This window comes from Peromyscus maniculatus, chromosome 11, assembly GCF_049852395.1.
Source record: "Peromyscus maniculatus bairdii isolate BWxNUB_F1_BW_parent chromosome 11, HU_Pman_BW_mat_3.1, whole genome shotgun sequence".
In the NCBI taxonomy this organism is placed as follows: domain Eukaryota; kingdom Metazoa; phylum Chordata; class Mammalia; order Rodentia; family Cricetidae; genus Peromyscus; species Peromyscus maniculatus.
The window spans coordinates 56,457,608-56,601,786 of NC_134862.1; the positions used below are offsets into that span (position 1 = coordinate 56,457,608).

General features: G+C 36.3%; 1 non-coding gene across 1 annotated transcript; it reads right to left on the minus strand.

The window, feature by feature from the left end:
* Positions 1 to 47,129: 47,129 nt before the first annotated feature.
* Positions 47,130 to 47,312, minus strand: LOC121821468 (U2 spliceosomal RNA). Its single transcript, XR_006062291.1, has one exon. It is a non-coding gene; the product is annotated as a U2 spliceosomal RNA (small nuclear RNA).
* Positions 47,313 to 144,179: the final 96,867 nt, after the last annotated feature.

The following is a 144,179-nucleotide window of genomic DNA, read 5'->3' on the forward strand; positions in this document are numbered from 1 at the left end:
ATTATAAGTCACATCTGAAAAAAAATCACCAGTACAAACCCATACTTTCTTACCTATTCACAGGTTCTCCTGCCTGGTAGGAATGGAAGGTTCTCTATAGTTTATTTTTACCTAACACCAGCAATTGAAGTAATTATATAGATGGGCTCAATTGGCAGGAATTTTTGCTAATGAAACCTTCTGTTTTGAATGGACACTTTATGTCATGAGAAAGCATAACAAGCACATTTTTTAAGACTTTTGTGCTCAGGAATTCAAGTTGCTGGTTGGCATTTAAATGATGAGAAGATTTTTTTTGGATTAATAATTTTCACAAATATGTATCTGCTTTCCAGATGATTTTATGTCTGGGATGCTGACCTGTGTCACGGGAGAGCCATTAGGTTACAGCTTTGAGCTGCAGCTTTCTGTGGCAGACTACAAACTGAGAGATGTGTGAAGAAACAATTTTTAAGAGCTAATAAGAACTGACAGCAGTAAAACGACCTCAGCGATCAAACGTGGGATTACCACCTGCCAACGGAAATCGTAATAACCTAGCCATAGTGCTTTTGAGAATATTTAAAAAAAAAACAAATTAAAAAAGTCAAGAAATTAGCTCTTTAAAGACAGTAAAACACCAAGACGAGGATAAAATATCAAACAGTAGAGCCATACAGTGTATACTTTCTTATTAATTCCATATTTTTTAGCAAACAGAGTTAGTCTTCAAACTCTCACATAGAATACATCTGACCCAAAGATTATACATATCATTTTTACAAATTAATAGATTTTTATCCATTTTATTTTACATTTGCAAGATACGTGTTAGATTGCTTGATATTTATCCTATCTAAATTAAGCGAATATATTTTTCTACGTGCAATTTTCAAGGAGCTGAAGCTCAGTATAATGCTGGGTTATTTTTAAAGAGTGAGTTATCTAGAGACAAAATGGCAGGCCATGCTATTTTTATAATGTTAAAGAATGAGTTTATGCTCCTAATCATTATGTTATGGTTATATTTTATGGTTCATTAGCATGCCCTGCATGTCTTCTTTGTAATCATCTTCTTTTATGTTGATTGTTACATTTAAACAACTTTTATAAAATGGTTCCTGGTGCTTTTTATATTAAGCATATTCATATTCTTAATTACTCAGTGCTAAGTTAATGGAGACATTTTAATATTTCCTAGCTTGGTATTCGATTTAACTTAACTTCTATCAGGTGGCTAGAGGTACTGAGCACTTTATTATACTGGTTGCTGTGCTCAGTTACCTTCCTGGCAAAATCAGCCAAGTAACAATGACCTTGGCGTGCACAAAGGTCAATACTCAGATATTCAGTTCCCTGGTAATCCTATAAGATATGACTCTGATTTTTTCTCACTATTTATAAAAATATTCAATTATATTTTAGTTGTAGCCATATGTGTACTTATATTTTTTATGTATGTGTGCTATGTATGTATGCATAGGTATTTGTGTGTGTATTAGTCAGTCGTGGCCCCATACATTCAATTTGTGTTTATTTTATCGCAAACAACTCAAAAGCCTATGCAACCATTGAAATTGCTGACTCAAGGGGTAATGCTGGCCATTAAATCACTGTAATTACAGCAATTCCTTATTAAAATATAAGTGGGAGATCATAGACTAGTGTATTAAGTGCATTCAACACGAGACTTTGGCATACTTTGCTTCATCATTAATTAATATTATACTTATCAGAGACCAGGACTCTGTTTTGATGGTACATTGAGGCTATAAATAGCTTTTGATAGAATGGCCATCTTCATAATAATACTTCTTCCTATCCATGAGCACAGAAGGACTTTGTATCTCCTAGTAAGACAGTTGAATTTCAATAAGAAATACAGAGAAGGTAAATTACTAACAGAGTTAGACTGAACTGTACAACTATGTTTACTTCACCAGGAAAGCACTTTGTATTTTGCAGTAGGATAGAATACCAGAATGCCTGGGTTATCTGGGATTCCCTTTAGGTGAATGGTATTTTTGTTCTGTTGTGGCTTTATCAGAAATAATGCAATCTTTCTTTGATCAGATATCTTTGAAAACAACATGGTTAGTAGGCACAGATGACCATCAAATTATTAATGTATTCACTGGACTAGATAATCCACCATTTGAATATTTCCAATTCAACTGAGGAATAATCTCATTTTCCATGTTTGTGCTCATTCTGAAGTAAGTCTTATGGTATGCTTACCAGATTTTAGTTTCCTCCCATATTATTTTGTTTTCTGTTTGGTTTAGTTTTCAGATAGGGTTTTACTCTGTGGTTAACTCAGGGCTGCTCTCAGAATGTTCCTCTCCTGTTCTCTTTAGATCACGATAATATATTAGGATTACAACATTGCTGTAAGAACTGTGTTTATAAGCATTTGATTCAAATAATTGCATCCAACAACTGTTGGATTATTCCTCATTTTCCTTGTGCTCTGTACTTTTAAATTCACAACTCAAGACTAAACTAAGGCCAGATTAATTAAAACAAAACCAAACAAAACAACAAGTCCCTCAAACTCTCTGGAGAAGATAATGTGACCTAAGTCCAGAATAAATAAGGGCCAAAGACCAAAAATTAAAATGAAAGAATATCATGGAACAGTGATAGAACCAGTCAAGTAATGTGGAAGTGCAGTCCAGAAATTGAACTGTGACAAAAATTGCAAACCAAGGAGTTTCTGTTGTCTTTACCAATCTGGAAATGGCATGTTGCTCACACAACAAAAAAATATGTACAGAAAGAAGTAAAATGCCAGTGGTTATTACATTAATGTGAGGGAAAGGATTAATACAAATTGAAGAATAAGCTATGTGCTTCAGGAATATTATATTATGTAAAATGAAAAACATAAGAATTTACATTTACAAAATTATAATAGAACTGGAATGAGAAACAAAAACCCTTTCTCTAACACTGAAAATAAAGACAAGGAAGCATATTAGGTGTCCTGTTAGAAAGCATCAAGTGTACATTTATCTTTCCTGAAATTAAGATGTGTCAATAATTGTATTTTAAAATTGTGTGTAGTGACTCAATCTGTACATTAAACAATCAGTCACTCAGATAGGTGAGGTTCAGACTAGATGCTATGTTTCTTCAGGCAGATAAACCATCAATGAATTATTGCTTGCAGAGTGATGGAAAGAGGTATGGTTGCTGCTAAACATTCTTTATAAAAAACAATTATTTTTGACACTGGTGTCATTTACTGAAGTCTCTATCGAAGCTCTCAGCAACCATTTCCTCAAGCATTCTGTAAGTACAGGCTAAATTCTGTAAAGGCTAGCTTCTATTTATTACTTGTCCTCACAGTAGTCATGAATGGCTTCTTTACACAGTATAGTTACTGCTTTGCTGTGATAGGCATACTTTTTTATTAAAGCTATATGTCAAAAGACCTCATTGCACTGATTAGATTTTCTTCAATTATATATGCCTTAACAAAAAAAAAGAAAGAAAAATTGCCTGTTTTTATAAAAGGAGGCAACCAATTCTCAATTTTTCTTTCTTATCTTTGTGTTGAGAATATAATATTGGTTGAAAGTAGGTTCTGGGATAAAAATGCTTTCTGTAAAGAGATATTCTGTTTCTAAAAAATAATTATGATAAATACATTGAAAGGAAAAATTTATATATTGAAAAAAAAGGGAAGAAATAGATCCTGTTAGGCAATAATTAAGTGTAAACAGGCTTTTCTTTTTAGGCCACCAGTTCATGAACAATGACACAGAAACATTATTAATTATGAAAACTTGGCCTTAGTTTGGCTTGTTTCTAACTAGATCTTATAACTTAAATTAAACCATATTTTTAAATCTACATTCTTTTACATGCTCATTACCTCATTTCCATTATGCCCTTCCTGATTATTCCACACCTGGCTAGTGACTCTGCATTACTTCTTCCCAGAACTCTCTCTGTCCAAAAGTCCTGCTTATACTTCCTGCCTAGCTATTGACCATTTAGCTTTTTATTAAGCCAATCACAATGACATATCTTCACACAATGTAAAAGAATATACATTAACATTTTCCCTTTTGTCTAAATAAAATGAAAAGTTTTAACAATAACACAGTAAAGCTATATACAATAAAAAAATACCAGGTAAGAATTATATTTACAATGTCCAGTCCATTTGCATTTGGCAAGTTTAGAGAAAATAATCCATTGTCTAGTCTGTTTTAGTTAAAAGTTTTATATATAAACCATTTTGTCATAACTCATATTACCATTCTAAAAATATCTTTTTATCTTTTTAGATCTTAAAGCTTCTTTTAGATAAACAACTTAAGCTTTTATTTTTCTCAACCTAATAAATGTTACATCTGTTATGTAAGTTTAGTTTTTGAATTTTGTAACAAGGAAAAGCATAAAACTATAACCATCTGGTTCTCAATTCCCATGAGAGACCCAGGAAGGATAAAATACTACTTGAATAAACAGGAAGTGCAGAGAATGCAACTCTCAAACTGTAGAAATGACAGAGACATTTGGCTACCTGGACACTCGCCTCAAGGTTCCTCTGCAAAGTGGGTGCATCCGTCTATGACCTACAGGCCTATAATATCTGACAGAATTCTCTGTGAAGCAGGAATTTTGAAGGACTGTCCTACCCTGTCTTGACAAAGTTTGGCAATCGCTTTCCTTTGTGTCCTGCTTGTCTAATTTGGACAGCATATTTATTATCAGCCGTTGAGGCAAGGGCAGTTTCTTTGCCTAGTGTCTAGCTTTTGCTACCAAGAAAGTAAACTCTAGATGGAGGTTCTTTGATGCCCATTATGCTTTTTTGAAGTAGATTGGTGTTGCCAGGAGCAGATGTGTCTCACTGTCATGAAAAGCCTTATGCTATTAAAACATTTCAAGTGCCATATTCTATAGGTCTTTGAAGTGTTTGAATATCATTATATCACCTATCTAAAATACATCTTTGTATGACCTTGAAAACATACCTAGAATGACTCTAAATTTGATTGTTATAGATGACTAACCATTAACCTGTTTTTCTTTATTATCTTAAATAGCTTTCAAGGATTAAAACTTTGCATTACATTTTAAAATGAGTTACATGGGTACAATATCTTAAATGAGGAGAAATATACATACAGTATAACAAAAATAAAAAATTTGTATCAATATACAAAAATCTATACCAATGTAAAATATTTGAGAATATGAGACTAGTGATTGTTTAAAAGTAGACTCAACAAACTACCCTTTTATCCCATCATTTATTTACTGTAAACCCCTTTTCCCCTTGAGAAAGATATCCCTGAATCTAATCTTCTGTGCTTAATTTTTGTGTTGTAGTTGTTGTTGACCATTATCAATAACAACTTGTAATCAACTCCCCTAAATGATGGCAAACATCCATAACCCACTGAATGACCAAAGACCACCCATCCTACCTCTTGGGAATGTGGGTGTCATGTTCTCTAGACTGCTTCCTGTTGTCTGGTGATAATATCTTTAGGGGAGGTGGAGAACATTGAGATAATGTTCAAGTCCTGGAAGAGCTAGCCATAACACTTGATGTTCGGTTTCTGTGTAATGGGAAAATGCATGTCCTATCTGTAGTCCTGGTTAGAATAGTCTGTGAGGCTGGACCAACTCAGCAGCAGCCTTGAAGCTGTTTGGGATGCAGAACTCTGAGGAAACTGCAACAGAGGCACCCTGAGGGGCTGGACCACCTGGGCCACTTATGTCCATTGGTGTCCGTTCTTTCAAAGGTAACATACATAGCTACATTAACACAAATATGAACTGTGAGTTGTAAATAAGCCAGCCAAAGATTTTTTTTGTTTTATGTTTGATGAGGTAAAATATATGTCACATGTCTTGTAGTTTTTCTAGATTTATTTCTTTGTCTGTAGCCAGGATTTTCAGGGGAGTCTTCTCCAATCAAATCTGATCTCTATCAATCTTCAATGAATCCACAGGCTTTTATTTTCTGTGGAAAACAAAAGCATAACCTCTTCCCCAGTGTAACATACTTGTTGCATATTTGTTAAAATCCATAACAAAATGGATTTTACTTCCATTTTGAAGTTAAGACATTTTTTTTAAATAGTTGGTTTAATTTAGTACTTTTTATAATACAATGTCTCTCAGCAGTTATTGTTCTCTCATCAGCAATTAAAAAAAATAAAGTCAATAAAAACACCATACAGGATGCAGTCTGTGTATTTTACATCTTTATATAGTTTGTCCTCCTTATATTATTTTATTTTTCTTTAAATTTTTTTTATCTTATTACTTATGAACTATTTTTCTATGATTGTCTATACCCATTTTATTTTCTTTTTTAAACATACACACATTTTTTAAAGCACATTGTAATCTGTCTAGAGATTTTTTTTCTGTCTAGATCTCTCTTTACTGAGCATCTGTAGGGTTGTCTGATCCCATGAGACAAATCTTAAACCGCCATGTCAGCCCCTGGAGCCGCTCAGCTCAGCACATGGCCCTGGCAGCTGGCTCCAGCCTGCAGGCAGTCTCTCTATACTGACCCTACCCGAGAGACCTTGGTCACAGGGAAGCCTAGTTTGACTTCATGGTTTGACCTTTTTCTTTTTTTTAACTTTCTCAGACCTTATGTGGATATACGTGCCTGGGCCTTTGGCATCATCTATAAATGGAATTTTCTTTTCAGGCCTCCAGATCACAAAAAAAAAAATGACCTAGAGACTTATTATTAATTATGAAAATCCAGACTTAACTTAGGCTTGTTTCTAACAAACTCTTATACCTTAAATTAACCCATATTTTTAAATCTACATTCTTTCACACACTCAACTCATCTCCATTATGCCCATCCTGGTTATTCTACATCTGGCTGGTGACTCTGCCTTTCTTCTTCCCAGAGCTCCCTCTGTCCAGAAGTCACGCTTATATATCCTTCCTAGCTATTGACCATTTAGCTTTTATTAAATCAATCACAGTGACACTGAGAGGGCCAAGCAAATACCATGACAGCCTTCCTTAATAACTCAGTTAAGAATTAGGCCTTGGTTCCTGCTTCCTAGAACTGAGCAGGCAATTTCTGAGGAAAAGCCACAAACAAAGGACAATCGATTTCCAACACAAGGACAAGGAGGCCTGGTACTGCACATACCAAGTCTGTATCAGGCCTGAGCTAGCCCTGACAGTCAGCACATACAGTCAATAGCTCAAAGTAATAACCAAATAAGGGCAAAGCCTGGGACTTGTCCAGGCCTGCCTCCAATGGAAAAGCTGTAGGCTTAACTAGACCCTGACTAGCCCTAGACAATTAAAATGTACTAATATGATTGCCACTTGCTTAAGCCAATCATATCTGAGATGACCTAACTACCCTAGGAACTCCCCTTACCTATGCTTAAAAGGAGCTGTGATCTTCTCTCAGTGTCATCACCATTCTGCCTTTGTGTAAGATGAATGGCCCCAGCATGCTGGAATAATAAATACTCCTGCAGATTGCATAATGGATAGTACTCTTTTGTGTGACTTTTCCAGGACCCTAACAACACATATTCATGCAGTGTAAAGAATTATTCCACAATGATAAGTGTTTCCTGGAATATTAAAATCTAATTCCCTTCAATACTGAGAAGAAAGTTTGAGCAATCTCATGGTAAGAAAATAATGTGGTTCTAGAATGTGTTCTGAGGATGTTGAGCACCATAATGGAAAAGCTGGGAACATTACCCACAGAAAAGGAGCAATAAAAAGATTGGGGCAGGAGTGTTAAATTAGTTTTGAAACACAGTCCACTTAAAATAGTCACAGTTAAGTTTAATATGCAAGTAGATAATCTATCTTAATTGAAGCATGAAGGGTGAAGAGAACAGGGTGTTTGAGTAACAGGGAACACATGAAGAAATATCTCCAAGACCCCTGTGGAGAAATCTGACTCTGGTATCAGAATCACTTATCAAACATTCTAACACTTCCCAAATTCTACCATTTCAAAGCCTGCTTTCCTTATCTAAAGAAAAAAAAAACTAGTTTTCTACATTCCTGTCAAGGGTAAGATATTCAAAGAGGTAAGAAAGTCAAAGAGTGTACCTAAAGATTGCTTTAATGTACAACCAACCTCCGCATATATATTTTAATATATGGCATGTTTGTTATCTTCAATGAAATTCAAAACATATTGGACGAGCACTTTTTTTTTCATTGCTTCACTGTTCTATACACATGACGTCAACAAAATCCAGCCACATAGAGAATGCTTTTACTTTTTGATGAGTTGATAAGTGAATGAATGACTGAAGGAATAGGTGTAATCATAAACAATTTTCACTCTCTGACAACAGAACCAGTAAATGTATTTTCTCCAGTAAATGTATTTTCTCCTAGATTATTTATGACTCAGTTTTTGAATTTGATTCTCAACAGTAAGTCAAATTCTTCTATACACTGAACCACAATCACTAGGTCTGTATATTTTATGTTACAATGTCCTTCCTGTGTCTATATCCTGTCTAGCATAAGCTGTGGAGTATCTCTCATCACTTGTTTTATTCTTGTGGTTTTAACTGGCCCCAAATTCTACCTTCTTTCTGTCTAGATCACATGAAAATATCATATTGTAGTCCCAACAGTCCCAATAAACAGTTATAAACTGAATCTGTGACCACAAGAATTCAGGTTCTAGAAGGATATATATATATATTTGGTTTTTCAAGACAGGGTTTCTCTGTGTAGCTTTGCGCCTTTCCTGGAACTCACTTGGTAGCCCAGGCTGGCCTCGAACTCACAGAGATCTGCCTGCCTCTGCCTCCCGAGAGCTGGGATTAAAGGCGTGCACCACCACCGCCCGGCTTATATTTTTAACCTTTCACTTATACCATGAAATAAACTTAAATGAGCTTCAAGACCTTCAAAAAATATACATATATAAAAGCATATATATATATATATATGCTTTGCTTTCTGTATGATCTCAGGTGTCTAGCATGGGAACTAGACAATAGAATGTGCACATAAATGCATAACGAATGAACAAGTAAATAAAAAAAAGATAGGTTTGATCGGTTCTACTCTGAAAGAAAAAAATTAATGAAACTTATTGAGAAGTTTATAAAATACTTAAGATATCCTTGGAAAGGTGGATGAAATATTTACTTAGATATTGTTTTATTAAGGAATTTTTTTCATTCATTTTACACACCAACCAAAGATTTCCCTCTTCCCTTCTCCCACCCCCAGCTTCCCTTGAACCCCCCCCCCCACTGCCTCCCACAAGAAGGCAAGACCTCCCACAGGGAGGCACATCTAGTAGAGGCAAGTCCAAACTCTTCCCCTGCCTCAAGCCTGCATGAAGTGTCCCATCATTGTGGTGGTATTGTGTTCCCCAAAATATTGTGTACTCTAATAAATTTATCTGGGGTCAGAGAACAGACAGCCACTAAATACAAAGGCTAGAAAATGGTGGCACTCACACCTTTAATCCTAGCATTCCAGAGATAGAAATCCCTCTGGATCTCTGTGAGTTCAAGGCCACATTGGAAATAGCCAAGCATGGTGAAACACCCCTTTATTCCCAGAAAGCCAGCCTTTAATCCCAGGGAGTGGTGGTAGAAAGCAAAAAGATATATAAGGCGTGAGGACCAGAAACTAGCAGCATTTGGCTGGTTAAAGTTTTTGGCTGGTTAAGCATTCAGGCTTTTGAGCAGTAATTAAGCTGTGACCCATTCCGGATGAAGACTCAGAGGCCTCCAGTCTGAGGAGACAAGACCAGCTGAGGATCCGGCGAGGTGAGATAGCTGTGGCTTGTTCTGTCTCTCTGATCTACCAGCATGGACCCCAATAACTCGCCTCAGGTTTGATTTTATTAATAAGAACTTTTAAGATTCCTGCTACACATCATAGGTAGTGGGCTCCAAAAAGCCCACTCATGCACCAGGGATGGATTCTATTTCTACCGCCAGGGGTCTTCTAAGCAAATGAAACTACACAACTGTCTCTCCATGCAGAGAGCCTAGTCCAGCTTATTTAGAATTTTTAAAACCTCTGAGTGATAAACATACTAACCACCATTAGAGAAGTTGTTACTATAATTAATTAAATGAAGTTTTGCTCAAAGAATTAATTAATTTTTAAGTGACACTTTAGGTACTTTTTATACATATAACATATGAGATGATTTATTTTACAAGATGATTTCTGAGATTTCAAATTCAAACTAAGAATGTTTTAGAAAATGTAAACAATTTAAACTTCACAGGATCACTTTAACTTCATAATGTGAGAGCAATTTTTTAGTTTCTAGCAATTTTCATGCTTTCAATTTACCCAGTCTACAGTAACGTTTGGAGTAATCTAGCACCTTTTAACTTTTAGTGTGGTTAGTGGAGAAAATAATGTTACAGTATCTAACAAATTTTACCTTTACCACCATCATCAGATGTGCTTTGGAGTAGGTTTTACAGACTGTTTTTGAAACATATTTGAAATATAACCTTTCTCTACTATATACTGTACTATTTTCAAACATCTTATTCTAAAATCACAAAAATCCATTCATAGAAAGTCAAGTCTGATTATTTTTGATTATGTATGAACATCTGTATTCAAAAAAGTCTTAATTCTTTAAAATATTACTATAAATTGCATTAAAAAGTTTAACCAAGACTCAAATGTGAGGGCATAGTACTGTAGTCATAATATCCCCGTGGTTACTATGTCTACACAATCACACTTAAAGTTTTCCAAAATTTGCTATAATGTGCTAGTATTTTGGGCCATCTGCCTTTCCCCACAAAACTGAAAATTTCAAATTAAGTATATGATAGATTTTGCTGATGGTGTTTGTGGTGCTATGATATAAATGTAGTATTCATAGAAAATTTGCAACAAAAAGATTAAATTTAAAAATAATGATTATCTATTTTCTAAATGGAAACTGAGGGACAAATTCTCCCATTAGTGACCACCTCAAGTCTAGGTACAGTTCACCTATGTGACTCTAGTATTTATATATACACTTTTAAATTATCACTTGAAAAAATTGCCTTGAGAAGTGTGTCCTGCATATACCATTTCTATTTTAAATTTTCTATCATTATTTTCAGACACAAAATATATCTACTCATAATCGGAGGGAAACTCAGACAGTGCCTGCCCTCTCATGGGAGGACATCTTTCCCCAAATGACAGGCATATCTGTCACAGGGCAAGATGATTTATCTGTTCTGATTTCATTCCATAAAGACGCCCTATACAAGGTGAAGTGATAATTTTCCTCCGAGTTAACATGTCCAATGTCTCATTTTTCATTCTAGTCCTTGTGAAATGACATCAAACACTAAATTGGAGACTAATTTTAGTGGTGAGGCTTGGCTGCCTGCCCACTTCTCTGGGAAAACAATCAAATTATCTGTACTTTTAAGTTGTAAAAGTTGTACAGCTCCTGGCCCTGGGCTGTTTTAACCTATACTGCAAAAACAGCAGAAAAACAACACATGATAAAATTATGTTCTTCATACAAATGAACAGAAATATGAAAATATTACATTTGTTAAAGGATTATAAACATAAAACTTAGAGAGATTCTATGATAAGAAAGGTTGGCAATGTACAGAATAAACACATGTAAAAGTAGTGATTTTTATATGACAGGAAGAAAAGAACAAAAAGACTAACTAAATTTTCAGCTGTGAATCTCCTAGTTTGATCCCCAGGTGGGGAAACACACACACACACACACACACACACACACACACACACACACACACACAAACACCTGAGCTAAAGATACTTGCCTTCTTATTATTTGTAATAACTAAGGTCTTATGAACACCAGCAAGTTATCAAATTTAATATCTACACATGATGGTATAAATTTATTTTGACAATGGTAGCTCAAGAATTTTCCAACCAAGTATTTTTTTTCTTGTATCAATTGTTCACTTGATCAGTTCAACCAGCCATAGTTTAACAAAACCAAGATGGGATAGGCATAAGTTTACAGCCAAATAACCAGGGTCTGATTTCAGCCTCCTGAACTCATTAGCAAAGTTCTTTGTCTGTTTTCTTATTTGTGAAATAAGAATAAGAATACATACCTCAAAAGGCTGTTTAGAAAAGTAAACTAGGTTAATACATATCATTTCTCAGTGATACTGACTTATAAATACCAAAACTCGATATAAAATAGTAGATAATGTTATTATGACAATTAAAATTCAAATATTCGTTTGAATATGAATATGAATAGTATATGAATATGAAACCTTAAAATTAAATATACTCTCTATTCTAATTTAGAAAGTGATCCATTATAAAATGGCTTCTATTAGTAAGGTTGAACAATTTCTACTTTAAGTGCAGCAACATGGAGAACGTATTTTGCAATCTAACAATGTGAGTATAGCTGCTTTAGAATGCTAAAATATTACTACAACTTCAGCATTGCTTTTGAAGATATTCTTTTTTCTTCTAATTAGTTTTATTGCTTTACAATTTTTTTTAAAATTTTGAATAAGACTGAGGAAATGTACACACACATACACACACACACACATACACACACACACACACACATCAATAAAGTAATGAAAAGTCTAAAGAACTCAGAAACGAATGCACACTCACGAAGCCAACTAGTTTTTGATGAGTGACAAGAACGCATCATGGATAATACACAGTCTTCTCAATAAAAATTGCTAGCAGACGATTTATGAAGATGCTTCTCTCTCACTGCATGTAAAATTCAGCATATAGCAAGTCAGTGCCCAACAATTAAAACTGAAACCCTGACAGAATCAATCAAAACATCGGTAAAATCATCCTACACAGGTTTGTAGGCAATAAGATTTTAGATATGGTTCCAATGATACAGACATTTAAAATAAAACAAAATGAAAGGGATAATACCAACTCAAGATGCATCTGCACAGTCAAGGAGATACTCAACAGAACTAGGACAGAGTGTAAAGAACAGAATGAAAATTGTTCCAATTTACCCCTCTACAAGGGATAAATAATGAAGAGAAAACTGAACATAAAAGGAAGAATTAGAGAATGTCAGAGAAATCAGGCCTCACAAACACGACGACCTACATTTAGCTTGACCAAATATGACATCAACGATATGCTAACACGAAGAAAGAATGCCTTTGAGGCTTCAACCTCATTCAAAGAATGAAAAACAGCTAAGAAATGCTGAGAGTGGGAGAAATTGTCTTCCCAGGGAAGAGCACACCAATTGATTGTCCATACCAAGTGATCAGTGCAAAAGCATATACATAAAAATTGCCTTATATAGACTGAACAGGTTGAATTTATATGTTTAGTGATGTATATGCAATGATATATATGTATATATATACACATATATATACATATATATATTCACCAATTTTTTTAAAAAAGTGATAAAAATTTCAATGTAAGAAAAGGAGAGGGTATATAGGAGTGATTGGAAGAAAAAAAAGAAAAGATAATAATCATGGGAGCTAGAAAAAAAGAATTGTTTAAATAACTAAATAGACACTTCTTAAAAGAAGACATAAATGGCTAAATGATATGAAAATTTGTAAGCTAAACAATTATTCAAAGAAACACAAGTCAAGCTAAAACCACAATGTGATATCATTGCACTACACTCAAAATGGCTACAAATACATAATACAGGAGCCTATTCTAGTAAGGATACAGAAGGGAAGGAATTAATTTATTGTTGGTTCGAATGTAAGTAATATAGAGACTGTGATATTGAATTATGTCAACTTGACAAGACCTATAATTAAATGGGACCTAGACTTCTGGTCATACCTGAAATGGTGTTTCTAGCTTTGGTTTGTTATGCGGGGAAGTCCACCTAAATATGGGCTGCACAATTCATGAGTTAAAATTCTGCACTCTCTGCTTCCTGACTGTGGATGTCATGTGACCAGCTGACATGACTTCCTAGCTATGTACTTCCTACAGACAGTCACCTCCTCAAATTGTGAGCCAAAAACAAATCTTTCATTTCTTAAGTTGTTTTTTTGCTCAGGTTATTTTGCTACAGCAATGTAGTAGAATATTTTAAGGTGTGTTACTTTTGTTCATATTGCATTTTTGCATATTACATATGTGAAGGTATGTTACTGTGCCTGTGAAAAATACCTCATGGTCTAATAAAGAACTGACCAATAGCAAGGCCATAGAAAGGATAGGTGGGGCTGGCAGGCAGAGAGTATGTATGGAAGGAGAAAACTGGGAGGAGGGATCTAAGATCACGGAGCCAGAGAAGGAGAAAGACTCCAGGGGCCAACCACCCAGCTACACAACTAGCCAAGGTGAAAGACTAGGATTTACAGAAGTAAGAAAACAGGGAAAGCTCAGAGGCAAAAAGACAGACGGTACAATTTAAGCTACACTGGCAAGAAACTAAGCCAAACTAAGGTCGGGTATTCATAACTAAGAATAAGCCTCTGTGTGTAATTTATTTGGGAGCTTGGTGGTGAGCTCCCCCCAAAAGAGTAATAAACAACACAACAATTCGAAAAGAAGCTAACATAGAGATTAATAAAACAAACAAACAAAAAAAACCAAACCCCCTAAAGCCAGGTATAGTGAATGCCTGTAACACAGCACTGAGAAGGAAGGTAGCTGGGTCTTTGTGAGTTACATACAAGCCAAAGGCTGCATAAAGCGACCCCAACTACCAAAACAAAACAAAAAACAAACAAAAATACCCCCAAAATGAAAAAAAAATCAACAAAAGACAGAAAGTATGAAAGAAATACTCTTTAAAAAAGATATCAAGTGATTCAGCAATATCCCTAGTAGGTTTCTAACCACCGGTGACAAAATACATATATTAGAAAATACCTGCCATATCTTTTTATTGTAATATTCTTCATATTAGGCAAAATAAATAATAGATACTGATTCCCTTCAATGGTGAATGGTTAAAGAAAATGGAATAAATTCATACAGTGAAATTATATTCAGTCATAAAAATATTGGTTAGCTGGGCGGTGGTGGCACACGCCTTTAATCCCAGCACTCAGGACCAGAGCCAGGAGGATCTCTGTGAGTTCGAGGCCAGCCTGGGCTACCAAGTGAGTTCCAGGAAAGGCACAAAGCTACACAGAGAAACCCTGTCTCAAAAAACCAAAAAAAAAAAAAAAAAAGTTAAAAATATTGGTCACCTATAATCTGCAGCAACATGAATGGAGGTGGTCCATCATTATATTGAGTAAAATAGGATTAATATGACCTGTTGCCAGTTATGTGTGGAAAGCTGACAATCAACTTTGTAGAAAAGTGAAAGAGACAGTGATTACTAGAGAATGGGAAAGTTTGGAGTGGTATGGTAGTCATGCAAAAACCATTGCAAGAATAAAAGAATCATTTAAAGTTCTTCTTTAGAAACAAAAGGTAACTTCTGGCTAAAGCAATTTATGATTCATTAATAAAGATGACTTGGCGGTGTAACTTCCCACATATGAAGAAGATTAACATTAAAAAAAATAGAAATATTTATTTTCCCATCATTTCCCCTGTGGGCAGTGATAGAGCCACCCCAACATTGTGGCTCTTCCTGTCTGCTCCAGAGAAGCTTCCTTCACACCTGGACACCAGCAGAGATGTGGGCCTTGGACCTACAGTCCTCCTGGAATTAGCTCACTGTTTTCACCTGCCTCATTCTGCCCCCTCAGGTTTGGCTGAATAGTGCTAGATTGAACATTCGTGTTCAGTGTTCAGTAAGCAAATTAGCGAGGCGCCTAGTTTAATCCACCACTCATGTTCCAGTTAGTTGGAAAAGGGTGCTTTGGAATTACTCCCTGTGAATCAGAGATAACATATGTAGTTCTTATTGCATTTTTATATTTGTCTCATTTTGGGTTTTATATTAAAATCACGATTGCTGTTTTCCATTTATCTTAAAATAGGGATTAGAAATGCCACATAGTAAAGACACATTAATTGTAGGCATTGTCTGATACTTGTATAAAATAATTTGTGAAAGTTAGTATGTGTAGGTACTCATCAAACAAGCATGTATGAAGTAATTAGATTTTTCTAACACATATTAACTCATATATTATAGGAACAACTGTCTAGATTTTGGACAACTGTGTGATTTGATTATGTAACATATAATAACTGGATTTACTATCCTGGTTTCATGTGAAACTGTTAGGATTTTCTTGGTAACAAGTTCTTTCTTGGCCTCCAAAACTACCTATATTTTTCTTAATGACTTCTGTTCCCTTAGTTTTTATTACAGTCTGAAGAAAACATTGCATTCAGAACCATCTACTTCTAGTAAAAGCCTCTGGTAGCAATAAAATGTGATCTGTAAATGTTGTCTGTTTTTATTAAAGGATTTGGTAAATTTGTGTACTTTGTTGAAGGGCTCACCATTATGATTTCCATAGAGTTCCTCATATCTATTAACCCAGATAATCACCAATCACTTTCTGTACAATTTCCTTTTCTGAACGTTTCATGCAATTAGATTTGTATGTTATATCATGTCATATTTGATGTATTTACTTCCCCTTCATGTGCTTGAAGCTCATATTATGAACAGCAGTTTGCTAACTGACATAGGGTGTCTTGTGTTTTGCTTTCTATTTCTCTACATTTCCCTACTTATTAAGTATTCAACTGTGTCTATTTTTTTTCACTGTTGGAATCATGCTTCTTTGAGCACTCACATGGAAGAATTTAATTTTTCTCACAGTTCTGGAACATGACTAGGGTGAAAATACTGTTGTTATTTGACCAACTTTAGAGCTGGTTAAACAAGAAAATCCTAGCTGTTAGAGTAACAGTTGAAAATGATAAACCAAAATTTTAAAAACCTGCTATTGCTTTTAATGGGACAATAACAATTCTGTAATTTGAAATTATAGTCAAATATTTTAAAAGGAATATCTAGAAATTCAGTTTTCAAGGAGAATATGAATATCTTAGACATATTTTAGGAAACATAGAAACTGAACATATTTTCAGATATGTATCCTTGAATATGAAGAAACTGACAGATAGTTCTTCACTTTGACTGATGTTTAAGGCCTCCCTCTGCAAGCAGGAAACAAAGGCATTTTATTACAAGGACCTAGGATGGGGGAGGGGCTGATGTACAGGTGTTTCTTCCCAACTGAAACTTTCCAGGAGACGTGGGGAAGCACATGAGATTCATGAGGGAAATAAAATGTCACATGTGAAGAAAAGTGGACACTAGCAAATTTATGGGAGGGCTCTCCCTAGATTTACTCAATCAGTAAACAGCAGCTTCTGGAGGAGCTGCCTAACCACCAAATTGAGTCCTAAGATCTATCAAGTTATCTCTAAGTCGAGCAGAGAGCTCTGGGGTTAGAGATTTTGTGTGATATCACCTGTGTTGGGGTATGCTTTTCAGAGATGCAGCTGCATTTTTGAGTCATCCTTGCTCCTATAAGGAACTGCACACCCAAATTTGATTAGAAACCCCCCCAAAAAGACACTGATTCATCATTTGGGCTTTGGTGCAATCATTAGTTGGATTGGTTAATGGAAAGGCCAGACTGAAGAGGTGAATAGGTGTGTGTGTGTGTGTGTGTGTGTGTGTGTGTGTGTGTGTGTGTGTAGACTATCAACTTTGATTAGATGCACACACACACACACATACACACACACACACAGAATATAGGCATGATGGTAAGGAAGAAGAAGGTGTTTGTTGAAAGCAGAAAGGTGAGGAGATAGAATAGCTAGGACAACTCCAAATGCATCCACACTTAACAGTGCTTCTTAAACTGCTGCTAGTTTTTCAGCTGTTTTGTTCATGATGCTGCAGGATTTCAGGGATTCCACAGAACCAAGGAGAGGGTGTGGCAGGATTCCAGATTAAGATACAAATTTGTGCTGTCGTTCAGAGATGTTTCTTAAATAAATAACTTTTAAAAGACTTTAAGTGTTTAGCTAAATTTTAGAATTATGAAAAAGCTGAATTTGATAACTCAACTATTTGTTGTAATATGAAGTAAGTAAAACTTCAAGAAGACATCCTACAACCATTAAATGAAGTTTTGTCTCCCCAAACACTTTGTTTTTAAGCATTTATTATAGAATGTTGGATAATTATGATAACACATATCTTACTCAACACCAAACAATGGAAAAAGTACAGTATAAACTCATGTAAGCATTATAACATTTCCATGAATTACAAATTACCATTGCTCTTATTTCAAACATGGAAGATGAACCTTGAACATTATAAATGAAATAATGAACTATCAATGTCAGGCAGCTGATATGTAGAAAATCAAGTTTGAGAGCATGATTTATAATTTCAGAAGCTTTCCTACTAACCTTCATTTCTTCTTTCTTCCTCTTCTTTCTCTTCTTCCTCTTCTTTCTCCTCTTCTTCCTCTTCTTCCTCCTCCTCTCCTCCTCCTCCTCCTCCTTCTTCTTCTTCAGCAAGTCAGGGTTTTTCTTTGTAGCCTTGGCTGTCCTGGAACTTGCTCTGTAAATCAGACTAGCCTAGAACTCACAGAAATCTGCCTCCCAATTTCTAGAATTAAAGGTGTGTGCCACTGCCGCCTAGCTACCTTCATGTTTTCTATACTTCCAAAGCAGCTGTCTTCTGCTTTTTTAGGCATGTGATACTGAGGTCTGTGGTAGCTTCATTTTTCTCCTCCTTAGATTCATCATGCTTTTGATGTCTCTTTGTGTTCTAGTACATCTATTGTGTTGGCTGCATTTAATTTTTGGAAATGATGTTCATCATGATCCTTACAAATTGACTTTAAATTACTCCACTGGTTTTCCAAATGATTTATGGTTTGAATATAGCATACACTCACCCATGAAGCATTATATAGTATTTAGAAGGTTTTAAGTTCTGTCATTCTTATAGTAAGTACTTTAAAAATAATTAAAAACATTATATATATTTTCTACAATTAATATAAATTCCATCAAGGTTAGACTAATAAACAAGCTCCAATTATCAGCAAATATCATAGTAGCAAATTGTTTCCTTTGCAAGGTTTATTATTTTAATTTATGCTTATAGAATTTAATTATGTTGGTGGTACCACCCTTACTATCACTCTAATAATATACAACCATTCTTTATACTCTTCTAGTAACAGAAATATATTCTTTTTCACCTTACTATTGGTCACTTTGTTCTCAAATTGCTACAACAATAACATGCTATGTTTCAATTGAAGAATAAAGGATCCTACTTGAATATAAGCCATAATTAGGTTTGTATCCCACAGTTTTTATTTTTATTTTTGTTTACTGTAGGTTGAGTAGTTTTAATAAACCATTCTGAGAAAGACTATTATAATTTGTCATTTAAATCACAATATTAAAACGAATACTCCACAGATTTATTGTCATAGGAAAGTATTTGAATATGTGTTCAGACTTTATTAACTTTTAGCTCATTTAGTATATTACAGTATTAGTAGTATTAGTATCAACTTTACTACATATAAGAAGCTTTATGAAGACAAATGTCATATTTCCATTTATTTTCAATTTTGATTACAATGTGGAATATATTTATATATTGATAAGTTTTCAAGTTATTAAGAAATACTTATATTTTATGTGTGTTGCATAGGTGCACTATATATGCATTTATTTACATACACATATATATATAAATTGAGAAATAATCCTGCTGTGTGTCACTCTGCCTTGCTTCTGAATAGCTCTTCTTCAATGATCAACTAGAGATTCCACAGATACATTGTTACCAATTATTGTTGTCATGACAAGTGATAAGCATCTTGGAAATCATATCCCACATAGAAAAATGTGCTTCATTTCCTAGGTCCTTCCATTAAATTCTGGGAAGATTATATTCTATGAAACTCCTATCACTTAAATATATAAAACCGAAAGCAAAAAAAACATGAACAAAAATGTTCGAAAGGAATGGGAATTACATGTTTTATAGCAAATACAGTGAATTTTGACACACTTTAGAAAGAGGAAATTAGAGGTGTTAAAAGCCAGCTTGCTTAATCTGTTTTTCACTAAAATGACTTTCACCATGTTCACATCTGTTTCATCAAATTAACTTTGCAACCATTACACTTTGGCACTAACATTTTACGGTGTGCACTTGTTAAGACAGTCAATGCAGAAGCTCATTTGGTCTTTTTTAAAGGAGTCATCTATATAACATTTCGGGTGATTTTGTTGTATTTGCTTAACTTCCTGCTTTAAGCTCATCCAAACACTAAAACTCTGTGTTTATTCCTTTGTAGACAGAATCTCTAGCTAGCAAGGGATTGCTTCTTGTTTCTGGTTTGCAATTCTATTTTCCAATGTTCACTTACCCTGTGAGTGAGATTTGCCTCAGCATGAAGCATCATGCTTATTTCAAAGTAGACTCCCTTCATTTTTCTTTCAAGACTTTCAGTGTTTCTAAGAATGTGCTCAGCAGGGAATAGCACTTTATGGACATTCTGCCTTTGCTGCTTCAGTTGACAATGTCTGTGTTTACACAGTGAGTGACATTCAGATGGAGAATAGAAATGTTCCTTTAATTTGGATTGAGTTTTCTAATCTTTTCTTGTTTTCCAGTACAAAAGGAAGCGTGAATGAGGTTCAAACACCTCTAAAAGCAATTTAGTTAGAGTAAGTATGTTAATCATCAGGTAATACTGTAGGAAAATTGTTTAAACCCACAAACTAAAGGGAAATTAAAAAAAAAAACAGACAGTGGGCAAGTATCCACTAGTTATAATTGAATTGTTTTAATGTAAATTAAATAAGACTTCAAAATAAATAGAGTAGAGGAAAATAGTAAGAATACTTAAGGGATTTTTGGTAGGAAGGAATAAATACTACTTTGCAAAGGAAGGTATTTGTCAATAATATGTCAATTTTATAAATAACATAAATAGTTATTTGTTTTCTGGCATAAAATCATTCTCTGGAATCTAGATGTGGTATAATTTCACTATCTCAGGGCTAATTACCAAGTAAGAAAATCAAAAGTTTGAGTCTTGTCCATGTTACTTTCTAAACAGGATGTATAGAGACATATTTTTAAATGAGCCTCAAATGTTTTACTGACATAATAATCATTGTTGTTTTCATGGTTCATCAGTTTTAGTAAAAGCTTAATGAGATCAGAAACAAACAGTCTTCCAAGTCCATTCTTCTGTGTCTATGTGAGTACCTAAATTAATTCATTGAATACTTTGAAGTTCCAAAATACTTTGAGGCCCATAGGTCTGCAAAAGAAGCCCAATCCATCCTGTTATAGGTTAGTACTCCCTCTTGCCTAAGAAGAATGAAGCACAATTTTCTATGTGGGATATGATTTCCAAGATACTTATCACTTGTCATGACAACAATAATTGGTAACAATGTATCTGTGGAATCTCTAGTTGATGATTGAAGAAGAGCTTTTCAGAAGCAAGGCAGAGTGATACACAGCAGGACTATTTCTCAACGTAGTAAAGTAAACTAAGGGTATATGAAAAGAGGGCTCATGTAGCTTCAAAGTAAAACATAGTGATTTGTGATTACTTGCACAGTTCTTAAAACCAAAGCAATTCCTAAATTTACACCCAAGGGAAGGTAGGATCCTTATGAAGTAGGGTTGAGTTTCTGTGGTAAGAATTTTATGGTTTGTGTGCTGACAAGATTGCTCAGCTGCTGAAGACACTTGGCAACAAAGAAATATAGTTTGATTTCAATCCCCAGGTCTAATGTAGTGGAAGACGAGAATTGACTCCTGCACATCATACACATGTTTGCACTTACACACACACACACACACACACACACACACACACACACACACACACACACATTAAATGTGATGTAACACATTTAAACAGTTTTTAGATTATTTTATTCTTCTGTGTATGAGCATTTGCCTGGAAATATCTTCGCAGAGAGGTCAGAAAACGGCATCAGGTCTCCTGTAAGTAGAATCTCAAATAGTTTTGAGTCACCATGTAAGTGCTGCAGACCATTTCTTGGTCCTCTGCAAAAGCAACACATGCTCTTAACTGCTGAGACATCACCCTACCCCAGATAAAAACTGAATTACATGCTTTCTTATCAAAGTAACCCATTGTCATTTACTATATCCCCTATAATTTGTGAAAGTTAAATATCTAAAGATGTTTTAGAAATGGACAATGACTTTGAGTGGCCATTTATACTGGGAAAATAATACTATCCTAAAATCTTTTTGTTCTGGATGCATACGGGACTAAGTAATAAATGGAAGTCTAGCTCAGACATGGCTCATTAGCTGCACATGGACGTACAGTACTTGCTCTACTCTCCAAGTAGATAATGTGAATGGATATATTTGTAGTTGATAGAAACTCTGGAAACTTGGTTCCTAGAACAATGACATCTTCTGTATAGAGAAAGGCTGACAGGAACTTAAAATTCCAGCCCTCCTCACAGTCATACAGCTTGGAATAAATTAGCAGATAGGAAACTTTTCCACCATGATGGAGTGGCAGAAAATGATGACACACTTACAGACCTAAAGGAATCATTACAGTTCATACCCATTATATCATAATTTATAAGTTCACTTTGTACCAACAATAATTTCAGGTATCAGGATCACAGAAGGTTATCTCAAATACAAGTAATTAGCAGCCTTGTTATGTTATGGTGCCAAAAATGAATCAGCTGAGGCTTATCCAGACAGAATCAGTTGAGTGATCTGTGTCATTGAGCAAGCTAATTATTGTGTTATGAGTATCACTTATAAGAAATTGTCAAATTCAGAAAAAAGATTTGCTTTTTAAGATTCAGAATATGTTTATTGTATGATATTCAGAGTAACTGATACAGAAAATATATTTATAGTTTATGATAAACATTGACAGACATCCATATGCAGAGATATTATAAAATACTTCGTAAGATTGAAATGTCATCTATGACAGTAAACAGAATATCATTTGCAAAAACAGTGAAAAACCTGACCATGAACTAGTCTTTCTGGATGCTGTAATTGGTCATAGGTTGATAATACATTATTTTCATGGGTAGAGAGGTGAGGGACGATCTGGAAGAAGTTGTGGGAAAGGAAAGTATGATCAAAACCTAGTGTTTTTTTAAACAAGTTTTTAAAGTTATTTTATATGTGTATGTGTTTAGTCTGCATGTATGTCTGTGTACCAGTGCAGGCCTGATTCCAACAGAGGTCAGAACAGGGAATCTGGTTCACCTGGAACTGGAGTTATAGGAGGTTGTGAGCCACCATGTGGGTGCTGAGAAATGAACCTAGGATTAAAACATATTGTAAAAAAAGAAAATATTTATAATTTCTAGCTTTCAAATTCTACACTATTGCTTTGTGTACTACTGTTATTATACATGTGTGTATTACTGAATATATCTTGATTATTTATAGGTGGAATATATTTTATAAGTTATTTAAAATTCAAATTATTATATCTTAAAATACTTCTCCAAACCCATCATTTAAGATAGTCTTAAGAAAGCATTCTTCAGACAGATGGATCATCAGTTAAAAGCACTTATTGCTCCTGCAGAAGAAGATCTGGATTCAACTCCCAGCCCCCACGTGGTGGCTCACAATCATCTCTAACTCCAGTTCCAGGTATTAGATAAATATGCAGCATATATGTACATACTTATATACAGGCAAAACACTTATGTATAAAATACAATGAATAAATGTTCTTAAATCATTCTTTGTGGCTCAGGCTGGTTCCCAGGGGCCAGGGAGAACAGAGAAAAATGAGTGGAATGAGAAACTAATAATACATACTTGTTTTTAAAAAATCAGAATATTTCTACCAATAATAATTTGTATGATAATTAAAAATAGAAATACATTTTAAAATACGAAGAACAAGAAATTTGGTTACTGGAACTGTAATCTATACTGCTGTGGCAATTAGAACATCTTACTTTTTATCTGCAAAATTAAAAATACTTAAATCTGCAAGATTAAAATCACTGAGATAAAAATTCTTATTTTGCTTAAATATGAGCAGGTGATTTTTAAAATCAAACTTACAAATAACTGTAGCTAACAGTTTAATTTTTAAATTATAATTTGATATTATTTCCTATTTACAAATCCACTGTTCTTGGATAATTGAAAATTTCTACTTGCTAGTAAGAAGGAAAGCTAACACTACGCTTATAAAAGGTAGAAGAGAATATGGTGACATTAGAAAGGTTTTCATTCTTACAAATGGCTTTGTCATGTAGTTATCTATGTATATTATTCTTTCTATGTTTTAAGCATTTTTTTTTACAAAATAATCAATGTAAGAGGTGGTTGTTATGTTTATGGTTGCCATCATTTTAAAGTGATTTTTTAATAATCTAAGATCACCCGATATTACAAGTTGCCTTCCTTTCAGAAAGAAACAGAAATAAGGAAGGGAGGGAGGGAGGGAGAGAGGGAAGGAGGGAGGTAGGAAGAAAGATGTAAGATGAATTGCTAAACGGTCTTATTAATAAAAACCCAGAGCCAGATATTGGGGTTAAAACCAAGAGATCAGAAAAGCAGGAAAAAGCCAGCCACGTTCTTACCAGCCCTTAGCCTTCAAAGAGACCTACTTCCTGTATACCCATGCCTATATCCCTTTCTGTTCTGCCATCTCATTTTCTCGCTCCACCCAGCTGTATCACTTCCTCTTCCTGCCCAGCTCTGTCACTTCCTGTCTGTCTGTACAGACCTCTAGACCTTTATGATTAGTGCTGGGATTTAAGGTATGTACCACCACACCTGACTCTGTTTTCCAGTGTGGCCTTGGACTCACAGAGATCCAGATGGACCTCTGCCTCCTGTGAGATAGGATGAATGGCATGTGCTACCATTGCCTGACTTCTATGTTTACTATAGTGGTTGGCTTTTTCCTCTGATTCTCAGATAAACTTTATTAGGGTGCACAATATATTGGGGACACAGTACATCACCACAGAAAGGAAGGAAGGAAGGAAGGGAGGGAGGGAGGGAGGGAGGGAGGGAGGGAGGGAGGGAGGGAGGGAGGGAGGGAGGGAAAGAAAGAAAGAAAGAAAGAAAGAAAGAAAGAAAGAAAGAAAGAAAGAAAGAAAGAAAGAAAGAAAGAAAGAAAGAAAGAAAGAAAGAAAGAAAGAAAGAAAAATAGGGAGGAAAAAAGCAAGCAAACAAGCAAGAAAATCTCACTAAAGCATTAAAGTTTTGGCCACCCTGTAGAGGTTATGTAGATTTTCTAAATCCTAAGAAAATTCACAGCTACGAAAGAGGAGACTTTGGAGCTCAACTGAATAATCTGTGAATAGAAATTTCAGATTAGGCAAGCATAGTAGTGAATATGAGCATGGTAGAGAATGCCAGTAATTATAAGGATGAGACTTTTCATAATTTATACAGTTTAATATATCTACAATGTTTAATATTACTTTTAGAAGTCATAATGTTAGTTTATAGATAATGTTAGTATTTAATAAAAGAATCTGGGAGTTTGTCATCCTGGGGATTTATGAGTCCTCAGATAATAAACAATTCAAGAAAAATCTCCTTTTGGCTCAACCCCTTTGCCATTATAATGACTCCTCATATTTGCAATGAAGCAACAATGTTTACATGCTACACTAATAATTAAAGAGATGAGGTTATCAGTTTCATAGCAAGTGGTGGTGGACAAGAGGAGCTGGGATGAGGAATAGGAAGAGTCTAAATGCTGTAAATAGAGTATTCATGTATGAAATTCTCAAATAATACTTTATTTAAAAAAATCTACATTCCCTGTTTAAACTGTGGCTGAAGAAATAGATGTCAGAATTTACATTCATGGTGTTTTTATTAGACTCTGAAATACTGCGAAAGTATTAAAAGTTGAATAATTTATGGAGATTTAAAGTGCAGATATTCAAATTTACAGAATTAAAAATATAATTCCTGAGTGATTTCTTTTAATTTCTCTCATTCTTTCTCCTCCTCCTTTCTCTTTCATAACTCTTTACTACTGAGATTTTTACTATTATCAAGAAAATTACTCCTGAGACCATGCTTAGATATTTAAATAAAATAATTATTTGCTAGAATCACAAAAATTATTATTTAAGATTACATGTATAGAACATATTTTGATCATTTCTACTCTCCCCCTTATGCCCACACACTATTTTTATGTCAAAATGGAAGCTTATAGACATAGAGCAAATCTTTTTGAATAACAAAATTAATGAAAGAAGTTAGTAGACCTCCCTAGAGTTATGAATTACAATTACTTAGAGGATGTGTGTTTATAATCATCTAAAGAAATCTAAAAGCATAGATAAAGTCTGTTGCAACTGAAAACATGTGTTTCCCATGTTTTGTTGTAAATCCTCATCATAAACAAGTAAAAGGGATTAGATTTTCAGGTCAGAGCTCTGGAATTCTGTGGACTTGATTTCTCACAATCATGGTAGCCACTTAGCAGGGCACATATGGGAAAGAAGGAGGAGAGAAGGTCAGCACACCTAGGACATCAGCTGAGTGTGTTTCATCCCTGGGAAGGGATAATTGTGTGGTTCTACTGATCCAATGGTTTCCTGATACAAATGATTGTCCTCCTTTTGCCTGAACAAGTCCCATGGGATGAATGACTATTTTTTTAAAAGCCCCTTTGAGAAAGCTGAGTGTGTATAACTTTACTTGACCAACCACTGTCATTAAAGAATTTGATGTAGCTAGGAATGTTAGACATGTGACGTGTATGATGTCAACAATGTAGGAAGCACTGAGGAGCTTCATTTGTGCATATTACACATGAAGCAAAAACTATAAATACAAAAAAAACCCCTATATTTTCAAATTGACATTTCAAATTGCAGCATGTTTGAAAACCTAATAATTGTTGATAATTACATGGAGCAAAATACAACTTAAAGGAAACAAACTGTTGTGCTTCGAACAATAAAATTTAAAAGATCAGGGGTTTTGGCTTATTTGTTTGTTTGTTTTTATGAATTAAACAGAATGAGACCCGTTTGGTTTTCAAAGAGCTCCATCATACTGCATCTGACTCTTGCATCATTTGGTGCTACCAGCACACTGTTTGCCATAATCCTCTGATTTATCACTTCACTGAAGTTTTATTAAACAGTTCTGTCTGATGTATTTTATCTCTCTAAACTCACATGAAAGGGCTTCAGAAGTTCAAAATAATTTAGCACTGGGGAAAATGATCAGGGTAAATTGCTTTGGATTTGGAGGCCTTTCTAGAGATAAAAATAAATGACTAATAGCCAGTTAGTAAATGTCAACTACAAAGAAAATGGCCAAGCAGAGGGGAACCAATAAATGTTTTCACAGTTGTTTTGACAAGTATGTAAAAGTGACAAGAAATAAGAGAATTTATGTGATAGCATTGAATCTACTCAGTACATATGAAAGTATACATCCAGGTGCATGCACACTTAAAATGTTTAAAAGAGGGGCCCTTAAAGACATGCAGACACCCCAGCACACAAATCCTCCAAATTGTCAGGAATTTCAGCTTATATTAAAAAAAAACCTACTATTAAAAAATGTCTTTTAGAGGATTTAGAGTATCTCAATACATTTTGATGCAACAATGGAAGAGGAGGGTATCATTCAATTTTTTTTTAATTTTATAAGAAATGCTGGAGTTTTATTTATGTTTTATATTCAGTGATGAAGCTTAAAGTCCCTACTTTTCAGAAGATTCACATTGACTGAGACATTATTATGTCCTATTACTATGAGCCAAGGAAGGGTACAAGGGTGCTTGTTAATCTTATACCAATAAGTAGAAACTAAGAGAAAGGCCAATTTTTCCATTTTCTGACTCATATTTAACATAGATGTCTATATTAAAATTTCTTAAATATTCAAATAAAATATAAAAATAAGCATTTTCAAAATATCATATAAAGTACCTCATTGAGATATGATAATGCATACAAGGATGAAAATAAATCTGACATATGATACATTTATATAAGGGCTGCTTACTTTAGCCAAGTCTGTTTACTTGTCATCAATTTGTTCAACCTATGTGACTTCATTCTTCATTGCTCTTATTGTACAGAAAAATAGATATTATATTGACTAGAAACACACTCCTTTTAAAATTATTTTTACACTCTTTATGTATTAGCATGATATAAATAATTTGTAATATTATATGAAAGTATCCCAAAATCTAATATCATTGAGAACTTGGTACTTTTAAACTTATTTTTTTTCTTTGAAGATACCTTTAATTTTGTGGTCACTGATGAATTAAAAAAACACATTTTCAGCATTTCCTAGCTATAGTAGTGCATAGGAAATTCCACTCTAAACAGAGAAGTAATTAATGAAATAACAACGCACCTTACATCTTACACTGAAAGCTTACAGTTTCCAAGGTGCTTTTACATACTTTATTTCATTGGATTGTTACAACAAGCAGAAGGAAAGAAAAACAGTCAGTTGGGAAGGGTAATCATCTAGTCTCAGGCTTACAATGAGCAGGTTCTTCAGACCAAGGGGCAATCAGTACAGGAACATACCAAGAACAAGACAGCAATACCCATAAGCCATGGTATCTTTTTGGTAGGCTGACAGTTTGATATCCAGTGTATTTTAGCATCATTGGAGAGTAAAGAATGGGACAGACAAAGGTCTTATGATAGTTAAAGGATTTTCAGAACATTGTCAGAGGAAAGAGGAAGGACACACAGAAATGTATCACTGTACAGAAACTTACTTCAAAGTATGATGTCCCTTAAGAGTATTAGATAAAGAGGGAACCTTGACCTAACATGGGGAATTGGAAGGGACCCCAGAAAATGCCTGTCCAGTTCTTCTGTCTGCAGCTGACATCACTCCAGTATGGTTTCACTGTCAATCCAGGGCTCCTTCCTGCACAATGCTTTTTCTTTATTTTCTGGGCAAAATCATCATTTCTTTTGTTTTGTGTAATATAATTTGTGCTGGTTGTGGTGGCACTTTTAAACTTATAACTGCTGTTAATTTATAAAATGATATTCTTAGTACTGATTATTAGTATGTTAATAATGAATGACTTGTAACAGCTTATTAGTTGATATTTATAATTGTCAGCCCAGTATTCATCACTAGGATAGAATGGCTCTTCATATGGCTGGCTTACACTTATATAAACTTCAAACTACTCCCCATCTTTGCGTTATAAGCACAGGCTGAGCAGTCTCTTTTTCAATTGGCTACACTAAATATTCCATTAGCCATGGCCTTTTCACACTCCTCTCTCTTTTTCAGCTTAATGCCTTGAAAATAATAAATATTTAACTAATGTTTGTTTCATTACATCATTTATTTGTCTTAGATCTCTGCACTTCACATGAATTGCTTAATATTGGTTATTTTTATAATTTTATCAAATAATTTTGTTTGTTCTACATTGATTATAAAACTATTGACCTATTTTTCATAATGAAACATCCAGGCTTATTTCTCGAAGAGCATAAAACTAGATATTATGATAATTCTAAAGTTGAACTGAGATGATTTTCATGCCTATATAAAATGCTACAATCTCACTGACTATAATCTATTGACTTGTTTATGTTAATGCATATTTTAAAGCATCTTAAAAATATGGACATAAAATGTCTAAAGTCATAAAAACGCATTGCAATTTTTATATAGATGTGGAATAGATATATGTACAAATATTTGCCTTCTAAATTCAATAATTTATTTTACTTTAATTCCAATCTGTATACTCCAATGTTTATTTTCTTTTATTTCTCACTCAACCTTATTCAGCTAATTTCATGCAGGTCTTGGAATTATTCATTATTGAGCAACCCTGCATAAGAGAGGAGGTTAATGATATCCATGCTTCCATGTGTGAACTGTGAAGCCACATACATAGACAAAGAAGATGGAAGAACACCTCTAGGAAATCAGAAATCAGGTGTAAAATCCAATTTGTTTTATACTCTACCAACACCAGATCGAGATAAATCATCAGGAGGCTTACTAATTTGCAGTGTTCAATTTCACGTGTGAGGAACAATAAGTCAATACTAGTCTATGGTGACATTGCAGTACCAGTATAAACAGAAGCATAAAATGACAAGATTAGAAAGGATTAATTAGTAACATATGTATTTAAATTCTATCAGGAAAGGAAAAGACATGGAGTTAAACTCAGTAAATTACTAAAGGAACAATAAAAAAAGTAGCTAAAGTATTCTCACAGGAGGAAAATAAAATCATTTTTCAAGATGCATTACCCAAGCATTCATTTTCTTTGAAAATGTTGTCCTACTCAATGTTCTATTTCCTTGAAGAGACACAGTGACTACAGCAACTCTTAGTTTTTTCAAAAAGGCATTTAACTGGGGCTTACTTAAAATTTTAGAGGTTTAGTTCATTATCCTTATGGCAGGAAGCATGGTGGCACACAGACAGACATGGTATTAAACAGTTAGCTGAGAGTTCTATATACCTGATCCACAGGCAGCAGGAAGAGTGAAAACCACTGGGCTTGGCTTGGGCTTTAGAACCTTCCTCCAACAAGGCCATACCAACGCCAACAAATAGTGTTACTCCCTAGTGCCAATTCCTAAAAAAGCATTCAAATGCATGAGGCTATGGGGGGCTATTCTTATTCAAACTACCACAAATATATTGTTTATTTGACACAGAATAATTGCACAAATGTATGGGATATAGTGTGATTTTTTTATACATTTATATACTGTGTATCAATTTAAATCCATCCATTTAAACATAATTTTTTTCCTAGTTGCATTAGCGTATGTACATTTGTATTTCCTTATTTTATTTGTATTTTTGTATTTTAAGAATTTATATATGTGTATTATATTTGTATCCTTTTACCCTCCCCCTTTCTTCCATCCAATTCTTTGCTTGTCCACCTGCCTCCGTCTCAAATCCATGGCCTCTGTTTCTTAATTGCTGTTGTTATACCCAGACACGTGTACACATATACATATATATGTGTACACACTCATAAAGGAGTTAATAAGTACAACCTATTGAATCCCTTTAGCGTTTAGTGCTTATATGCAGCTGTTTAGTTGGTGAAATTCACATCTGGTGCTTTGCTTGTGTCTTCTGTGTTGTCTGTGCTTTTATTGTGAAACCTGAAGGATGTGGGTCTTCTCACATCTGTTGCAGTACTTCTCATAGTGTTCTAGCCGATCCATGGAGTCTGTGTAACTATTTCTACAGTTGTTTCTACAGTCTTCTTAGTTAGCTCCCCTTTGTGAGCATGACTCTGTGTTGCTAGAGCTCGTCCTCTAATGGCTCAGATACTATTTTGGTTTATGCACCATTCCTTTTTCTTCATATTCATCAGACTGGAAATTTACATTCATCTCTCCACAATGACAGGAACTTTTCTGCCACTTTAAGCTTTGCTTTAAATTTTAAATATCTTCTAGAGATTATGCTTTTCACTACAGAACTTTCATGTAACTCATATATATATATATATACATATATATAATAAAAACTCATATATATACATATATATATAATTGAAAACCTAGATTTTGTTATTAGAAGTACTAAGAAGATATATTTTATATTATACAACATAATTCAACAAACTGAAAAATATTCCAGAAGAAAACTCTTCCTTCACAGTTGAATTTAGGCAAGTACTTATCCATTGCTAGTCTCGTCAACTAGTTCATTTTCCAAGGATGTGCATGGATAGGAGGTCATGGCAAAGTGTATTCTATCAGCAGGGACATGGACAACATATATTTTTTTTATTTTTAATCTATCTATCTATCTATCTATCTATCTATCTATCTATCTATCTATCTACCTACCTATCTATCTATTGGTTTTTCGAGACAGGGCTTCTCTGTGTAGTTTTGGTGCCTGTCCTGGATCTCGCTCTGTAGACTAGGCTGGCCTCGAACTCAGAGAGATCCGCCTGACTCTGCCTACTGAGTGTTGGGATTATAGGCATGCACCACCGCTGCCTGGCTCAACATGTATTTTTAATGGACTTCATTTTTCTTTAGCTTTGTATTAATTTTAATTTTCTTTAAATAATGTTGCCTAACATTTAGCTAAAATGAACAAAGACAGAAGTCACCCTGTTTATGATGCTCTGGTAACGGAACACATTAATCTTTCTTTTAAAAGCCATTAGTTTCTGAATAACATTTACTTTGCCATGTGTTTTTCTTTGTATAATACAGTTTCCATTTGCCACAGACATTTAAAATATATAAATAAAATATTTGGTCTGAAAAAAATGTATCCAGATAAGTACCATCAGTATTTCCCTGATAGAACTTAAAAGGCTCAAACTTACCTTCATTGCACTGTGCTGCATCCAGTGGATATCTGCTCCTCATAGCAAGTCTTCTTTTAGTTCTGAATGGTGCACAAATCTGTAGCAGAGTGGTTTTATCAGCTGTTTGTGGTCTGGAGAACTGAGGGTGTCATTTAGACCTTTGTTGAGCTCATGCTTTCTGCCCTGTTTCATCTCCCTGACAATGTTTCTTCACATCTAAATCTCTCAAGAACTTCATTCATCTCCCTGATTCATTCCATTAAACCAGAGATGCATATTGACCTCTTCCTGAATTATTCCCTTGCTTAAGATCGGGAACTTTAACCATTACCTCATCTCAACACTGCTCTTGTTTAGTTGAGTCTTTTAAAGAACACTGGTGATGCCACAGACAAAACTGTGGATTTCAACTTCTCTATCTGCTGATGGTTTCAGGAAAGGATTATCCAGTCACATATGTTTTTCTCCTTGAAAACCTTCAGGATCCATTTCTAACTTTTAGTTTCCTTGCCATCTAAAAGAGCTGATACTTTTCAAAATATTATCTTTGGTCTTTGGACTTTTTCTCTCATCCAGACCTATCGTGTCTATTTATCTATTTCCTGTCGAAGCCAGGTGAAGAAATCCTGCCCAGAAATTTCTTTTCATAAATATCTGGAGTCATTACTTTCAACATTGGCCTTGCACATCGTTAGAGGGCACAGTGTTACTAAGATTCTCCTACTAGGTCAGCAGGACAGCTCAGAGGGTAAAAGTGCCTTCTGCTGAGCCTGAAGCCCTGAATTAGAGCCCAGGTATTCACATGGTGTGAGCAGAAAAACTATTTGCCGCTATAGAGACCTGGCATTCCTTCCTTCATAACAGGCTTCTTAAAGTCCAAATTTCATAATCTATTTCCTTGATAATTAACTTGCCTCAAAGTCAGCTTATGATTTCTTCAGGAGTTCCTTATTTAGTGCAGAGTCTTCACCAACATTGTCCTTAAATTCACTTTTCTACCTATAGTCATTTCCAGTTAACCCATAATTTTCTATGAAACTATATTGAAAATTCCTCCATTATCTACTGACCTATTCCCTGTTTGATTCTGAAGCCATTTCAAAAATTTTAAGAAGTAAAAGGCAAAAGATTTATACGATCTGAAGGGAAAAGGCTGAGGGGCCCCCAACTGGATCAGGCCCTCTGAATAGGTGAGACAGTTGATTGGCTTGATCTGTTTGGGAGGCATCTAGGCAGTGGTACCAGATCCTGGGCTCATTGCATGAGTTGGCTGTTTGAAACCTGGAGCTTATGCAGGGACGCTTGGCTCAATCTGGGAGGAGGGGACTGGATCTGCCTGGACTGAGTCTATCAGGTCGATCTCAGTCCTCTGGGGAGACCTTGATCTGGAGGAGGTGGGAATGGGGGGTGTGCTGGGGGGAAGGGGAGGGGGGCAGGAGGGGGGAGAACAAGGGAATCCATGGCTGATATGTAGAACTGAATGGTATTGTAAAATAAAATAAAAGGGAAAAAAAGAAATATTAAAATTTCAATATTAAAATATTATGTGTAATTAAAAAAATAATTAAATTTGACCACATATGTAAGACAAAAAAATTTTTAAGAAGTTTTTACATCGAGCATCCCACTTTGGGGAATGAACTCCTGTTTTTATCTTATTTTTCCTAAATTGTATTATTACTTGTTGTTTTTGTTGCTGTGTGTGTACATATGGGTGCACATTCAGGTGTGTGTGTGTGTGTGTGTGTGTGTGTGTGTGTGTGTGTGTGCCAATACCATTGTTACATAATGAGTTCAGAGAATAACTTCAGAGATCAGTTCTTTCTTTCTTCCTCGTGGAATCAAACCTACCTCATCAAGTTGGGTAACAAGAATGCTTGCCCTCTGAACAACCTAGCTAGCCTTTATCTAAGTTTTATAGATTTACTTTTTATTTATGCTTATTTACGTGTCTGTGCATGGGTATACTATTTGTGTTTTTGTGCTACAGAGACCAGAAGAGTGTATCCAACCTCCAGGAACTAGAGTCACAAGCAGTTTTGAGCAGGCTAACATGAGTGTTAGGAACCAAATTCAGGTCGTTTGGAAGGGCAGCTACAGCTCTTAAATAGGCTGTCCTGAGGACAGCTTAATTTTCTATTGCAGATTTGCCTCGTGAAGTACCACACAGGCTTTTCAATTTTGTTTTTTGAAGAACAGATTCACCTTTGTAATAATGGATGTGTTATATTATAATTTATTGACATTTATCTGACTAGTTTTAAGGTTATCAATCTTTAGTATAATTATATTTTCTGTTAAAAGAATAATGATATGGTAAATAATAGTGCTGTATTTATTTATATGCAAGCATAAGAGCAAAAGCACCACAGGGTTCTAGTTTTTAGCTGATATTGCAGGAAAGGAGAATTCTTTACCATACTTTAAAAAAAAACGTAGAGTATACACATATATAAGTAGAGTTATACATAGAGAAATAAAGTTAGATTAAAATATTTCATTATATTAGAATGCAAATTTTTGTGAGACTGTGAAGGTTGGATAAGTTCACATTTGAATCTCCAGATCAAAGTAGACTATGAATAAGTAGTATTAAAATAAAATAGATATACTGTTAAAGATTGATGTAACACTTTTTATTGTTATGATTTATCCCAAACAATGACATTGATGACATACCATTCCATTTGCTTAAAGATATTTTTATTCCATACAGTTTCATCTTGAGAATCACTGAAGCAAAAACAGCACCAAAGTCAATATAAACATTATCAATAATGATTTTAATCACTAAAACTAATACCAATATTTGAACAGAAATTTCAATGAGAACATTTAGTTATCATTAGACACAAATCTATGGGCATGCTGAATTAAAAATTGAACTAGGCCTAACACAGATGGTTGTTGCAATTACGTATCAGCAAGACATTATTGTTGAAATTAAATTAACATTGCTAATTTGAATATTGCCATATAATGTTCACTATTAATTTTAAATTAGTTTTTGCTGTACATCTGTTAAAACAATAGTAATTCACATATTAGTCTATGTTTTGAATTTTATAAGCAATATTGAAATAAGTTCTAAGAGAAGGTAGCAAGTTTGTTAGTTTATACATAAACATGCAGATATATTTCTACTAAAACAATATTATGTACTTATAAAAATAAAAATAATATAAGTGGTTTTTGCTTGTACTATATTTGATAATCTAAAGAGAAAAATTTTTCTCCAGTGTATGTTTCAATAAAGAAAATACGTTTCCAAAAACTTCTTAGAAATAGTTACTCTTCCTTATGATTATTTGTATCAAATAAACAATATTTCAAAAGGTTAACAATTCTTTAAATTCTCTCTCTCTCTCTCTCTCTCTCTCTCTCTCTCTCTCTCTCTCTCTCTCTCTCTCTCTCTTTATGTTTCCGCAAAATCCACTCTAGGGTGTAAAACCCTAACTGTTGCATCTGCAGTCCAGTCCCTGCATTTAAGACTCAGAGAACAGCATGGAAGATGTGTCAGGAAGACTGTAAGAGTCAAAAACCAAGAGGTCAGCTGTGAAATGGGGTCTCCTGTGAACCACAGCAGAATGACACAGATAAAATCTCAGTAAATGCAGAAGGATTAGTGTCTATATAGATAGGTGTATACATGTGTCTCTGTGTATAAAATAATAATAATCAAAAAGGGGGCATGAATTTGCGAGGGAGTGAGGATATATGAGGAGTTGAAGAGAGAAGAGGGAGAGGTGTAAATTGTGCAGATAGAATACTCATGTATGAAATTCTAAGAAAAATTTAAATTTTAAAAAAGAAACATTTTACAATGTTTTCAGATATTGAATGAGATTTTTCACCTTGAAGACTCAAAATACTCCCCTGATTTTCAGTTTGTGAGCTGGATATAGCCCTGGAGACAAAAGGTCCACAGAGTGGGAATTGTAGGATGCACTGAGGAGGGAAGTGGAGCTTGTGTCCATTTGAGAACAGAGGTTTGACTGCCACTAGGAAGGCAGAGATGAGTTTCGTATGAGCAATATGAGTAATATGAATACCATTGGAGTCTCGGATATCTGTTCATATGGCCAGGGCACACAGACTCTCTCAGCATCTATTTATTTCTTACCACACCCCCAGTCCAGATTGCTTCTTTTGGGCTGCTTTCCATAGTCTCAGATCAGAGTCTAAGAGGTATTTGATAGGAAACACTGCAATATCTGGGATATATTCTATACCAGTGTACAAACTTGCTGATGGCCTGTGGCAAAAGAAGCATCTAATAGAGTGGTCCAAAGATGCTGTGAAAGGGGCAGTTTATGAGCATTGCCCCCATACGTGCTACATTGCTGAATTTGTACAGACAGAACAATGGCAGGAACTCAGCCCAGTTCTCATCAAAGCTGTCTGGGGCAAGCCAAAAGAGGTGTGGCTCCATTTTGTGGTAGTCAAATATTGGTGGCCCTTGTAGATAAAATGTGAATGACTAGTTACAAACTTGCCTCCCATATGGACCATCTCCTTCACTCTTATATTTAATATTTTATCCTGTAATTTTCCTCTTTATGCTACATTGCATATTCTCTTTTTGGGCTTCACTGATCTTTAATTTTATCACTTACAAATTATTTTACATAAACTGAGAATTTTTTGGTGTTCTAATTCGTTTTTAATTGTGTACATATCTTAGCACATTTCTCTTTTTAAAGCATTTTTTTTAATTTTTGAGATTATAGCTTAATTATATTCCTTCCTTCTCTTTCCTCTTTTTAACCTCTCTAATATACCCTTTCTCTCTCTCCTTCTAATTCATGGCTTATTATTTTATTAATTGTTATTATATATACATAGCGCCTTTCTCTTTATCATGAGTCTGGGTCTTGTTTTTTATTTTATTTATTTATTTATTTATTTATTTATTTATTTATTTATTTATTTGCTGTTGTAGTTTTGTTTTTCTTTTACTATATGTAGGTAACGGGATGTTTGCCTGACAAATTGATTCAAATAAATAAAGTTGACTGGTGATTTTTGGCTGACAGGAATTTGTGACTTGGTCTTGACTTTCTTCAGAAATTCCTGAGGCTGAGACACTCTGCCTAAGCAGGTAAAATGCACCTTAATGTCTGCTGTGCTAGGATTTTACTTTCTGCATAATCTTCTATGACTGATGCTCTGGGGAAGTAGAAGATCCACTTGTTCTTGTTTGACTTCTATTATTGGGAGTTCTCTTCATGACTGGAAATAAGTGATTTTTAGCCTACTTGATGTCATGTTTATTTATCTGTGTGTTCATTTCCTTTTTTTTTTCTTGTCTGAGTATACTCACTCCTAGCAGCAGAGACTTTCAAACCCCACCCGCTCCTTCCATTTTCCTGCTGCTGCATATCCAGGCAATGGTGACCATCATAGTTCATTCCAAGACGGTACTCTAGGATGCTATGAGAATTTTGGCGGCAGGCGACAACTCTTCTTCCATGGAGGATCTTGCTCAGTTGCAAATCTGACACTCATTCTGGGTCTCTCCAACGTTTGGGTCTTATAGAGCCCATCTTCAGAAGGGGCAGAACCTTGCATGCCGCTACTGTTTTCCCCTTCCCAATGCCAGCAGCACAGTGACTGGGACCCTGGAGGCAGCCTCTGACGGCTGCTTTCCTGCAGGCCATGGCTTGCTTACTAGTTCATTGTCTTGTTTGCACAGTCCTATTGGGTACTCTTTAACTCTGTAAATTTCCAACTTTTCCTTTTGCTAGTGATTTGAACCAGAGTTTGTTTTTTCTTATTCTGACTTACTTCGTCACTCGGCCACATGCAAGCAACTTCCAGCATATTATCTTGCCTGAAAGGAGTTAAAATTCTTTTGAATTTTTATGAACATCTTCAGATTTTAAATCTGCAGTTCTGGTGAATTATGGGATTTTATGGTTGTTCTCTTAATAATTTTGGTTATTCCATTCATTGGAATCGCAAGATGTCCAGACACATCACATACTCTTTTGAGCCCTTAGCAATCACAGTCACCTCTCTCCAGTCTCTGTCGTATGTGAATGAGAAAACAAATTCTTTCCATCTCATCTCAATAGAATCTGGCTGAGTTTATACTGTTATTCTAGAATTTTTGAATCATAAGTTCTGGCAATTTTCTGTCATTTGGCTTGTTGTTATCTGTCTTGTTTGACTCTGAGCCATCGAGATTTATAAAATGAATGGAAGTTATAATAATATTTCCCCCTATGAGGTGGTGTCACTCTACACTGTCACCTTCCTCTGTAGTGCAAAAGAAATCTACAGAGTCACATGCCTTGCCTGTTTCCTCTTCTTGTTTAATTTTGGTAAAAATGATCCAAGGCCTTTCCTGAGGATAATCATTATAATGCACAGACATGGACAATATTTAACGGCCTTTCCTATGACACAGCCCAGGAGCAATAAAGACAGGGATTAAAATCTACACTTGTTTGAAAAGACTTTTGCATATACAGAGGAATCTGTCAATCCTGTTTCATCAGAAGGATGTGACTCTCCCATATGCAGGGAAGTGTAAAAGAGGCTAAAAGTCTGTTTTTCATTGGGTTCCTATCAGTATTTTTGGGATGTAAAAAGCATTTTTCCATGATAAGTTTCATTTAGAATCATACTGTGGTTAAATGTTCAAGCTCTCATTTTCCTGCAGTCATAAATAGGTTCCCATCTTTCTTGGTCCATGAGAATATGAGTGTCTACATCTGTAAACACCTCTATTAGCCAAGGAAGAATTTTAACAAGCTAAGGTAATATAAGTATTCTGCTTTATATATACCTTGGTGATTAAATATTGCCATTGACTTTTTTTCATGTGCAACATGTCATTTGGTAGTTCCAACTGATACAGGCAGTGGGAATGCAAATAGCAGACCTCTATGAATTTTGTTTGCTTCCTTTGGTTCCCAACTCTGCTAAACTCATTTTTTCTAGCCTAGCACCAGGATGCTGTTCAGAACCTGCTCTCCAATCCATTTCAAAACCATAAGAAGAACTATCTCCCAGTGGAAAGCAGGGAGACATCCCGTTTGGTAACCAGGGTTTTGACTCTTGATAGTTAACTAAAAGACCCAAAGTTGCTATTAGGATCCTCATTTGGGGATAATATAAAGATTGCTGATGATAGTTACCAATAACAAAACCCAGAAAACTCTACCAAAAAAATATGTTCAATATCAACTCCAAAATAAGTGCTGAGCTGAAATTTTCCATTCCCCATGGACCTTCACAACTTAGATATGATTGTTAGCCGAGAACTTTTTCTCATCTCCTGGGCTTGCTGCCTTTTTAGATCAAACTGGTGAGATGTATAATGCTTCACTCAGAAAGAGGACCTTTGCCTGTCATCCCTCAGATTCCAACACACATCTCTACCTCTGTCTCCTGAACCCTGCTCCTTTTGATACAGCAAGTCCAGAACACAAAGCCTTTTCTACTTCTTTCTTCCAAAGCCAGAGCTCTAATTACCAATTAGAAAGGTTTTGTTCTTTCGGGTGGTAGCTCTAATCCTTAGGAACATAAATTATTATCTAGATTACCTGAAGACATGAAACAATTCAACAAAATCATAAAAATACTTCCTCACCCTGTAGACCTAGGAAAGCGTTTCTGGGGGAAAATTTAGTCAAAAATAAAACCACAGTGAAGTTTCAATGCCATCATGCCCTGCGGTTTTTTAATCCACACTTGAGTGCACCATGATCCTTCTGGCCTATCTTCCTCTATTCAGAATTTTAACACTGACAATTCAATAGCCTTTAAAAGTTTTTACAAAGTGCCAACTCTGTAACATTCTTACTTTCCTGAAATAAAATAAGTTTTCACTGAAGTCCATGAATGAAAAGTAGTTATTGAAACTGACAGTTATTCTAAATTTTTCTAAATACTTGGATTACTTCTTGTTTCAAGTGATATGAAAACATTCACAAAGTCCTTTTGTAAAGTACATTTTACAAACAAATCACCAGTATGAGTTTTTAGGAATTCTTATGTGAATTCAATTTAAATTAGAGAAGCAGAGAGATAAAGGCCAATGAGTCATACAATGAGCTTACACTGAAATTTATAATTTAATTAAGGAGTACATGATTCTTTTATGGAATGGTTCTTTTTCTTTCAAACATTTGAATCTGAAGAACACTGATTCAGTGTTTGTTCAATAAAATGAGATTCACATGTGTGCAGAACTCATTAGGTAACTTTGTCATTGTAAGTGTGTACTGTGTTGAATTTTCTGCTTTTTTTCAATGTCCTATTATTTCTGTTTATGCTTAGAATGTCATTTAAAAGAAAAATTAAATTGTCAGACACACACTTCAGTTTTGGTGTGCAGTATGTCAATGCAGAAGTATGATGAATTCTGTTGTGATCTTCCAGGGATAAAGGGATTTTGCATATGCATTAGTTGTCCAAAATTTAGGTCTCATATGTCTTTTTACAAGAGATGACTCATTGGAAGAACATTTATTGAAAACTAGAAAAAAGGCAATGTTGCAATTAACATATATTTGTTAACGTAAGTATATCATCTTGATTACACAGTGTATAAGTTTGGTTGACAATATTCTTTGACTACTTGCATAAGCTTCGTGACTCTGAATATATAGGTATGTCTGTGTATGATATTTATACAGATATAGCAAATATGCATCTTTACATATCTCTTAATCTTCTTTGGCCGCATTAAGACAAATCTTTCTCTGATTTCAACATATTCTGACATATGCCAGTATACATGGAGTCCCATATCCCTCATTATCTTAGAGGCATTCAACTCAAAGGATTTGTGCTCTTTATTCTTTAGGTGCTATCCAACTTTTGAAATGGTTGTAGACATCTTCAGGGAGTCCTATGTATTTATCTACAGCCACATGATAGTCTAATTCTCTTCTTAGGACATTCCTCCTAGCTGTTGGTTTAATTGAAAGCTCTATTTCCTGTGGTGAATGCCACTTTCCTTATAGTCCCCTAAGGTGACTATTGCTTTGTTCCAAGTGACCTGCTCATGAAGGATTCTGCATTTGAGTTTCTAACATTCTTGGTATTCACTCTTTGTTTTGTAATATTTTTTATCCCTATTAGTTAAATGACCTCAAATATAAACTTTGACAACAGAGTATACACTCACTATAAATCCTTTTGGCTAACATGCACAAAGAATCAAATGACAGTGTGTGTGTGTGTGTGTGTGTGTGTGTGTGTGTGTGTGTGTGTGTGTGTGTAAAACTGCATATCCTTGGGAGACCTCTGTCAATATAGTTTCAATTGTACCACCATCATGTAGACTCATAATGCATCATTCATACAAAATTTAGTACCTGGCTATGTTTCCTTTAATCTAGCATTAATGTTGCCTTTGATCATAATTACCTAAAAATCGTCCATGTACTTTACTTAATAATTTTTTTCTTTTTAAAAATTTTTCTTTATTAAGAAATTTTCTACTCACTCTACATACCCCCCACAGATTCCACCTCCTCCCTCCTCCCACCCACTACTAGATCTCCCTCAAAGGCACCCCACATCCCCAGATCCCCAAATCAAGATCTCTCATGGGGATTCAGCAGAGCCCGACACCCTGAGCCTAGGTAGGTCCAAGCCCCTTCCTACTGTACCAAGGCTGTGCAAGTCACCCCACAGGCACTGGGCTCCCAAAAGCCTACCCATGCACCAGGGATGGATCCCGATTCCCCCACCTGGGTGGCCCCCAAACATTTTGAGCCAAACAACTGTCTTCTGTATCCAGAGGGCCTAGTCCCGTCCCATGGGGGCTGCACAATGTTGGTGGAAATGCAAACTTGTGCAGTCACTCTGGAAATCAGTATGGCGGTTTCTCAGAAAGTTGGGAATAAGTCTTCCTCAAGACCCAGCTATACCACTCTTGGGCATCAAGGAATGCTCAATCTTTCTACAAGGACACATGCTCAACTATGTTCATATCAGCATTATTTGTAATAACAAGAACCTGAAAACAACCTAGATGCCCCTCAACTGAAGAATGGATAAAGAAAATATGGCACATATACACAATGGAGTACTACTCAGCAATAAAAAAAAAAAAAAAAACAATGATATCATGAAATTTGCAGGCAAATGGACGGAACTAGAAAATATCATCCTGAGTGAGGTAACCCAGACTCAGAAGGACAAACATAGTATATACTCACTCTTAAGTGGATACTAGATGTGAGGGAAGGGATGGCCAGACTGCAACCTGCAGCTCCAGAGAGGCTAGCTAACAGGGAAAGACCCTAGGAGGGACACCTGGATGACCCTGTGAAGGAGAAGTGGATGAGATCTACATGAGCGAACTGGGAGTGGGGGGCGGTGGCAGAGGGTGAGGAGTGGGGATGAGAACACAGGGAAATGAGAGGGTCAAGCTGGAACAGGGACAGAGTGGGAGGGCAGGGAGGAAGATACCATGATAGATGAGGACATCATGGGAATAGGAAGAGGCAGAGTGCTAGGGAGTGCTGTGGGATGGTCTGTATGTCAAATCTGTTGCTCTGATTGGTCAATAAATAAAACACTGATTGGCCAGTGGCCAGGCAGAAAGTATTGGCGGGACTAACAGAGAGGAGAATTGAGAGAAAAGGAAGGCAGAGGGAGTCACTGCCAGCCGCCACCATGACAAGAAGCATGTGAAGGCACCTGTAAGCCAGGAGCCACATGGCAAGGTACAGATTTATGGAAATGGATTAATTTAAGCTATAAGAACAGTTGGCAAGAAGCCTGCCACAGCCATACAGTTTGTAAGCAATATAAGTCTCTGTGTTTACTTGGTTGGGTCTGAGTGGCTGTGGGACTGGGGGGTGACAAAGATTTGTCCTGACTGTGGACAAGGCAGGAAAACTCTAGCTACAGGGGAGGCTATCAGGAATCCACACGGATGACCCCACCTTGGATTGCTGGCAGTAGTCAAGAGGGTGCCTAGACTGGTCTACTCTGGTGACCGGTCAAGTGAATACCCTAACTGTCATCATCGAGTCTTTGTCCAGTGACTGATGGAGGCAGATGCAGAGATCAACAACCAGGCACCAGGCTGAGCTCCAGGAATCCAATTGATGAGAGAGAGGAGGGATACTGCAAGCGAGGGATGTTGAGATCATGATGGGAGGACGTGCAGAGATGACTGGCCATACTTGTGGAAGCCCATGGACTGTTTACTTAATAATTTTGTTATAGAGCTCCTTGATTCATCTAACAGTCACATCCTTCTATTACTTCAGTGGTTCTCCCCCACAGAATACTCTCTTCTTTATTATCAACATTCTTCTTACCTATTATTGCTAGTTTAAATAAACTATCATTCCTATCTTGTCTTTCCAGTTCAGTCTTCTACTTCTTAGTTCTATTCATTCAACTGTAACCATTTAGCAGCCATATCAATAGTCCTCTCAAATAATTATGTAAATAGAGTGCTTTTATTGAGGCTTTCTTTAGCTATACACACTGTGGGAAGGAGCAACTCCTAAGCTGCATTAAGCTCTACAGCTCTGTGCTAGATTTTAGAAGTAGCTTCAATGCAAATGGTGATATGTGGTGAAACTGGTAATGCTTAAGCTTAACATCAACCCATTCACTTCCCAAGGTTTTCTAATACTATATCCATAATCTTTGTTTGTTTTTGAAAGTACAATCAAACAATATGAGCTAGGTTCTATAAATATGGATCTCTTTTGCTTAAAATTTGTTGAAACTATCTAGCTCTCTCTCTCTCTCTCTCTCTCTCTCTCTCTCTCTCTCTCTCTCACACACACACACACACACACACACACACACACACATCCTTCACTGCTAGAATGAAAATCATTTTTACATTTCATAAAACCTACCTTCTATTTTGGTTATTTTTATATATTTAGTCACAAAAATAGTAACTGTAAAATGGTGAATATTTTCCTGAATTTTTTTTTGTTTTCCTACTTTAACTTCTAAGAGTTATACAGTTGATGTTTTTTGTTGTTAAATAAATAAACAACTACCTTTCTGCTCAACTGAGAAGTAAAAATGGATTTAAATGAGGGGTTCTGAAGTTGATAATACAGAAAAGTCTGTTACAATATATAGATTACAAATTGTTTACAGAACATAATCATCAAGAACACAGGACTAGGAATGCAATTTCCTTAAAGGAGTAAGTATAGAAAATGTTTGTGCTTTAAAAAATGCAAAGTGACCCTGTGAGATGGTGAACTCTTTCCCAATGAAAGAAAAAGTAGTGATCTGATATGGTTGCCTGGCATCCAAGCTATAGAATCCCTGTGAGTTAAGTGAGTTCAAGGCAGTTTCACAGAGGGCAAAATCGCATTATTCAGAGTCAATTCTAATTAAAGAAGTGTAGGAAGGCATGAAACTATTGTATACATTCCAAATATCGATATGTGCACATAATGATAGGATGAATCTCTGGTGAGAATTACTGTGACATCAGTAAGAAAAGATATGAAATAAATTGTATTACCTTAAACTTGAAAAGACTCTTACAGCTGTTCTAGGGATTAAAATTAGTAATAAGAAAATAATTTCTAGATATGGACACAATAAGAGGAGGATTTCAAATAATTTAGTATTTTTGGGCAATCTTTAGCATGAATAGAATTATAACTTTGAGACTCCAAAAACCAGTAGAATAAGAAACATGGGAACATTTGGATGTTTGTGGATTTAAAGTTTCAGATATTTTAGGGTTACAGATCAACTGAAACAAAATTTCTGATATGAAGTAACATTAAGAATTACTGCCCAGTATCAACTAAACAGGGCTCATAAATGCTCACAGAGACTGAATCAACAAACACAGACTCTGTATGGGTCTGGGCTAGATCCTCTGCATATCTCTTATGGTCCTGTAGCTTGGTTTTCTTGTAGGACTCCCAACAATGGAAGTGGGGGTGTGTCTGACACTTTTGCCTATGGTTGGGTCCTTTCACTTCCTACTGGGTTGACTCTTCCAGCCTTGATAAAATCATTTATGTCTAGTTTTTATGTAACTTATTACACCTTGTTTGGTGGTAACTCCAGGACACCTGTTCTCTATCTATCTATCTATCTATCTATCTATCTATCTATCTATCTATCTATCTATCTATCTCTTCCTCCTCCCCCCCTCTCCCTCTCTCTTGAAAATGGAGAAGGAGTTGATCTGGAAGAGGTAGAGTGCCGGGAGGGACTGGGAGGAATGGCGGGAGGTGATACTGAGTTCAGGATGCAATGTATGAGGGAAGGATAAAAGTTTTTACAGAAGAGAGAATGATTGAATAAATCATCGTGAATGAGGTTTGCTAATAGGAAAGCAAACACTGAAAACTGTAGCTGGAGAATTGCCATGAGAAAGATATAATGGCACAATTTAGAGTTTGTGCAAGCTAGTGTAGACTGAGAAAATGCAAAGAGATCATTACAGTGAATGAGTGAAATGGCAGGAGCTGTGCTTCAAAATCGTAAGCCTTTCCGGAGAACTGTGTTAAACGAGAAGCCAGAGAGAATGGAGCCAGAAGTATCAGTTAGGAAACTATAGCAAAAGTTGATGAAGAAGTCCAGGATAAGAAAGATCAAAGGATAATAACGAGAAGACATCCCCACTGTGTTTGACAGGGCAAATTACTGCACCCCAGAATGATCTGAACGTGCTCGGCTCCTTTTCTTGTGTCTGTGTTCTCTGTCAAATGGTTTCTTTAAAAGACTTCCTTACAAATTGCTGCAACAACTTTCATTTCGTGATCCTGTTTGATTGAGTTTGCAGTAACTACCATTTTCTGAAATTACCTTGCTCTTTCAGGTGTTACCTATTTACCAGCTTTCACCCTGAAACGACTGACTGTGGTACAAGTGCCAGGGCTTCGGAGTCCTTTTCCTCTTTTGTTCACCTCAGATCCATAGTGAGCTTAAGAATTCTCAGGACATTCTAGGCACTCAACAATTGCATGTTGATGAATAAATGAGAGAGTGAATGGCAAAGACTCAGTTAGTGATTGTTGGATAAGTAGACAAATCCCTGGAATGAATCAGATCTCTCGAGTACATGGAGCTTAAATTACAGCAAATTTGTTTGTGATCTATTCATGTAAAAGGAGTTGTACTGTGAGTTTAAAAAGAAGAATTTTTGGCATGTTGATTTGTGATAGTGTGCCTTTTTAAACCCCTAAACCCAGAGCTGAATAATTTTGGATTTTTGATTCTATAGTAAATCAGTGTTTCTGTTTACATATGTCTCTGAATATCATTGTATTACCCTGTGTAAATTCTAACCTCATTTAAAAATCATTTCCTTATCTCGAAAACAATAACATTTAAAACATTAACTTCATAATTCAAAAAATATTAAATGCAGTTATAAAATATTATATGAAGTAATTTAATATTAAGTACAGTGGCTGGAATATTATTATTTCTAATGATGATCTGGATTTAACTATAAAAATATGTTCTGATCTCCATTTATGATACAAACTACAGAAGTGGGAGTGAGAACACCTGGTTTAGATTTCCCTGTCTGGTAGTACTCTTTCCTATTAATAATGATCTCACCTATGGTAGGATTGCTTATTCACATGAAACACAGCATAAAAGTTGTAACTATAGACTCAGGAGCCAGAATGCAATTCTCAATTCAGTCTCTACTAGTACTGGCTGTGCTTTAACAGTTTACTACAAATCTTTCTGGCTCAGTTAGTACTCTTCAAGGTGCATGTAACCTCAACACCATTGTTATGAAGGTCAAGAGAATTTAGTGTTATGGAATTCTCAGTATTGTATCTTGTATATCACTTACTCTAGGTAGATTCTTAAAAAATTGAAAATTAATAATGTGTTATAAAGGTAATAACTTCATCCAAAAATAAATAACAGAGCAGATTAAAAACCAACCATTGAATTCTTACTGTATAAATATAGGCATCCATGAAATTATAACTCATAAATACCTTCTAGATGCTTAAATTATTTCTTTATAAAAGTGAACACCTGCTTTAACAGGAAATAATACTCTAAACTTGGTATAGAACTCACATTTTATAAGCATAAGATTTGATACTACACTTGATCTCAGCCAAAAGGCCGAGAAGCGGTAAGATTTGAAAGTTGTATGCATCATGATACATGATGGAGCCTCCACTAGCTTGTAACACACTATTTAGTGTCTACATTTCAATCTTTGTCAGAAAGCCTAATGCATTATACTTAAATATGCTAATGGATTTTTAGTAGCTCTAACTATTGTACTCACTTAATATGACTTAAAGTGTGAAATCAAGTATTCAAAAAAATCAATGCATAAATACCAAAATTTCATGGAAAAGCCCCAATAATATATCAACCAGTACTCAACAGAAGAGGTAAATGATAAAGACTGGCCATATTATACTCAAAGTAATCTTCCAGCTAGCAATGTTAAAAAACTCCTCCATCTTTATGAACACTTGATTTACAGACATGTGTTAGTTTTTTTATGCCTAGTCAATTTGCAGAAGTATCTTGCTGTTTTTGTTACATCACTTCTATTTTTATGTTAGTGGAAATTTTGTTTATGCACTTGTAAAATATTATTTTTATATCTGTTCTAGTTGGATGTAATTGTTAAATGGATACAACCTAGAAATCAACTGGGAACAAAATCTCAGTTGAGGAATTACCTCAATCAGACTGGCCCGAGGACATGATTGTACTAGATTATCTTGTTTGTTAACTGATGTAGGGGGTCCTACCCACTTTGTGTGGTACCATTCTCAAAGCAGATTTTCCTGAACTGTATAGGAAAGATAAGTATGTATAATACTGCCTATCATTCCTGCTATACTTCTGTGGCTGTAAAGCAAATTCACTGTTCAAATGTAGTGCCATATAAAATAACATGCAGGGCAACTTTCAAGATCCCACCTTGAGTTCCTGTCTTAAATTCCCTTAATGATGAACTGTAACCTGGAATTTTAAAAGCTGAGTTAAACCATTTTTCTCCCCAAGTTGTTCTTGTTTAAAGTGTACCTATCACAACAGATAGGCAACTAGAACTGTGTCTATTATCAATTTTCCTTAGACAACATCAAGAAATTCAGTTTCCTAAGACCTAGGTTCTCAGACTGAGAGGATAGAGGGACCAAACCCTGTCTAGACATTTTGCAGAGTGGCGAGCACAGTAAACATTGTGAAAACAACACTCTGTCAAAGTACCATTAGCAATGTTATCCTGCTCTTAGTGTCTTGATATACATACTAACTTGTTTCTTCTAAATAAGTTTCAGTCTTGGGAAATGGCCACACAGCCTACTGAATGGAAGTTTTCAGATCACTTCTCATGCTTTGTGGCCTCACTTGGGAATTTCCTGCTGTGCTGTTCCCTGTCACATGGCCAGATTGCCTTCAAGGCATCTTGCCAGTTTTAAACCCTCCACTACTCCTCTAAGGCACATTTCAGTCTAACTATGGGGCCCATGACAACTGAAACTATGGTTCTTGCCCTGGAAGATTTTGTTCTTGTTACAACTTCTCCAGACAACCTATGCCTGCATCCAAGAAGGACCTTGAAATCTAGATGACCGAGCAAACAGTATTTGGAGTTGGTGGAAGCAGTCACATTTTCCCAGAGGTTTAGCAAAATGTCTGAGCAGAGGAATATGGAGTCTGTGATTGGGAGATATTTAAGGCCAGTGACTGGCTTAACTGAAAACCATGGTAATTAGTACAAATTCCAACATTGCATTCACATTTCATACCCATCCCGTGTCCCTTTACTGACTGTATAATAAGCCCCTTTGGCTTATTTTGAGAGTCAGCCAGGAGATAACTTTTTGTGCTGCCTCATGCTATGGTAACATTAGGCCCAAAGGCTTTTCCTGAATCACTCTTGACTTCTTGGAATACCATTAGTAGACTGGGATTTGCTAGTAACATGATGGTTTCAATAACATCAGTTACCCTTAGAGAAAGATAACAGAATATTTCCAGACTTTGAATAGGGTTGAGACGATGGGATCTAGAAGTGTAGGGCAGGTAACAGTGGGAATAGAGAAAAACAAGAAGCCTGCCAAGAACAAAAGATGACAGATTCCTAACTTTAATCATTTGGAGAGTTCTAGGAAACTGGCAAGCCCTAAGGGCCATGGCCAAGTCATAGCACCCAAGAGCACTAACACTATTTGCTGTAAAATCTAATGTTCTTGTTACGTGAGAACCAAGAGATATAACACTTGCCGCTCTTAGAAGCTATGTGTCCCAACATCTAAGGATAGAGAGTTGTAATTGTAGCTGCCATTGAACACATATTACAAATGCTGCTGGTTGCTACTGAGTCCAGATCGACCAAAGGCAGTAAGACTCAACCATGAGTAGCTATTCCTGAAACTATCAAGCTTCTAAAGCTTAAAGCTATAAAACTTTGTTTGTCAGGGCATGGGACTATAAGCCTCTGTATCTACAAATCTAGACAACCCTGGTCCTTAATGATTTGTGTCTTATGTCAGCAAACACAGAAGAGCTATTCCTCACCTAGACAAATTTTCTATCTTATTGGAGGCAAAGAACCCAAAACAACCCAATCATAACATGGTGAGTTCTAGAAATCTATATCCCAGCAGTTGTTCTAAGTGATTTCTATTAACACTGAATGATTATTATTTTTTTTTTAGAAATATAGAAACACACAATCAAGCAAAGATGAGTGAGACTCTTGGACTTACATATTATGGCTATGACTCAATAAAATTGGAACAAGTATTTCTTTCAACAGTAACAATCCTTGAGCTTAAAGGAAAGCCTAGGAAAATCTGAAGCTACAAAAAATACAGTATTCTTGAATTTGTAACATCATGGATGAGTAGAAAAATACTAAATCTATGTGATACAAAGATTCACAGACTATGTGGCTATCTTTCTACTTTACAAAAATTATATTGTGTTATAAATTTGGGCAATCTGAACAGTGCTACATGTCAGACTCAATCTTTCACTCAGTCATCAAAAGTCTTCACAGCAAACACAGCTTTCAGGACATTGAGATCTCAAACTAGAACTAGCCTTGACACTTCTTCCCTGAGGACTAGATTCCATGGTGTTGAAATATGCTGCACAAACTCATGGAGGAGAAAAGTCATTAATAGTTTTATTCAGTGGTAGACTTTGTATTCTATAATCATGACCTTCCAGGCAATATGTTACTCCTAAAGCAATGATTTTTATGAGGTAACCATCCACTCTCTGATTGAATTGAATGTGTGTTGTAGGGGAAGAATTCATGCCTGGTATAGTAACCTTAGTCAAAGGTCCATTGCTGAGGAGGATACTTGTGTTATTCTGCTATATAAACATGTTTTCAAGCTACTACTGATTATTTATGTAAATACCTATAAATCAGTGATGTTCTCGACCTTGATCTAGTTAACTTTTTCTTTCCCCAATGGCTAACAATTAGTGTAGAGACTCCTAACTGTTCAGTGTGCTGAGAATAGGTAACTGTTGAGTACACAGTCTTAAAACATACATTCGTGTCCAGTCCCCAAGGCTCAGGGAACATTCTAGAAAACAGTGTGTAAAGAATGTGAGATTCAGAGGTAGAGAGAGGTGCTGAAAAATTCTGTCTTCTAGATATGCCACAACCATTGCAGTAATAAACCCACAGTTATGGTTATCTATATAAGAACTACACAAATACAAGTCTGACCAAATCTTAGCACTAATGGAGAAGAGTCTACACCCTTAGCTTGGGAGCTCTTTTTGGTTGATGTCTATTGGAGGAGAGGGAGTCATTTTTCTTTACAGGTATGGCTTTTGGTAGTTTACTCATATTCCAGTAGATTGTCCCATACTCATGGGCATGTTGGCACCAGTGACTGAATTTAGTAAGCTATGGAATAAAGAGGCCATGAAGGAGGGACAGGGATGTGTTGGGGTACCTAGGGGTGGGAAAAGGAGTTGGAGAATGGATGTGATCAGGATACATTGCAGACGCATATAAAATTGTCACAGAATAAATTTAAAATATTCATTATGCAAAGCAGTTTTTTTTTCAAGATATGGTTTCTCTGTGTAGTTTTGGTGCCTGTCCTGGATCTCACTCTGTAGACCAGGCTGGCCTTGAACTCACAGTGATGCCCCTGGCTCTGCCTCCTAAGTGCTGGGATTAAAGGCGTGCTCCACCACCATTCGGTGCAAAGCAGTTTTAAAGAAACTTTCCATGTTCAAATGGAAAAAATACAAAAGTAACATTATACAGGTGATATTCTCCAAAGTGTGATGGTAAAAGTGATTTGTCTAGTGGCTATATAAATTATATGCTCAGAAAAATATAATAAGCATATAAATATTGATTAGATGGAGAAATAAATCAGTATGGGTAAGTCACTATTGCTGAAAACACCTTTTACTATGGACATAGGACGTGGAAGATTACAGCTGGATCTGATCTGACATAAAAGCCCTTTCCAGAAATTTAGCTTTTTATTAGCAGAAGGTGCTATGAAAGATCCAAAACACGGAAGCAATCAATAATCCTATCCAATTGTGATACCTCTGAACAATTATAAACTCTTCAAGGTATCCCTAAAGATGCAATAGTGGTACTTATGTCTTGGTAGTTACAACTAGCTCTCCAATTAGACTCAACGGGAAGGAAATCATGTTTGGTACTAGAAATCTAGCCAACTGCTTAGGGCTATGGATCTTACAGGATAACCTACCACCACTGCTTTACTGGACCAGCATAGTTTCTTACTATATTCTAAAACATATTGCTATACCCAAAGATAACTGTAGCTCTCTTCCCTCCTTAAGAAATTTCTCCTTGAAGCATATGGAGACCACCCCAGAAAAACACATCTGCTCAAACTACGGAGAACAACCGTGGAGGTTCCAGCCCCAGGGGCTATATCAAGAACACAACTCTTACACCTATGTCTCAGGGAACATCTCAGGAGAGGGGATGGGAAGACTTTAAGAACTACAGGACTGGGAAGTCTGCTGTGTGACTTTGTCTTTCAGAAATATCAAAGAAACTACTCCCACAATATTGCAACAATATGTTTGTGACAATGTGATCAGAATAATGCCAATACCAATCGACATGTTAACTTGGAAACTGGAAATCTCAAGGGACCCACCCCTAGGGAAAGAGATACAGACAACTGACTACTGAGTAGAAAGTTAGTAGAAAGGTATTCTTCCTCAGGGGTGAGTCCTCTAATTGTTTATACAATACCAAAAGGTCAGACATGAAGTTATGCACATATAAGCAACACTAAACTGACTCAGCACTCTTAGAATTTCTATTGCTAAGGAAAGACACCATGATCACAGCAAATCTTATAAAGGAAAAACATCTAATTGGGGGAGCTTACATCTTCAGAGGTTAGTCTGTAATCATTTTGGTGCAACATGATGGTTTGCAGGCAGACATTGTGCTGGAGAAGGAGCTGAGTTAACACATCTTGGTCTGTAGGCAACAGGAAGTGGTATGTCTCATTGAGCGTGGCTTGAGCATATATGACCTCAAAGCCCACCCTCACAACGACACACTTCCCCCAACAAGGTCTACCTATTGGAAAAGAGCTATGCCTCCTAATAGTATTACTCCCTATGAGTTTATGGGGGCCAATTACATTCAAACTACCCTGCATACCACTGATATTGAAGAAGAAGAAAGAGGAAAAAAAAGAACCAAGATAGGGAAAAGAGAAAAATAATGACAATTGTTTTAACTTGCTAAATGAGGTCATGTAGAATGGTGATTACCTCTCAGAACTTAAAAGACACCTAATAGGAAGCCTGGTAGATACTAGAAGCTCTGTGTGCTCAAGTGTCAAATAAATCATAGTAATATTTATTAAACCTAGGTATATCTTCTTGCACATAAGAAGTCATTTTTAGATTACTAATTATAACCAAACATAAAAAGATGTTATTGATGTTAGCCATTCTGACAAGTATAAGATGGAATCTTAAAGTGTTTCTCAGCCAGCTGACATTCCTCTATTAAGAATTCTCTAAATAGATGTGTAGGCCATTTTTTATCTGTATTAGTTGGTTTTTTGATGTCAATTTCTTGATTTCTTTATATATTTTGGATATTAGGGCTCTATCTGGTGCAGAGTTGATAAAAATCTCTTCCTGTTCTGTCAGCTGCTGCTTTGTCCAGTTGACAGTGTCCTTTGCCTAAAGCTTTTTGGTATGGAGTAAGGTAAACAGCCCTCTACTCCTAGTGGGAGTGCAAACTTGTACAGTGGCTATAAAAATCAATATGGTGGTTCCTTAGAAAAGTGGAAATCAATTTACATCAAGATCCAGCTATTCCACTCTTGGGCATATTTTTTACCCAAAGAATGCTCCATCTTACCACAAGGACACTTATTCAACTATGTTTATGGAACTTTATTCATAATAGCCATGAGCTGGAAAAAAAACCTAGATGTCACTAAACCAAAGAATGGATAAAAAAAATGTGGTACATTTATGCAATGCAATATTACTCAGCTGTTAGAAAAAAATGACATCATGAAATTTGAAGTCAATTAGATGCAAATAGAAAAAAAATCTTCCTGGGTGATGTCACCCAGACACAGAAAAGTTCTATGTATTAACTTATAAGTGTATATTATCTGCTAAGTAAATGATATTCAAGCTACAATTCACAAACACAGAGAGGTTACATAAAAAGGAGGGGATGATATAAAATATAATTTGCCTGAAGATTAGACAACAGAACAAGATACTAAATTAAACATAGAGGCCAGTCAGTGGTGGCACACACCTTTAATCCTAGCACTCAGGAAGCAGAGATTTGTCTGGATCTCTGTGAGTTCAAGGCCACCCTGGACTACATGACATGGTCTCAGTCTAGGAGAGAACACAGAGTCAGGCAGTCGTGGCACACAACTTAAATCCCAGTACTGGGAAGCACACATGTCTTTAATCCCAGGAAGTGATGGTAGGAGGAGAAAGGTATATATAAGGTGTGAGGAGACAGGAACTAAAGCCTTTTCAGCAGAAGCATCCCTTTCAGCTAGAGGCTTTTTTGGTTGAATACTTTTTGGCTGAGGAAGCTCATTCGGTGAGAGGCCTGTTGGCTGAGGCCATTTCAGGCTGAGGAGTTGAGGAGGTAAGATGTGTCATTGGCTTGTTCCTTTGTCTCTCTGAGCTTTCAGCATTTATTCCAATATCTGGCTGTGAGGTTTTTTACTAAAAGACCATTTTAAGATTCGTGTTACAGGGGGCTTTAGGGAACACACATGGATCTCCATGAGAAGGGATATAGAATAGACTTTACAGGTAGACTGGGGGGTGTGCAGGAGGGCAGGGGCAGGAGGAATCAGGTGATGGAGAAATGAAAGAGGGAGAGAGTGTGGGGAGAGACACCTGGAACTGGGGGACCCTTTGGGGTGGTGTGAAAAAACTAGTGCAATAGAAACTTCCTGGAATCTTCGAGGGTGACCCTAGTGTGGACTCCTAATAACAGAGGATACTGAGTCTGAATTGCCCATCTTCTGTAACCAGGCAAGGCTTCCAGTGATGAGAATAAGGGACATTTGTTTGAATTGTTGGCCAAGGGGTTTCCTTTGTAATCCCTAACCAACTCAAGCTGATGCTAGGACAAAGGGTTGCTTTCTAAAAACTGACAGCTACGCCCCATTGCCTAGGACAACAACCAAACAGGTCACTGAATATAGAGGTTGAGCTAGTGCTTCCACGGAGCCTTCATCCCTATGTTCTAGTCTCTTTGGTGCAGGAAGGTACTCTTCAGGCTATAAAGAAAAATCTGGACCAACTCAGCTACAAAACAATGGACCTACAATCCGAAATGCCAGCAAGAATATGCTGGGGCAATGGTGGATCATAACTTGTGGGTGTGGCCACTAAAGTATGGTTTAACTTGAGGCTCATACCATGACTGGGAGTCCATGCCCTACACTCCCTAGATGGCCAGGTACTAGAAACTGGATAGCCCAGAGACCAAACCCAACTAGTCAAAAAAGAAAAAGAAAGAAGAACAAACGAAGGATTAAAAAGAAAAATAATCCAAACCAATGAAAGAACTCCTAATGTTATTCTGCTATAGAATAACATAGATCCATGTCTTGTCCAGTTATCAACAGAGTGGCTTATTTTGGCAGGAGATGGGAGTAGGTTCAGAGATCCACAGCCAGACTTTATAGAGAGAGTCTAAATTGGAGGTGTCCATCAAGTCCCTCTTTTTGTAGCTCTAGGGAACCCTATGGAAGAGGGAAGGAAAGATTGTAGGAGAGGAAATAGAGAACACCAGAACACAGATGACTGAACCAACTAAACAGGGCTCATATGGACTCAGACACTGAGAAGACAAGCACAGGGCCTTCCAGGGCCTGCACCAGGTCCTCGGCATGTATGATTGTTAGCTTGGTAGTTTTTGTGGAACTCCTAAAAGTGGGAACAGGTGTATCTCTCACTCTTTTGCTTGCTTTTTAGACTCTTCCTTCTATTGCCCAGCCTCAAAATGAGGGCTTTTGCCTTGTCTTATTGTATCTTTGTGTGTGTGTGTGTGTGTGTGTGTGTGTGTGTGTGTGTGTGTGTGTGTGTGTGTGTTTGCTTGTTGTTTCTGTGAGGTCTGCTCTTTTATGAAGGTAATGGAATGGGAATTTATTTAGGGGAGAGTGAAGATGGGGGGCGCTGGAACAAGTGAAGGGAGGGGAGACTGTGGTTGGGATGTATTGTATGAGAGAAGAGTCTATTTTCAATAAAAAAGGATCAAAAATTAAAAAAATAAAAAGTTGTTATGCTGTATTGTTTAGACAACTAAGGGTATATAAAAATGTGTATATATGTTCATTACAGACACAATTTTCTTTTGAAATGCTTCTAATTAGCCTCTAGCTGGCAGAATCTATGAAACAGAAAATTGCAGTAGAATATTATTTTAAGGTGTGCTACTTTTGCTCATGCCACATTTGTTTAACTCTGTGAACTCTGTGCCTGTGTAAAACACCTTTGGTCTAATAAAGAACTGGCCAATAGCAAGGCAGGAGAAAGGATAGTTGGGGCTAGCAGGCAGAGTGTAAATAGAAGGAAATCTGAGAAGAGGGTTCTAAGATCTAGGAGCCAGAGAAGGAGGAGGACGACTCCAGGGGCCAGCCACCCAGCTACACAGCAAGCCACGGAGTAAGACTAAGGTTTACAGAAGTAAGAGAATGGGAAAAGCCCAGAGGAATAAGATAGTCAGGGCAATTTAAGTTAAGGAAAACTGGCTAGAAACAAAGCCAAGTTAAGGCCAGGCATTCATAATTAAGTGTAAGCCTCTGTGTGTGATTTATGATTTATTTGGGAGCTGCATGGTGGGCCTCCTCCCCCGCAAAAAAAGAGCCAATAGACAACAGGAAATATTTAGAATTTAAAGGTATTTGACCTGACTATGACTAGTCCATGTGGGAACTGGAAAGAATAATTAATCCTCAGGCTTCTGTGTCCTATAGCACAATGTTTATTGCCTCAGATGCTGGTTATTTATAAGTTCTGTTTATGCAGGTGTTTCTATATTTATTTAACATCCTGATAGCAGATCTCTTCTCTTCTCTTCTCTTCTTCTCTTCTCTTCTCTTCTCTTCTCTTCTCTTCTCTTCTCTTCTCTTCTCTTCTCTTCTCTTCTCTTCTCTTCTCTTGTCTTCTCTTCTCTTCTCTTCTCTTCTCTTCTCTTCTCTTCTCTTCTCTTCTCTTCTCTTCTCTTCTCTTCTCTTCTTCTCTTCTCCTCTCTTCTCTTCTCATTCCCTCCTTGCCTACCTCTGTCAACACCTCTTCTGTTTTGTTCAAAAAGGGACAGGACTCCCATGGGTATCAACAAAACATGATCTATCAAGTCACTCTAGGACTAAGGTCAGCCCTTTACATCAGTGCTGGGCAAGGCAACCCAGTATGAGGACTAGGTTCCCAAAAGCCAGCTAAAATGTTAGGGACATGTAGCACAAATCCTAGTTGGTATTAATAATAAAAACCCAGAGCCAGATATAGGGGTAAATGCTAAAAGATCAGTAAAGGAATCAGCCACTAGAGAGACTTATTACCTTGTCCCCTCCAAAGCCTGAAAGAGACTGAGCTCCTATCTCCTCTCGCCTTATGTTTCTCTCTCTGCACAGTCATATCACTTCCTGTCTTCACCTCCCTAGTGCTGGGATTAAAGGCATTAAATCCCAAGTGATGGATAAAAGGTGTGTGTGCCAGCACTGCCTAGCTCTGTTTCTCTTTTAGACTGGATCAATATTGTGTAGCCCAGGGGGGCCTTGAACTCTTGGTCTTCCTGCTTCCTCCTTACAATGCTAGGATTAAAGGTGTGTGCCACCACTACCTGGCCATTATGGTTACTAGTGGCTAGTTCTACCCTCAATCTAGCACGAAGGAGGTAGAGACACTAAGTAAGTAATATGGCTGGGCAGAGAGAGGTAGGAGGAGACAGGAGTTCAATCTCTGTCAGGCTGAGGAGTTGGTGAGGAAAGAGGTGGTGTCTATGGCTTGCTCCTTTGTCTCTATGATCTTTCAGCATTTACCCCTATATCTGACTACAGGCTTTTATTATTAAGACCAATTAGAATTTGAGCTATAGGGATAGCCCCTCTTCCCACAGCTAGGGGGTCCAACAAATAGACCAAGCTACACAACTGTCATATAGATGTAGAGGTTCTATGTCACATCCCTTGCAGCCTCCCTGGCTGTTGTTCCAGACTCTGTGAGCTCCTATAAGCCCAGGTTAATTGTTTCTGTGGGTTCCCTTGTTATATCCTTATGACTCTTCCCCCACCCCATGTAATCCTTTCTCCCTCTCTTCAGCATCATTCCCTGAGCTCAGCCCAATGCTTGGCTGTGGATCTCTGCATCTGTTTCCATCCACTACTGGATGAGGGCTCTCTGATGGCACCTAGGGTAGTCACCAATGTATGAGTATAGCAGAATATTGTTAGGCATCATTCTGTTGCCATTTTTATTTCTCTAATCAATCATGATTGGGTTTATCCTAGGTCTTTGGGCCATCTAGCCTCTGGGTCCTGGCACTTCATCCAGTGTCAGGGGTGGGTTCACTCTTGTGGTATGTGTCTGAGGCTAGAGCATTCACAGGTTGGCCACTTCCACAATCTGTGCACCACCCTTACCTCCCCCCAACACAAAGCATCCCATAGGCAGGACAGACTGTAGGCCAAAAGTTGTATGGCCATATTTCTGCACTCACATGTGTATGTGTATATGGGCAAATGTACATGTGCAAGATCATAAGAATGTATATGTGTGCATGTGTGTGAGTGAGGAGTTCTTTTGGTTTTAGTTAGGGTTTTTTTTTAAGCCAATATCTGTCATTGTTCTGAAGCAGGCCAGTTAGGCTGGGTTGTGGGTCTAGCTCAGGCTCTCATGCTTGGCACGAGTGCCACTTGCCAAGCACTTTGCAGGCTGAGCTATCTCCCCAGCCCCTTACAGCCATATCGTAATAGCTGTGTATGTTCCTGTCTAAATAGATTTAAGTAGCACCTCATAGTTGACTATCAATAGCTGCCTGTTTTGAATAATAAACAATGGAGTTTAAAGTTTAAAAAAAAAGTTGTGTGGCTTGGCCAGCATCCCAATCCCTCCACCAGAAGTCCTACCAAGTCACATGAGATGGCCAGTTCAGGCTACACATCCTTCATTGCTAGGAGTCTTAGCTGGGGTCACCCTTTTAGATTCCTGGGAGTTTCCTTTGTACCCCGTTTCTACCTGACCCTGAAATCCTGCCCCCTTCCCAGTCATCTCTTTCAGTACTCTCCCCTTCCATCCAACCCCAACTTGATCCCTTTTGTTCCCATCTCCACTCATCATCAGCCCACTCATATGATCTCTTCTATTTCTCTTTACCCAGGAGATGCATGTGTTTCTCCCCTTGCACCCTCCTTGTTACCCAGACTCTGCATCTGTGGATTACAGCATGGTTATCCTTTACTTTATAGCTAATATCCACTTATAGTTGAGTATATATCATGTTTGTCTTTCTGGGACTGAATTACCTCACTCAGGATGTTTTTTGCTAGTTCCATTCATTTGCCTTCAAATTTCATTGTTTTTAGCAGCTAAGTAATGCTTCATTGTATAAATGTACCACATTTTCTTTTCTTTCCTTCTTCCTTCCTTTCTTCCTTCCTTTCTTCCTTCCTTTCTTCCTTCCTCCCTCCCTCCCTCCCTCCCTCCCTCCCTCCCTCCCTCTCTCTCTCTCTCTCTCTCTCTCTCTCTTTCTTTCTTTCTTTCTTTCTTTCTTTCTTTCTTTCTTTCTTTCTTTCTTTCTGTTTTTGTTTTTTGAGACAGATTTCTCTGTGCAGTTTTGGCACCTGTCCTAGATCTTGCTCTGTAGACCAGGCTGACCTGGAACTCACAGAGTTCTGCCTGGCTCTGCCTCCCAGTGCTGGGATTAAAGGTGTGTGCCACCACTGCCTAGATCAATTTTCTTTATCCATTCTGGATTAAGGGGCATCTAGGTTGTTTCCAGGTTCTGGCTATTAAGTAGGCACAATGAATATGAATGAGCAAGAGTCTTTGTGGTAGGATAGAATGTCCTTTGGATATGTGTTCCAAAGTGGTATAGCTGAGTCTTGAGGTAGATTGATTCCCAATTTTCTGAAAATCTTCGATATTGATTTCCAAAGTGGCTGTACAAGTTTGTACTCCCACAAGCTGTGAAGGAGTGTGTACCATGCTTTTACTTTTTGGCAGCCAACCAGTTTCCAAATCATGACACAGAAACTTATTGTTAGCTTTGAATGCTTGGCCTTGATTAGACTCATTTCTGGCTACCTCTTTTAACTTAAATTAACCAGATTCTCTTCGTTTACCATTTGCCTCAGGGATTTTTACTTTTCTTTCTTTCTGTATGTCTTATTTTCATTATTTCTTGTGTCTTCTGGGTGGCGGCTACCTGGCTTCTGACCCCAGGTACATCCCTCATTCTCTCCTTTTCCTTCTTGCCTCATTTCTCTTGTTTTTTCTTCTCTCTAGATTCGTCCACATATTTGTTCTCTCTGCATGCCAGCCCTGCCTATCCCTCTCCTGCCTAGCTATTGACCATTCAGTTTTTTTTTTTTTTTGGTTTTTCGAGACAGGGTTTCTCTGTGTAGCTTTGCGCCTTTCCTGGAGCTCACTTGGTAGCCCAGGCTGGCCTCGAACTCACAGAGATCCGCCTGACTCTGCCTCCCAAGTGCTGGGATTAAAGGCGTGCGCCACCAACGCCCGGCTGACCATTCAGTTTTTTATTATACCAATCAGGTGCATTAGACAGGCAAGGTGAAGCAAATGCAATGCATCTTTACATCATTAAACAAATGCAGCATAAACAAAAGTAACACATCTTTATATCATTAACAAAAGCAGCAGAAATAAATGTAAGATACCTTTACACAGTTCAAGTAATATTCCACAGCATAAGCAAATGTAACACATCTTTGCCTAATTAAAATAATATTCCACAAAGGGAGTATTTTCCTTGCTCTACATCTGACACTTCCTTGCCAGCATGAGGGGTCACTTGTGTTTTCAATCTTAGACATTCTGACAGATATAAGATGGATTTTCAGAGTCCTTTGATTTACATTTCTCTGGTGGCTAAGGATGATGAGCATTTCTTTAAGTGCATTTCATCCATTTGAGATTCTTCTCTTAAGAATTCTCTGTGAGGATCTTTATCCCACTTTTAAATTGGATCATTTTGTTTTTTACATCTAGTTTCTTGAGTTATTTATATATATTAGAGATCAACCCTTGGTTGGATATGGGGTTGTTGAAGATATTTTCCCATTCTGTAGGTTGTTGTTTTGTCTTATTGACCATGTCCTTAGTCTTACAAAAGCTTCTCAGTTTCAGGAGGTCCCACTTATAAGTTTTCAATGTTATTACCTTCATATCCTCCATTTCTCAGCTTCTTCAGCCAAGCAGGAGCAAAGAATTGAGGGACTGTGTTCTACAGTGTGGTAGTGAGCTGACCTTGAACATTTCTAGAAGGCTGGTCAATCCAGCAACACAGTGGCCAAGGCTTAGGCTCATGGGAATAAAAAGCAACTTCCTCAGTATAAATGAATGCCAAGCCCAGTACAGCCCTATTAAATGAATTCAGTCTTTTGGTTTAAATATAAAATTGGAACTAGCTCTATCTAGAGCCCCTTAATAGTAAATGTTAAAATGTGTTTGATTCATAAATAATAACTTGAGCTGTGTATGTTTATAAATACCTTTAGTTTTGTTTTAAACTTGTGAGATTCATGATTCAAAATTAATTAATAAAAGTAAGCATTAACATAAAAAACTTAACACAATGTTTTCCCTTGGAAAAAAATGAAGAATTGAACTTCTCATGAAACCAGATTATCTTCAAAGTTCACATGAATCTTCTAAGTCAATTTTCCAAATGAGAATCACTCTCCAATTCTGCTATCTGTGGTTCACATCTCATGGAAAAAGCTAAGCCCCATTTTCTCATGGATTGTGATAATGTCCATGTTTCTAAATTCTGTTGACAATATTTGTCCTTATTATAAGTAATCTCCATCAAACAATGACAAAGGTGAATTTAGTGAAACATACCCATGATTTTTTTATGGAACTCAAATAAAAGTTAAATAAGTAAGCCTCATGCAGGGATGGTAGTAGTTAATGGCACTTTGGGGATAGGGTTAGCAGAAAGTAGTGACAGACTGTTAATTAACAGCCAATTAAGAAAATGCAACAATTTCTAACCATATACTTTTCTGGGAAAACTTCAAATTATTTAGGCAAATGTGAACTGACCTAGATTTTGTATCATGAAACCATACTTGCTCTGTGGTAGGAGTGGGAACATGGTGAATGTCTTCAGCAAAGGCCCCTAGCCTGGTCATATGAAGTAATCCTGAAAAACCACAAGCACACAAACAGTCCTGTGTCTGAACCTAACCCAGTAAGACAAGATCTGCTGCACTTAACTAAAGTTTCCCTCTTCCCTCCTTTCATCCCAGTCTCCTCCCTTCTCTTCTCTTCTCTGTTTCTTGTTTTTATTGTAGTTATTTTTCGTTTCTTCTGAGATCTATTTTTTCCTTTCTTTAATTTTTTTTCCTTCAAATTTATACCTCAAGATTGGATCCTGACTGAAACATTCTTCTTAAAAACTAAAACTCCTAAATCAATAATACCAAGATTTGTAAATAGGAAGGAAAAAAATTCACATGGGTAAAAGGGATGAAATACTTACCAGTATTAACCACTGAAGGTGGGAATACTTTGATTCCTTACCTGAGTCCTGTCAATGAATGAATTTATATCATATAACTGACCTTGAGATTGAACTCATAATTTTTCCATGAGTCAGGAGGACATTACCACAGTCTCTCAAGGTACTGCCACTGAGCTGCAGTAAAATCAAACACTTTAATAAAAAGTCATACCATTCTTTTTTTAGGCTAGAATGGGAAGTGGTAAGATTACTCAGATCCATCACTGTGAATCAATTTCCACACATGATTTGTTCTAACACAAATCACTCACTAAAATGCAATGTGATATGAAGTAACATGATAATGAGTAAGTATCACAGATGGTGATTTGTGCAAAAGCATGACTAATAGGAAAGGCAAATCTGTATTCGGAGAGTCTACTCCATTACTCCTCCCTTGGATGCCTTTCTCCAAATTTCGTGTGGAACGATGCCATCTTGGGGGCTGTTGGCAGTTTGAGAAGAGCTTAGTGATGTTTATTAATTCATGCAAAACTTCCAAGGCCAGTATCACATTATTCCATTCATGAGTTCATGCAACAAGGAACAGATAAGGTGATAGTCACAGCACGTTTCAGCCACTCCCCATGAATGTTAAGAGTTTACTCTTCTTTATTTCCTCTCCACTGAGCATTCCTATGACTCCAAAGTTGTTTCCTACTCTGTCCATTCAGACAAATATACATGCATCTCTTCTTTAGACATTCCTAATCTCTATTAATTTTTAATGACTTTTTTTTTCTCACCTAAAATAATAGTTGCTGTTACCACTAAGTATAAGTCCCTTTTTTTTTTTCCTCGAGTGTGCCTTGCAAGCACAAGGAACATCAAGGTGGTCTACTCAAATCTCTTACCTTGGCCTTTGGGGGCCACCATGACAAGGCATATAATAACACACTTAACTTCTTTCATGACATACAAGCATGGGGATGGATATCTGTAAAGTGAATTATTAGCTTGTAAGAGGTAGGACCTGAATTACATTCCAAGAACCTACTTTAGAAAATGCCCAGTATGACGGCCCCCTAGTGTAATATAAACACTAAAGAGGCAAAGATAGACCATTAGCCAGGTCATACTGGCCAGCCTAGCCTCATTGAACTCAGGTGAGTTCCCAATCAGGGAGAAACACTATCAAACCAAATAACTAACTAACTAAATAAATAAATAAGAAACACACAAAAAGAGTGGATATGACTTCCAGGATTTTCTTGTAGTCCCCACATGTAAGCATACCTACAAACAGACACCTGCAATTCACACATGCCAAACCCCCATCACACAGAGAGAGAGACTTGTCAGAATATTTGTATAAAAACAGGCCAAACACACTTGTTTGTTATTTCTTTCTTCCTCAGGGATCCCAGTAAAGGAACATTACCATGATCCACAGGTACAAGTCTAGAGCAAAATAGTAAATATTAGTTAGGTCAAGAACACATATGCCATTTGGTCAAGAACATACATGTAACTTGTTCGTGCAACCTCCATAATTACTTCAAACCAGTAACATGTATATCACTTTCATTTATTCTTGGCATTCTGTTAAACCTGATCCTACATCTAGAGAGCTTTGTGTCCATATGACACCAGAATACTACTGAACATCACAGGACTTATAAGAACCTTCTGTCAATAGTCAGATGTGCAATTTCTACAACAAACTGCAGAGCACACTGAGCCTACTTTCCTCATGTGGTGATCAAAGTGTACAAAACTGTTTTAGTGATTTGCCCTATTTACTTTGCCTGATTAGGCTTCTGGTTCTTTAGCTATAGATAGGCAAAAGTAACAGTTCCTATTTCAATATGTATGTCTATTGAAAAAAAAAGATCAGAGTGTAATAAATCACAGAGCATCTGCCTCCTGTTTGAGAGATCAATAATATAAAACGCACTATTTACCTAATACCTGTACACTACATATTCTAGAAATACCATTGAGAATTTAAAGGTAATGTATTTTGAGAAGCAGAAAATGAGTTTGGATAATCCTCCTGGCAATGAGATGCTTGGCTGAGGGCATCAGACTATTTGATCCAAACAATAGCACTGGATAAATATTCAAGTGATTGTGGTGCATAATAACTGTTACCAGCTACGTGAGTGCACAAGATGTCTTTTAACATCCATTCATTTTGGAAAATTATACAGAGTCGGAAAGATTTTTTGGCTTGTTATAGTGGCAATTTTAAAATGATCAGATGAGCTGGGATGGTGCAGCAGTTGGGAAAGTATTTGCCGGGGCTGCACAGGACTCTGAAATACGACATCTAGCACTCAAATTAAGGACCAGGCATGGCTGTGGTACCTGGCATTCAGAGCTGGAGAGGCTGAGAAAGGAGCATGCCTAAGGTTCAATGGATAGGCAGTTTAAACAAATGAGTGAATTTCAGATTCAGTAACAGACCCTGTCTTTAAAAATAAGGTGGAAGTGAATGAGGAAGAAACCCACAGTCAACCTCTAGCTACTCAATGTGTTGAGTCCAATTTAGCAACAGGGGCTTCATCTTTACTTAGACTGCAATTTCAATAGAGAGAGATGGCTATTCCTCCTAAAATCTTTTTCACCTCATATGTCTAGGAAATGGTCTGAGCCCAAATCCCAGAAAACAACCTAACCACAAAAGTTCCACCCTTCCTTGATTGGAACTAAGCTGGGGAGGAACCACAAACTCCAAAGGCTCCCTAACACTGGGCATCCACCACCCTGGGAAGTTCCTAACTGTTTTTCCCCATGTTCTGTTATGATTGGTTGAAGTTGTAGCTTTGCCCCCTTGTTTTGTTTTTTTTTTGTTTGTTTGTTTGTTTTGTGTGTGTGTGTGTGTGTGTTTTCCTTTAAAGTGCTTGCTCTCCTCTACCTCTGGGAATGCAGCTCAGATCCTGTCACCAGCTGCCTCCCTGATAATATCAGTCTTTTTCAATAAATTTTCTATTTACTTGAACCTGGTCTTCCTGTAGACTATTCTGGGATTCCTGGACCCTAACAAATGCAGTCACAAACACACACACTCACACACTCTGTTAAAATTAGCATTGTGTTAATATACATGCCTTAGGTCACCAGACATAAAGTTTCAAGGCAGTACATCCTGACCCCTATGAAATCTTTAAGGAAAATGTGTCAATCAAAAGTAAAAGTCTTCAAATATTATCAACTGGAAATTTGTTCTTACTTCACCATTACACTAAAAAATAAATGTATTTCTACTACCATAGCAGCTTCTTGAAGTACACAGAGTAAGGATTTCTCAAAATAAAGTGGAGAAAGACAGAACATAAAAACTTTACAGGGGTTAGTACAAAACCCATCTATAATCGTAACATCTAGCACTTCAGAAACACTGCCTCTAAAGAAGCTGCCATGAAAATGTAAATCTTGATGCATTCAAGATGAAGAAAGTTAGAAATTTCTAAATTAGATGTAGTTGCATTGTTGAAAGACAGAGTATCCTAAAGTGCACAAACAAATGATGTCAAACCACAAGAATTAACAAAAAGTAAACTACCCTTCCTGCTTAATTAAAGGAGGTTTTGTATGAGATACATCTCAATCAAAAAGAAACATGCATCCCGTTTGTGGTGAATAATGTGTTCTCACATGGAACTGGTTACACGAATTTTCATAGTCACAGAACAAAGGACACTCAAAAAACAGTGCATTTGTCCAGCGTGCTTGTGATCACAGAAGGCTACAGTGAAGCTTAGGGATCTTGGTTGCAAATTTGAGATGTTGTTTGATGACATTCTTGCATTTGGGGTTGGAGGAAGCTATTGGCTTGCTAAGCTAATGCATTTCAAATGTTCTGATAGCCAAAGAATGTTAGATCAGATACAGAAATAAAAGAAGATGAAGTATTCTTTAAATCTATAAATGTAATGTTAAAAAAAAAGAAAATTTGATTTTTTTCCCTTGCTATTCAAATTTGTCTTTGACTTCCAAATACTCAAAGATTGCTTTAAGAACAGTATAGACAACTATAAGTATATAGTTAATATTGGTTAATAGGTTTTCTGTACCCTGATAATAGATTTCTTCACCGAAGCAGTAAACCAAATCAAACTGAATTAAAAAGTAAAAGACCAGATTTATTTGGGCAATGCAAATCCCTAGGGACCGACCCTCCGGCCCCCAGAGATCAAGATGGGAGAAAGGGGCAGGAGAAAATCACATGGCTGATCTAAAGGAGGGAGCTTGAACACCCTGAAGGTGCAGGGTGATGACCTGTCTGCCACAAGCTGGGTTAGTGCCCAATTATAACACTTTAGGTGATGATTGGGCATCTGGCAGCTTAGGGGAAGGAACTGTCACTAAGAATGTGGAACTGAGCTTTTTGGTAGTTTTTCTGAGAGGATGGGGTTTGAGAGAGCGAGAAATGGGGCTGAGATAGATATTCCAGCTGAACATTGGTAAAATATCAATCATTATTTCAAACAATTATGCAGGGTTTTTTTCTGAATACTTATAGGAAAACATTAATAAAAATCATAACTTTAGGCTGACTAGATGAAATGTGAAGGCAATATGAAGGCCTAGACTTGACTTACAGACTCTGTCTTAGGGAAGGGCCACCATGTTAGACCATCTGCTGACTGGGGCCGTACTCAGTTCTAGGAAAAACCTCAGGAATGTGCCATGATAACGAAATTCAATACCCTAGAAGCAGCCAATTAAGAAACAGTGCGATAAAATGTAACGAGATCCAGATGTTTCTATATAGACATCCTGTTAGCTGGTTATGGCCCTTGCAGATATCCAGATATCCTGTAAGCAAGTTGTGGTTTTGCACTGAAAAATGAACCAGCAGTTTCAAAAAATCACCTTGCTCCATATCCCTTTACCCAATCCCAAAACGCTAAGGCATGTTGTTAGAATTCCTAGCTACTCCACCAGCCACATGACCATGAGTTCATTATCCAGTAGCCAGGTAAGATGCTTAGTCATCCCAGGGCCTTACATGCTACATCATCTGTGCACTGTGTGATCACATAATTTGCACACATGTGATCACGAAATCTATGCACATGCATGGCATAGTTACATAAGCTCCATATGTGCGTGTGCAGGGGTGGGGGGAGGTGGTGGTGGTGGTGGTGGGGAACACCTATACCTCCCCTGCTTCCTGCATGATGATTCTATAGGCCTATGCACACCCCTTCTTTCCCTTCCCTTAATAAGCTCTTATAGTGGTTTTTGTTGTGCCTTGTGGCTTCTCTCAAGTGGTAAATAGTGTTGCTTAATAAATAACATTGTGCTGCTTAATAAAGAACATATGTAACTCCCGGCTTGTGTTTTTTTGTTTTTCTTTAAAAACTCTCCTATCCCTGAGCTTGCAGCCACACTGCATTTTCCTCCATCTGCTATGTGGGAGCATAGGGTGGCGGTCCAGAGGTGGTGCATGCCTTTAATCCCAGCACTAGGGAGGGAGAGCCAGGGATATCTCTGTGAGTTTAAGGCCAGCCTGGTCTACAGAGTGAGATCCAGGACAGGAACCCAAGCTACACAGCAGAGAAACCCTATCTCAACAAAACAAAACAAAACAAAACAAAACAAAACGAAAGAAAGAAAGAAAAAGAAAAAAAAAGAAAAGAAAGAAATATGGTATGTAGTCACTTATAAGTGAACATTTGCTGTCAAATGCATTTTAACCAAGCTACAATCCATAGACCCAGAGAGTTTAGGTAGAGAGGAAGCATCCAGGGGCACATATATACCAGGGAGTGTGAAACAGATTTCACAGGCTAACTGGGGCCATGTGGTAATGGGAGCTAGATCAGGTAAGGAGGGAGAAGAGAGGTTATGGTAAAGGGAGAGAATGACAGGAGAGACAGACAGAATTGAGGGGAAATTAAGGGATGACATGGAAACCTAGTAGAGTGGAAACTTTCTAAAATGTATGATCCTAACGTGGTCCCCTAATAATACAGGACATGGAATCTAAACTAGCCATTTCGTATCATCAAATAAAGCTGCCAATAGGAGGACTGGGTTGCATTCCACCAAATTGTTGGCCAAAGGAATCCCATGGAAATCCTCAAACACCCCAGGCTGTTGCTAAAACAATGAGTCGATCTCCACAAACTGACAGCAAGGCCCATTCCCAAGGACAGCACCCATACAACTCACTGAATGTGGAGAAATCCAGCTGGTGCGTAGATGGAGCCTTCACCCCATGAGTCTCTTTTGGGTGGGAATGTACTCTGCAGGCTGTCAAAGGAGAAACATAAGCAACAACCCAGCCACAAAATCTTTGACCTACAAATCTGTATTGCTGCAAAATGTGGTAGAGAAGAGATGGCACAAAACTTATGGGAATAGCCAACTAATATCTGACTTAAGGCACACTCCATGAAGAGGATCCCATACCTGCTATTGCTAAGATAACCAAGAACCAGAGATTAGATAACCTGTAGACTGAGGGTAAAAAAAATTACTGATATGAACAAATAATAATTTTTTAAAGTATCAATAAAATGACTCCTACTGGTATTCTGCTATACTCATAGATCAGTGCCTTAGCCAGTTATCATCAGAGAGACTTTCTCTGGCAGCAGATGGGGACAGATGAAGAGACCCACAGCCAGACATTATGCTGAGAGTGTTTAAACAAGATGTCTCCATCAAATCTCTCCCTGAGAGCACAGGGAATCCCATGGAAGAGGAGGTTGAAAGAGTGTAAGAGTCAGAGGGGATGGAAGGCAGCATGAGAACAAGGCCCTCTGAATCTACTAAGCAAGGTGCATATGAGCTCACAGAGACTGAAGCAACAAACACAAGGTCTACATGGGTCTGCACCAGATCCCCTATCTATGCCCTATAGCTTTTGGCTTAATATTTTTGTGGGACTCCTAATTTTGAGAAAGAGTGGGTTTCTGACTCTTGTGCCTAATCTTGGGACTCTTTTCTTCCTGTTGGGTTGCCATGTCCTACTTTCATATGATAGTTTTTCTTTTTTTGTTTGTCATGTGTAGCATGAAATCTTAAAAAGCCTTGTTAATAAAAAACAAACCTGGAACCAGGTATTGGGGTGAACACTGGAAGACCAGAGAAGCAGAACAAGCCACAGCCTCCTCACCTTGCCAATTTCTCAGCTGATCCCATTTACTCAGATTGGAAGCCTCTGAGTCTTCATCCAAATAGATCTCAGCTGAACTGTTGCTCAAAAGCCTAAAAGCTTAACCAGCATCTAGTTCCTCGTCCTCACGCTTTAAATACCTTTCTGCCGTCAGTTTCTGGGATTAAAGGCGTGAGTCACCATGCCTGGCTGTTTCCAATGTGGCCTTGAACTTACAGAGATCCGGATGGATCTCTGCCTTTGGAATGCTAGGATTAAAGGTGTGAGCGGCACCATTTTCTGGCCTCTGTATCTAGTAGCTGCTCTGTTCTCTAGCCCCAGATAAGTTTATTAGGGTGTACAATATTTTGGGAGAATATTATATCATCACATATATGAGAAAAGAGTTTATTTTTAATTAAAGGGAAAAAAAGAGAAAAGGAAGATGCCATCACAGTTCCTCAGGTGAGGCTCCTACTATGGTGGTTATAATTTGTGGCAAGTTGACATTTTTACAATAACTATAAAAGTATAAATCAACAAAAATGGATTTTAAAATATGGCATATATGAAAATGGAGTCTTTTTAGGCTATTGAAATTATTGAACTCCTGTCAAAAGAAAATAGAGGAAACTGTGTAGACAAATTTCTAAATGGTCTTAACAAATAAAAAGCACAGAGTCACAAATTTGGGTTAAAGTCTGAGAGAAAGATCAGAGGAAGAGGACAAACCATGAGCTAACCTCACCTCACCAGCTCCTCAGATTCCAAGGAGAGCTTCTTCCTGTATACTCACGTTAATATGCCTTTTCTGTTCTGTTCCCTCATTGGCTCTCTTAGCCCAGCCACATCACTTCCTCTTCCTACACAGCTTTATCACTTTCTTTATGTCTGTACAGACCTCCAGACCTCTATGGTTGGTACTGGGATTAAACATGTGTGTCATCACTTTTGTCTCTGTTTCCAAGTGTGGCCTTGAACACACAGAGATCCTGCCTGATAAGTGATAGGATTAAGGGTGTGTGCTATCACTGCCTGACTTCTTTGTTTACTTAAAATAGCTTGCTACTCCCTCTGATCTCCAGACAAGCTTTATTTATTAAAGCACAAATAAAATATCACGACAGAACAGTTAAATAAAGCAGAGGAAACATATACATCCAGTATCATTTTCTTTTATGCATGAAACAAACAAAAAAAAAAAGGTAATCTGAGATAATCAGATATCAGGGTCTGGAGGAATGGTCAGGGGCAGTGGAAAAAAAATGGGATAGGGATAAAACAGAGGATTTATGGATATAGTCAGAACAAGACATACACACTAATGGGCATATTACAGTGAATCTTATTCTATCTCCCAGTGTAAGAGGACATGGGACTCCTCAGTTACTTGTGTTATAGTTTTGTTTTTTTTTTCAAAATGAAAAAAAAAAAAAGGAATTGTGAAAATGGGTCATTCAGCATGCGGACCTTTAGTTTGTTTGTAAACTCCATGCTTGTTCTCTGATGACCAGCCTGTAATGGAGAAGTCAAAGTTTCAACACTTGTATATAAACAACAGCAACCACAAAATCAAAACAGCTTACAGAATTTTCCTGTTCAAGCACAAAATGAAACATTTTTGTTGCAAATTCTTGACTTGCTAAATGCGGAGTATGCAGTCCTCCCTGGGGAAGGCACAGTGTACATTTGAAGTAGATAATTATCATTGGCCTGCCCTTGGCCTTGCATTTAGCTAAGAAAGCTGGAAGAATACCTTTATAAGGAAAGAAGAAAAGCATCAGTGCTGGGTGCATGGTGTAATGGCCTTCAGAAAGTCGGTAGTTCACTTTTCATCCATTTTGCAAATATTTACCGGATGGTAAACACGGCTCCATCTGACACACTTGTATGCCACCTGCTCTGGACGCCAGCTTGATCTGCATGCTCATTTTTGCTGGACAGCCCTTTGATAATTATTATCTTTAATTGTTCAAGGCTTTTGGTCTTAAACCATAGTTTTGTGTATTTACTGAATTGACTTCAACTGGATAAAGTTAATATTGATCTTTAAGCTCCTGTCCATGCCAGACTGTACACTTGTCCAGATGCCTGGAAAAAGTCACTTCAATTTATTTTTGTCCTCTGTTTCTTATTTGACTCTTTGTCCTCTTTTTGTCTCTCTCTCTCTTTATTTAATCACTCTGGACTAGTTGGAGTGCATTTTCTTGGAATTTACCAATTAATAAAATTTGGCATGCATTATGATATTAAGGAGAAGGAAATCTTGTTTGATGTTTCCTGATTAATCTGCTGGAAATTCAGACTCAGATAATGTGAAGAACTTGCCAGAGGGGAAAAATCAAGATACAAGTATACTAGCTTTGTCCATAGACATTCTCTCTTTTAAATTTTTGTTTGATATGTATAATACATACTTTGTCTGTATGTACATACAGTGCCAGAAAAGGTCTTTGGATACCAATTAAGCATGGGTGACAGGGAGTTGTAACCTGCCATATCATTTGAAGGACTGTGACCTGGGCCCTCTGAAAGAGCAGTAATAGGCCTTACCTACTGTGGCATCTTTCCAGTTCTTCATACAGATTCTTTTGAAGGTCAGGCAAGAAGTACTTGATTACAGAAGATGCTTGGGAAACAGAACTCTTAATGAGTTCCAGATCCAGAAGTGCCATAACAATTATTTTTGTGGGTAACTTTGATCCTTTGAAATTATCGTATTTTGTCAAAATGCAATTTATAGGAGAATGCAGAGAAAGAAATTGTGTGTCTATAGGCAGATGTTATTAACGAATTATATATTATAAATCAGACACTCTTTGTAGACATCAAGGACACCAAAGTGAAGAAGAGAATCAGGGACACTTCTTTGAAACTTTTGTCATAGTAGGGAAAAACAAATAATACATAGGGCTGTGTGATAGTTGAGGGAGATAAATGAAGTTATTCTTAAGTAGATGAAGGAAACCTGGGTGGCAGAGAGATATAGCACTTAGATTCTATTAGGACAAACTGAAACATTGTGTTGTTCTATGAGTGATTAGAAACTATTTAATGGTTGCAGGAAGGAAGTAATTTGATGTGATTAATGTCCATGCTATGTTCCAATGTTGACTTTGTCTGACATTGATACAGCTATCACTTCATTCTTCTGAATACCATTTGCATGATATATGCAATTATTTTTATGCATTTACTTTTAACCTACAAACATCCTTATATTAAAAGTAAGTTCTTTACAAGCAGCATATAGTTAGAATTTTTATCTCTCCTGATGATCCATTTTTATTTGATGCATTTTATGTGTACTGCAGTTGTATTTCAACATATAATTACTATGCTAAGATTATGTCTCCTTTGTTATTGATTTCTCTTTTTATCCCTCTGGGTGTTTGGATGTTTTGATTCTGTTACTTTAGTTTTGGGTATTTGGAATGCTTTTTTTTTTTTTTTTTTTTTTTTTTTTTGGCTTTCTTGCTTTCTTTGTTGAGGCTATTTCAATATCTTTTTTTTTTTTCTTTTTAAATTTTATTGCTTCAAATGCTTCAAACTATGGGAAATCTTTGGTAAAAATAAAGACAATAAAATTTTCACAATAACTTTACACCAAGCATCGCACAACAGTGTTCTTCAATACACGTGAAACACAGGAATGTTCAGAGTCCTCAGTGAGGAGATTAACTATACAAGATTCAGGGCTTGTCATTTAACAACAAAACTGTTTTCATAAATATTGAAAATATTTCCTATGCTCTTATCACATATTAACATTTGTATTTCAATCAGCAAGTTGAGCTTTAAAGTATTTATCATTTAAATAAAAACCGATGAACATCAGTTTCTTTTCCTACCGCCTACCCCAGCATATAGCCCGCCTCCCTCCGATTGACCTTATTTCACATAAAACTAGAGGGAGGTACGAAAATAAAAATCAGTATGGTTCTTGTCAGGCCCTCTGTGGGACAGAGGAAAATGTTTCATGTCTATTATTACACAGACATTTCTCTGGTGGTTGGTTCAATATCTTCTTTTTTACTTAGTCAACATTTTTATTGTTATTTATACAGTTTTACTTGCAATGTTCATTGTAATGATTACAATCAAATATATGACTTTTCTAAAGTTTACTTAAACATCAATATGTTACTTCAAGCAGAATATAGAAATTATATCACCACATAGGTACATTCTTCTCCCTACTCTGGGATACAGTTGCCTTTTGTATAACATGTGTGTTTCAAACCTCACCAAGCTGCTATGGGGGCTCATGCTTGTAATCTAGCATTTGGTAAACTGAGGCAGGAAGATTGGCAAATGTTCAGTGCTAGCCTGGATTACAGAGTGAGTTAAAGGCCAGCCAGGGATGTGTGTATATATATATATAATCTGTAGCTAGAGTTTTTCTGCCTTGCCCACAGTCAGGACAAATCTCTCTCGCCTGCCAGTCCCACAGCCGTATGGCCACGGCAGGCTTCTTGCTAATTGTTCTTATAGCTTAAATTAATCCATTTCCATAAATCTATACCTTGCCATGTGGTTCGTGGCTTACCGGCATCTTCACATGCTGCTTGTCATGTCAGCTCTGTTAGTCCCGCCTATACTTTCTGCCTGGTCACTGACCAATCAGTGTTTCATTTATTGATCAATCAGAGTATATATATATATATATATATATATATATATATATATATATATATATATATATATGCTATGGGGTGGTCTGTATGTCAAATTGCTCTGATATATATATATATATATATATATATATATATAAAACACAACAACAACCAAATAACAAGAAAACAAAACAACAAATACCCTCTCATCAAACAATGTTGCAATTCTGTCTTTCAAACATTTAAACATCCCTAAAGAACACAAAAGGAGAATATCTCCTTACATTTCTATTGTTGCTATTAATGGCCAGTGATCCTGGTTTCCTTCAGCAGTCATTGTTTTTTGTCTAAAGACAACCTTTAGTAAACTTTTAAGAGTACTCCCACTTCCAAAGTGTTTACTTTGCTTTCTTTTGAGAGGTCTTGATTTCATGTTTATTGTTGAAGAGTAACTCTCTTTTATATGTTTCCAATTTGACATGTTCTTTCATAAACTCACTAATGTTATCCATCTTCTGCTCTCTCTTCCTTAGTTTCTAATGAGGGATTAGCAGTCATTAGACCCTCATTACTCCACAAGGTCACTGATGCCCCTTGAGACTCCTTTGCCCTGAATTTTCTACTCTTTGATTACAAATGTTTGGAGCTGGGTTTCCATAAGGTTCCCTTGTCCAGAAGTTCTCTGAGTTTCTTAGATGTTTCACTAAATCTGAGAGTTTTCAGTCATTATTTCTTCACTTTACCCTACACAGTTTTCCTTGTCTTGAAAGAACTCCAATGAAATGTTGCTATCATCACACATCTCTCTAGAATTCTGTTTCTGTTTATCTAGCTGTTTCAACTAGATAATTCCTACTGTCTTCACATTCATTCCCTCCTCCATTTCCAAATAACTATTGAACTCATATAAACAGGGTTTTCTTAATTCTTTTTTTTTTTTTTAAATGTGTAACCCAGGCTGTCCTCAAACTCGAGATCCACCTGCATCTGCCTCCTTCAGCAAATTCTACCGGTCTGCGCCACCAGAGCCGGCTTAAAGGTGGCTGGAGAGACAGCTGTGGGGGGGGGTGCTGGGAACCGAACTCTTATATTTTTGGTTGTGAGCCTAGCCTTTAATGGCTGAGCCATCTCTCCAGCCCCTTAATTCTTAAATTCACTTTTATTTGAGAATATTTAGGATACATTAAAAATTCATGTATATTTAACATAAATTTGCAAAAATTATTTCATTTATTCCTTCAGTATTTAGGTCCTCTGAAGAATGGGAGAGGGCTTCTGGGAACCGTATCCAAGTACTGTATATTGTATCCAACATACATTGCTTTCGTTAAAAATGAGGAATCCACACACCAAATCCTGCTTTTAGGGAGTACTGTAGCTGCTTTTGAAATCTGTGTCATGCATTTCTATAATCCATGTTTACTGGTGTTGCCAAATATTAATAGTGTTGAAATTACAAATTTTCGTGTTTCAAGTAGCTATAATCCTATTCTGGAAGTGTGTCGTGTGTGTGTGTGTGTGTGTGTGTTGTATATTGTGTGGGTTCAAATACACAGCATCCAGCAAAGGCCCTGGGAAATGACATCTATTTTAAACCTCTATCTAAAATTCTTTGTAATATTTTTAGTATACACTTCTTGATGCTGGAGAGGAGCCCAGAAGTCTGTGAGCAAATTCACCATCATTGAGCAAACTATGCTTCCTTCACAATCTCAGTATTTTACTTCCTGAAGGATCTCCCACCCCCCTTATTTTTTCCTAAAAAGCTCAAGGATTATTTTAACCTGCTCTGGCATTCACTTCTGGTTATTGAATTCCTTTGCAGACTCTGTTGCAGGATGTCAAACTACCGCTCTGGGCTACTCTACCTGCACTGAGTGAGAAAGGTCTCTTCCTTTGCATTTCATGCTTCTATAGGACCTTGATGCCATCGCTATCATGGAGAAGAGACTACGTTCCCATTTCCTTCTGTTGACACACTGATGTCCACTTCTGAGGTTCAGATCATTTATGTACAGAGAAGACGATGCTTCAGCATCACAGAATCATCTGTGACATCATCTCCTTCACAGAACTAGGTCGTTGCTGCTTCTTTTCTAGAATCTTCAAACATCTGCCTATTACATTTGCCCCAAGTTTTGTAATAGCATTCACTGGGAGAGAAGGCTGTGTTATTCTTGATCTATCTTATCTATTACTGCTGATTAATGCATTTAAGTGTAGATTCTCTCTACTGGGGTAAGAATAGGCTTTAACATAAAACATAAGTGGATAGACATGTTATTGAAGTACTTAAAAGATAAGTGTAATTTGTAGTACTGAAAGAATAATAACTATTGGAAAAGTAGATATGTTTAGATATATCTTGGACTTGATATACTCAAAATTGATAGAATGTAATATGAGTAAATGAGATGAGATATAATTAGGAGAAAAAATAAGTTTCTGAAGTTGACAATTAAAGTGATAGTGCATCTGCATGCTGAGAATAGAAAGACTAGAGAATAAAGAATTTATAAGTAGTTTAGAATTTATTTGGAAAGATTAAGGGAAAAGAAAATATTGTGGATACATGTCATTAGTTCATAATAATTAAATCGATTAGGGATTCTTATATGTCTGGTTATAGTATAATTATATTTCTAAGTTCAAGAGTTTCAACAATCAGATAGCATCCAAGACATAATAAGCATTTATTCTGGTTTTATCCTATGAGAACTGAGGCAATTAAACATTGTTCAAGGGCCTGCTAAATGAAACATTGAGTAAAAGCATTGGTCACCAAGCCTGAGAACCTGAATTTGCCCCCTAGAACTCCCATGCTTCAAAGACAGAACTTAAGCTTTCATGTGTTTTTCTGTCCTTTATACAAGTGCAAGTATGTGCGCGTGCGTGCGCACACACACACACACACACACACACACACACACACACACACACACACACCAGGTCATATTCAAGCCCCCATACATAAATAAAGGAATGTTACAAAAGTCATTAAGTAAGAATAATGAAATAATCCCAATGTCTTTGACCTGGCCAAGATCAATAACTCATGGTTAGCAAAAAAAAAAAAAGAAAAGAAAAGAAAAAAAAAAAGATGTTCATATTTTTAATATGCTTATTGAGTCCATTTTAAAACTAACTCCAAGATGATGATGTTAAAGACACTACTCTCTTGGAGTCATTAAAACCAAGTATATAGCAAGTACATAGGAACTAAGTAAATCATAATTTTAATTTTTGAAATTATAATTGTGTCACTTTTTCCTTTGCTTTTCCTCTGCACAGGTCTTCCTATACATGTCACCCTTTCTCTATCTCAAATTAATGGTCTATGGCTTATTTTTGTTTAAGTTTTTTTTTTGCAAACATAACTATGTAAATATAATCTGTACAGTCCATATATTGTTACTGTTTTTATATATGTATACAATTTCAGTGCTGAACTACTTGGTGATGGATAACCAATTGGCAGAATCTTCTCTGATGAAGAATATTTTCTCTCACCAGGAATGATAAATTTCACATGTTTATTTTTCTCAGAAAATGCAGGACAGGCTTGGGGAGATGTCTATGACATCAGAGCACTTCCTGTTCTTGCAGAGCACTGGGTTTCAGTTTCTAGAACCAACAAGGCAGCTCAGAACTGTCTGTAACTCTACTTATAGGAGATCCAATACTCTCTTCTGAACTCTGAGAGCACAGATACTCAGGTGGTGCACAGATGTACATGTAGGCAAAATAATCATGCACATCCTTTATAGTAAACAAGTGCATTTTCTTTACCATTGCATTTCCATAAGGAATGGCTTTGGGAAAACTGATCTGGGAGTATAAAGCATCTTATAATGGAAAACGGTTAAAGAGTGAAGGAATAGATTTGAAGCCTCCACAATTATTATGCTTAGAGTCTACTGAGAATTATGAGTAGGCTGGAGTTAACAAAAAAAAATAGTCTATCAAGGTGAGAGTGGAGCAGGAATGTAGAAGGGTCAACTAGAGAATACCTGGAAAGGGCTAGAGGGAGGGGAGGGAGTGGGGAATGTGGTTCAGTTCTATTTCAATTAAAAACAGTAAAAAAGAGTCCCTCTCATGCAAAATTGAGAGAAAATTAGTAGTTGTGAAGAATTTTGAAATTGAAACACATGAACTCCCTGACAGTGAAATTCGGATATGAATCTGATGTGATTAAAGCATATAAATACCACTATGTTCTTAGACTGAAGTACTAGCAAATGAGAAGAAAAATGGTATGTGTCACTGGGGAATGTGAAATGGAATAGAAAGGTGCTGTTTATCATAATATCTACATGTAATTGAGTACAATTTCTAAGTAAAAAGACTATATTAGCTGCTTAGAGATAGTTTTCAGAATATGTTTTCTTCATCTTAACGTTTCATACTCCATGTCAGGAGGGATGGATTACTTCCCTCACAATGTTTGAATCACTTCTTCAAATCTACGAATCTCAAGCTTAAAGCATTTAAAAGTAGTACAAAATTTTAAAGGTCACGAAATACCCATTCATTTATCTCCTTTTTTACATTTCAAAGTCATAAAATAATCCACATTCTTTTTAAAAATAAAATTACGAGTAAAATTTGAGTATTTTCAGTTTCTTAGAATGTGGGTAATGGTACTGTAAAATGTTTGGAACTTAGTCTGAATTAAACACATTCAGCAAACTGATAGCACATCATGCTTATGCCCAAAATGTGAGCATTTTGGAGCAATTGAAAAAAACAATAATCTGTGACAGGAAGTTGCACTGAAGAGGTTAGAGATGGAAGAATCAAGGCTAGCCTGGGCAGCACAGTGAAAGCATGTCTGAAAACAAACTGAATATTGAGTCTTGAGAAAATAATTTTATGAAATTTCTATTTTATGCTATATATTCTATGTGTATTAAAATGTCTACAAAATACTAATGGGAAACCTTAACAAATAAGAATGAGGAAGTGGGGGATAAATATGATCATATGTTATTTTATTCCGTATTATATTCTCAAAATTAGAGAAAAACCTGACTCAACATTAAGTTGTGTTTGTAGAACAAAATATTAAAAACAACATGTTTTTGTTTACATGATTTGGAATCTCATTTTCTTTTTCTTTCTTTCTTTCTTTCTTTCTTTCTTTCTTTCTTTCTTTCTTTCTTTCTTTCTTTCTTTCTTCCTTCCTTCCTTCCTTCCTTCCTTCCTTCCTTCCTTTCTTTCTTTCTTTCTTTCTTTTATTTTACAGTACTATTCAGTTCTACATAACAGCCACAGATTCCCTTGTTCTCCCCCTTCCTGCCCCCCTCCCCTTCTCCCCAGCCCACCCCCCATTCCCACCACCTCCAGATCAAGGCCACCCTCGAGGACTGAGTTCGACCTGATAGACTCAGTCCAGGCAGGTCCAGTCCCCTCCTCTCAGATTGAGCCAAGCATCCCTGTACAAGTCCCGGGTTTCAAACAGCTATCTCATGCAGCGAGCCCAGGACCTGGTACCACTGCCTAGATGCCTCCCAAACAGATCAAGCCAATCAACTGTCTCACCTATTCAGAGGGCCTGATCCAGTTGGGGGCCCCTCAGCCTTTGGTTCTTAGTTCATGTGTTTCCATTCGTTTGGCTATTTGTCCCTGTGCTTTATCCAACCTTGGTTTCAACAATTCTTGTTCATATAAACCCTCTTCTTTCTCGCTAATTAGACTCCCAGTGCTCCACCTGGGGCCTAGTCGTGGATGTCTGCATCCAGATTCCTCAGTACTTGGATTGGGTTTATGGCACAACTATTAGGGTGTTTGGCCATCCCATCACTAGAGTAGGTCAGTCCTGGCTGTCTCTCGGCCATTGCCAGCAGTCTTTTGTGGGGGTATCTTTAAGGATTTCTGTGGGCCTTTTAAGCACTTTGTTTCTTCCTTTTCACATGTGGTCTTCATTTATCATGTTCTCCTCTTCCTTGTTCTCCCTCTGTTCTTGATCCAGGTGGGATCTCCCGTTCTCTTTCCCTTGACCCTCGCCGTTCATTACTCCCACTCATGTCCAGGCATTTAGAAGTTTTTACTTGCATTTATCAAATGAACAACAGTAATAAACTGTATTGTGTGTCTTTGTGTATGAATAGAGTAAAATATATATTGAGTTTGAAACTATGAACAGAGTTTTTCTGTCAGAAAATATGTGGCTTAGTTTTAGTAACCATCTTATTGTGGAACATAGACATCTTCTTTTGGATATATAAATGGTTTATATGCATTACCACCATATAAACAATAGTTTTATATAATATTAACAGTGAAAACTACCTCTTTAGAGTAAATTTAAATTCAGGCTTGTGTATCTTTCACTGGTTAGAAAATCACTTGAATATTACTCAATATAGTAAATATATAAAATATTTGTACTTAATGGCATTGTTTAAACCATAGCTTGCAAATAACCATCCTATGGACAAATGTAGGAATCTATAACAAAATTATTTACTGACTAATTAAATATGCTTATATTTCTAACAGGAGGAATTCTTAAGGATTATTATAAAATTATGTTTTATTTGGGCTCTAACAAATACAGCTTTCCTGGGGATCAGAGGACAAAGTCAGCCACCATATTAAACATAGAGGTCAGGCAGTGGTAGCACACACCTTTAATCCTAGCATTCAGGTTCATCCTGATCTCTGTGAGTTCAAGGCCACACTGGGAACAGAGTCAGGCATGGTGGCACACGCCTTTAAATTCCAACACTAGTTAACCATAAAGGTCTGGAGGTCTGTACAGACAGACAGGAAGTGACAGAGCTGGACAGAAAGAGGAAGTGATGTAGCTGGGCAGAGAGAGAAAATGAGATGGCAAGAACAGAAAGGCATAAAGGTGTGGGTATACAGGAAGTCTGTCTTTTTGGAAGCTGAGGAGTTGGTGATGTGAGTTTGGCTATGGCTTGTCCTATTCTTCTGATCTCTCAGTTTTCACCCCAATATCTGGCTCCGGATGTTTTATTAATAAGACCTGCTGTGGGATGTTAATGTATGTCCTGTGGGAGCCCTTCTTGGGTTCCTTGTGGCGTTACCCAGCAGGTTTACATAGAGGATGATTAGGACCATGGGCCTGAGTGCAGGTGTCTGAGATGGTCTGCACTTGGCTGTACTGGGGGATGGTCTGTATGTCAAGTTGCTCTGATTGGTCAATAAATAAAACCTGATTGGTCGTGGCTAGGCAGGAAGGATAGGCGGGACTAACAGAGAGGAGAAATAAAAGAACAGGAAGGCAGAAGGAGACGCTGCCAGCCACTGCCGGGACAAGCAGCATGTGAAGATGCTGGTAAGCCACGAGCCGCGTGGCAAGGTATAGATTTGTAGAAATGCATTACTTTAAGATATAGGAACAGTTAACAGGAGGCCTGCCACGGCCATACAGTTTGTAAGCAATATAAGTCTCTGTGTTTGCTTGGTTGGGTCTGAGCGGCTGTGGGACTGGCGGGTGATAGAGATTTGTCCTGACTGTGGGCAAGGCAGGAAAATTCTAGCTACAAAGACCATTTAGCAATTTGTCTTAACAGCAGGAGCATGAGGCAGCCGGTCACATTTCATCCACAGCCAGGAAGCTGACAGAGGCCAATGCTGGTATTAGGTTTGCTTTCTCCTTTCCATCAGTTACCTTGAATAAATTTGGGGACCCCACCCCATAAGTTGGTGCCTCCCCTCCTCAGTTAAACCAGTCTGAATCATCCTCACAGAAACTCCCAAAAGCATGCTTTCCATGCTCTACTAAATCCAGTCAAGTGACACCAAGGATTAAACAGCAACAGCAGAACCCACATCTGTGTTCAATAGAAGCTGATATTTTATTTCTGCCTTTTCACTCTCTATTTCAACACCAAAAGTTTGGAGCATGATTATGGGGTTCAGACTGACATAAGTTCTCCATCATCCTCCCAGGCTTCAGGTTCCAATGTTCTGCACTGAGAAAAGCATTTCGAAGACATTAATTTTACAAAGTAATGAAAGTTAAATGACACCGCTAATTTTGACTTGAATATTTCTTCTTTGTCTGTATTTGGCTTCTTTTCATTGAAAAGAACAGTCAACAACAGGGTAGATTTTAAAATGGAATTACAAAGAGTTCAAACTCAAAGGAGAACCTAGATAATAGATTGTTGACACAAAGGTATCATCACAGGAGAGCTTGGAGCAGGTACCATTATTGTAATCACCTTTTCTTTGGAATTTTTATGTCTTGCCAGACTGAAAAGTCTCACGGACATTGCTATAATGAGCTAATCACAAATATGATCCATTTACCAGATTTAACATAGAACTATTTAGAGCCAATCTGTTTTATATTATACTAAGTAAAATGTCTGGAACTGGAGAGATGACTCTAAGTGCATTTACCCTAAATAAAAAGCAGCAATTAATTTCTACCTTGTTTTGATTGTGGTACCTCAGTGGTGATCCTCACGTTGGAGGCTGGGGTTCCCTCACATAAGCATTGGTACTATTTCATAAATACTGATTTACTGGACTCATCTCCTACCATATTCACACTTTTCAGTTCACCTGGGTCACATTGGATAGCTGATATGTCCTCTGATAGTCTTGTGAAAGGACAGATGTCAGTGTCTTCACCTCTAGATATGGGGTCTTTTTCTCCTTGGTATTTTTAGGTAGAAATCATACCTCTTTTCCAATTTATAAGGAAATGAAAAGCAATTATTTCAGTATATGTTTTCCCCCCAGGTTCATTTGCACAAATTTTTATTCTTATTCAGCAAAAACAATATTGGTATATAAATTGTCAATAATGCTGGACGCAATGGACAGTGGTACCTGCCCCAGCACAGAGTCAGAAGCTGTAATGCAGTATAGACAGATTGTGTATCAAAATAAGCAAAACTGAATTTTGAATTATGTTGCCAAAATACAAGGCAAAATATTATAAGCTTTTTAAATGGGTGAGTAAGCTAAACAACCACCTGTTTGTAACAAACATTTTACAGGTGCATTTTGAATTTATTTTTCAAGACTGAGGACATTGTGATGAGACTAAGTTCACTTCCAGAGTAATTTGTTAAATGGAACCTTGCTAGGGTGAGGGCGCTGCTCCTGGGGTGCTTCTGAGTACAGCCAGCATGGCAGCTGCCCTTTCTTTGCTACAGCAGCAGCAAGACTCTCAGCTCTCAATAGTGGCCTTGGGATGACTGACAGGAAGCTGTGGAGAAATGCCTGAGAGCAATCACCTCTGGCTCCAAGAATCCCAGAAATGGAATAGAATCACTGCAAGGCATCACTGTAATTATTGGCTCATAATTATTGCTGGACTATTTGGGAAAAATGTTTTATATAGTTAGAACTATTTATTTCTAAAAATATAGCTGTCAGCAAATTACAGAGAAATTAGAAGAAAAAGCATTATTATTTCAAAAATTAGAAGTTCACATGAATTACACATATGATTCAGCAATAAAAAGCCTTGCACATGACCAGAAAAGGGGAAAAGTAAATGAGATATTCTAATTTAATTCATTTTCCTTGGTAGTGTTCATTTAATAAATGTCATTTATTAATTTAATGTTCCATGAATATAGCAAACTTCTGTTGACAGAACTGAAAACCATGCCATCAGTATATGCATATACATACATACATACATATATACAGACAGACTATATATATATATATATATATATATATATATATAGTCTGTCTGTATATATGTATGTATGTATGTATATCCACTTGTCAATATGTCACACATGGTCAGGGATCATGGAAGGTTGACAGGATGCTGGTGGTTCACTCAAATTAGAATTAACTGAAATCTTATACAACCTCTGAAAGGATCAAATAGGATAATCCCCTTCTAGTTAGCTTTTCTCCATCCTTCCCACCATAATAGTCCCTAGCAAGGCACACAGAATTCTTTTTTTTTTGGTCTTGTTTCTCTAACCACTTTGGATTCTGTCAGTACAAATGATGGTATTTCGATTGCCACCAGTCTGAAAAGGTAGCCTTTATTTGTCCTTATCTGAGTGGCTTTTGGTTATGTCTACAGCTTGTAGAAATCAGAAAAGAGTAATGATAGGGAAATTTAAGGTTTGGCTACATACTGTGTGATTATTTCCACTCACATACATCTAATAGTCAACTAAGATAATTATAAAGGAAAAAAAAGCCTCCAAGATGCTATAAAATCCAATAATAGAAGGTGAAAAATAGAACAGGAATTTTACTCTCAATAAAAAGTGCTGCTGCTAACCCCCAGATGGCAGGTGCCTATAGGGTAACTGAAATCAGAGTAAAATCTGTCATCCGGGTGATCATGGTGTTATCTTTCTTCTTTGCTATCTCAAAGTTTTGTGTCAAATTCCTGTTCAATTCTGTATAAACATGTTATTGGTTTAGAAAGCATTCACTGAACTTGATAACCCTTCTCATTTTAAGGTGTAGACCACAAGATAAGATGAACTAAGATATATTCAGAATTTCAAGAAGAGGGAGCCGCATAGGTAGATTACCCCATGACAGGAATGGCTCCCAGTAGGACCACATATCTAGTGGTGTGTAATGAGGCTGCCCCCTACACAGGAGCAATTGTTTCATGATGAGAACCCAATTGACCCCTCCAGTGTAGCTGAGAAGCAGCAGGGACACTCAGTTCACAGAAGCAGACTTGTGATAATGACAAAAACCGCCAGAGAGCCAAGATTACTTAGCTATGGATATGCCCTGCCCAAATTCTTTTTCTTACCAACTTAAACCTGAATTTCTTCTCAGTGTCTCCCAGAAGACAGGGCGCCGAATGCAAGCTCTCCCTCCCTCCCCCTTCCCCATTTATCAGGATAGCTATGCTATGGTGAATAAATTTCTTTCTTTTCATTGTTACTTTTTCTCAGTTAGTTTGAGGAGAGTGATCAGAAGTGGTCTGTTGAGATCCCCAGAATTCACACTTCATTCTGGCTTACATCATCAACAAATTTATTGACTACATGAAATAAAAAAAAGGTAAAGTAAACTATATAGGTGAAAAGATTACTATTGCTAAGTATAAAACACTGAATCATTAAAGAGATGATTTCACTTGGCACATTATAATGCCAACATCTCTAATTATCTAAGAATGTGTGGGTACATGAAGAGGCCATTGGGTTATATAAGGACAGTTTCAGATTTTATCTGTGGGTGGCATAAATCATGAAGAAGAATGGAATAAAACTTGTTTCTATACACAGTACACTATGGTTCTCTATCAGCCAGCCCAGGAATGGCAAAGTATGCAAACATTTCTTACCAACTTTGCTTATTTTGGAAGTTCAAGGCTCAAATAAAGATTTACCTCAAGGGTATTGATTTTAAGTTCTGTTGGAAAAACACTTCAGGACTCTTAGAGAATCTCAAGGTTTACACTTGAAACATCTCTTAATCTGGAATATGATGTTTCTCACAATCCCATAATTGAAAAGAGAACAATGAATTTCCCCTCCTTATAGAATCCAGTAGACATAATCCACTTCATACATCATCTCCAGGTAAGCAATGACTATCAACTTGACAGTGATATTTGTCAGGCACAGTTCATGCTGAATTAAATTGACAATAGGATTAATTTTCTAGGTGAACTAACTAAATTAAGACAAAAATTCTTTTGCCATATTTTACCATGAAAGACAGTACTAGAGTGAGGTTCTTGCCAAATTTAAGCTCCTAAGTCTATAGTGACTAGAGGTAAGATAGCTATCTTCTTGGATGGCTGATTTTCAAAGATTGGTTTTTCTGGAAAAAATAATCATTTAACTCTAAGAAGTCTTATGCATATTAAAGGGTAGAGATAGAATTTACAGCCTATTGAAAGTAAAGTCTTTAGGAAGGGACATAGGATGAGTCTCCTGGAGATTTCTTATAAATGGGTAAATGTTTGCATTCATGTTTGATCTGAACTTATACTGATAATGATGATGGAATCTCTCACTAGCTGGATACATTAAGTCAATCTAAGATCATGTAAGTCAATCTAAGACCACTAAGAACATTTTCTTAAATTTTTAAACAGAGAGGTATATATCATAATTTGCTTCTTCAATATTAATTCAAAGAATATTTAATATTACAGGAATGAGAGTTAAAAGGTAAGGAATTTTGAACAATCTATCGTTAATAATAATAATAATAATAATAATAATTACATCTCACATATGAGAACTTGCTGTGGGATGTTCTGTATGTCCTGTGGGAGCCCTTCTTGGGTTCTTTGTGGCGTTACCCAGCAGGTCCGCATAGAGGATGATTAGGACCATGGGCCTGAGTGCAGGTGTCTGAGATGGTCTGCACTTGGCTGTACTGGGGGATGGTCTGTATGTCAAGTTGTTCTGATTGATCAATAAATAAAACCTGATCGGCTGTGGCTAGGCAGGAAGGATAGGCGGGACTAACAGAGAGGAGAAATAAAAGGACAGGAAGGCAGAAGGACTGACTGCAGCCGCCGCCATGACCAGCAGCATGTGAAGATGCCAGTGAGCCACCAGCCACATGGCAAGGTATAGATGTATGGAAATGGACCAATTTAAGATAAAAGCACAGTTAGCAAGATAAGGACAGTTAGCAGGAAGCCTGCCACGGCCATGCAGTTTGTAAGCAAAATAAGTCTCTGTGTTTACTTGGTTGGGTCTGATAGGCTGTGGGACTGGCGGGTGACAGAGATTTGTCCTGACTGTGGGCAAGGCGGAAAACTCTAGCTACAAGAACTCAGAAGTTGTAGTATTATTCATTAGGTTAAACCTAAGTATGGCAACAAGAAATTGGTCAGTAGTAAGCTGAGCATATTTCTCCTTTCAAGAAAGCACACACAATCTCCCTGTATTTAACTCAGGTTAATCAAATGCAGTTTTCTGGATTTTGTTTGCAAAGAACCAAATTCTTCTAAAAAGTAGCAAATACTAGACTATTGGGGAAAAAGAATAAAGAAAACAATTTTAAAAATAAAGTAATACCAGTTTCTTCATGGTTTGAGAAATACATCCCTTTGCTTGTTGAAAATAGATCATTAAGTTGGGTAACACAACTGAATCTTTTCAAAGTAACTCTGTACTTTGGAAGACCCTTGCATCTCATACAAACAAATGCATTCATAAGCAACCACTGGAAACTAATGTTTCTCTTCTGTAGGAGAGCTACTTCCCTGAAGCTAAGGAGAGGTAGGAATTGGGCAGGATTAGGCAGAACAAAAGTATTTATGGAAATGAGACCGGTATTTTAATGCACCGGATATATGAAATAAATAGACAATGGCCCAAAGCCAAGTAGCATTTGTTTCCTAATGAATGGGGGTTGGATAAAGATAGTTTTTAAATAGGTGAGGCACTACAAAGAGATATGAGAAACCCAGTAAAAACGTGTCTGTTCAAAAAATATCTCTTTCTATCATTAAATTTGAAACAGAACTGCTAATGGAGGAAAAGACACTTGAGCAAGCTGCACAGGATGGCTTGCCTTTAAAGTTATACAAAGCAAACCAACTCAACCAAAATAATGGCTTTCAAACTAATTAAAAACAAAACTTGTTATCCTCTTTATGTGCTGAAAAAACTCTAATTGGAAATTGCAAGCCTTCTAACATCTGCTAAATGCTTTGCCACATGGATCAAAATGAGAAGTTGCTTAACCTTTTTTTTCTTACACATTTAATGTCTTCAAACACAACAGTTCTACCCTCTCATAATTTCGTTTTACCCAGTGAGCTCCCAATTAAAACTATTTATAAGAACTTATTTCTAAATTTTCTGTAGTTGTTCTATCTAGGTTAAATATTTTCCAAATTATTGTTATTTTTAATTTTTCAAAATAGCAAAAAAAACAATTTTATAATTTTATATTAGCAAAGAAAAATTTATTGAAAATTTAATACCTAAAATAAACAATGCTACTTGACTGCTACTGATCCCTAACTAAAGTATATCAGAGCATGTCAATTAATATATTTGCAATCAAACATAATAAACTATTTGAAAAGCAAGAAAAATAAATCTTGAGGAGACAAAGCAAACCTGAGAACATAGTTTCATGGGATTGAGAAATGTCAAAAGAAGTATTGTTAGAATGACTCATAATAGCATATTGCTATATCCACAGATCAGACAGAGCCTTGCTCCATCCTCATCAGAGAAGCTCCTTCTTGGTAATTAATTCAGAGATTCAAAACACAGTCATGTGTAGAGTGTGATGGACCTCAGAGCACTCAGTCCTAACTGTGATGCCATTATCAACCCCCTGGGGTGTGGTGGACACATCTAGAGACACTCCATTGGAGAAAACAGATTTTCTGTTTCTTAGCAGATATCAATGACTAGTAACTTCTTGATTTGGGCTGGGACTTGGTGTCCACTTGCTCTTCTCGGTGCTGGGATTCATCTGGCTTGAACCTGTGGGCCTTGTGTGGGCTGTCACAGTCTCTGTGACAGCCTTGATGTATACAGAGGAGGCTGTCTCCCTGCAGCCATCCACAACCTCTGCTCTTACCATCTTTGGCCTTCAGGACAGGACCCAGGCCTGCTGCCCAACAAAAGCGAGACTTCATAGTTATATTTATGAGTTTTGTTTTCTTGTCATATGTTTTGCCTTACTGAATTTTTTAAAACTTTGATTTGATTCTCATTTTTTGAGCATTTTTGAGCATATTTTCTCTTTATGTGTGTGTCTGTTTATGTGATTATTGAGAGAGAGAAGGAGGGAGGAAGGGAAAGGTAGAGAGAGACAGAGTCAGAGACAGATAAAGACAGAGAGAGAAAGAGAGGAAGAATTTGAGTGGGTAGGAACATATATAGAATCTGTGAGCACTTGGGGGAGGGCAAAGTATCTGATCAAAATATATTGCATGGAAAATTTAAATAAAGATTAAAAGTAAATATTGTCAATGTAAAACACAACTCTCATCTTGAAATGGTCTATGGGATAGTTTATTATGGAACTTATTATGAGTTCCCCATAGACCCAGAACACAGACCTACATTATTTCAAATTTTATGTTCCAAATACTAGTAGTTTTATGATGGTTTATTGTAAAAGAACAAAAGAATTCATAAACCAAGAAAATTTCCAAATGTACTGGTGAGCATATTTACATTGGGTGCCAAGGTTGCCCCAAAGAGGGGAATTCTCTGTTGTGGGTCTCAGATAGTATCTGGAGACATTCTAAGCTTCTGCTGGGTGAGAGCTGGTGGTCTGTTATGACAATCCAAAAAGACAGTCAGGAGAATATAAGCTCACACACAGAGGAGGACATTGGCTACTGAAAAGACAAAGGTAATTTGTAATTAGGTCCTGGGGTTACAATATTCCAACATCTGGACTATCACTAAAGTTCTTCTCAGTCTATGGTCATGCAGGTATGTCCTTTGTTGGACACTCAGGGTAAAGAATATTGAAGAAAAAGTGGTTGATGTAAGCAGAGAGATAGATGATATGTGAAAGAAATAAGGAAAAATAAAACAGTAGATATGGAGTCATAACAAAAACATAGACTCCTTTCCAGTTTGAAGATAGAGGAATAGAGACTTCTGAAAATAAGTTGCAAATAAAAATCTGAATTGGGGATTGGGGGTCAGTGTTGCAGGATATTTGATTGTACTATGAAACTCCAAGGCTGTGGTACTAAAATTAACCTTGGATCAGGGGTTGAAGCCAGTGACTAGTTGACAACAATTGGCCATAGAGTATGGACGACCTGGGAAAATGGATAGAAAGGGTCACAGAAAGGAGTTGAGAGAGACTTAGAGACAAACAGGCAATTTTGGTTTGCGATTTTGTGGAGAGATGTTCTCTTGCTGGGTTTTTGGCCAAATACAGAGGTCAGCTGGTTGCTTTTCAGCTTCTTTGATCTAACAGGTTTTCACCTCAACATCTTACTCTCAAGTCTTTATTGGTAAATAGAACAACTTAGATAAAAACAACAGGTCAGTGGTTGGTGGTGGAGACATGGTATAGCACTTCAGTGCTTATCTTCCAGAGTATCCAAGTTTGGTTGACACCATCCACTTTAGCCAGTTTACAACTTCCTGTAATTCCTGCTCCATAGGAACTAACAGCCTTTACTAACACCCCTTGGTACCATCATCATGCATGTGTATCCTCTATGCAACACATACACAATTAAATTTCAAGTCAAAACAAAATCTTAAAAGAATAAAATAAAATAAACAGAACACCTAAAACTTGTGAGATAATTTCAAACCTTCCTGAAGTGTAAACCTAATTAATCTTATCAATAAAAACCAGGAGTCATCCCAGCACTCAGGAGGAAGAACCAGGTGGATCTCTGTGAGTTCAAGGCTAGTCTGGTCTACAGAGCAAGATCCAGGACAGGCACCAAAACTATGGAGAGAAACCCTGTCTCAAAAAACCAAAATAAATAAATAAATAAATAAATAAATAACAACAACAACAACAAAAAAACCAAAACAGGACTCAGATATCAGGGTAAAACCTAAAAGATCGGAGAAGTAGAGGAGCAGCCACCAGTGACTTCTTACCTCTCCAGACCCTCCAATCAAAAAGGCCAAGATCCTGTCTCTGCCCTACCCTGTCACTTCCTGTCTCTTCTCTGTACAGACCTCCAGAACTCTATGGTTAACTAGTGGCTAGCTCCACCCTCTGGTCTCCAGGCAAGCTTTATTTGTCAGAACACAAACAAACTATCATACATCACCTAGCTGATGGGAACAAAAGAAGAAAACAAAAAAGGTAGTGGATGTTAAGACATATTTGAAGTAATGAAGGCCAATGTATTTATTTCTATTTATGTGATAATGGTTTAGTATCCAAAAAATTAACCCATATAATAAATATTAACATAAGAATATATGACAATCACATTTGATTAAAGAAAGCAATAAATATCTGAGGTCTCGTTCATGATAAAAACTTTATTAGTCAAAAATAGAAAAATTCCTTTAATTTCATTCACAAGCCAAAAACAAAGCAAGGACTCACAGTTGGCTTATGATGTTGTTCTCCATGCCTGTCCCACATTGTCTGCTCATCCGTTTAATGTAATAACACAAAGCAAAGCAAAACCTGTCCATGCTGAGAAAGAGGAAATAAAGTTGCCAATATTTGCAGCAGTATTACTATGTTGAAATTCCCCCCCCAAAAAAAACTAATAAAATATTTTAAAAACAATGACAAAATACCAGAAACCCAGGGGATACAAGAAGTTAATTACTTTCTTTAAATCACCAATGAAGAGAAAGGAAATTCTATAGTAATATTAAGTATCCCCATAGTCTCCATCCTGTCGTATATTGAAGATTTGAGGACAGTGGCACACACACAGTTGAACCAAAAAGGCCAGCCCACAATTTTTCCAGGCATTTGAACACAGATGCAGCTGGGGAGGGCCAGAGGAAGTGGTCTATCTTAACCGTAAGGCCCATTCCCCCAACTGTGACCAGTGGAAGCAGGTGTGTGCGAACGGGGCATGGAGTGAAGAATTTGCCCATCAAGGTGGGTGGGCCTGATTTTGCCGCCCCCACCAGAGTCCAAAAACTGGGATGGATTTGGAATAGTACAAGAGGCCTGGACTGAGATGTGAGTCCTGTTGGAGACTTCCTTTCCACTCCCCACATCGGTCCGCACAGATACCCAATGAGATTCCAACTTGAAGGACTGCACCCTGCCGGGGCTGAGCACACCTGCCAAGGAATTGTGCATCTGCCTTCCTGCTCTCTCACTAAAAGATTGCCCTTCCTTCCCGAGGGCTAGGGGCTCCAAAGGAAGCAATCAAGGGAAGAAAAAGACAATGTAAGCTGCTGTCAATAAATGACACCCAGACCTCCCCCGACCAAAAAAAATTATCAGTGATACAAGGAAAATTACTCCTAGCTATTCTTTCAATTTTAAGCAAATATATTAGCAACATGAAAGGAAAATAGATGAAAAAATGGGTTATGTGTATGTTGGTATATTGTCTGTGGTGCCTGTATTTTTAAGGTTCACTGATATTGGTAATGCTACTAGGCATGTGTTGCTGTTTTCATCCAGAAGCAAAGCTTGAGCCCAGAGCTTTGCTAGATAGATGCTTTGCTACTAAGCTATATCACAACCCTTACTATTAGTGTTAATAGCTAATGATGTCCTGTGTGTGAATTTTCTACCCCTAACAACAGCTAACTATTAACAGTACTGAAAAGCAAAGAATATGATTAGGACTGTGAAAAGGGTTACTAGAATAACACTCATATTGCACTATCAATTATTATCAACTGTATACAATAAATAAACATTAACCTAAATTATTTTTGACTCTATTATGATGGAAACAACAAAATGATATGAAACAAATTAATATTAAAATGCCAAAACATTTAAAGAAACAAAGATGAATTTAAAAGAATTCTCAATTTTGTATAATAAAAAACTATATTACAAAGTGTTTTTTCATAACACACTGCAACTACTTTCATTTTAGTAAGCATTATTGTAAGAAGATTACAAAAATATTTAATACTATGTTATAATACAGAAGAATGATAATGGACTTTTTGACTGTTAAGAAAAAGTAATGAAAACTTACTTTAAAATAATTTTAAAAACCTTATCTTTCCTATGTAAGATGCTAGATCTCAGGTTAATGGCAAATTCTGTAAAAACAAATACCGTAATATAAAGAGTTCCTTAAGATCCAATAAGTATTATAAAGAAGCTTCAAACATTACAAATTATGATAAAACAGATAAAATTCCAAAATTGACCAGAGAAAAAGGAAAACTACACTGTAGCAGGAATCTTAAAAGTTCTTATTAATAAAATCAAACCCGAGGCCAGTTATTGGGGTCAATGCTGGTAGATCAGAGAGACAGAACAAGCCACAGCTATCTCACCTCGCTGGATCTTCAGCTGGTCCTGTTTCCTCAGACTGGAAGCTTCTGTGTCCTCATCCAGAATGAATCTCAGCTGAACTGTGTTGCTCCAAAGCCTGAAAGCTTAACCAGCCGAATGCTTAACCAGCCAAATGCCTCTAGTTTCTGGTCCTCACGCCTTATATATCTTTCTACTTTCTACCACCACTCCCTGGGATTAAAGCCTGGCTTTCTGGGATTAAAGGCGTGTCACCATGCTTGGCTGTTTCCAATGTGGCCTTGAACTCACAGAGATCCAGAGGGATTTCTATCTCTGGAATGCTAGGATTAAAGGTGTGAGTGCCACCATTTTCTAGGCTTTGTATCTAGTGGCTGTCTGTTCTCTGACCCCAGATAAATTTATTAAGGTACACAATATTTTGGGGAACACAATACCACCACATCTCCTCTCTTTTTGTCTAAAATTAAAGAAAGCTTATAACTAATACAAGAAAAATTATCTAATAAGTATATACAATATATACAGACAAAAATTACATTAATGATGTCTAGTCCATTAACATTTGACAGATTCAGATAAAAACTCCATTATATATATTAACAATGTCCTGTCCAGTAACATCTGATAAACTTAGACCAAAAAATTTTCATTACTTATCTTATTTAAAACAAGTAGTTCCTTTTTAAAAGTAGATTCCATAATCTCCCTTTTTACCTTATCATATCCATATTTTCTCTTCTTTCTTTTCATAATAGATTCAGTAGTCTACCTTTTGTCATTTTTATATCTTCCCCTTTTTCTTCAGTGTAGATTCAATGATCCACCTATTTATCCTATTATTTCTTTATCTTTTTTCTCAGAGTAGATTCGATGATCTATCTCATATCTATATTCTCTTTTTCTTTTTGCTTTCTAGGGGTGAAGATATCTTTAGGGAATCTTGAAAAGAAAATTTTGGGGTTAATCATCAAGTCCTGTATCGTTTGTCCAGTCTCTGGATAATAGGAAAGTTCAGGGCTTGTTTCAAGTCCTTGTTTGAGTAGTCTATCAGGCTGGATCATCTCAACTAGTCCTCTTGAAATTGTTCTGACCAGTTTGTAGTCCAAAGTCGATTTTTCCATGGTGTTAATCGGCTTAATGGCTTTATCATAGTCCATGTGGAATCATCATTGTAGGATCCTGTCATCTTTTTGAAGATTTCAAAGTCACTGTTAGGCATAGTCATGGTTTCCTGCGGATTTTTTTTTTTTTTTTTTGCCTCCTCTCTGGTTTGGAGCAATCTTAGTCTGGTAAATGTCTGTCTCTTGGAACCATGAACATTCTTCCCTAGAACAGAAAATCTTCACAATTTCTCTCCACCATTTGTCTTGCCAAACTTTTCCAAACTGACGTTTGCCGATGCTTTCTTGTAACACGATGGTCCTGGCAATTCTTCTCTGAACCAGCAGCAGTAAACCCTTCGTCCCAGGTAGCAGCATCACCGCAGTCACCAACACGATGAGAAGGAGCTGGCAACGTGGAGCAGTAGCCACTGCTTCCATGGTCCCACCACTGTTTGTGGCTCAGTCTGGGCCAAAGCTTCTCCCAAGCCTCCTAGGCCGGCCTCAAACTCGGGATCCTCCTGCCTCTGCCTCCTTCAGCAAATCCTACCAGCGTGTGCCACCACAACCGGCTGAGTGTAACTTGGGCCTGAGCTGGGGCTCCCAAGGCCACAGGCAAACAGCTTTTTCATGAATTCGTAACACGAACGTTGGGCGCCAGATGTAGCAGGAATCTTAAAAGTTCTTATTAATAAAATCAAACCCGAGGCCAGTTATTGGGGTCAATGCTGGTAGATCAGAGAGACAGAACAAGCCACAGCTATCTCACCTCGCTGGATCTTCAGCTGGTCCTGTTTCCTCAGACTGGAAGCTTCTGTGTCCTCATCCAGAATGAATCTCAGCTGAACTGTGTTGCTCCAAAGCCTGAAAGCTTAACCAGCCGAATGCTTAACCAGCCAAATGCCTCTAGTTTCTGGTCCTCACGCCTTATATATCTTTCTACTTTCTACCACCACTCCCTGGGATTAAAGCCTGGCTTTCTGGGATTAAAGGCGTGTCACCATGCTTGGCTGTTTCCAATGTGGCCTTGAACTCACAGAGATCCAGAGGGATTTCTATCTCTGGAATGCTAGGATTAAAGGTGTGAGTGCCACCATTTTCTAGGCTTTGTATCTAGTGGCTGTCTGTTCTCTGACCCCAGATAAATTTATTAAGGTACACAATATTTTGGGGAACACAATACCACCACACTACACACACACACACACACACACACACACACACAAAGGGAGAGAGAGAGAGAGAGAGAGAGAGAGAGAGAGAGAGAGAGAGAGAGAGAGAGAGAGCGCTCAGGGTTCTTTGCTTGAGCATAGGACAAAACAGTGTGAATGAATGGAAAATGTGTTAATCTCAGGAGTATAGCAGTTTTTTTCTTAATATTTATTTGTTTTCCACATGAGCATTTTGCCTGACTGTATGTATATGTATCACATGACTTTCTGGTTCCCACAGAGTGTAGAAGGATTCTGATCTCTGAGAACTGGAATTAAGGACAGTTGTAAGCCACCATGGGGTGTTGGGAACTGGTCCTGGTTCTTCTGCAAGAGCAGTGAGTGCCCTTGAGCCTTAAGTCATCTCTTTAGTTCCAGGAATATGGTGATTCTTTAATACACCAAAGAGTTAAAAATGTCACCAAAAAAAAAAAAAATGACTTATATTTCACCGAATTCTGTATATCAAGCTTTATAAAAATAAAATTTTAAAACGTGAATGTCAAATTGATAAAGTATGATCTATAACCACAAGAGACTCTAAGGTCCTAGATAACTCTGTTAAACAATGATAACATTCCAATTTACCTATGGTAAAGTTAATGACCAAAGAAACCAGAGGGGAGACACAGCAATAGCCAAAAGCATAGAACCAGAAGAGAAATTGTCATTAATCAAAACACATTATAATTTACATAAAATGGCTTTCTCATAAGTTATAACTCATCTCAAATGGCATATTTATCTTTTCAAATGGAGAAAATGTTTTAGAGATAACATGTTGTGTTCACAAAGGTATAATAAAATGTCAGGTTTTATTACTGAGCGTTAGCAAGGTAAAATAAAACACTGTCTGCTCAGGGTAATCTTTGAACATTTATTGGGATTTCTTGTAACATACAGATCCCTTGATAGACACACTTTAGATATTTAAACTAAGAAAATAATTAAAATCTAAGTAATTAGTTATATAAATGAATGTTCATTGAGTTATATTGTTGTAAGAAAGAAGAAAACTTTTACCTAGTGATGAAATAAAATAGTATAAGAAACAAATCCCTAGTGAAGATTAATGCTTTTATCAAAATTGATCTTTATATGCAAATCAATATTAATGGAAGTAAATTTTGCTATAAATTCTGGCTAGATGAGTATGTTTCTTGAAGAATATTATAGTGTTTCAGGAGACAAAATTTAATGAAATGAAACATGGTTCAGTTCTGTCAGTTCTGAGCTGAATTATAAAACCTATATAACAGATACAAGTACAGCATATATTTTGTGTTTTTATGTCCATATATATAACAGATACCTTAGAAATATAGTAAAACAGTGTTACACATAGTCAATATCTTTAAGTAGTTAGGACATGGTTAATAAGTTTTGTTTTTGATTGTGTATTATTTCTAAACTTACTATAATAAATTTTTATCAATTTAATAAAATGAACACCATGCTTATAATAGACAATAAGAAATCAAAAACATTAAAAGCATAACTTCACCACAGAGAAACCCTGTCTCGAAAAACCAAAAGAAAAAAAAGTATAACTTCACATTTTATTCTTACTGGATTATATTCACCAAATGTGAGGGGTGAAGGCAACTATCATGACGAAGCTCAGGTTTTTATATCTTGCTCCCACAGAATCTTCAAATATTTGTAAATGATTCCCAAGTGTTTGCTAAAGCAGTTCTGAACGGAAAAGTACAACAGTAGTTCAAATCCTTGAAATAACAACAGACAGGGCACCACAGGGAACTGGGTATGTCCACTGATTTCTTTGCAAAAGAAAGTAAAGGTGTGCTTAGATCACTTTTACATAAAAACAACTGGGGAGACTTCAACTTTGAAGACTATATAAGAAGTCTTGTCTTCAGATGTAATCTCAGGTATACTGTCTGGAAGAGAAGAACAATATTCAACAAGTATTCGATATATATATATATATATATATATATATATATATATATATATATATATATTTCCATGCACTTGTAAGGTGAAGTGAAAAATGTGCTAGATCACTACACTGTTGACACTCCCTTCAGAGCCAGTGAATGCAAATGAGTCACTTGCAATTCCCCAAAATCATGCCTTGGTGAACTGTGCCCTTGATAGCTCATTTTACCTTGTAATCATTTGAAGATCCCATTATTCAAGATGAATTATGAAGTTATTTTTTTTTCTTACAGGCTCCTGTTTATGTTAAACAAAGTTCTCACTTAAAAATTAGGGAATTAGGATGGTGTCAGAATAAAAAATATATTTATTAAATATCATGCAAGGATCAGAGGATCCCAAAGTCTTTTTCCACTCATTAAAATTTTAATTAAACTCTAATTACATCACTTCCCACTTTCTCTTTCCTTTATCCCTCCCATCCTGTGTCCATTCCCTATGATCCTTCCCATATCTTCTCAAACTGATGGTCTTTTTTCATTTGATAGTTGTATATACAATCTGCTGAGTCCATTTGATGTTGTTTGTGTGTATATGAGATCATGGCTTCCTACTTTGTATTAGATAAACAATTAGGGGGCTTACCCAGGGAGAGATGAATTAATTCTCTTTCAGCAGTTATAAATCCTATAGATCCTCTGAAATTTCCCCATTCTGCATTGGAAGAAGGTAATTGAGTACAACATTGGTTGAGTCTATTTGCTTCCATTTTCCCTGGATACATTTATGTTTTCCATATGATAGTAAACAAATGGGCTGCCAGTAGTCAAGCTAATGACTATACCAACAGAAATTTCCTGTACCTCTTTGGGAACCCAGTGTCACATTCCAAGTGATATACAATGTAAAGATTTTAATTTTCTTACAAGAAAGTTCTATGATCTTTTGTCTCTTTGGTAGTAGAGATAATATTTGTTGTCGAATGAGATAATATTTTAGAGTATTTTTTTCCATTTCTCCATTATGATAGCTCAATTTAAAGTTTGAGAGTGGAGGCAATGATGTTAATTGAGCTTCTGATTGTACTGAGTATAATACAGCTGTTTTCTATTCACTCAAGTTCATATGCCTTCTATATCTTCTTTGGAGCTGGGGGGGGCACAGGGTAAGGGCTATAATCTCAGGCCTTTAAGCCTTTGGTTTTTATTTAAATAGTTTTGACATGATTTTATTGAGGCTAAAATACAAAATGGACTCTGTAAATTTTCTTTGAATATTCCAAATTTTAACAATTCAGTTTGTACTTAAAATAATTTCATGGCATATGAATATCTCAAAAATAAAACCAGGTAATTGGCATGCTTTTATATCTACATTCAAGTAGCACAAATGGGGAAGCATACTTCACAATGATGCTAGGTCCATTTATAAATTGCCACCTAGAGATTTCATCCCACAATCATTATGTAGAATCAGATAGCTTTTAATATTAATGGGAAGCAAAGAATTAGTAACATTATGCTATCATTTTTCAGATGCTCCAGATTAATTTTCAGAGGACAATATATCAAAACTATTATGATTTATCTTGTAAGTAGAAATTGTAGGGAATCTATCAAAGTTGAAGAGGTGCTTTTTACTAGAAACATTGATGAGCAATGCTTGTTTTGAAACAGTAGTAATTACCAAATAAATCTATTTCTCTTCAATAAAAAGAATATAAAACATTCTTAACCCAAAGGAATTAATGTAATGAGGTACCATACTGTAATTTGAGTTTTCAAAACTTGAATATTGATTAAGACTGCATCACTTAAGGAAATTACAGATACAGAGTTCAAAGTTATAAATATCAATGAACAGTTGAGGTAGTAATGTTAGTGGTGTGTGTGTGTGTGTGTGTGTGTGTGTGTGTGTGTGTGTGTGTTCATGGATTATGAAGTCCAACGTCTACAATTTCCTTTTGTATTTGCTTATTTCTTGGTTATCTGAAAACCAGTCTAGGCTCATTATGGCGTATTCTGTAGCAGGTCAAATTAAGTGAAGCAAACAGCCAGATGCTATGATGTGTACCCATCTATGCCTTCTCTTTTCTGTCTCTTGTTTCTCAGTAATTTGAATTAGCATCCCTTTTTTCTTGAATAAAACCCTCAGCTTTTAAATTCTCCCATTTCCCTTTACTTTTGACATTTCATAATTAGGTCCTGTGAACTCTCCATCTACAGTATAACCACATTCCACAGTCATGTATGAGCCTCAAGTAATCTTCTTTACTCACAGGACAAATACAGGGTTTTCCTAAGTGGTTGTTTCTCTTTTGTGCTCCTCAAGTCCTTCCTAGCTAAGGTAACTGGAAAAATCCTTTAACACTAGAAACTCAGTTTGTCAATCCCACACTTGAAATTTTCTAGTAGGTTATTATTCCATTAAAAATCCAATTCAAGTCTTCTGCTGTGGCACACAAGAGCTGGCATGATCAGACTTTTGGCAACATTTCTCATAATATCTAATGTAGCTTTCTTTTATTGTCCAACTTCTACAATTTCCTTTGGTATTTGCTTATTTCTTTGTTATTACCAATCCAGGCTAATTATGGTGTATTTGGAGTGCTTCTTCTACATGTTCTTCCTCTTTATCACAGCTGAGTTAATTTATCATTAAATTTTTAGTGCTAAATGCTATATTCTCAGTACCTTCCTTAAACAACCAAAATCTAAACTTTGATGCTTACCATCAGTCTCAATACTACCATATTACTCATTTTATTTACAGTATTTGAAAAAGATCTTGAGATGCTTCTGAGTACGACTTGTCTAGTCCATTTCTTTGTCTCATTATCATTTCTGATTAAGGAAAGGCAGGGCCATAAAAAGAATACATTGAGTGATTGACCTGGAAATAGAATTACAATAATTAAGGACACAAGGAAAGTGGAATTTCACAGATGGTTTTTCGCATCAGTCAGATTTGTCCCATGTCACCACAGTGATTGCTTTGAAGAACGAGTCAAGAAATTTGCTAAAGAATCTGCTTTATTAAAAGCCATGATAACAAATATTTGAAGAAAATATATATTAGGTACACAATGTTTTCTAATGATCTTGACTGATTACTAAGAATCAGAAATACATCTCTGTAGGTACCCGATACTTTACCGCTAAAGAAAAAAAAAGTGTTATTTTGCAACATTGGAAAAAAAGTACTGTACACAAGTATGGTGTTAAATGTGCTGTTTTCTGATTGTTTTAAATTATTTGAGACTTTTATTCATTAGTTAGTGTTGAAATGGGTAATGAATCTGCAAATCCTTATCTGAAGGCTTCTGAAGAATTTTTCCACACTTCAAACAAATGATGGAGGAAAATGCTTGCTAGATCAAATCCTCAGGATACATGGTGTATCTCTATTTCATAAAAGGGTGCCTGAAAGAAGAGCTACCTATCAGGAGACTTGTTGCAAGCCTGATATAAAGATGGGAAGTACAAGTTCGAAAATTCTGCTTGGAGAAGGTGTTGCCGCTACAAATTGAAACACTGTGACTTAGCATAGTGTGAGGACCTTCAAGCATGTATCTGTAAGCACCATCTTATCCCTGTACCTCAGAAGCAATAGGTCAGCGGTTCTCCACCTGTGAGTCACAACCCTTTTGGGAGTTGAACAGCCCTTTCACAGGGGTTGACTAAGACCATCGAAAAACACATATATTTGCATTATGATTCATAACTAGCAAAATTATAGTTATGAAGTAGCAATGAAAATAGTTTTAAGATTGGGGGTCACCACAATGTGAGGAACTGTATTAAAAGGATATGACGTTAGGAAGGCTGAGAATCACTGCAGTCAATAGTCATGAATGATCCAGCTCCTTTCTAAGATGCCACCTATATTGCTATGGACAAGGAATTAACAAATGCCATTTGAATAAAAACATGCCTTTTGTTTTAAGTTTTTGTAATACTCTTATGCATTGTGTTTTTATTAATACCATTATCCTAACACCTTCTTTCATCAAAATCTCTTTGTTCTAAGCAGTGGTTCAAGGAGATACAACAACTTTCAAATTCTCAAAAAAAAAAAGAATGTATGCAAAGGCTGGTGTTGTAACAGAGGAAGAGGATGTTGCAATTCTGAAAGGTTTCATGCATCGAGAAATCTACTTAAACTTAGAGTAATGCCATCTAGGAATATATGAGTCATACCTAGTAGGAAACAAGTTTGTTCGTAACTTTAAAAGATTTTTCAAAGATGACATTGGAAATCCCAATAAGTCTATGGGAAAAATGACAACTTTAAGTTCTTTGTGGATGTTGGTAATATTTAGAGTTCCCAAGGGAGACTCTTGAGAAGTTACACAATTGGAAAGATTGAAACTGGCAAAGGAATTTATAGCTGAAAAAAAGGAAAAATAAAATAAACCATGGGAAAAGAATCATAAGACCCTCAAGAAAATTCACAGTGAAAAATTCCATAGTTTTCACAGCTTGCAATAAGCTACTTAGAAGTTTGCAATAGGGATCCCAATACTGTAAGTTTTTCACTAGACAATGGGACATTATCTGCTTAAAACAAAATCTATGATGAACAAATGAAAGAATCTAATAATGTGAACATATTTCTGAAAATAGTGATAGGTTCTCAAGCAGGACCTCAGGCAGGTCCTTCTGTAGGTACTGCAAAAGGAGGTGCTACCACTATAGGAGATAACTACTCTAGAACTGTCCAGTGGACAAAACAGAAATTTGTTTGAAAAAATAATGAAGAACTTGTGTTTCTAGATTAATGTGTGTGTGTATGTGTGTTTGCATATTGGTTTTCTCATAACAAATAAATTAAATAAAGTAAATAATTATTTTTAATTAAAATAATGATAAGGCATAAAGATATGAAGAAGATTCTGAATGGTCATATAATATGTTAGCTTTGAGCTTAAGTCAATACATTAAAATAAAAGTCTATAGAATATGGTAGACTAGTATTAATTTACATTTGAAGAATTTTTAAATGGTGCTGGCATAACTGGATATCAATGTGTAGAAGGCTTCAAATAGATGCATATCTGTCACCATGCACAAAACTTAAGTCCAAGTGGATCAAAGACCTCAACATAAATCCAGCTACTCTGAACCTGATAGAAGAGAAAGAAGGAAGTAGTCTTGAATGCATTGGCATAGGAGATCACTTCCTAAATAAAACACCAGTAGCACGGACACTGAGAGAAACAATCAATCAATGGGACCTCTTGAAATAAGAAGCTTTTGTAGAGCAAAGGATATGGTCAACTAGGCAAAGTGACAGCCTACAGAATGGGAAAAGATCTTCACCAACCTCACATCTGACAGAGGACTGATATCCAGAATATATAAAGAACTCAAGAAATTAGACATCAAAATGCCTAACAGTCCAATTAAGAAATGGGCTATAGAACTAAACAGAGAATTCTCAACAGAGGAAACTCAAATGGCTGAAAGACATTTAAGGAATTGCTCAACATCCCTAATTATCAGAGAAATGCAAATCAAAACAACTCTGAGATACTACCTTATGCCTGTCAGAGTGGCTAAGATCAAAAACACTAAAGATAGCTTATGCTGGAGAGGATGTAGAGTTAGGGGAACTCTCCTCCACTGCTGGTGGGAATGCAAGCTTGTACAACCACTTTGGAAATCAATATTGTGCTTTCTTTGAAAATTGGGAATCAATCTCCCCCAAGATCCAGCTATACCACTCTTGAGTATATACCAAGGAATGCTCAATCATACCACAAGGGCACTTGCTCAGCTATGTTCATAGCAGCATTGTTTGTAATAGCCAGAACCTAGAAACAACCTAGATGCCCTTCAACTGAAGAATGAATAAATAAAATGTGGTACATATACATAATGCAATACTACTCAGCAGAGAAAAACAATGACATCATGAGGTTTGCAGGCAAATGGATGGATCTAGAAAAAATCATCCTGAGTGAGGTAACCCAGACTCAGAAAAACAAACATGGTATGTATTCACTCATAGGAGGATACTAGATGTAAAACAAAGATGACTAGACTGCTACTCACAACTCCAGGGAGGCTACCTAGAAAACAGGACCCCAAGAAAGACACAGGGATCACCCAATGACAGAGAAATGGATGAGATCTACATAAACAACATGGACATGAGTGGGGGTAATGAAGGGCAAGGGTCGAGGAAAAGAGAGCTTATGGGAGCGGGAGATCCCAGCTGGATCAAGAACAGAGGGGGAGAACAAGGAATACAAGACCATGGTAAATGAAGACCACATGAGAATAGGAAGAAACAAAGTGCTAGAGAGGCCCACAGAAATCCACAATGATACCCCCACAATAGACTACAGGCAGTGGTCGAGAGAAAGCCCGAACTGACCTACTCTGGTGATAGGATGGCCAAACACCCTAATTGTCGTGCTGGAAACCCCAACCAATGACTGAGGGAACCAGATGCAGAGATCCATGGCCAGGCCCCAGGTGGAGCTCTAGAGTCCAATTGGTGAGAAAGAGGAAGGTTTGTATGAGCGAGAATTTTTGAGACTAAGGTTGGATAAAGCACAGGGACAAATAGCCAAACAAATGGAAACACATGAACTATGAACCAATAGCTGAGGGGTCCCCAATTGGATCAGGCCCTCTGAATAGGTGAGGCGTTGATTAGCTTGATCTGTTTGGGAGGCATCCAGGCAGTGGGACTGGGTACTGTGCTCATTGCATGAGTTGGCTGTTTGAAACCTGGGGCTTATACAGGGACACTTGTCTCAGCCTTGGAGGAGGGGACTGGACCTGCCTGGACTGAATCTACCAGGCTGAACTCAATCCTCAGGGGAGTCTTTGCCCTGGAGGAGATGGGAATGGAGGGGGACTGGGGGGGAAGGCCAGGGGGAGGGGGAGAACAAGGGAATTCATGGCTGATATATAAAATTAAATTAAATTATTAAAAAAAGAAAAAAGAAGAATTTTTAAAATAAACTTAGTGCACCCTAAATGTCTAGTGTCACTGCCCAACATAGCACAGCTACTTATAATCCCACAAACCTGAGTCATAGTAAGTGACTCAGGCAACAGAACCAAGTTTTCTTTTACAAAAAAAAAAAAAAAAAAAAAAAAAAAAAGATATTACTGTTCCTTTTCTATGTTTAGAACACTTGCCTAATATGTTTAGAATAGTAACATGTCATATAGATTTGTTAGCAGGAACATGCTATAGGACATAGCCTCGGTGTGAATTAGATTATGTGTGAATTAGTTCCTGTGAGTACTCTCAACAATATGCACACAATGACAAGATTACCTAATGATGGATTTCTCAGAGCCTCCAATGTTCCTAAGTGATACACTGCCATATGTATTGGTATGCTATTTCTTTGGCTACAGAACAGTTTTTCATATCATAAGACCTCATCTTTGCATTAATTTATTAAGGTAACACAGAAAGTGACTTCAATGATTGCACAAGTAGGAATGGAAGTAGTTTTTAAAATAAATTATTTGAAAAAAATAATTTGGTTTGTGAATGTTATAAAGGTAGGACTTCTGACTCTAGTATACTGCTTCTGGAGTGTTAAAACATATTTAATAGTGAATTGAAGTACAGCGACAAATCAGAAAGTCAAGCCTAGTCCTGAAAACTGTCTCCTACTATCAGTCTTACCAAAGTTGAACCCTTACAGTGACACATGAACAGGATCCACATTAGCTTTTTTTTTCCAGAAAGTATGTGTTGAAACAAGCCAGTTAAAAATTGTAAATAGATCACTACAGCATGATTTCTGAACACAGATGGGTTCTACTTAATTTGAGAAGATTTCTAGCTTTTAGCTGGGGGAAATACTGCATTTTTCACTAAGCCAAGGCTTTTCTTCTATGTTTGTTATCAAAATTTACCTTCAGAAACATTGTAGTGTATCAAGTAAAAAACATTTCTAAAAGCATTCCAGAGAATAGATGAAGAGAAATAATCCCTGTAAGAGTAGTTCCAAACTCAGATGAGAACTATAATTGTTTTGACATATCAAAGAAGATGGCAACCATGGTTAATAATTGCATATAGTCTGCTTTAAAATTATGGAAATGGTAGATTTTAAATGTTAATCAGCATGTAAATGATAACAAACATGAAATAGTTAATACATTCATTACATTATATACTCATTCTACAAGTAAACCTATAGAAATATATCAGAGCTATACCCTATAAATGAATACCATTCCCATATACTATACAAAAGCTAAAAAAAAAAAGTAGGCAAGAAATCATACTAGGTTAAAAAAAATGCCACTAGCACATTAGCATATGAAATGAAGTAAATATTCTTTTTTACAGAAAAATAAAACTTCAAAGGGCTCATTTGTGTGGAAGTTAAACAGGTGAATTTAATTAGCTCCAATGAAATTTTAGGATGAGAGTAGATGAAATTAAGGGTGAGCATGATTCAAGAACTGTGTGATTACTGAAGACTCTGATGGAACACGCTGGCATTTTAATTGTCCTTCAGCTTCCTTGACATTCTTTGAATAAGGTGCTTGGGAGCTATTTCTGTAAAGCATCAGAGAGTGGACTGTTAGTCTTGCAGGACATGTGAGTTTTGTTACAGCAAAAATGTAGTTCTAGCCAATGTTGAAATATAAGAATTTGGCAGTGTTCCAAATAGACTATATGTATCAGAGCAGGCAGCTGGCCAGAATTGGCCTGTGTGTCTGACTTTGTTAGCTAATGCTTTAGAACATGATGCAAATGATGATTTTGACAATGTCTTTTTCTTAAATATTCACTGAAATTATTATAAAATTATTTGGTATTTAATAACTTTGAACCAATCTGAAAAATTATCAACCAACAGAATAATGTTTTTTTTTAAAAAAAAAAAACATGTGGAGATACTAATAATGGAGAATAAATGAAGGACTAGATTTTATTGATGAGTGAATACCTACTTCTCTAATCATTTGACTAGTTAGTGTCCTAGTCAGGGTTATCATTGCTGTGGTGAAACACCACAACCAAAGCAACTTTGGGAGAAAAATATTGATAGAGATTACATTTTCACATCACTGTTTATTATCAAAAGAAGTCAGGATAGGAACTCAAACAGGAGAGGAACCTAGAGGCACAAGGTGATGCAAAGGTCATGGATACCTGCTGCTATCTGGATTTTTCCCTCTGACTTGCTCCATCTGCTTTCTTATAGAACCCAGGTACACCAGCCCAGGGTATCACCATCAACAATGGGATGGTCCCTCCCTAACCAGTCACTAAGAAAATGACCTACGGACTCTCTGAAAACCTGATCTCATTGAGGCATTTTCTTAAGTGAGGTTCCCTCCTCTCAGACAACTTTAGCTTGTGTCAAGTTGACAGACCTATCCAACCCAGTTACATTGAGGAAAATGAACAACAGCACAGTAGATACCAGTCTACATGGCCAGCAATTTCTTCTGAGCCAATACTTCAAAGAAGTTGTAGATGATTGAAACTTTTGTTTAAAGATTATCATTGATAATTAACATATAAGACTATTCCCTGTACCATTTATGATCCAGGACTTGTCTACATACTCTTTTCATTTCCACAAAGTCCCTCTTTCTCCTGCTTTCAATGAAAGAATTTACTCTCTGTTATTAACATTATCTATATTAGCAAGTGGTTGAAAATAGGGTTCTCAGCAGCGTGACAAAAATTTTGGCATCAGTAAATAGATTTTATCCTCAATTCTTCCTTTTTCTCAGCTATTAGGCTTTCAAAAGGACTGTCATGATTCTGCGTACTCTTTTTTTACTATCCTTTGATATTAGTATTGACTTCCCTTTTTCCTCTTAAAGCATTTTCATTTATTTGTTTAAGGGTTGTTTAATGTCTTCCAGATTGAAAAAAGAAAACTTTGAGCTCCTGGGATCTAGATAACATTTAGTTTGTATTGGTTATAAATGACATGGACTTTCTAAATGTATTGAACAATGGGTTTTGAGTAGACCAAGATAACTAAAAGGATGTTTTATCTCTGTGTATTAGATACACTTTGGGCTATTGGGTAGTCTTAGGACTCAGTAAGTCATTTACTTTAGTTTACAGAAAATATCAGCCAAGCTTTTAGCCATTTCCCACATTCGTGCTAGTATTTCAGGGTCAACTTCTAGCTATTTAGGACTGCTTAAAAAAAGAAATAGAAAATCTGATTGTATTGAACTCCAGTGCCAATTCTTGTAGATTGCTAGTAGCTACTTAGAGCATTAAGGGGAGAAACAGTCCAAGGTTATAAGCATATTCAGCTAAAGAGTAATGCTTTTGAAAATCTGTAATATTTGGGGAGAGGAGAGAGAGGGCAGCAATATGCATTCTTTATATTTTGCTTCTTCTAAGATGTATGATTCTGAAGACATTTATGAAAGTTCTATTGTATAAATAGCAGCAATGCGTTCTCGTTGATAGGCCAATGGACATTAACTGAACTCCCTATTCTTTCATCTCTCTGTTAGACTAAATATGACTATATGTCAGTCTTAACACTTATTATGAATATGTAAATATCTTCCTTGATCAAATTCTTAAACTAAGAAGCAATACAATTGACTATAAAATTAATAAACTATGTGTTTGGATTATATTGTTTTGTTAAATTGAAATGGCAAACAGCTACAGGAAGAACAAATGTCATCTGAAAACAATCACAAATTGAATATGGAAAGCAATACAGTGACAGTAAAATTGTGTCATTATCAGGCAGTCTCTGGGTACCTTCTGAACATGATATCATTTATTGTAAATGGCAATGTTTTAATGGCTACCTGTTGGATATCCACATGGCTTTATGCTGTTAACTCTCTGCCTTAATACTAGCTGCAGGAAGCAGTTAAGCACACATATATTATGACCCAATTGTACCTTTGCTTTAGATAATATGAAGTATAAATGCCTCCCTGAAGTTGTGAAAGTTATTTTCAAGTTTAAAATTCCTGATTCCATTTACAGTGCTTTGTTTCCCTCCCACAAAGTATGAAATTTATGGTATGGACTCTGGAGTCTATTAAGTCCAAAACAGTGAGATGGTATGAAATAGTGGAGAAATGTTTGCAATGATTTGAAAAACATAGGTGGAATCAGAGTACGCCAAAGTACATTATTAAATCCACTAGCTAAATTGGGTTTCATGTTATAAATATCTGCATTATAGGAATCTATGATCTATACTTTCATTTATTATTTGCTGGACTTTCCTTATGTCTCTTCTCCATATAATCTACTGTGGAGTTTTTAAATTTTAAGCTAAAGTAGGATGTCGTGAACTAGATGTCATCAAATTTTGCATTGTTATAAATTTAAATGTGGGGCATCTTAAAAATAAAAATAAGATAGATATAAATGGCCAACATTGATGAAAAGCATCCCATTTAATGTATCTGGTAAAATTTCTTTTAATAAAATCAATTTTTTTGAAGGCTGAAGTTTGTATGCCATTGAAGTACTTTGGAATTTTCTTTACAATATTTGCATAATTTAACATTTATAGTTTACTTTTTCAAGAGAAATAAGATGTCTTATAAGTTGGAGTTAAAATGTTAAGCTTTTCCTTCGCAGGTACATGTACCACAATTTTGTCATAACTTCTGTTTGATTTTTTTTATCCATTATGTGCAGTTTCTTCATTTTTTTGAAAATTTTCTGACCCTTTCTCATTATTGACATATCTCACAACACACCCCACTCACTTTTGAATATATGTCCTAAAATTGCTGCTTTTAATAGCCTGGACTTCATGGGGGAAAAAAAACATGTCAAGAACCCAAGTGCATGTCAGTAGGGGAACATAATAAAAAATAACGCTTCACTATTTCTCAATTTTTGAAAAAGCCAACGTAAGGAAAATATTTATGGAGCATAGCCCGAAGGGCATTCTGTCCATACACTCATTAGGTGTCCTTTAAATCTATTTTTGGATTAAGTTGGGCAACTAAGAAATCCCCACAGGATCATCTCAGTTACTGTGAGCTATGGCCATGACAGAATCGTTAAATTGAAGAACATTAAAAGAAGCAGTGTGGAGAATTTGTCACTGTTTTTTCTTGACTGCAAGTTGAGCATATTTGCCATTTTGTCATCCAAGGTCCATTTATAGTAATGCATTCGCCTTCAAATTCACGGCAAGAAAACTCAAATACTTCTTTTCAGCTTACCGATTAAAAGAGATGAACACACTCTACATGTTTTATGTTCAAGTATAACTAGTTTCACCACAGTTTGTTTCTTCAAGTTCTTCATTTATTTAGAGTAACCAAAGTGGAATCGTTCTAAACAACAACAACAACAAACTTGCGTAGTGAATAAGAATGTAAAAACAGCTATAAGTTCTTTACAAAACAAAAACTGGTGACTAAAGTTACCTTTTATATTGTTAGAATATTATGAAGCATAGCAGGTAGACCTGCTTGTGTATGTAAAACATAATTGTGGTGGTATTGTGTTCTCCAAAAATATTATACACCCTTGTACCTAAAGTTTTCCTGCTTGGCCCACAGTCAGGACAAATCTCTCTCACCTGCCAGTCTCACAGCCCCTCAGATCCAACCAAGTAAACATAGAGACTTATATTACTTACAAACTGTATGGCCGTGGCAGACTTCTTGCTAACTGTTCTTATAGCTTAAATTAATCCATTTCTATAAATCTATACCTTGCCATGTGACTTGTGGCTTACCAGCATCTTCACATGCGGCTTGTCATGGTGACGGCTGGCAGTGTCTCTGACTCAGCCTTCCACTTCCCAGAATTCTTCTCTTCCTTGTCCCGCCTATACTTCCTCATGCCTGACTACTGGCCAATCAGTGTTTTATTTAGTAACCAATCAGAGCAACACATTTGCTATACAGAACATCCCACAGCACACCCTAATAAACTTATCTGGGTTCAGAGAACAGAACAGCCATAATATTAAACATAGAGTTTAGGCAGTGGTAACACACGCCTTTAATCCTAACATTCCAGAGGCAGAAATCTATCTGGATCTCTGTGAGTTCAAAGCCACACTGGGAACAGCCAGGTGTGGTAACAGGAGCCTTTAATCTCAGAAAATGATGGCAAAAAGCAAAAAAGTTATATAAGGCGTGAAAACCAGGAACTAGAGCTGGTTAAGTTTTTAGGCTTTTGAGCAGCAGTTCAGCTGAGATTCATTCTGGATGAGGACACAGCAGCTTTCAGTCTGAGGAAACAGGATCAGCTGAGGAAGTGGCAAGGTGGGGTGGCTGTGGCCTCTTTTGCTTCTCTGATCTTCCAGCATTCACCCCAATACCTGCCCCAGGTTTGTTTTTATTAAGACATTTTATGATTTGTGCTACAAGTAATATTACCTTAACTACATTAAAAGTATTCTCTCAGGGCTAGGGAGGTGGCTTGGCATGTACCTGCTGCTTTTCCAGAGGACATGGTTTTAGTTCTCATCACCACATTTCTAACTTCAGTTCCACGATATCCCGTGCCCTCTTCTCCCTAACGCTCCATGGCACCAAATACCATGTGCTGAATGTACATACATGCAAGTAAAACATGATACACTTAAATCTTTAAAAATAGTCATAGAAATGAATAATCTGTATCTTGTTATATATATATATATATTTAATATATTATATATGTGAATATATATATATATATATATATATATATATATATATATATATATGTATATTGTTGATGGCATACCCTTACACTGTCAGAAAGTACCAGGCAAGGGGTCCATATAGAGTCATACTGACATGCATGTGGTACAGTATGGAAAAGAATTTTTTACAAAGATCTGAGGTAGTCTTCTCTGAAGAAATGATTGTAAGTTGTTTAATATTGTGTCAGAATTAGATAAAGAAAAGGAATAACCAACAATTTCAAGCACAAATAATATAGTTTCTTCCTAAGGATTGTAATAAAATTGCAGTATGCAACAATTGACCATTGATGAGAAAGAAAAAAAAATACATTTACAAGTGCCAAGACTCACACAGTGGATGAGAGCAAAAATTAATTCCTCTTCTCCTCTTCCATTTTTCAAAAACTGTCTGCTTCTATCCATTACTAATAAAAAACACACCCTAAGGACTGTATAATAAGGTTAGGTACATATGTTCTCTCATGACTCTATGGGTTTGCAGGGTAGAATTTGGCTCATCTCCTCAGACTTAGTCTTGTGGCTTAGTCAAATGACTGTAAATAGATGTTATATTAACATTTTATAATTTAAAAGACATCACCTACCTTTGGAGAGTAAGCGGAACTGGATGAGCTTAGGCACTTACAATTCTATAGTGGTCCTCACATACCTGCATGATAGAATAGTATTGCATAGTGTCATAGTTGCAAGAGTCTAAGAGATGAAAGGAGGAAACTCTAAGATCTTTGGATGTCTGCAGGAACTTGCCAGATTATTTCCCAAGGTATGTGACACTGTATTTCACATTGTACAAAAGGGATAACTGATGGCAAAATAATTCTCTAGTAATAAGAAGTATGTAATTTATAGTAAATTTCATTATCAGGGATCATTGTTTGAATTATTAACTATTACACAACTATTTCCATTATTTAAATTGATGAATAATAATGATTATACATGCATTATGATGAATCAGTACATGTAGATTGTACAATGACAAGATAAGGGTAAATTAATTTCCAATCTCTTTAAACACTTATCATTTCCTTATAATAGGAAATAATACTGAACTCCAGGGGTTGCAGCCTTTCCCATCTATTCTTCATGAACTTGAGAACAGTGTTCTTCCTGCTTTGTGAAATTACTTTTTGCATACAAGATTGAGAACATGCAGTGTTTGTTTTCTATCTCTAGCTTACTTCACTTTAAATAATGTTGGCTCTTAGAATTCTTTATTATGTGTGTCTGGAATGTCATCATAATTTGGAGAAGTTGGCCTGTCCCAAGAGGTAAAAGATATTTAGAAAATCTAGGGTAAATGGAAGGAAAAATTAAAACATTATTCAATGATGGCAGAATGTACCCTAATTATACATGGAGAAAAATGTTATTTTTGTAGAGAACATTTTAATTACAGGCATAGAAAAGAGACATTCTCAAACCAAATTTTAAGGAGAGCTAATTCTTCTAACTTAATCACAAATGTTTGAAAAATGCATTTTAGAGAGTTTTCCTTGCCTCCAACCCAAAAGATATGCTTACTGTTTCAGTTTGAATGTAATTGGTCCCCATAATCTCTTATGCAGTGGTACTAGGAGACTTGGCTTTGATGGAGTGGGTATGGGCTTGTTGGAAGAAGCGTGTCACTGTGGGAGCTTCACGGTTTCCTATAATCAGGATTTGAATCAGTCGACTTTCTGCTGCCTTCTGGTCAAGATGTAGGACACTCACGCAGCACCAAGTCTGCCTGCATGCTGATGTACTCCCTGTTCTGGTAATGGACTGGACCCCTGAAACTGTAAGTGAGCTAGTCAATTAAACGTTTTCTTTATAAAAGTTTCCATGTTTATGGTGTCTCTTCACAGCAATAAAAACTCTAACTAAGACACTTAGTTTAAGCAGGGACACAGATTATAGTACTATTTAGTAAAATTCACAGTGAAGCTTTCAACTAAAACATAAAAATAGAGTATGTAGGAATCAGAGCACAGTGTTTAAGAGCACATATTGGTCTTGCAGAGGGCTTGGGTTTGGTTTATAAATCACATTGGGTGGTTTATAATTGCCTATAACTCTAGCTCCAGGGTACCCTTTTCTGACAAGCCTAGCACTTACACACAAATGTACATACCCCCCACACATACACATGATTACAGACTAAAAGAAACTGTAACTATAAGTTAACTGTTAGAATTTTCAAAATAAAAAATGTTTGTTTTTATCTAATTTAAAATTCTAACACATAAACCTTCCCATTTTAAAACTGATCAAACTGAAATTAAGTAAGTTGTCAAAAAATATGGAATGTCTTTTGTAAAAGAGCTAAGGCATATGAGCAGTGTTCTTCCCATTGGAGAAGTGAGATGATGGAAAGTATGGACCCTTTCCAAGCCAGCTCTTCTTTTATTTGGTACTGAAATATCAATCACAAGGAGAAAGAGAAACATGTATAATTCTAACCAAGAACTTGAGATACAGCATGCATTTCCTCCTGTAGAATGCTGATATTGTATTTCTGGGACTTACTGGCTTAGAATCAAGAAACTTCAGGTTTATTGCCATAGGTAACATTATTTAGCAAGGAGGATGCATCTGCTTTCAAAACGTACATTCTGACTACACACAGTGAATCCAGGTCCTTCAGTTATAAAATCTTCACTGTCTTTTTTATTTTTAACATTTAAGTACCTTCCCAATGGAAATCACAGGCTAGCTTTTAAATTTTGACACAAGAAGCATATTGCATAGATAATGATGATAATGTATTTAACTAGTATCATCTTCATGTTTTACTAGTAAATTCTGTGATGAATATGGCTTATTGGAAAAGACCTTGATGAAGTTTAGCTAATGGAGCTATGGAGTCCCCCCACCCCACAATCATGCTCTAACACTCAGAAGGCAAACTGTGAGGTACAGCATTATTTTAAGTGAGGGTGAGAAAACAGTATCCCTAAGTGGTTGTAAAATTTTCATGTTAAATTTATAATGTGCACATGATGCATTAAGAATGTGATTCCTTTTTCAGGTCACTAACATCTGAAACTATGACAAAATGTTAACACTGGCCTTTTCTCGGTTTGAACATAAAATTAAAACCTTCCTTATTTCTGATTCTTTGATTCCTGGACCATCTCCAGGGAAGCTCCACTCAGTCCAGATTGAGTGGGTTAACCTGTTGCCCTCAAGACTATTTGTCTCCATGGAATTCTCCTCATTCATCCTCAAAGGCACCTTTCCCATCACAGCTACACAAGCAGCAAAGTTTTTATACAGAAAGAGAATTAATCATGTGTTTGTCATGGTGCACACAAAATAAGTCATTTGATACAATCGAGCAAACTGCTAGCTGTTAGTTCACTCCAAAGGAGTTTACAATACGTTAGTCATACACTTCTCAGGAGGCAGGCATGATTGATGGCAAGGTAAAATATTTTAATTTTCAATTTGCACAAAACAGCACTCCACTTCAAAAACACATTTTAAAGCAACCCAACTGTAGTAGGAAGACATTTAACATGTTTCTACCAAGAGATCTAAGGCATTTTTAATCCAATCCTGAATATTCAAGGTCAGATTGATGATAATATAAAGATCGACTACAATTTTTCATAAACTATTTTAACTTATTTTAATCATTTTTAATTATGTATAGCTTACGTCAATTTTAGCTCAAGTGATTGCATTACATTTTAAATACTTTTGCTACAGTCTTAACTGCTAATCACACTGATATTTGTGTAAGTAAACTTATTCTCTTAAAATTATCCCATGAGATGGCAGAGAAATAATCTGAGTCTATTGAACTACACTTCTCTTTAAGCAGCCCAAAGAGAAAATAAAAATGAATTTCTGACAAGATAAGAAAACAAATAATGGAAAAATAAATTCATTTTAGAAACTATAAAGGAATAAGTACTAATAATCATTAGATATAATATTAATTTAGATACACAATTTAAAATAAAAATGCCTCCAAAAACTCCCGAATCTATGCTTTCCTTCATCCAGACACAAGTACACAATCACTTTTGTACAGCTTTGCTTTACTTCTGACAGATGCTTTGTGGAAAATAAACATACTTTTGAAAATTAAGGCATTGATGCAAGCAATCTGCGAACAGTAACACTCAAAAATTTTTCTTTAAATTTGATAACAGCCACATGTTTTGCTATTACAAACCATCCCAGAGAGCCTTTTGTCATGGAAGGTGTGAAGTTAGCTCTCTTGGTGATGATATCTTCTGCACCAGAACCGTGAATAGATGCATTATATAAGAAAATTCTCCTGAAAGGCCAAAGAAGTAAAAATTGAGTCAGATAATTAGCACCAATATACTTTACCATCTCATAGAAAACTCCATTTAGGTTATATGAGCTTTCTCATGAATGCTCTCTGTAGTAAAAATGATCCAGAACAATATTAGCTTTCACTTTTTTTACAGTGAAATTTTAGGTTCTCTTTTAGTTTTGCTTCATTCAAGAGCAAATGTCTTGTCTTTAAATACTTCAATATTATAAGAGTATAGACCGTCTCATAATGCATTTTCTGGATGTAATATTTTTTTTAATAAATTGATTTTTTTTATTTTTCTTTTTAAGATTTATTTATTTATTATGTATACAACATGTATGACTGCAGGCCAGAAGAGGGCGCCAGATCTCATTACAGATGGCTGTGAGCCACCATGTGGTTGCTGGGAATTGAACTCAGGAACTCTGGAAGAGCAGTCAGTGCTCTTAACCTCTGAGCCATCTCTCCAGCCCCCCTGGATGTATTCTTATTTTTGAACTTAGATTATATATTCTTCCAAAGAATTAGTGATATTACATTCATTCATTTGGATTCCATTTGTTCAGTGGATATATAATTTCAGTCTCCCTAACCCATGTGATATAATACTTTATAAGGCTCTCAGTGAAGTTTCCCTAATACCTGTTCACTATTTTTCCCTTTGCAAGGAGAGTGCAGACATATCCTTCAAGAGTGCTCCAGTCTTCATCAAGTTTTCACCATTTTCTTCTGCTTCACTTCTTAGATGAAGTATTACTGTGATGGTTGCCACACGGTGACTACTTAATTGCTCATTCCTTTTTTACTTCTTCATTGACATCTAATTTAAGAAAAGAATTCATTCACTTAATAAAAACCATTGGACCCTACATTATTAATCCATTGCTACCATATCACTTTTGTTTGCTGCTCAGATTACTCAGGGTAATAGCCTTTCACCCATGCATTGGGTTTGCTATATCATAATTTTTGATACAACACAAATATAATATGTATTTAAAACTTTACTTCTTAGTGTGGTGAAAAATTCTGGGCTCCTCTTTTCTGTCTCAGTGGTACAATCAGTAATTTCTTCAAAGATCTCTAATAATTTAGTGTCTAAGGATGTTTAGGATGCAAATGGAAGCCTTGCTTACAGACACTGTGAAAGAGTTACTATAATTGTTAGCCTCTCCGGTTTTTACAAGGTGGCTGAGGAACACACTTCTCCCTATTTGATATGTTTATGAAATTTCCACTTTTCACTCAACGCCCACTGCTCAAGCCCACTGTTTGATATCGGTTCCTTTAATTCAAATCGAACATCACAAGGACAATTCCAGTTGTTTATTCCATTTCATGACCTTTTTTTAAAAAGAGGGAGACCCCTGCCACCATTAGTTACCGATGCATTTGATCAACGTGTTTCTCACAACTCAGTGTCAAAACACCGTTTCAGATCCTTCTTTGTTGAAACAGTTCCATTCTGTGTCCCTGGAAATGATGAAGCTCTCTGGGCTCTGAGGCGGTGCCACCATTTCCCGTTGGCAGAACACTGAGTCCACAGCTGCTTCTCACTACCTTGTTCTTCATTCCTATGTAGCACTACCTTCCATCGCCAGGATAATAAGTACACTCTCACTTTACTTAAGCCCGGATAATGTCCTTTAGAAAGAATGTTTTAAAGAACCACGTAGTGAGAGCAAGGGAGATGCACAAAAAAAGCTCAAAAAAAAAAAAATAGCAGGATTGCATTTTAGAAATAAAACATGTGAAATAATTCCCTCTTCATATATGAATGTTTTATTGAGCGTTCTGGAAATACGGCACCTTGGGGGGGCATTTTTCATTAGATATTATTCAGATGTTTCAACAATAGTGGGAAAGGATATAGCTTCTGTTACATGTTGCTGGCATGCTCAAACTTTCTCAGTGATGTGGTGGATTTCCTTCCACGCCACTCTAGTACAATCTTCAAGCACTACTTGTAATGGCATGACCACAAACTCGTTGGCTTTGTCTTTAATCTTCCATAGTCTTTATTTAGCATTTAAAGGATCATCAGAAAGCACAGGTACAACCAGCAAATGGCTCATGTCATAACACATTATGCTTTGGAGCCTATTGTTGTTTGCAGAAATATCCAAACATTGCAGAACCCATATTAAGAAAGCATCCAGGAATTATAATCATTGAGGTAATTTAGTATTTTGTGACATTTTTGTTGTTAGTTCTGTTTTTGTCTTTGTTGCTGTCTTGATATCTGTCTGTCTTTCATGTTATATCTTATGCCAACAACTTTGAGCTCTAATGCACAAAAAAATAAACAAATAAAAGTTCAGTTAGTGGGAGAGTAACCGTGCCACCTAGTGTTAGTTTATTGTCTAGTATAATTGGAGGTTTATATTCCCATGCTATTTACTCACCTCCAAAGTTCACTGGAATTGGTCAGACCCCTAACTCTGTGAAGCAATCAGAAATCTGAATTGTAAACTGTTAATATAAATTCTGCAAGGCACTCCCTGTAATAGATATTTTGTTACTGTTAGATGACTAGAGTTTGATTTAACTGTTTTTTGAAGTTGACAAATTATGTTTTCATAACAACCCCAGAAAAGTATCAGGCAACATGGTCTCACTAATTTTCAATCAGCAGATTTTATAATGTAAATATGACAGAATTCTGCAGCACGGTGGGAGAAAATGATTTTACTAAACTCTTAATTCCATGGAGAGTGTTATTTAAAATTGTCAGCTAAGGGTACACCGTATGAGAATTGCAAAAGTTCATGCTGCCTGGTTTGAGATGAGTTTTTTTCTACAAGTTACAAGATGTACCTATTAAATTATTATAAATATATGTCCTTGGATGATAACAGATGCCAACCAAAGCATATGTGCATGAATTTCATTTCATTGCATCCAATACATGAAAAATCAGTGCTTCAATACTATTCCATATAAATGCTTTTAAGCAAGTTTTATCATATAAAATATCTTTTATATACTTAGAAAGGTTTTATTTATTATTTCAATATAGGAATTTCTGATTATCACCATATTTTTGGATAATATATTCTTTATCATAGATAACATGTTAAATTGATATGCTTATTACAGTTGAATGCTGCATCCTTATATTTGCAAAAATATATGTATATAATGACAATAACACAGCCATTAGAGTAAAACAATTCTGGGTTCTAAATCCCATCTCTAGTGCTTATTAGCCTATGTCCTTAGGCAAGTTAATTATCATTACTTCTCTGATCTATAAAGGGAATAATACTAATATGTACTAAACAGAGTTATCGTGAAGTTCAGTGAAGTGATACACACAGATAGAAGCCCCATGCCTAAGGATGTGGTTCAGGCCAATGGGCTACTTCCCAATGAATTAATAACTTTGCCCATTAGGAGATTATTTTGATCGAGTCAGCTTTTAGCCAACAGTGTGCATTAGCATTACAAAATCAATTCACAGCTTCTATTTTGTTACTTTCTCTCTTACTGAGGATGTAAAACCTAGAGGATTTGGCTTCCAGCTATCTCTTCAGCTATAGCTAGTCATGAGATTTCTTTGTGACCAGTGAGATAGCAGCAAGATGCAAGTCTTGGAAAAAGATTTTAAGGGAACAAGTTTAAAAGCCACTTTTTTAAAATGGCAAGAATTAGAGCAACAAGAAAAGAAGAAAGGAGGGTAGGAAGGAAAGGAGAGAATGAAGGAGGGACTGGGGAGGGGAAGAAGGGAAGGAGGGAGGAAAATTGAAGAGGCTCTTGAGCAATGATATAAAAAGGAAAGCATCTGGATGAGTTGGACTTTCCTAGTTTATTATGTTCTTCTATTGATAACATTTCAACTTTCTTTGCATTGAGCTTTATGAATACCAACTAATCTGTGTATTTGAACAACAGAATTTATTTTGTCTTCCTTTTTCTCTTAAGACAATAGATTTTCTATAGCAATTTATCAACTGGCTATCTTCTATAATCTTTCCCTTCTCAATGATTATACCTGGTCTACGACCCTGAGGTAGTATATAACTTTACCAAGTCAGCTCCACACAGAGGTAAACCAAATGTGAAAAAGCTCATCACTCTCCTGCCTGTGTCCTTTGTGCTCTGTTTCCATTAAATTAATTTCATAGTAATGCCTTTCCCTTCAGTGAGCGGTGTACTTGCTTTTACTTTATAAAGAAAATGTTTTTCTGGACTCTTCATGAATTTGAGTCAACAAATACTCTGCCTGGACATCAGACCTTGAGATTCTGTCTTCCATAAATCTAAAGCCCTTTGATTAAGCCATTTGGTTTGAAACCTTCTGTTCTTTCCTGAGCATATCATAGCAAAAAAATTCAGCTACTGTTAAAAATAGCATACTTTATCTAAAGCCACAAGCACTAGTAGAGAAGATGGTTGAAGAGAAAAGATTGTTTCATACAAATGGAAGACACCACTCATCATCCTGTCACATGTACCCAGGATATTGTATAATCACCCCAGGCAGTCAACATGTGTTTTAAATATTGCTTGTCCTGTTTATGTCATGCTGCACATACAAATATCAAAACACATATTTACAATGATTTAAACTATTCACTTTTTCCCTATGTCTCAGAAGCCACCAGTTCTCACTGCCTCGGGGGAACCATGCCCCAGGACCACAGGGCTCAAAGGGAAGCCACAGAGTCAATGCATACTAGATTTTTCTATCTGAAGGGGGTAGGAGAAAACACACACACACACACACACACACACACACACACACACACACACACACACGCACACTTTTGTAATAGTTTCCTTCTGTATTCTTCATTCTGTGTTCTATATTCTCTTTTCTTATCTCTATGCAGAAATGTCTCTTCTGTCTCTCTGGATGTTTACCTTCTCCTTCTAACTATCTCAATGTTCTTCTAATTCTCTCTTTCTTGATGCTTTCCTTCTAATTCCTTCTAACTCTCATATTCTTGATGTTTTTCTTCTGGCCCATTTTAACTCTTTTTAACTCTCTCTCTAATTCTACCTCTATTCTTTCCTTTACAGCTTATATGTCCTAGTGAAATATTTCCAGCAATATAAAAATTACAATGTTGTTACATTCTGTTTTTCAAGTGAATGAGTGCAAGTAAAAATCAGCATGTTTTTGATACCCCATACAAGATTTAACATTTTATATATTACAGGTGAAAAACAAATTATCCCAAGAATCCACATACATTCATACCTAAGCAACTTGTTATAAATTAAACATGTAGGCAAGTAAGCTATTTTTTCTCAGTCAGGTTTTTTACTCACAGATTGCACCATTCACTTTATTACTTATCCTGAAAGGTAATTTTATAAGGAATCTTAAAGGAATCACAAACTGAAACTTTTGTAAATGAAAAAGAATCAGCTCTACTTTAAATCTTTAGGGTTCATACACACTCATCAATAGGTTTTTATATCAGGAGATTGAAGGCAGAAGTGCATATAAAGAATTAATCATTACCTTTGGTTATCAACCAATCATAGCAAGAAAAGTGCAAAGTAATAAGTGGGGTCCTTTGTTCTTGTTCCCTGACCTTAAAGAGTTCCTCACTCAACTATGTGCCTTTCTAAAATTTTAGATTGTCTTCTTAGGTTTCTCATCTCAAGCATTATCAAAATATCTGATCTGAACTGAAGCTAGTATAAGACTTTGTTTTTGATACCTCATACAAGATTTAACATTTTATGTATTACAGATGATGAACACTGAAACCTGTGACTGCATCTTTCACCATTAAGGTTAAAAGAATTTAAGCTAGCTGGGCTACTGGGACTCAATTGGTTTTCTTTTTTTTTTTTTTTTTTTTTTTTTTGGTTTTTCAAGACAGGGTTTCTCTGTGTAGCTTTGCGCCTTTCCTGGAACTTGCTTTGGAGACCAGGCTGGACTCGAACTCACAGAGATCCGCCTGCCTCTGCCTCCCGAGTGCTGGGATTAAAGGCGTGCGCCACCACCGCCCGGCTCAATTGGTTTTCTTAATCGTACAGTTTATATGGCTCCTCAATAGAAACTCATGTGTTCTAGCTGTGTGACACTTCCTTGTTTGCATTTTTTATCATCAAAACTCAATTTAAACTAACATTATTATTATCAATTAGACAGTACAGTTTAGGAAGAAATCATCTTCATAATAATCCACAGGTAAAAGTGCCCAGTAGAAAAGGATGTTTCCATATGATAACACACTACATTACAGGCAGTAGAGATTCCCCCACACCCATTTACACCACACCACATGCCAGAGAAAGATAGCATCAGCAAATATGTAAAGGCACAGCTTCCTTGTGTTTTCTCTGTCATCCCTGGGAAAAGCCAGCCCCAGGTAGTCCCTGATTCTTTCCCTAGTCACAGCAGCATAACAGGATACAAGTTTAAAGAGCTTGGACAGCTTTTAAGTCTCAGACAAAGCAGAAGTGATGATTTGGAAGATAATGCTAGATTCATTCACAAGTCTTGTGAATGTAAATTGAGAAGGAGAGAGGAGAGAAAAGAGGTTTTACAACAGCAGCTTATGTTGAGAAATAAGATATGATTTTATGAAAACACATTGTATACATGAATGAAATATTTAAGAAAGCACACACACTCACACACATGCATCCACGTGAATATACACACTCAAATGCATACACACATACTCATACACATGCACATGCACATCCACACACACATACATACACACATGCACATACACACACATATACATACATACACACATACATACACACATGCACATACACACACATGCATCCACATGAATATACACACTCAAATGAATACACACATACTCATACACATGCACATACGCACACACACACACATACATGTTCATGGACAAACACATTAAAGTGTATTTCATAGAAAAGGAGAGTTAATTCTGATATGTCACAAAGATATTTGGGAGGTTTTTAATTTTGGACACAATTTAGGGTTTTTATTTTATTTATGGGTGTTCCTTCAAAACATCTTTTCTGATTGAAACAATTACTTTTTAAATTTTTGATTGTCCACATTTATTTTACCGGAGTGTTATAATAACAATGTTTCCTTACCAATATATACTGAATGCTGAGCTCATTTCACCCCCATGCCTTCCCATACTCTGCCTTCTGGGCCCTCATCTTCAAGTAGTACACTTACCAGCCAGATTGTCCTTTTTTTATAATTTCACAGATTGTCCTTTTTTTATAATTTCACATCCATATACATACACACACATTAATTGATCTATATAAACGTAAGAACTACAAGTGAGATAAGACATGGTATTTGTTTTTCTCAGGCTAGCTTAATGTCTTAATTCACTTAACATGATTGTCTCCAGTTCTATTCATTTCCTGCAATCAACAGAATTTTTTTTTATTTTCATTATGTCTGAAAAATAAATATCACATTTTCTTTATTCAATGATTTCCTGATTGACATATAAGCTGACTTTAGGTCAATTATTTCAAAATTAACTATTTTGAACACTGCTAAATAATAATTGTATGCAGTTTTTTCTGTCATGTGATGACTTGGAGTCCTTTGGATAGATACTAAGCAATGTATAAATGAATCATGTGGTAAATAAAAAACCTCCATACGAAATTTTGTAGTTGTTGGACTAATTTATATTCATAACATCAGGATACTAGGGTTCTCCTTTCTATATCCTACCCAGCATTTGTTTCCTTAATGTTTTGTTTCATAATATGGAATCTTACATATAGGTCAGACACAGGCCCTGTCTCAAGATGCCTACTTTGGGGATTACAGGAATGTGATACACTAACTATATGTTTCCTTTGAAGGAAACATGTTTAGTATATTTCTACAAAAATATAAAAGCTAAATTTGAGTAGAAAGTTTTATTTTTCTTGTTCTTTTTTGGAGGCAGGCTTCACTATGTAGCCATAGCTCATCTGAAACTTGCTTTGTAGACCACATTGATCTAGATCTAGAGATTCATCTACTTCTGACTCTTTAATGCTGAAATGAAAGATTTGGTCAAATCCAGCTACTAAAGAGATCTTACTTAAAACATGAGTCCCAATATTACCTGTTGCTGGAATTCCACATAGTTAATTCCGTACTCAATTTCATTTCTTGTGTCAAACATACTGATCTATAGGTGTCCTAATCCTTCTAGAAACTTAACAGATACTGACTGCATTAAATATAGAAACATAAAAATCACTGACAATGAAAGTTCCCATTGCACAAAGGGAAAAGCACAAATTAAGTTTTCATATCATTATATTTATCTATATTTGTCTATTTTTCTGTGTATTTTCTGTCATCCATAAACCTGTTATAAAGAAAAATAATGGAAATCTCAATCAGAAGTAAAAATGATGTTATAATTTAAAAAATATAGATTAAATAGTCTGTGATAACGGTTTTTGAATACAAAGGAGTCCATCATCAGTTTTACCAATTTAGAAATTCTAAAATAATTCGTAAAAAGTACTTTGCTCTCAAAAAGTTTCATTGCTACTTAGACAGAAGAGTCATAAAACATTTTAAAGTTTAATGTTATAAAGTTTTTGAAAGAAAAATGCCCTTGGCCCATAATTATGTTTCATTTCATAGCCTGTTAGGTCCTCTATCTCCATGCAGTTAAAGACCTGAAAGGGTAATTTGCAGGTTTTGATGGGGAAACTTAGGATTGGGATTTTAATATCCTTTTGAATTTGATTAAAATAAAGGTGAAAACTTGAATCAGTGAATTAAATGCCTGTAACTTTCGTATCAGCTCGACATAGGGAACTTTACAATTTTAACCACTAAGATAATTCCTGTGTCAGACTGCAGCAGGTCTCGAAAGCCGTTTCCTGTGTCTGTTCGTGCTTCTCTCCCTGCCCAGATGAGCTCAGCAAGTGCCCTTCTGACTATTACATTTGGCTTTGAATGTGACTCTGCTTTTTCATGTTTAATTTTTTTTTTTTTGAGACAGGGTTTCTCTGTGTAGCTTTGGAGCCTTTCCTGGAATGCACGCTGTAGGCCTGGAACTTCAGGCTGGCCTCGAACTCACAGAGATCCGCCTGCCTCTCCCTCCGGAGTGCTGGGATTAAAGGCCTGCACCACCACTGCCTGGCCTCATGTTTAATTTTAAATTGTGAGTTATTATTACTTCTTTCCTCTAAATTTTCATTGCAATACTTTAGCATTCATTATGTTTAAATATACAAATACTTTTCAAATTGTGGGTGGCAATTAATAACCATTGACAATCTACCATGATCTAGGCAATATATTTTCTTAGAGTAGATGAATTAAACAGCAAAAACCACCTTTATTGAAGACTTTAACTAATGTGCTTGATAATCTCTATATTTTTCCTCTTTTTAATGGATATTATTATATATAAAAATGCATTTTTTTTACTCACATCATTTTATCATTTGAGTTGGAATGTTCACAAGCAATCCTATGGAGTCTGTTAAGGGAAACAACTTTCTATTTATTAGCACAAAAATTAATCAAGTCTGAAATTCACATTAGATTCTCTAGTTCTTGAGGATTTCTATGACAGAGACTCAACAGAAAAGTACAAAAAGGGTTTTTAAAATCAAGCTAAGTTTTCTCCATTAAAGAGTAAAATTGAGACATTAAAAAAAAGAACATTCTATAAAATACATAATAACTCACAAAAAATGAAGTGTAAATCAGACACTGAATTTCCCCTTAACTCATTTGCTTTATCCATAGTTTGACATTTTGCAAAAGACTGAAAAACATTGAAATCAGTAACTTCTGTTTGTGGATCTGTGATTGCTGTTGTTTCTTTGTCCATTTGGTGTGTGAACTCCCATCTACACACTGAGTTATATTTAATTAGTATCTACCTCACTCATAAACTTCTACGATTTCCAACCAATGTAACTCATGCATTGCACAATCTGGATGAAAACTACCAATCAATTTTACTGAAACTTAATATTTAGCATCTAAAAGTAGTAATAGTGATTGTATTATTTCATCTAGTACAAAACTCTTTCAGTGAAAGAGTTAAAGAACTCATAGGTAGAAAGAAGAAAGGCAGTTAGCTGAGGATATGCCAGTGGCAAATCATGCAGTGAATACAGGAAAGATAAAACTGATAACCCAACAAGCTGACAAGCAATGGTGTTTTCAAGAGAAACAAGCTGTTGGCACTTATATCTTAATAAATTACTCATATGGTTTGAGGTAGATCTGGTTTTTCTTCCAACTGTCACTACTCTAAGTCTGTACTTTGCATAGAAAAAAATGCAGTGCCTGGTTTATTTTAAAGAAATATTAGAATAATCATCATTATCATAAAATTACAGTAATCATTACTATTTAAAATTATTACTAAAATGTACATAAATTGAGTGAGGAATTGCAATTCTCTTTAGCATACTATTTTTAGAGTGCTTATGAATCATCCATAGTCAAAGGACAAAGTCTTCAACTCAGAATAGCCTGGCAGCGTAGTATTGAAAGTTTTTTTTAATATGTCAAGATATAGGGATTTAACAAGTAGAAATTCAGCCTTTGGGGCTGCCTTTTGATTTTCCCTAGTAAAATATCTATGAAAATCATAGATCATGATGAAATATTACAACCCATGTAAGCCTCATTTGAGAGTACAGGCCACATCTTGGAAGGAATCTTACTAGCATATTATGGTTGGGTGAACTCAGAACATGAAAAGTCTTCATTTGACTAATAAACCCAAGTGATTTTTAACCAATGAGGTCATCAGACTAGCCTGTGCTCAGGTGGAAAATTACTTGTGTGGAGATATTATTTTTGCCTTCCAAAATACTGATAAGCTTCTAGAATACTGTTGCACACAGACTGGCTATCAGAAGATTATGGTGACATCCATCCACTGGACTGTATTACATCTTTTCCTCTTATTCTCCCTAAGTATATGTTGTCTTAGGGTCAAAAAGGATCTGTTGGTATGCCCTGAATAATTCATATTTTTCTCATTAAAAGGTAGTTCTAAATAGTTATAAAAAGTTAGATTTGAAAGGGTTTTTAAAATGCACTATATTTCAGCAGGTATATCCTCCTCTCATACAAAATTCTGTATATAGCAACCTAAAAAGCAGAAGTCCTAAAAGGAACACAAAGAAATAATAAAATTTTTCAAAATGCACTTACACAATATGCAGGTTAATTTTGGAATAGATGAAAATATAATTATAATAATTAATTATATATGACATACTATATATATGATTATATCCTATATTTTATTATATATTATAATTTATATTTAATATATAAAATATAGAATATATGATTATAACCTTGATCAAATGCTTTAAAGAAGATCATAGATAGAAAGATTAGCTATTTAGAAAATATATTAATTCTTTTAAAGATTATCAGTATATTTAAGAATATTAGTCTAATAAATTTTTTCTTCTCTGAAATATAAACATTCATCTTTTATTTTAAAAAGTGACTATTAATATTCCAGAAACTCAAAATCTCAAAAAAAATTTATATCTGACAAGAATAATGTTAAGTTATAACTAAGTATGTGGGACTTGAAAACCTGGGAAATATTGGTGAGTGGAAACAGCAGAAAGCCATGGATCTACACAGATAAGAAAACTATCGTCTAAGACTTGTTATTGAAAAAATAAGGGAAAATAGAGGCCTTAGCAAGAGCTAGCAGAGTTTTAATATTACCTTAAACCATGTCAACAAAGAAACAGCCATTCTAAAACTAGATCTACATGTCACTACATATAATATCAGTTCCAAAAAGACTAAAGATCATATTTGAAAGATGAACTTTAAATACATGTAAGTTCTTGTGTGTGATAATTTAGTCATGTCCATCTACCTAAAATTCATGAAGAACACAGTTTCCAGGTGCTCCCAATATGTTTCTTACATCATATACAGAAAGTATTTAACAATTCATAGAAATAATTATACTTCACTGTACCAAAATTATAATTATTAAGTGATTCTTTTGTAAAGAAATCCAAGAGAAGCCACAGACAGAGTAAATAAGTACATGGCTTAGTACTGTAACCATAGCCATTAGTGTCTTGCAAACAGAGCCATGGTGACTAGCTGAGGAAGACCTTTACTATATCCTACCTACTAGATTCACTAGAGAAGTGTCATGGGGCTCATGAAGTGGTGCAAAGCCTGTGTCCCCCACTGATTAAGTAGAAACAGTTTAAATTCATGAGGGAGAAACTCTTGTAAGTAACCCCATAAAGTCATTGTTTGTCATACTACATTGAGGTGAGGTCATTTCTCTTGTCTTTCATTGGTTTCTGACCTAGTACAAATAGATAAAAAAAAATTATCATAACTCTCAAAAATTTATGAATCAAGGTAATAGTAATACAGTGTACCATAAATAAAGCTACAAAACACTTGAAATAGGAAAAATGCAGCAAAAAAGCAAACTATAATAGAAGCTGTTTAAATCATAGATGGTTGTTGGGTGTGTATGTCCTTGTGTGTGTGATGTGTATCTCTGTGGTGTGTGTGTATGTGTAAGTTCACATATGTTTGTAGCTGTCCCCACCCTTGTGTAAGCTTATGGAGCCCTGTGATCTATGTCAGGAATCTTCCTTCTTCACTTTTTCACCTCATTTTTAGAGACAAGGTCTCTGACTGGACCCCGATTTTGCCAGTTTATACTGAACAGGCTGGTCAGTCATGTGGCCTCAAGATTCACTTGCCTCAGAGTACATCATTGCTAGGGCTAAAGGGCAATATCATGTCCATTTTCTAAAGGGAGTACTGAGGATCCAGTCTCAATTCCTCACACTTTCCCTGTCCCATCTTCTCAGCCTCTAGATGACTAATTTTATTAGCTATTAGGGTAATCCAAAATTACATTGAGGAATAATTTTACCTTCATTTAATTGATACAAATTTAAGAGCCTTATGTGTCAATTACTTTTGAACACTGGCTGCTGAGAGTATAAATTAGTTTTTACACTTTCACAGTGTGATATGATTTGTTAAAGTTGATTAGGTGCCTAACATATTCAAAGACTAAAGAGATATTTTTTGTCTATACACTACAAATATCAAGCACAAGAATATCCAGTGTGAGCTTGTTTATAAAAATAACACACACACACACACACACACACACACACACACACACACACAAAAGGAATCAATTTGAAATGACCAAATATAGAAGAAATCTCATTTGTGTTTCTGTGCCTAGGATCTCATCACATGCTTTCTATATACTAATAAAAAACATTGATGATGAAATATAGAAATAAATCACTTTGTTGTTTAAACATACACAAATGAATCTGGGATATTAATGTTTAGCAAAGTAGCAATTTGAAACTAGATTAATTTAGTTTCAAATTATATTCATTAATTGACAAAAAATGTGTGTGTGTTTTCAGCTGTAAATACAGTTTTGAAATATATTTATACATTTGTATTTTGGGATAGCTACATCTAATTAGTATATGCATTACATTACACATAATTATAAATTTTGGTGAGAAGCATTCATCATGCTGTACAATGGCTCTATTGACCTTACTTATTCTATCGGCTGAAATGATGCTTGTATTAGTTGACAAGCATCTTCCCAGTCCTGCTTTCCCTGTCTGCAGTAACTGTCATTTCTACTTCTGTGAGAGCAGCACTAGTCCATATCACATTCTAGTGAGATCACATGCTACTTATATACATATCATATGTAGTTGAATTAATGAATTCCATGCTCACCAGTGATAAGATTTCTTCTAATTTTCTGCACTGTTAACTGACCATGGAACTGTGAATAAAACACAAATAAGCAAGAAAATCTCTCTTACATAATTATTGCTGTCATTTTTAATTCATAAGGGCATATTAGTCTACACAATATTTATTCTGTACTTACTAGTTCTTTCATTTTGTCTCATCCTTGTTATTTTACAAAGTGATCTCTGATACAACTTTAGTAACAAATTACCTGTATTTGTAAAAAGTAAGAAAAACTTTGAGAATAAAAAAAAATCCAGAGTTAACAAAAATTAAACTACAGTGACAAAAATAGGTAATGATTGATAAGTTTTTTTGCACACTGATAAACCTCTTTGCCGATGCAGCAGTCCAAATCAGACCAAATTAGAAAAGGTCTTGATTCAATGGGTAAAGCATTCATGGGTGATTCTCAAGCTCCTCAGAAAGGAGTTGGGGATGAGAGATCAGAAAACCCCATGTCTGTTTTCTGGGATGTAGCTTATATACCCTGTGGGAGAGGTCTTGAGCCCCTCTGGGGGAGGAGCTGTGTTTGGCAGGTTTTGAAGGGGCGGGTTTGGGGAAAGAGATGGGGGAGGGGAGTTCAGGTAGATCTTCCACCAGACCAATGATATCATAAAAAAAATATAAATATTGTATGTAAAATTGTAGGAATTAAGTACAACTAAACACAGTGTGAAATAAGTTATTGAATATCATAGAAACAAAATGTTTTACTCAAAATGAATTATTCTTCTTCTTTTTTTTTTTTTGGTTTTTCGAGACAGGGTTTCTCTGTGTAGCTTTGCGCCTTTCCTGGAACTCACTTGGTAGCCCAGGTTGGCCTCGAACTCACAGAGATCTGCCTGCCTTTGCCTCCCGAGTGCAAGTGTTGGGATTTAGGCATGTGCCACCACTGCCTGGCGAATTATTCATTTTTAAAACAAACAAAAAAAATCTTGCAAAACTAAATATCATGATAATGCATAGAGTCAAACAATAAACCAACCAAAAAAAATGAATTTATTTAATTCTGATGGTTTTAATAACAGTATAAATGAAAGAGAGATAAGCTTCAATAGTATTAGATAACAATAACTTTTCAATATATTTTAATTGAATTAGAATTTCATGATTTTATCCCTTCTCTTTCTTATCTCTATCCTCTTCCAAACCATTCCCATGCCCCCATTCCAATTTCAAGCTGATGGCTTTTCTTTGACTATTTTTCTTTGAATGGTACATACATAAACATGCATGTATATATGTGCACAAATCTGTGAATACAATCTGCTGAATTTTTTTTTGTTGTTGTTGCCTGTGTGTATATAGTTTCAAGAGTGACCACTCTACGTTGGACAACCAATAATGTGGAGAATCCCTGGAAGAGCCTAATTCTCCTTCTCCCAGAAATTATTAATTGCCTATAGTGTTTTGTCTAGGCACAGAATCCTGCTGGGAGAAGGAGAAAGATTCTACGGGTCAGAATAGCAAGAAGTCTATGGTGGAAATCTCACCTAGAAATGGCTGCAGAAAAAAAGACCAGACGACAATATCAATGGACATATTACCTAATTAAGCTTAAAAATATTATTTTTTTAAAAAATCAGATGTCATACCTAGCCATTTATATTAAGAATATTTTATATATATGAACAATTATTTATTCATTTCTAATATGCACACTAACCATCTCTGAAAACAATGGATTATGTAAATAATAATTTAATTATCTAAACAGAAAAATAGATCAGTGAGTTTAGAATTTAATTCCACTTGCAAACTATTACAGTCAAAATGATATTTGTTTTAACTTTTATTCTTCTGTCATACATTACATCCTGATCAAAGTTTCCCCTCCCTCCACTCCCAGTCCCTCCCCTTCTCTCCCCTCTCCCACAGATCAACTCCAATTCCTTCTCCCTTAAAAAAAATAAATGAGCAGCCCTCCCAGGGATGTCCACCAAACATGGCCTAACAAGGCACAATAAGAGTGGACACAGACCCTCATATCAAGGGTGGACATGGCAACCCAGTAGGAAGAAAGGGGTCCCAAGCACAGGCAATGGAGTCAGATACACTTCTACTTCCATTGTTGGAAGTCCCACAATAACTCTAAGCTACACAGTCATAAAGTATATACAGAAGACCCATCTCAGACCCATGAAGGTCCATATTTGTCACTTCAGTCTCTATGGGCCTCTATGAGACATGATTGGTTGGTTCTATAGCTTTTTTTGTGGTGTCCCTGACACCTCTGTGTCCTACAATCTTTCCTCTTCTGTGGGATTCCCCTGGCTCTGCTTAATGTTTCCTTGTGGGTCTCTGCATCTGCTCCCATCAGTTGCTGGATGACACCGCTCTTATGACAATTGGCCTAGGTATCTATCTATGAGTATAGTAAATTATCATTAGGAGTCATTTTGTTGACTTTTTTTTTCATTTTGCCAGTGGAATTTGATTCTATCCTGGGTGTCTAGACTGCCCTGGCTCAGGTTCCTGGGCATCCAGGCAGTGTGAGTCATGGGCTCCCTCTTTGTGGCTTCAGCCTTAATTTGGACCAATCAATGACTTTCTACTCCCTCAAGTTCTTCACCACCATTGCTCCAGCACATCTAGCATGCAGGACCAATTATAAGTTGAAGGTATTGTGGCTGGGATGATGTCCTAGGAGCCTTGACTGATTACAGAAGATAGTCAGTTCAGGCTCTGTATCCTTCCCATTACTAGGAGACTTTGCTAGGGTCACTTTCATAGATTCCAGGGAATTTCCACTGCACTAGGTTTCTACATTGCATCCCAATTCTGTTCATCTCCCTGAGTACTCTCTCCCTCAATGCCTCTCACGTCTCTTCTGATCTCTCCTGTTCCCATCCCCACTTTCCCCCAAGAATCTCAAATGGCTGAGAAACACATAAAGAAATGATCAACATCCTTGGCCACTAGGAAAATATAAATGAAAACATTTTGAGATTCCATTTTACACTTTTCAGAAGGGCTAAGATCAAAAACACATATGACAGCTCATGCTGGCGAGAATGTGAAGCAAGGGGAACATTCTCCCATTACTGGTGGGACTGAAAACTTGTACAGCCTCTGCACAAGTCAGTGTGGAAGTTTCTCAGAAAATTGGGACTAGAGCTACTTCAAGACACATCTATACAACACTTGGACAGATATCCAAAGGATGCTCAATCATATCACAGGTATACTAGTTCAACCATGTTCATTGCAGCTTTATCCATAATATTCAGAAACTGGAAACAACCTAGATGTCCCTCAACCAAAGAAAAGATAAAGGAAATGTGGTAAATTTATACAATGGAGTATTACTTAGCTGTTAAAAACAATGCCATCATGAAATTTGCAGACAAATTGATGGGACTAGAAAAGATTAAACTGAGTGAGGCCACCCAGATCTAGGAAGACAAACATATATGAACTCATTTATAAGTGGACATTAGCTATTAAATAAAAGATAATCATGCCGCAGACCAAGAAAGACTAAGTAACAAGGACTCAAGGGTCCCGGGATACATGGATCTCCTTGGGAAAGGGGAAATAGAACAGTTAACATGAGTTTAAAAAATTGGTAACTTCAGCAAGAACAGAAAGAAAAGATAAATAATGAGGTCTGGAATGTAGCTCAGTAATACATGACTTGCCTAACATTTGTGAGGATTTCAGCTCAATGTCCAGTATTGTAAGGAAGAAAATATGGATACATGGAGGACTGCAAAAGAAAGAAAACCTACAGAAAAAGACAAAGGAGAAAAATGATACAGAAAACAAGCAAGTTCTTAGTTTGAAAGCACAAACATTGAATAAGAAAAAGAAAAAAACTGGTTCCACATTCAGACTGCTCAGAATCAAATGTCAGACCACAGAAACACAAAGAAAGCAATTTCAATGGTGGCAAAAGGGGGAAATTCACCAGATGCCTTGGAATAACAATTAGATTAGCGAAAAATTTCTTCTAAGCACAAACATAATTCAGGAGAGTATTGTATTTCCTGAGCAAATAGTACTTTCTCTATAGATTTCTATTGACAATCTAAAATGAAAATAAATTTATATCTGAATGTAAGACTAATACAGTATTGTCTCTAGAGATTATCACTAAATATTTATTAAATCTATTTGATAAGAAAAACAGAAATCTTTGGAAACAGTACAGGATTTAAGAAACAGTCCAGAAAATATCAATAAATGGGTCAACATGTAATTAACAGTGAATATAAAATAATGAACCAGTTCATGACAAAAAGAATAAATTAGCAGGAAATAAAATGAAAAAAAGTCAATAGCAAAAGGTGAAGGGAAATTGAATTAAATGAATAAAATTAATAATAGATATATCATTGAGTCTTTTGTGCTTTTCTGCTCCTTATTCTCACTCACATAAAGAACTGAAATGGGACATTATGTTACAGTTGGGAAGCTTACCACTATCACTGTGAGTGTGATACAGTTTTAATAAATTATCCTGGATATAATTCAATCATTGAACATAACAGTGTGGTTTTCTGCTAATGGAACTTAAATCATTTCAAAAAAAATTCTCTTCTGAGGAAGCAGAATATCAATACAACTTCATTTTCTGGATTTTGTTTGTATGTTTTGTTTTAATAGTCCTCCCCCAGGAGTCCATATATGAATACTGTATCTCCATTACTCTACCAGAATTTTATTTTTTTTAATCACATTTATTTATTTGCTTGTAGGTGTCAGTCTTACCGACAGGTAGGGTGGAGGCAGGACGGGTCCAGCTGGTCTCTCCCTGGGGCTGAGCAGGATGGTGAGTGTAGACAGCCCAGACCCCCTGCCTCACATTCCACAGGAGCCTTGTCAAAGCAGGAACTTGCTTTATTGCATCAGGAGTGGACTTATATAGGTTGGGGTAATGGGGAGGATGGGGTGAGGACAGTGGGCCAATGAAATGATGCTATCTCTACAGTTACTAGGCAGATGCGGTCAGGTAGTGCTGAGTCACTCATATTTGGAAGTCATGTCCAAGGATAGGTTTCAAAACTCGAGCTCGGCTTGGGAAGTTACACTGGGCCTCACACCAGGGCCTTATGGGGCCCAACATGTAGGTGTGGGTGTGTCACAATGTACATAATATAACTTGACAGAGTCAGTTCTTTCCGGTGACCATGTTGGTTTGGGGGATTGACCACATGTTGTCAGACCCATGTCAGCTTTACCTGCTGAACCATCTTGCTGGCCTCAACTTTATTTGTTGTACCAAGCTGTTTTATTTTGTTGAGGGGGTTCAAAAACTTAAGCCCAATTCTTGCTTCATGCTAGGTAAGCATACTACCACTAACCTACCCTCCCAGCTCCTATTCTATTTACTGGCATTATTATGTCCAAAAGACTAGTTAATTGGAGCATACATTATCAAGATTATAATAAGGAAGTCTGAAAAAGCAAAATATTTTTATGCATAACATTATATATGATAAATTATAATTTCTATATTTATGAGGTACAATAAGATTTCTTTATTATAGGTGCTCAAACTGTGGCCTGAGTATTAAAAGGAATGTCACTGATTCTTTAATCTAGTTCATTGTCATTGTTTTAGTAAGGAGACTTTAATTGCTTAATCCCTTAGCTCTTTTGAAATACACAATTATTATCTATTATTATCAGCTTAAATCACTTGACTGGCTTATCAGCATTCTATAAGACTAGTGAAATGTTTAATAATCTTTACCATCCCAATATTTAATTTATCTAGAAATTCAATTCCCTTCCTGTAAAATTGTGATAAAATACTACATTTTCTCAAAGTAGAAGATAATATTTGTATTCACTTATAGTATCAGCACACACATGTCCAATTGTTATTTAGACACGGCCACATTTCTCCTTACTTTGAAAAAGTGTGTCCCTCTTCAGGTAAACAAAACTAGTCACTCCACATTTGAACATTCAAAAATCAAGAATTATGTGTTCGGTCTTTATCCATTATACATTAAGAAATCCCAAAGAAATGTAGCACTTATTCTAAGCTAGTACACTTAGATATGCAAGTACTTTATCATGAGTGAACCCATAAGGAACTGAAGAGGAGGGGCAGTAGAGTGTAAAAGAAACAGGGTTAATCACTCAGAGCTGCAGCGTTTGACTCAAATTCAGCTATTATCTTTCTCCACACTGAAACTCTCCTATATTAAAAAGTAATGCTAGTGAGGATAGACCCACTTAAAGTAATGCTGATTCATAAACACTTCAGTGATCCAAGTATAATTTAATAGCACAAGAAGTAGAGCTTTGAATGGAAAAAGGAGAAAATTGTCTTATTAAAATACTGCCAAGAAGGTGAACATGTCCAATTGACTCCCATTTCTTGGGACATTTGCTGAGGTATCTCATATTTCTAAAAAATCAGGTCAAGTTTGTTATTGTATTAATGCACTTTTGTGATTGATTTTAGTAATGAAGAATATCCATTTCTGCAAAGCGTATGTAAAAACATTACTTTTGGGGAGAAAAGATATGTTCAAGGTCATTGGGTTTTTAAGCAATGTAGAGAGGATGTATTGTTATACAGATTTTTTTATGAAAGAAAACTGAACTGTGACACAAATGTGGAAAACAAGAAAGATTTCTTTCAACCCACATAGTTTTATAATTAAACAGAAAAATAATAGAAATGCAGTTATAGTCAGGAGCATTTTTTTCAATCATTTCATCAACAAAATTTAGCAACAAGAAAACTTCTCTTTACAAATTTGAATTACTTATTTTAAATCCACGCAATATCATAAGTCATAAAAACCAATTCTATAGGCTAGAATATTTCAGCATGATTTGTTAAGGACAAATGTAATTGTTCATCACTTTGACAGTAACTCATTTTAAATTTAATTACTTTGTATTTTATATGACTTTTGGCATATTTGAAGAAAATTCAAACTGCATGAATTTCAAGATGGTGTTACTATAGTCTTGTTTCAGAATTTTGAAAATGTGGCAAAGTTTGCTTTTAATAAGAATTCAGAAGCCGGGCGTTGGTGGCGCACGCCTTTAATCCCAGCACTCGGGAGGCAGAGCCAGGCGGATCTCTGTGAGTTCGAGGCCAGCCTGGGCTACCAAGTGAGCTCCAGGAAAGGCGCAAAGCTACACAGAGAAACCCTGTCTCGAAAAACCAAAAAAAAAAAAAAAAAAAAAAAGAATTCAGGACAGACTACTGAACAGAACAGGATAAGAACAATAACAAGTATGTGATGGGAAGTGGAGGTGAAAAGAGGGTTCAGTAGTTGAGTACTGGCTGCTCTTCCAGAAGTTATGGGTTCAATTCTCAGCACACTCATGGATGCTCACAGCCACTATAACTCTAGTTCTTGGGGATATGAGGCCCCATTCAAGCCTCACTGAGCACCAGGCACCCATGTGGTATACATACATACATTTAGGCAAAATATAGATACACACAGAATAAAATAAATATTTAAAAACAATTATTGGATTTCACAAGCCTGTAATCTCACTTCCCGGTAGACAGCGGCCAAGAGGACTCCTGGGCCTCATTAGCCAGCCAATCTAGCCAATCAGGGATTTCCAAGTTCAGTGAGCAATGCTGCCTCAAATAGCTAAATTAGAAAATGATCTAGAAAGGTAACCAGTGTTCACCTCTGGCCTCCACAGGCACACACATGCATGTGTACCTGCACATACCCATGAGCATTTACATGTATTATTCCCACCTATGTACATTTACACACAAGAGTTTGAGCTTCCAGTTTTTACCTTCATAGATGCCATAATATTTTTTCCAGAATTTATCTAGTATCTCTGAATGATGAGTACACATGCTGAACACAAATTCTGAGCAGAAAATGTATCTGTAGGTCTGTGTATACAGATCATGATGGAGAGACAGTAAGTTCACATAGATATCCAAGAATCTGGAATCCCCTCCATCTTCTTCACTATGAGTCTGCAGGAACCTTTGATACAGGATGCTTGAAATTGTATCTTTGTTACAGCTATGAAAACTTATTCTTCACATGGTACAAGATGATTGTGAAATGTCCTTTCCAAAAATGCAAGTCTATAATCAAAAAACCAACACTATAAAATGTATCTTTACAATTGCACATAAACAGCAAAGAAAGAAACTTGAACAATTAATTTGGTTAAAAAGTAACAGCATTTTTCTTCCAATCTTTTGGCAATCAATTTGTTATATTAAAATAAAGTATTGAAAGACTTTATAATACATGGGTTCATTTACCCATAAATATTAATAGGCAGTTGCATGTTTCACAGAGTGATCCATAAATGAGCCACTGTGTTATCACCCAATATAAATATATTTTATACAGAGGTAATAGTTTGTAAACTACAAAACACCCATTTAATTAAAATTCATATTATTTGTATACAGGAACTAAAAGAAAATGTTCATGCAACAATGAATCCTAAATTTTTACTGAACATTATGGAACCTTCCCCAAATAACCTAATTTCAGTTTTAAAACTATACAGTGAAGAATGTAGAATAGGATATAGCCTGAGAGAGGGTAAGCAGATTGTCTGAGGTCCAAGTATTGAAGAGGCAGCAATAAATCCAGAAATTAGGTATTTTGTATAAGGTCACTGCTTTCTCCACACTAATACTCTAACGGACCTTCTCTACACACAGAAGATGCATCCAATAGTAACATATTCTTTATGAAAAAAATGTATTTTACTCAATGAACAATGAAAATAATTTTTTTCTAACAAACTGAAACAAAGACAAATAAACATTAAAATTTTAATGTTCAATTTATATTTTATCATATTATAGATAATATGCACCATATACTATCTTACTTTTTAAAGAAAAATATTATAGTTTTATGCATACACATACACATACACATATACATATACATAGTTAGTGGTGGATTTTTCCCCAAGACAGGGTTTTCTGTGTGTCTGACTCTCTTGGAACTCATTCCATAAACCAGGCTGGCCTTGACCTTAGAGGTCCACCTGCCTCTGCCCCAGGAGTGCTGCTATCAAACGCTTGCACACCACCCCTCCTGGCTAAGGCTGTATTATATTTCATGGTGGCTTTGAAGACTAAAGCTCCTGCTATCCACAGGAAAACCATTATCAAATTCTTTTGGACGACCTTACTAGTGAAAGATTCTTTGCCTTTACCAAAGTCTGAATAGTGAAATTTAGGTACATTCTGGGCAGGAACAATCTGACTATCCTCTGTACTTCTTGTGGTAAATTTGTCCTTAATTCAAGGACATGCTAATATCCCAGCATTTGCATTCATGATCTCCCCTCAGCATCATTGTTTCTTATTGCTATCCCTTATCTTTCTCTGTCACTCTAGACAGGCAATATTTCTGTTGCTAGAAGTTCCTCAAGCCTTGTCAAGCTCTAGTGAGGTCTAGGGAGGTTCTAGCCACCAGCAAGTTCATCCTCCTCTGTTTGTTTACAACAAATATTTAGTACTCACATCATCTGATAGTAGATGGGATTTGTGTAGCTTATACTGAATATTATTAACAATATTAATCATGACAATACTTTTCCAGGGTCGTCAAATCATCTCTTATTGTTTTGGCTTACATTTTTTTTGTAATTTTTATTTTTTTATTATTTTTTGTAATTATTTTGTAATTATTTATTATTTTGTAATTATTTTTTTTTATTATTTTTTATTATTTTTTGTAATTTTTATTCATGATAAGACATTTAAGTCTTGTGTTGTTTTCGAAACACTTCTGCAATAGATCAATAGATTTATTACAATACTAATTTATTACAATACTAATAATTTCACATATTTTGTTTTCACACACATTTGCTTTATTTTTCATTTTTAACTAATCAATTTTTGGAATAATGTTAATACTACAACTTAAATATTAAAACCCGAAAGTGATACTTCCCTGTATACTGCATAGCATTTCCTAGGGAGACGTGAGCAGACATCTCTTCACCCCAAAAACAACACAAGTGACATATGAAAGTAACAATTCAGCATAAGTTATTCTTAATAAATCAGTGACTTCACTGGGGTTACTTATGGAGCATGTGTTAGGGGCTTTCTTATAAGAGTACAGAATATTCAAGGAATACTGTACCACCAGAATAGCAAGCCTAGTATATTAGTCAGTGTTCTTTAGAGGAAAAGAACTACTAGAATTCATATAGAATGAATATTTATATGGGAATCATTAGAATGCCTTACAGGCTGTGGTCTTCTTAGTCTACAATGGCTGTCTACCAATAGAAGACCCATGAATTTAAGAGCTGTTTAGGTCAGGAGACTGGATGTTGCAGTGAATCTCCACTGTACAATGATATACAAAAGAAGTAGGTCCAATGCCAGTGAAGGAACGGACTTGCCAGCAAGAATTAAAACAATCAAGAAAAGAAAGAAATTTCCTTCTTGCATGTCCTTTATGCAGGCTGCCATCAAAAAGGTGTGGTGCAGATTGAAGGTGGTTCTTCCAAACCTCAAAAGATCCTGATTTAAAGTCATCTTCCCACTTCAAATGATTTAAGAAAAATTCTCTTACAGGTGTTTATTTAATTTCAGATGTAGTCAGGTTTGCAACCAAGAATGACCATCACAGCTGGCAAGAATGGAAACACACAAAAGTTGTCTTGGTGTAGTTCCCTCTTCTCCTATATATAGCCTGGCCAGAATGGAGTCCCTTTTCCATGGTAATTCTTGCTGTTTATATGACCATGAGGGGGACCTTTGGACCTCATAGAGAGTTTTTTCACCCAATGTGGCATTTTTCGACTCTGCCTCTTTTTCTAAGCTAGTTGATTTGTTCATGTTGAAACTTTGTGTTTTTCTTTTTACTTTTCAGGCTTTAACAAAAACAATTACTCTTTAAAAGCAGGAAGTCTTCACGGCTCTTTATACTCCAGTGTAGCTCCTGACTCCCATGTTCTTCCTTCTTAGTTTTCTTGTGGGAGACTTGAATAACAGTTGCCTTTGTCTGGGTGGTGGCAGAGATCAGTAAACAGTCTTACATCTAACATCACTCACCTTAGGTTGGTCAGTGTTGGCAGTCATCTTGACAGTATCTAGAATCGCTTAGGAGACAAGCCCCCTGGTACATTCTTGAGGGTAATTTATATTAGACCAGGCTCTGGGAATGCCTATAAAGGGAGTATCTTGGATAGCTTGATTGAGGTGGGCATGTTACCAGTGAAATCTGGGATCCTTTTAGTTTGCCACATATTTCCATGGAAATCAGAGGTTGTTTTTTTTTTTTTTTTTTGGACGGGGCGGGGGGCCGGGGAGATTCTTAGTCACATTAATAAAAGAATTTATAGATAGAACCAAAGGTTCCATTTCCAGAAGAAAACTCTAGAACAATTTTATAGAATGTCAACAAGGCATGCATGCTGTAAGTCTCAGGAGCTGCGCAGAAGAAAAGGGATGGAGAAGAGGAAAAGCAAAGACTGAATTTTACGTTGGGATCCTAGAAAGTTGGCGAGTTCAGATTCAGGTTCAGTAAAAGAGGTCAGAATTCAGTAGCATGCTGAGAGGGGCTGGGGACTTCAGAGAGTAAGTATGTCAGAGGGTCAGAAAAAGCATGGCCAGGTTTCAGTCAACATTCCAAAGGAGAAAAGATAGGAAGAAGGAAATGGAGAAGTTGTGTTTTTCTGAGTTAAGACTCCGGAAAAACAATCAGCAGTCACAGTGCTATCTGACAGAAAGTGACTGCATCACGAAAGAGCCTCTGTAAAGGACAATGAGAGGAACATATGTACACCATGAAATTGAAAGTGGGGACTCTGGAAGGCAGCTTCTTGTTCCTAGAAGACATTAAAAAAATCAAGAAGACCCAGTCCCAAGTACCTAAACAGGAAAAACAGGGGGGAAATCGAGGATGCTAGGACTCTATAAAATGCCCAAGCCAGAGTCCATGGAGAGCACTTCCTGTCTTAGGACTCTCCCATACTGAGAAGATGTAAAAGCTGTTACTTTCTCTTATTCTGTGGTTCGGTCTGTCTTTGCTGGATGTTCATTTCTTTGTTCCAGCCAGGGAAGGAACTTGACAACCCCTTGACAACTACCAGTATCATTGTGGTATACAGTACACATTCCATGGAGTATAAGCATATTATCTCATAAGGGGACAAGTAATTCCCTCTCGTTAGCATGTCCACAGGTGAATCAGCTTGCCTTGGGTGGAGGTGGGAAAATTAGAACTGTGATTGAGTAGCCTAGTTGAATTAATGCTTAAAAGATTGAGACTATTGTGTCTAATATTTAGAGTAGCTTGGGATGATAGTTCTTCACCCAGGGCTAGAGGTAGGACCATAAATATCATTCTTTTTACCAAGTAGCTTTGTCTTAATAGGCTTCAATAAAGCCCACATAATTCCACATTTTCATGGAAATATCATAGATATTTAAATCTGAAATGGGACACTTCCCTTTCTAATGTTACCAGAGAAACAGTAAGTAGGGAAGGTCTATCTTTAATGGCATCCAAGCCTGAAAATATCTCACTAGCTACCTAATAGGAAAACCCACCCTAAACATGAAAAGGAAAATGACATGGGCTGAGGTCCTATGATAAATTAAAAGGTTAAATATTTATGAGCATAAACGTTCATTCTTCTCTTCTTCATGACTACAGGCACAGTGTGACCAGCTCATGTTAGCTCTGTATTCCTTGATTTCTCTGCCATGATGAACTATACCCTTGAACTGGGAGCTACTGGGAATCATTCTCCCTTTAAGATCCTTTTATCTGAGTACTTTATCTCAGAGAAAGAAAATATAGCTAGTACATATCTATAATTATTTCACTACCCCTGTACAGTAGGACCTCTGTGTTTTGTTGTTGTGTTTCTGTGTGTATAGGAGAATGAGCAGAGACTGGAAAGTTAGGTGTTAATTTTAAAAAGCCATTATCCTGGACTATAGCTAGTTTTCCTTTTGCTTGCTAAATTGGAAATGAAAAAGAAAATGGAAAAAGGGAGTTGATGTATTATGCAACTATAAATAAAGTAATTCTGTGAACGAGCAGTGAGCCTGTTAGGTATGAGCTTTGAAAAAGTAGTTCCAGGTATGCAGACATAATGGTTGCTGGCAGAATGGAGTTTTGGAATAACAATTCTTTGTCTTTCTATATTTAATGCCTTCTTTAATGAGCTTTTATTATTTAGTGGGACTGAATAACATGCCATGCAACACATAAAAGCCATTCATAAAAGAAAAATCTCAAAGCAGAACATAATGATAGACTCTCAGTAAACAAGAACAGGTTAAAGAGACTGAATGAAAACTAAATGCCAAATCCCATATGCACTCAGAAGAGAGCAGATAAATCTTCAGTCTTCAAACATCCCACTCTCGTGCTTTTAAAATTCTAAACTATTATGAAAAACATGTTGGGACTGGAAGGCACTTGTTATCTACAAAATAATAGCCTCAGGAAGGCTACATTTACTTTCTTGCTGTATTCTCAAAATTGGTACTACACAAGAACATCTCTAGTGGGTTTCCCTTCCTGTTTCTCATAATAATAGAAGATTCTCGACTGTGAGGTGCTTTAAAATGCTTAGTGTACATAAAAGTATGTAAAAAATGATTTCATTCTTGAAACATTATAGATTAGAGAATGAGTATTCTAAATTCAACAAATTAAACAAATAGTGCTGGGGTGTCTTTTTTGTAAAGACTCTGAAATTTATAAAAATTATATGCATTGTGGGATTCTAAATTATTTTACCCCAGTTATAGTTGCATTTTAAATTATACTAGCAATATACATTTTTTAAAAGGACTATATTTTAGGAACCAGAAAATATTGCTGTTTGTTTCAGCTCAAAGGTTGCCTTTATTATTTTCTTCTTTCCAACTCACTCTAACCACAAAACATTTTAGTCAGAATACTGGATTCATTTGTGAAAGGGTGATATTATCTTTTATTAATCATAGAAATTTTCATGGACATGATATATAAAATATTTTAATAGATAAAAATCGAATGAGAAAATGCAGCATCTTCTTATCCATTTTGCATGAAAATTCTTTACTTGTTTACAAGTAAACTGGAATGTACAACTTTATAATAAAATGTAACAACATTAAATGTATTCTGTATGATTTTAATATTATTCCATTTCACAGTTGTAGCTAGTTGTGTTAAAGCATATCTCATTTCACAAACATTTGCTGGAGCTTATGTTCAAAGGCATTGCATCTAACACATGAACCGTTCACCTTCCTTCCTAAAATGTCATTAAAATGGTAATAAAAAAAGAGAAAATAAATCTATAATAACAGGGGATAGGCAAGCCTGCAGTGGAAAATGGATTTCCAGATTTTGGAAAGATAAATGTTGCACAATTTATTGCTAAAGGAAATGTAACTTAAATTAAGTGGTAGAGAAGTCTGCCTGCAATGGAAACATCTAGAACATAAAGCAATCACACAGGAGAGCGAGTAAGGGTAAAGGGCAGTAGCTGAGACTGGAAAAGGAATGGTCTATACAGTTGTTCCTTTTCTTGTATAATGTCACTGATCCCCCCTCCCTGCTTCTATGGTCAACATGGGTTGCATAATGTCCACCTATGCTTGAACAAATAAGGGCTATAGGGTTCTAAGAAGCAATACAGTTAGGGTTAAACAAATTATCATCTCTGAACTTTCACAAACATGGCTGCTTCCTCTTCCATGACATAAGAAACAAGAAAAATTATCCAAATCACTTTGCACGCACACTCTCTTCAGGATTTCAGTTCACTGAAATACTGGGAACTGCTATCTTCACGCACCGGGAGTAACATCACATAAATTGTTTACTGTTGTTTGTTGGCAAAGGGCAATGACGCCATGACAGTTAGGGGTGGAGCTTCTCACTCGTGACTGAAAGGGTTGGATTATTTAAGAAAATTTGATTTTTAAATTTACTTCTCAGGTTAGTATTTCTGAAACATTCTTTATAGGTAACAAAAAAATAAAGAATAGCAACAACAAGAAAAAAAACAAAAATACAGTCATACTTTTGAAAGTTTAAGCAAGAGAGGCAGATATCTTGAAAGGGGGTACATGTCTGGAAAAGTCTGTAGAGCTGGTGTGATTTTGCCCTGTGACAGGCTTTGGTGGTATGCTTTCGTTTTAAAGTATTCTTATTTTTTTCCTTACAGTTGTTTATATTAATGTGCATATGTATCTATCTGTGTGGGTATATGCCACATGTGTGCATATGCTCACATAGGATGTCTGGTTCTCTGGAGCTAGAGTTACAAGCAGTTGTCAGCTGCCAAGAAATGGGTTCTGCGAACCAAACTTTACTTCTCTGGAGGCCTGGAAAGGACCCTGAACTGCTGACCCATCTCTAGCCCCTGCATCTTTCTGCTATCAATACCTCTCCCATGCAAC